This window comes from Oncorhynchus masou, chromosome 24 (assembly GCF_036934945.1).
Source record: "Oncorhynchus masou masou isolate Uvic2021 chromosome 24, UVic_Omas_1.1, whole genome shotgun sequence".
Classification (NCBI taxonomy): Eukaryota; Metazoa; Chordata; class Actinopteri; order Salmoniformes; family Salmonidae; genus Oncorhynchus; species Oncorhynchus masou.
Window position 1 is genome coordinate 106,753,414 of NC_088235.1, and position 144,179 is coordinate 106,897,592.

Genomic DNA, 144,179 nt, shown 5'->3' on the forward strand with positions numbered 1-144,179 from the left:
CCATTGAAATGGCCAAAGGTGCGAAGTCCCGACCGCAAACCTGAACCTATTAGGGGAGGGTCCTGGTGGGTATCTACCCTTGGCGGCGGCTCCGGTTCGGGGCGTAGACCCCGCTCCATCTCTGGTGGGGGGAGGCTCCGTGCCATGGATCATTACTGGAGGCTCCGTGCCATGGATCATTACTGGAGGCCTCCGTGCCATGGATCATTACTGGAGGCTCCGTGCCATGGATCATTACTGGAGGCTCCGTGCCATGGATCATTACTGGAGGCTCCGTGCCATGGATCATTACTGGAGGCTCCGTGCCATGGATCATTACTGGAGGCTCCGTGCCATGGATCATTACTGGAGGCTCCGTGCCATGGATCATTACTGGAGGCCTCCGTGCCATGGATCATTACTGGAGGCTCCGTGCCATGGATCATTACTGGAGGCTCCGTGCCATGGATCATTACTGGAGGCTCCGTGCCATGGATCATTACTGGAGGCTCCGTGCCATGGATCATTACTGCAGGCTCCGTGCCATGGATCATTACTGGAGGCTCCGTGCCATGGATCATTACTGGAGGCTCCGTGCCATGGATCATTACTGGAGGCTCCGTGCCATGGATCATTACTGGAGGCTCCGTGCCATGGATCATTACTGGAGGCTCCGTGCCATGGATCATTACTGGAGGCTCCGTGCCATGGATCATTACTGGAGGCTTCGTGCCATGGATCATTACTGGAGGCTTCGTGCCATGGATCATTACTGGAGGCTCCGTGCCATGGATCATTACTGGAGGCTTTCTACGTGGAGCCGGAACAGGTCTCACCGGACTGGGGAGATGCACTGGAAGCCTGGTGCGTGGAAATGGAACAGGTCTCACCGGACTGGGGAGATGCACTGGAAGCCTGGTGCGTGGAGCACCGGTGTTACGGATACAGGTATCCTGTGTGTGTGTGTGTGTGTGTGTGTGTATGTATCCTGTGTTTGCTCTCCTTCTCCCCTCACAGGTGAAAATCATCACTCCCCAATCAATCATCAATCAGAAGACACACCTCCTCCTGTTTTCCTACCCTATCACAGTTCCTTTCCCATGGTTTAAAAACCCTGTCAGTTGTTTGCTCTAGAGCTCAATCTCTCTGTAAATGCCATGTCTGTAGGTCTCTGTGTTTCACTCTCTCGGTGTGTATTAACCTCTCTTTTGTTTGAGCACCTCCATAGCACTTTGTCATCACCTAAACGGCTCTACGGTCAGTACCCCCCCCCCCCAAAGGTGCGGACTCCCGGCCGCAAACCTGAACCTATAGGGGAGGGTCCGGGTGGGCATCAATACTTGCCACGACCCACTGTGCTGTCAGACTCAGCATGCTCTTGGTGCTGACTTCGCTCGTCCAAATGTCAGTTGTGACACCCATAGGAAGCAATATTATGACTTCCATTATCTTCGCGTTAATGGATTTCGCCTTTGAGTTATCTACCTGCGTTATATAGGTATGCACGTCATCTACCTACGTTATAGGTATGCACGTCATCTACCTACGTTATAGGTATGCACGTCATCTACCTACGTTATATGTATGCACGTCATCTACCTACGTTATATAGGTATGCACGTCATCTACCTACGTTATATAGGTATGCACGTCATCTACCTACGTTATATAGGTATGCACGTCATCTACCTACGTTATATAGGTATGCACGTCATCTACCTACGTTATATAGGTATGCACGTCATCTACCTACGTTATATAGGTATGCACGTCATCTACCTACGTTATATAGGTATGCACGTCATCTACCTACGTTATATAGGTATGCACGTCATCTACCTACGTTATATAGGTATGCACGTCATCTACCTACGTTATATAGGTATGCACGTCATCTACCTACGTTATATAGGTATGCACGTCATCTACCTACGTTATATAGGTATGCACGTCATCTACCTACGTTATATAGGTATGCACGTCATCTACCTACGTTATATAGGTATGCACGTCATCTACCTACGTTATATAGGTATGCACGTCATCTACCTACGTTATATAGGTATGCACGTCATCTACCTACGTTATATAGGTATGCACGTCATCTACCTACGTTATATAGGTATGCACGTCATCTACCTACGTTATATAGGTATGCACGTCATCTATCTACGTTATATAGGTATGCACGTCAGCTTTGACATCGGTTTTGCACAGTGTTAAACTAGACATCGGGCCGATGCCAATGTTGTCATTTTTAACTAATATCGGCCGATTCCGATATGCTCACCGATATATCGTGCATCCCTAGTAAAGGTGATACATGTGACATCTTGGTAACTTTGAGAACTTTATATCATTGTTGTCCCTGATGAAATTCAAGGCAGTCTAAGCATATTCATGACGCTAGCACAGCATCTCACTCTCGATTGACTACAGGAGGTTACCGTCAACACTGCTCATCGTAAAATAAGTATTCAAATAACGAGATGTATCCACCAATCCAAAGAGAGGAATAGGTGAGAGATCGACAGCCCACCCTTCCGCTCGATGGACAACGAATCCCATTGTTAGAGCGGAGACACAAGCATCTCATCATTATATCCATTATCTCTGGCTACACCCATCAACACAGCAGACCCGGAGGCAGCATAAAGTGACTAAGTGGGCAGTTGAAATCGGCCAGGGGACAAAATATTTAGGGTTTCTTGCGTTGGAATTATACTGAACTCTGCTTATATCACACTATACCACAAACAAAGGTTCAAATCCAGAGACTCCGAGATCATTGAGTGCTTTTGAAGATGCAGGTTGGCAAGAAATTGGTAGCCCATCACCACTGTGCTGAATTAGCATAACATAGGGGCCTTTTAGCAGTAGTAAGGACAAAGATTTAGCAGGAGGCAGGCAGGTAAAGGTGCAAATAAGTGTTGAATTTATTATACAAAAGTATGTGGACACGCCTTCAAATGAGTAGATTCAGCCATTTCAGCCACACCCATTTCTGACAGGTGTATAAAAATGAAGCACACAGCCATGCAATCTCCATAGACAAACATTGGCAGTAGAATGGCCTTACTGAAGAGCTCAGTGACTTTCAATGTGCACCAATCCCTAACCTCAATCCCATTGAACACCTTTGGGATGAATTGGAACGCCGACTGCGAGCCAGACTTAATCGCCCAACATCAGTGCCCGACCTCACTAATGCTTGTGGCTGAATGGAAGCAAGTCCCCGCAGCAATGTTCCAACATCTAGTGAAAAGCCTTCGCAGAAGAGTGGAGGCTGTTATAGCAGCAAAGGGGGGACATCTCCATATTAATGCCCAGGATTTTGGAATAAGATGTTGGACGAGCAGGTGTCCACATCCTTTTGGTCATGTAGTGTATATAAAATGTTGGACTTGTCAGCATTCAAAAGACCAATTTGGCCACACCTATTCTTGGCGTGCAGGCCAGGTATATCTATGCACGCTGCAGTGTGCGCATTCACACAACATTAAACATGACAGAGAAACCGGACACATGCTCTCCAAACAAAGAAATTGACAGTAAACTGGTAAATGCAATTAAATAAACCTAAAGTGTTGCGCAGTTTGTGAGCTCTCCAAAAAAAAACGTTTCCACCTGGAGAATAAGAATGGTATGAATGTATATTATATTTAATGAATGATACAAATGTCTTTAACCAAACATTGTAAATGAATGGGGGAATATGTTGAGATTAACAGTGACTTGACTGATGAATATACATTTCACGGGGAATTGATCAGACCTGACCAACAATTGACACAATGAAACAAATATTGCGCAAGAATTTGCGGCAGACAGTCGTTGCAGAGAGAGATGCGCCCACAGGGGAGAGAGACGCGTACACAGGGGGGAGAGAGGCGCCCACAGGGGGAAGAGTGGCGCCCACAGGGGGAAGAGAGGCGCCCACAGGGGGAAGAGAGGCGCCCACAGGGGGAGAGAGGCGCCCACAGGGGGAAGAGAGGCGCCCACAGGGGGGAGAGAGGCCCCCACAGGGGCACAGGGGGAGAGACGCACCCACAGGGGAGAGACATGCCTATAGTGCGCCTTCGCCACTCAATCCTCCCCTAATTCTGATCGACATTTTAAATTATGCTTGAGAGACGTTCCTCACACATAAGCAGTAGCCTTATAAAAATCATCAGGGCGCAGCAGCGGTCATTTTCCCTTCAACCAAAATCATTACAATTCAGTTTTTCTAGCCAGGCCCTTAAGATGCACACACACAACCCAAACTAATGGAAATGTGACAGGCAGAATAGCACTTTCCAAACGAGCACATGATACATACTGACCAGCATGGTATGTACAATTTCATGAACGTAGATTGGTGGAGCAAATAAAAGGAACATCATTAATAGTTGCCCAGAGCAGATGAACACTGCTGTTCATACTGTTTCTGTACCATACCGGGGTATACAATATTACCAGAATTGCACACAAGGGGTGCTATTTTAAATTAATACAATTTAGGCAACAAGGATCTCGATCCAGGAGAGGATTAAAATGTCTCTAGTCTGGGTTACCAGTCTTCAACTAACATTTCACTCCTTGCCATCCATGTCATTGCCAAATAGACTGGCCTTTCGGTAATCTCAACGTTCAATATGCAGCTGGATTTATGGCGGAGTTGCTCATTGGTTGTTGGAAATAACATTAATATATTCTATATATTCCATGTGGAGCCTCGAAAATAAAATTACAATTATAACAGTCAAAAGCAAGCATTTAGATGTTGGCAAAGCAAGTTGTTATTTGAGGCTTAAAATTAAATCGAAGAGGTTTTGTGGTTGGAATTGCAGTATGTATTTAGTTTGAGGATTTAGAAATGAGCTAGCAACTTTTGACAGACTGGTTTAATCAGGAGAAAAAAGTAACGGTTGCTTAGAAACTGGATACCAAGGTGTTCTGTGGAGAGAGAAAAAGGATAGCAGTGAGGGCTATCAAATCAGGATCAATTCCGCTGTTCTCCTCAAGCTCATTAATGATAGAATGTTTATATTTGAAAAAGGCAATGACAAGGAGTGGAATGTTAGCTAGAGAGACTGGCACTCAGGCTAGAATGTCTCTGCTGTAACCAAGAAGCTTGATCTTGAAATCTAGCCACTTAGGTAGCAATTTAGCAAACTAAATACAAGGCTGGACCCCTGAACTGGACATAATTTATTTTACACATCTTAAATGTCGTATAGTTATACTTAACGTATAGTTATAAGCAGTGGCATAGTATTGAAAATCATACAGTCGATATTTTTAAATGCCCCGGTATATCGTCCCAGACTAGAGCACTCTCTCCCGAACTTGAGCCAGCACTTATAAATCAAAAGCAAATATTACAGGCGGAGGTGTATGACGTTATTAACTTAGCCTACCACAGACATGAGCAGCGTTTTCCCCGCTTTTTATGGAAACCCAAAGGAATCACACCTATCCGCTCAGTGGCTTTCCATAACCCCCTACCCACACCATGGCTTGCTCTGCCCATTGTGCTGACAAGATCAATATGAGAAGATCCTAGTCACACAGAATTCATCTGATGGCATTGAAGAGTAGACCACATCAGTCACCGGTTTCATTCATAGAAACCATAGATTACAGGCAACATCCGCACTGAGCTAAAGGCTAGAGCTGCCGCTTTCAAGAAGGATACTAATCTGGATGCTTAGAAGAAATCCCGCTACGCCATCTGACAAACAGGCAAGGCATCAATACAAGCGGACTGGGCTAGAGTGACCTAGAGGTAGTTGTGGGCCTATGTTTTGCAAAATTATTTCCCAAAATTCACCTGATTTCCAGAAATTCCAGGTTGGAGGATTCTCAGATTTCCTTCTGATTCCCTTCTTGATTGATGAAAGTTACCCGAGTTTTAGTTCAACCCTAGTTGTGGAGCCCCCACGTGTTATGATACCTGAATTAATTATATTTACACAATTATGACAATATGTGAACATTGTTGTTAGTTGAGCTGGACCGGGTAGAGATGCATCGGAGGGTGTTAAGGGCCACGTATTGGATTGAAAGGTTCCATTCATTGCACTGTGAAGATTCATCCATCTGTTCCTTTTTTGGCTTCAAATTTTTGCAATGACCTGTTTAATTTAAACTACCAGCTGAATGAATACCGGAGAGACATTTTTTCCCCCTCTTGTTTTGACCGGCTCGGACGATCGTCGGTTGTGTCAGGGTTTGCAAACTATCACGGATTACAAAGGGAATCCCAGCTGAGAGCTGTCCAGTGACGCAAGCCTACCAGACGAGCTAAACGCCTTCTATGCTTGCTTTGAGGCAAGCAACACTGAACCGTGGCATGAGAGCACCAGCTGTTCCGGATGAATGTTTGATAATGCCCTCCACAGCAGATGTAGGTAAGACCTTAAAACAGGTCAACATTCACAAAGTCGCAGGGCCATACAGATTACCAGGACGGGTACTCAGAGCATGCGCTAACAAGTGTCTTCACTGACATTTTCAACCTGTCTAAGGACCCAGTCTGTAATACCTACATGTTTCAAGCAAACCACCATAGTCCCTGTGCCTAAGAACACCAAGGTAACCAGTCTAAATGACTATAGCCCCATAGCACTCACATCTGTTGCCATAAAAGGCTTTGAAAGTCTGGTCATGGCTCACATCAACATCCCAGAAACACTGGACCTACTCCAATGTGCATACCACTCCAAAAGATCCACAACAACCTCTCCCTCGGGCATCCCGAGTGGCGCAGCGGACTAAGGCAATGCATCACAGTGCTTGAGGTGTCACTACATACCCGGGCAGTGACACAGCCGTCCGTGTCCGGGAGACACATGAGCCGGCGCACAATTGGCCCAGAGTCGTCTGGCTTAGGGGAGGGTTTGGCCGGCCGGGATTTCCTTGTCCCATCTTGCTCCAGTGACTCCTTAGTCGGGCCGGGTGCCTGCACGCTGACTTTAGTCGCCAGTAGTACGGTGATTCCTCCAACACATTGGTGCGGCTGGCTTCCGGGTTAAGCGTGAATTGTGTCAAGAACAGTGCGGCTTGGCAGGGTCGTGTTTCGGAGGACTCATGGCTCTCGACCTTAACCTCTCCCGAGTCCGTACGGAAGTTGCAGCGATGGTACTGTAACTACCTATTGGATATCACGAAATTGAGGAGAAAAAAAGTGCAAAAAATATATTTAAAAAAACTCTTCCTCAACATCAGCAGACAAAGGAGCTGATCGTGAACTACAGGAAACAGAGATCCAAACACAACCCCCATTCACATCAACGGGGCTGTAATAGCGCGGGTCGAGAGTTTCAAGTTCCTCGGTGTCCACATCACTAAGGACCTATCGTGGTTCAAACACACCAACACAGTCGAGAAGAGGTCACAACAATGCTTATTCCCCCTCAGGTGGCTGAAAAGTGCATGGGCACTCAGGTCCTCACAAAGTTCTACAGCCGCACCATTGAGAGCATTATTGTTACTATTTCCTATTTATTTAGCAAATATGCGTCTTACTTTTTAACTCTGCACTGTTGAGACTGTTGAGAATGGGCTCCTAAGTAAAGCATTTCATTATAAAGTCTACTCCTGTTGTATTCTGCATGATTTGACAGCACAGAGGCATTTGTTTTGCCCCAACCTATCACTCAATCATTTTAACTTTTTTTTTTAATGTAACGTTAGGGACGTTTGAACTGAGGGACCTTTTGCCCCATTGTGGAACCGGGCCCTCAACACTCACACAGGAAGTTCTGCAAGAGATTCGTCCGGCTGCTACTGACTTATAAGGCATTGAACTCCACTTCCCATTCAATGTTTATCACAATCCTCAGATGACGTAAAACTTACTCTGAAGGGTATATGAGGGAATCTAAAGGAACCAACGGCTAGTTATATCCCTTTTCTGAGGAGTTGTAAAACAATCCCTGGAATGTGACTACCAGACAGGGTTAGGGTTCTTCATTGGGGTACTTAGGTTATCTTGAGCGGAAATTGAATTGATATTGACCACAGTAATCCTTCTTATCAATGCTTGTAGATAAGTAGCCTCAATCATACGAAACAGCGAGTTTACTTGTGCACATTCACTCTTCCCGGCAAATTGAATCGAGGCGAGTATTTAACGTTTGACATCAATTGGTGCATTTGAAATAGCACGCACTTGTCATTCGTATCGTTTCCAAAACAGGCAGAACCATTCTCAACAATGTCATCCCAGTTTTCAGCATCTAGCAATCAAGCAGTCCTAATATACTCAGACAGTTCTTATTATATCTCAGTGAGTCCGACAGCTAACACGCTATCCAGCTGCCAACCCTAATTACCACACCTCGCCAGTTGAGACATGATGGCACTTGGCTTGGCACCATAATTACAGCAGCAGAAATGCATGCAAACGAACCGGCAGATACACTGACCAAATGAGCAAAAAAAAAAGCATTGCTTTGCTAGCTAGATAAAAGGATATTGTCTGATTAGCGAGTCCACTTCTGCCTCGTCAGGACCCAGCTGATTTTCACCTCCATCCTCCTCGTCAACAAATTTGTTCTCGTCGTATTCGTCAACGTCTACTGTCCTGAATCGATTAGACACTGTATTCTTCGACATTGTGCTAAGTTTTCGTCCCTTCTTCAGATGCAAAATAATGAGATTTAGTGATAAAATCTGCCGTTTACAGCTCTAGTTTGAGGCTTCTTTAATTCTCCCTGCCTCTCACCAGCGTCTCGACAGCAACAACAAAAACGACAATATTCTAAATAAAAGTATCAATATCCTGTATTTATTCATGATATATGAAAAATAATTGTCCAAACATTAACAATGATTCATATTTGTTCATATTTAAGTGACATTTGGGTTTTAAAACATGTTCTATCGTCAAATAAATACACATACACATATTCACGTTTTAACGTGGACTTTTATTTTAAAGGCAAAATCAGAAAACCGGAAGTCTTAATGTGGATGGGATCAGAGAGAAAAAGGAGGAAGAGAGAGGACCAACTCGGCAGAAAATCTGTCTCGCTCCAGCAGGTGGCGTTTTGTGTTGTTTCGCCCACCAAGCAAGCAGTTTTTGTATTGTAGGTCAATGAGAGCGTGTAATTTGGTCAACAACAAAAATTATGTCTTATTTGCTACGTGAAGTTTATTTGATCGAATAGAAGTTTTCATAATCCTTAACCCTCTTGCTGTGTTCCGGTTGAATTGGACCAATTTACAAGTTTTCTCTCTGAAAAATGTAGTTAATTTAATCTGACTGTCATAAGGTTCCATGACTTTGTCCACACAGGGCATCTGAACACACAAAATACATTTAGATGATTTTCATTACATTTTGGGTGTTTTTCTAATCTTTTGTTCACCTGTGGTGTTCCCGGTCCGATCTTTAGAAATGAATGGGTGAGACTACAATTAGTGTATAAAATTGAGTTCAGTCACATGCCCATTCATCAGATGGACAAACTTCTTCTCCCAGACCCCCACATGTGTGTGTTTGAGCACACACACACACACACACACACACACACACACACACACACACACACACACACACACACACACACACACACACACACACACACACACACACACACACACCACTCCCCTTCTTGGCTTCCATGGCAATCCCTTTCCCCAATTGAATCTTTCCCCCATGGGAACCACACCTGTTGGCATTCACACAAACAATTGCAACATTGTTTCAATAATATCTAGAACTTTTCTAGCATCTCTGGTATATAAAGCTTTTTTGAGGCCTTGCTCACAATTCATTCTGTGGCAGCACAATGACCAAACGCTATACTGTATGTGAGGCTCTTGATCATATCTTTGATCATTACACTGGTGAGGAGGAGAGAGTCCTTGTTTAACTTTGACACAAAGTAGTCTGTGATAAATAGCACAATATGTTTCATCTGAGTATTTGTTATAGTCAAAATAATCCATACATTATGTTTGTTTTTTTACTCAAAAACGAGTTGTATGAGTTCAGGTCATAAAAAGCAAATAGAAGTTCAAAACTTGTCATGTTCACAAGAACTTAAGTTGATCAAAAGAGCTAACACAACACTAGGTGATAATATATGTATTATTATGGATTTATAATCAGAAATAATGGGGCGGTCATTTTGGACCGGGAACACAGAATCTATTAATATGAAACGAACACAACAGGAGGGTTAAATTGTTATGAGTGTACTGATATAAGTAGGGCAGGTGACATCCCGGCAACTTTGCGAAAAATACTTTATATCGGAGTTGTCTTGAGATGGCTATGCATACACAGGATGGCGCTGACAGACATGGCAGCTCTCTACCACCGGCGGAGAAGAGGTATTTGGAGTGGACTTCTAGTCCGATGCTCCATCCACCGCTTCTGAGTATATCTCTGGACAATAAAGTAGACGAACTCAGGGAGAGGATCTCCTTCCAGAGAGACATCAGGGACTGTAGCATACTCTGCTTCACGGAATCATGGCTCTCTCCGGATATGCTGTCCCCGTCCACACAGCCAGCTGGGTTCTCAGCACACCGCAGAGATAGGACTAAAGAACTCTCTGGGAAGAAGAAAGGCATGGTGTATGTTTCATGATTAACTACTCATGATTAACTACTCATGGTGTGATTGTGATAACGTACAGGAAGTCATTTTGTTCACCCGACCTAGAATACCTCACAATCAAATACCGACCATATTACCTCCCAAGAGAATTCTCTTTGGTTATAGTCTGTGAGAGAAATATAACATATTTACCTGATTTATTTGATATTAATGGTTAACAATTCATATTTAACTAATAGTAAGACATTTTGTCCTACTAGTGTCTGTGTTTTTATGGTCTCCATTTTAGATCCCTGCAGCTAATCTGGGCGTATGTTCACCAGAGATGGCTTGAGCTGACCAACAATGACGACACAGCCTACAGGGAGGAGGTAAGGGCCCTGGCAGAGTGGCGCAAGGAAAATATCCTCTCCCTAAACATCAACAAAATGAAGGAGCTAATCGTGGACTTCAGGAAACATCTCCAGAGGGAGCACGCCTCTATCCACATCGACGGGACCGCAGTGGAGAAGGTGGAAAACTTCAAGTACCTTGGCATAGACATCGCTGACAATCTGAAATGGTCCACCCACACAGACAGTGTGGTGAAGACGGCGCAACAGCGACTCTTCAACCTCAAAAGGCTACCCTCTTTTCTCTCCCCAATTTTCATGGTATCCAATCGGTAGTAGTTACAGTCTTGTCTCATCGCTGCAACTCACGTACGGACTTGGGAGAGGCGAAGGTTGAGAGCCACGCATCCTCCGAAACACAACCCAACCTAGCCGCACTGCTTCTTGACACAACGCACATCCAACCTGGAAGCCAGCTGCACCAATGTGTCGGAGGAAACACCGTACACCTGGCAACCTGGTCAGCGTGCACTGCGCCCGGCCCACCCCAGGAGTCGCTAGTGCGCGATGAGACAAGGATATCTCTGCCGGCCAAACCCTCCCTTACCCGGATGACTCTGGGCCAGTTGTGTGTCGCCCCATGGACCTCACAGGCATGGCCGGCTGTGACAGAGCCTGGGCTCGAACCCAGAATCTCTGGTGGCACAACAACCCGAGCTAACTGCCTATTCACCCCACTACCATCCAGAAGGCGAGGTCAGTACAGGTGTATCAAAGCTGGGACAGAGAGACTGAAAAGCAGCTTCTATTTCAAGGCCATCAGAGTGTTAAACAGCCATCAGAGTGTTAAACAGCCATCAGAGTGTTAAACGGCCATCAGAAGGTTAAACTGCCATCAGAGTGTTAAACTGCCATCAGAGTGTTAAACGGCCATCAGAGTGTTAAACGGCCATCAGTGTTAAACGGCCATCAGAGTGTTAAACGGCCATCAGAGTGTTAAACGGCCATCAGAGTGTTAAACGGCCATCAGAGTGTTAAACGGCCATCAGAGTGTTAAACGGCCATCTGTGTTAAACGGCCATCAGAGTGTTAAACAGCCATCAGAGTGTTAAATAGCCATCAGAGTGTTAAACGGCCATCAGAGTGTTAAACAGCCTTCAGAGTGTTAAACAGCCATAAGAGTGTTAAACAGCTCTCAGAGTGTTAAACGGCCATCAGAGTGTTAAACGGCCATCAGAGTGTTAAACGGCCATCAGAGTGTTAAACAGCCATCAGAGTGTTAAACGGCCATCAGAGTGTTAAACGGCCATCAGAGTGTTAAACAGCCATCACTTACGCCACTCTGCACCTTCAAGGCTGCTGCCCTATATACATAGACATGGAATCACTGGCCACTTTGATAATGGAACACTAGTCACTTTAATAATGTTTAAATAATGCTTTACTCATCTCATATATATATATTGTATTATATTCTACTGTATTTTAGTCTATGCCACTCCAACATTGCTCGTCCTAATATTTATATATTTCTCAATTCCATTATTTTACTTTTAGATTTGTGTGTATTGTTGTAAATTGGTAGATACTACTGCACTGTTGGAGCTGGGAAAACGAGCATTTCGCTACACCTGCAATAACATCTGCTAAATATGTGTGTGTCAAATAAAATTTGATTTGATTCACGACATGAGGCTAGTAGCATAGCATCTCTCTCCATTGGATACAGGCAGTTAACGTCAACAACCGTCATCGAATATTATATATCCACCAAACCAAAGAAAGGATAGGCAGGAGCTAGACAGCCCTCCATGCCGCTTTGTGGACAGTGATTCACGGAGAGACATGTATCTTGTCAGCTTATTCATAATCTTTGATTGGATCCAGCTAGTGTTGCTGCCATGGTATGGAGCCAGATACCTGCCAAAAGGTTGAACGTATGTATCGTTAGAAACTCCATAGGTGAATTGTTAGAATCATAAGAAAAGCCCAAAGTGAAGCATGAACGTTAATGTGAAATTACACCTATGAACATACAAAGACCATGTTAGGATTCCGGACTAACATTCTCGGCTTGAACAAATCTTGTGTCGCAATTCTGACATACAATAATACCTTTCAGAGTTTTGACAGTATCATCTCTCCAAAATAAATATGTACACCAAAAGGCCTGTGAGGAGCGCTACCCGAATAAGCATAACACAGTATTAAAGAAAACTGAAGTCAGGGATACCGTGAAGAGATATCCTGCAGGTTTTCAAAAAGTCTCTATTAAGTCAGCACTTTGAGATATCAGCTGATGTACGAAGGGCTATATAAATACATTTGATTTGATTTTGATTTGATTTGTCTCGATAGCACTAGCTGTATTAAGTCTACAGCAGTGAAGTTTCAGTCCGCTAGGTGTATCTCCACAGCATGGACACATCTCTGGGTGACGTGGACATCCCCATGCATGCACCTTAACAAAATATGACTCATTCAATATTGCACCATCCCATTCTCTATGTATGACCACTGGAGTCTTTGCCACTCAAAATATAGTTTTATATAGAATATATGTATATTTATTTCATCACTCAAAATCTTGCCAATGGATATTTTGTAGGGGCCTCTCATTCCTCCTTCTATTCTGGTTAGAGCTAGTTTGCACTGTTCTGTGAAGGGAGTAGTACACGAGATCTTCAGTTTCTTGGCAATTTCTTGCATGGAATAGCCTTCATTTCTCAGAACAAGATTAGACTGACAGCTGATGATCGTTACCTCTAATTGGGGATCATACTTAGTGTCCTTTTTCCACCTGCGATGTGGGATATTGTTTTGTATGAGTGCCTATGTGTGCTACGTGTTTCACGCTGCACCTTGGTCTAATTATTCATACAACGGTCGTGACAAAAGTAGAAGAAGATTTTTCAATCAAGAGCTTCTCCTGCAGAGCTAATTCTTTGATTAGGTGAAAGTCCAGCTGAAAGTCTTTGGGTTGCCCTGTACCAATACTGTTCCAGACTTATATAGTTTTATATTAGCTGACTCAGATTCCTCGTTGTCTAGTATCCTGAGTTTCCACCCCCCGGTAACCCCCCCCCCCTCTTAACAGGGGGGTCTGTGCTAATATAGCGCTGTGCCATGCCAGCGGATGGTCTGTGTGGAAGATGAGGTTGCTGATGTTCCCATTTTTGTAATAGTCAGCAAAAAGTGTCTCTTGGTTTTTCGTAAGGAGCTTAACTTTGTGATCTTTTCGTGTCTTATCATTCTTTACATACACAGGGTACTGTATTTGAATTACCTCTGAACAGCGGGAGGCAGCTTTTAAGGCCTCTCCTTCTGGTTGGAGTACACTGTGCGACTCTCCTGCTATTGCTGGGCTAAAAGGCTTTGACACCTCTCACTTGACACATCAGTGCTAATTGAAGCTGTATCAAGCTTGGCAGCCTTAACTTATTTAGCATTCAGGCCTTAAAAGTAACGTAATATATTTTTCTTCTTGGCTTTTGGAAATAAAATATAGCTTCAGAGTAAACATAACTCACTCAGTTCTTTTCAGGTTTGTGTTTTTCAGAGAATTTGCTGTATAGTTTTGGAATAATAATCTTTGGTAGATGCAAGCCTTCCAGGTGATTCCGTAATTCCATCCAAAATCAGGTTGTTGGTTTTGAGTTTTGATTTGGAGTGAAGGTTATGTTGTAGAGGGTAGCATCCTGTATATGTCCCTGAACAAAAAAAAATCCAAGTTTATCTAACTCTAAATCTATATATTTTTTAAGAACATGCTGAAAAATGCAGGAGCTCATCTGCTCATGATCTCTCTCTCTCTCTCTCTCTCTCTCTCTCTCTCTCTCTCTCTCTCTCTCTCTCTCTCTCTCTACCTCTCTCTCTCTAACTCTATGTTTATCTACCTGCCTATTTAACTCAGCAGGTGGCACCAGAGCATAGGAATAGATTAGTTAGGTAGTATCAAAAGCAGTATAGCAAAGGTTTATATGAGTTAAACAGACCCAGTGTGTAAAGTACTTAAGTAAAAATACTTTAAAGTACTAATTAAGTCATTTTTGGGGGTATCTGTACTTTAATTTATTTTTTACATTTTTGACAACTTTTACTTCACTACATTCCTAAAGAAAATGATGTACTTTTTACGCCATACATTTTCCCTGATACTGTTTGTAAATTAATGTCAGTGTTATAGTGTACTGCTGGCTATCCGTAAAATAGAAACAAGAAAATTGTGCTGTCTGGTTTGCATAATATAAGGCATTTGAAGTTATTAATACTTTTACTTTTGATACTTAAGTACATTTTAGCAATTACATTTACCTGTGATACTTATTAGTATATTAGTATATTAGTATATTTAAAACCAAATCATTTTACACTTTTGCTCAAATTATATTTTACTGGTTAACTTTCACAAGTAATTTTCTATTAAGGTATATTTACTTTTACTACAGTATGACTTTTACGTTATTTTCTCCCACTGAATAGGCCTTCATTGTAAATAATAATTGATTGACCTGCCTGGTAAAATAAAAAAATGAATGTATGTGCAGTGCATCTACTGAAACATATGTCTGGTAATGAGACCATGTATTTCTAAACCACTGTATTGTTTTCTTTTAGATCAAATGAACTACTATCATATGTTCACTTTAATGGATTAGAGTTGAATACAAGATACATGTACTTCCTCCATTGATAGAGAGCATGGTTTACTTCAGGAAGCTGAGGATCTAAACAGATTACATAGTACAGCTGTTTGCTGTGTGACTCACCACACTCACTACTCGTAAAAGGCTATGGCGGAAGTATTTACTTTACCGAACATGTTTTGCTGGTCACGGGGTGGTAACTGCCTGCAAGTCGACTATGGTGGTCCCCCATATAGGATAACAGAGCAACTCTGTGCAGCATACACTCCATGATGTCAGGACAGCGTCAGATGATGAAAGTGCTATTTTTTGTTTTGCAGGAAATAGAGACAAAGTTTCCCATTTCCAGCTGATTTAAAAACAAATCTTTGTCATCATGAACCCCACAGATGGTCTTTGTTAAAAGAACAGAGGGCACATATTCCCAAAAATTGCACATGAAAAAGCTTCCTGACTCATAATTGACTTCACTTACTAGTAGAGCCTGGATATCAAAATACTACACCCCTTGGTGTGGCACTCATCTAGAATGGACACACCCTAATATTAGTGGGAATTAAGAGTAACATTTCTAATGGGCCGTGTCTAGACTGCTGGCCTTTTATCTCTTGTTGAAGAGAAAAGATAACACAAACATTATTTCCCACTGGGTCAGACATGATGGACCTCACTACTGGGTCAGACTTGATGGACCTCACCACTGGGTCAGACATGATGGACCTCACTACTGGGTCAGACATGATGGACCTCACCACTGGGTCAGACATGATGGACCTCACTACTGGGTCAGACATGATGGACCTCACCAATGGGTCAGACATGATGGATCTTACCACTGGGTCAGACATGATGGACCTCACTACTGGGTCAGACATGATGGACCTCACCACTGGGTCAGACATGGTGGACCTCACTACTGGGTCAGACATGATGGACCTCACCACTGGGTCAGACATGATGGACCTCACTACTGGGTCAGACATGATGGACCTCACCACTGGGTCAGACATGATGGACCTCACACTGGGTCAGACATGATGGACCTCACTACTGGGTCAGACATGATGGACCTCACCACTGGGTCAGACATGATGGACCTCACACTGGGTCAGACATGATGGACCTCACCACTGGGTCAGACATGATGGATCTCACCACTGGGTCAGACATGATGGACCTCATTACTGGGTCAGACATGATGGACCTCACCACTGGGTCAGACATGATGGACCTCACACTGGGTCAGACATGATGGACCTCACCACTGGGTCAGACATGATGGACCTCACTACTGGGTCAGACATGATGGACCTCACTACTGGGTCAGACATGATGGACCTCACCACTGGGTCAGACATGATGGACCTCACCACTGGGTCAGACATGATGGACCTCACTACTGGGTCAGACATGATGGACCTCACCACTGGGTCAGACATGATGGACCTCACTACTGGGTCAGACATGATGGACCTCACCACTGGGTCAGACATGATGGATCTTACTACTGGGTCAGACATGATGGACCTCACCATTGGGTCAGACATGATGGACCTCACACTGGGTCAGACATGATGGACCTCACCACTGGGTCAGACATGATGGATCTCACCACTGGGTCAGACATGATGGACCTCATTACTGGGTCAGACATGATGGACCTCACCACTGGGTCAGACATGATGGACCTCACACTGGGTCAGACATGATGGACCTCACCACTGGGTCAGACATGATGGACCTCACTACTGGGTCAGACATGATGGACCTCACTACTGGGTCAGACATGATGGACCTCACCACTGGGTCAGACATGATGGACCTCACCACTGGGTCAGACATAATGGACCTCACCACTGGGTCAGACATGATGGACCTCACACTGGGTCAGACATGATGGACCTCACCACTGGGTCAGACATGATGGACCTCACCACTGGGTCAGACATGATGGACCTCACCACTGGGTCAGACATGATGGACCTCACTACTGGGTCAGACATGATGGACCTCACCACTGGGTAAGACATGATGGACCTCACTACTGGGTCAGACATGATGGACCTCACCACTGGGTCAGACATGATGGATCTTACCACTGGGTCAGACATGATGGACCTCACTACTGGGTCAGACATGATGGACCTCACCACTGGGTCAGACATGATGGACCTCACTACTGGGTCAGACATGATGGACCTCACCACTGGGTCAGACATGATGGACCTCACTACTGGGTCAGACATGATGGACCTCACCACTGGGTCAGACATGATGGACCTCACACTGGGTCAGACATGATGGACCTCACTACTGGGTCAGACATGATGGACCTCACCACTGGGTCAGACATGATGGACCTCACACTGGGTCAGACATGATGGACCTCACCACTGGGTCAGACATGATGGATCTCACCACTGGGTCAGACATGATGGACCTCATTACTGGGTCAGACATGATGGACCTCACCACTGGGTCAGACATGATGGACCTCACTACTGGGTCAGACATGATGGACCTCACCACTGGGTCAGACATGATGGACCTCACACTGGGTCAGACATGATGGACCTCACCACTGGGTCAGACATGATGGATCTCACCACTGGGTCAGACATGATGGACCTCACACTGGGTCAGACATGATGGACCTCACCACTGGGTCAGACATGATGGATCTCACCACTGGGTCAGACATGATGGACCTCATTACTGGGTCAGACATGATGGACCTCACCACTGGGTCAGACATGATGGACCTCACCACTGGGTCAGACATGATGGACCTCACCACTGGGTCAGACATGATGGACCTCACTACTGGGTCAGACATGATGGACCTCACCACTGGGTCAGACATGATGAACCTCACCACTGGGTCAGACATAATGGACCTCACCACTGGGTCAGACATGATGGACCTCACCACTGGGTCAGACATGATGGACCTCACTACTGGGTCAGACATGATGGACCTCTCCACTGGGTCAGACATGATGGACCTCACTACTGGGTCAGACATGATGGACCTCACCACTGGGTCAGACATGATGGACCTCACTACTGGGTCAGACATGATGGACCTCACCACTGGGTCAGACATGATGGACCTCACACTGGGTCAGACATGATGGACCTCACCACTGTATCTGATGGGCCGCCAAGTCCTGGTCTGTGTCAGCTGTGTGAGAAAGGATTACTCACTGTGTTGGGTGTGTGTGTCTGACTGTGTTGGGTGTGTGTGTGTGTGTGACTGTGTTGGGTGTATGTGACTGTGTTGGGTGTGTGTGTGTGTGACTGTGTTGGGTGTGTGACTCTGTTGGGTGTGTGTGTGTGTGACTGTGTTGTGTGTGTGTGTGACTGTGTTGGGTGTGTGACTGTGTTGTGGGCGTGTGTGACTCTGTTGGGTGTGTGTGTGTGACTGTGCTGTGTGTGTGACTCTGTTGGGTGTGTGTGTGTGACTGTGCTGTGTGTGTGTGTGTGTGTGTGTGTGTGTGTGTGTGTGTGTGGTGGAAGAAAATGGAATCTGACAAACTGGACTAGAATAGTACTGTGTGGTGTAGGAGAAAGTGTGAGCATAATAAAGAGAAAGGACGGACCTGACTGACCTGTTATGTACCACACAGTCAGACTGACATGTTATGTACCACACAGTCAGACTGACATGTTATGTACCACACAGTCAGACTGACATGTTATGTACCACACATGCTGACTGACATGTTATGTACCACACAGCCTGACTGACCTGTTATGTACCACACAGCCTGACTGGCCTGCTATGTACCACACAGCCTGACTGGCCTGCTATGTACCACACCATCTGACTGACATGTTATGTACCACCCATTCTGAATGATATGACATGTACCACGCACAGTCTGAATGATCTGACATGTACCACGCACAGTCTGAATGATATGACATGTACCATGCACAGTCTGAATGATCTGACATGTACCACGCACAGTCTGAATGATATTACATGTACCACACACCGTCTGGATGATCTGACATGTACCACACAGTCTGACTGAGCTGTTATGTACCACACCGTCTGACTGACCTGACATGTACCACACATTCTGAATTATCTGACATGTACCACACACAGTCTGAATGATCTGACATGTACCACACCATCTGATTGACCTGTTATGTATCACGCCGTCTGACTGACCTGTTATGTACCACACCATCTGACTGACCTGTTATGTATCACGCCGTCTGACTGGTCTGACATGTACCACACACAGTCTGATTGGGCTGATATGTACCACGCACAGTCTAATTGGGCTGATATGTACCACACACACTCTAATTGACCTGATATGTACCACACACAGTCTGATTGACCTGATGTGTACCACACATTCTTATTGACCTGATATGTACCACACAGTCTAATTGACCTGATATGTACCACACATTCTGATTTACCTGTTATGTATCCACACAGTCTAATTGACCTGATATGTACCACACATTCTGATTTACCTGTTATGTATCCACACAGTCTAATTGACCTGATATGTACCACACATTCTTATTGACCTGATATGTACCACACATTCTTATTGACCTGATATGTACCACATATTCTTATTGACCTGATATGTACCACACACAGTCTGGTTGACCTGATATTGTACCACACACAGTCTGATTGACCTGATATGTACCACACATTCTGATTTACCTGTTATGTATCCACACACAGTCTAATTGACCTGATATTGTACCACACACAGTCTAATTGACCTGATATGTACCACACATTCTTATTGCCCTGATATGTACCACACACAGTCTGGTTGACCTGATATGTACCACATAGTCTGATTGACCTGATATGTACCACACAGTTTGATGCCAGCAAGTGTGCATAGGTTATAGTGTATATTTATTTCATAGTAAATCTAACATAGGTTATAGTGTATATTTATTTCATAGTAAATCTAACATAGGTTATAGTAAATTGTTCTCCATAATGATATTTGTTCTATAGTTGATACACAGCATACTGTATGATGGTAGAGGCCCGTGTGTCTGATTGCGTGCGTTCCTCCAGAGCAGCCCCGTCTTGGTTACTGTGGTGCACCATAGCCTGTCTGTCTGTGTGCGGTGAGAGTGACTCAGCACATCAAGAAGAAAACATGCAGGCACATACATGACCCTTACGTGTGGTGTGTGAGAATAACATAATAACACGCCAACATGGAAATCATTCTCACCTCACATACATTAAGAAAGACAGGCAGACAGCACTCTAGGGCGACAAGGCTTTTGAGTGTATCCTTCAAAGGCCTTGAAGGTTTCTGAATGTCTGTCTGTGTGTCTGCCAGGCATGGCTGTGCTGAGCAGCTAGACTACAGTAAACGGAGCACGTTAAAGTTGATCCAGAGGGCGTTAGGCGAGTGGTTTTCATGCCAGAGAGGAGGCACCCTCAGACGTGCACCGCAGCAAACTATCCTAAGCACATAATTAGTACTCTCACATGATGGGAATATTACTTTTGCATGATGATTTAATTGGAAAATGTAATGATTTACTGTGCGATGTGCTTCAACAGGTATCTAACCAGCCTGTGGGTGGCTACGGTTATGTTCTGTAGCTGGAGGAAGATTCTGCTAAGAAACTGCCTGGGCTTCATGTTATGAATGTTTCAGGGGATGATTTTACTGTGGCCACATTGTCCTTGTTGTGATGGGGTTCTAGGTCATCTAGGCCTGGCCAAGGCATTTCCTTTCATAAGCCTAAAATATGTTTTCCAGGCCAGTGAAAGTTACAGTGTGTGTGTGTGTGTTAAACCTCTGATTTCCGGGGTCTACATGGTCTTGAATTCAAGCATCAAATTGCCATTTCTATAGTGGTAACGTTGCATGAGATGAATAGTGTTGGCAAGTACTTCTACAAACTGAAGTTGTTCCCCTTTCCAAGCCACAATGTTGGATTACTGAGAAAGAAGACAACTTGGACTTTTATTCCATTACATGTAGGTTGTACATAAACATGGTGTATGTTATTGGTTAAAATAATAAAAAGGACAAGGTAAGAAAAGCAGAAGTGTATGACTACACTACTTGGGTCCTCTCAGTTTGAAGTAATTTTAACACTTTATTTCCCAGAATTGTAAAAATTGCACAAAAAAAACAAAAAACAAAAAAATAAGACTATTTACTGTAGTCCAAGACAGCTTTACATGGTGTCCTGAATAGATCAAGCGGTATGACTGTCATTGCTTGTGCGACGTTACACAAGGTTCAGTATGAAATGCAATTCAGTCTGAAAATAGCCAACAACAATATGACAATCTCTGGGAGACCGAAAGCAGTGGTGGCTGCTGAGGGGAGGACGGCTCTTAATAATGGATAGAGCCGAGCAAATGGATTGGCATCAAACACATGGAAACCATGTGTTTGATGTATTTGATACCATTCCACTCCAGCCATTATCACGAGCCTGTCCTCCCCAATTAAGGTGCCACCAACCTCCTGTGACCTAAAAGTAATAAACAATAAGGTTAAAGCGTCAAAGAATGCAGAAATATTAATTTGCACAAAAGAAAATACACAGTAAAAACACACAAAGCAACAAGTTGCCAGCTAGAAATAATTGAAGAAAATCACCTGTTTTACATAACATTGTTTTAAAAACTAGGCTGAAATGTGAGCTCAGGCAGACCATGGTCAGCAGACAGGGTTTTCTGTTCTGTGTAAAATTCCACAGCACACTGGATACCCTTTGACCCCTGCAAGTGTAGGTGTAGTATGTCAGAACTTCTCTCAGACGCTGCTGCAGGTGTAGGTGTAGTGTTTGAAATTCCATTGTGTGCCGACAAGAGCCGTGAAGCCATCACACCACACCCTCTCCAGGGTTACACCCCACCCCTCTCACCCCACCTCAGCACAGACACACCAGACCATATCTGCGGGGTAGAGTATGGGAAGATGGTGGGGGTGAGGAGGGGTCACAGTGGGAGGAAACTACTCTGCCCCAAACTAAAAAATTGGTCCGAGTATGTAAGAGGAAGCCTGAAATAACACAGTCAGGAAAATAAACACACTCTAACGTGAGAGAGGACTATAAAGGAGGCGGGCAGAACGGCCGTTTCTATGGTGTTGAGTGTTGTTTGTTGTTGGAGCCACTCCCTGCGTTGAATAAACATAATTGAGATGTTTGAGGAATCCAGACGGTTGCACTTGGCGGTGTTTTAGTAGTTGGCATTGAACACAACCTGATGGTTTAAGGACGCCTCTTCTTCTATGGTTTCCATGGTTTCCTATGAGATCACTTGTTTAGATCAGTAACAACTGTTTACAACTACACTGTAGGAAAACCCTGCTACATTAAAAACACATAATACATACATGAGTAGCACTTATAAAAATGGAAAGTCAATTAAGGAGCCTTGAGTTTAGTTTACTGCTATTTTAACATCTCTTCAGACTTTATATCACTCAACTTTAGGGTCCATAACAAGTCTTTGTCATGTTGTTCAGTGATATCCACCACAGGTTTCCATGGTTTACACCAAATCCTCTTCATTCACATTAGATGGACAAAACAAACCAACAAAGTTTCCCTAATCAAAAATGTAAAAATATGGGAAAATCTCCAGTCTCCAATGCCAGTTTCGTCTGATAGCTTGACCTTTGCTCTTCCCGGCATTCCGGCTCTCACTTCCGGGGTTTCTCCCGCGTCTCCCGCTTCAGGAACATTTTGTTCTGGATCTCGTTAAGTGAGAGGGACACGGAGCAGCGAGATGGATTCTCCTTCCTGTACACGATGCTCTCCTTAATGGCCTCTTTTATCACCTGGTCAAGAGAGAGGTGGATGGAGGAGGTGAAATGGATAAAACACTGTATTAACTTACACAAGTGGTTAGTCAATTGACCGTTAACAAGAAATCATAATTAATTGAAATGTGGTTAGAGGTTAGATCAAAATCAATCAGCATAGGCCTACACAGATGTTGGAAGTTCCATGTCCGGGCGACCCCTAGTTACTAACGGATAATTGAGCAAAACATTGATGTTGCTGGAATGTTATACATACATTACATCTGCCTGGCTGAACTGACATTTACGTTGTTGGAATGTTGTTTTACATACATTACATCTGCCTGGCTGAAATGACATTTACGTTGTTGGAATGTTGTTTTACACACATTACATCTGCCTGGCTGAACTGACATTGATGTTGCTGGAATGTTTTACATACATTACATCTGCCTGGCTGAACTGACATTTACGTTGTTGGAATGTTGTTTTACATACATTACATCTGCCTGGCTGAACTGACATTTACGTTGTTGGAATGTTGTTTTACATACATTACATCTGCCAGGCTGAACTGTCATTTACGTTGTTGGAATGTTGTTTTCCATACATTACATCTGCCTGGCTGAACTGACATTGATGTTGCTGGAATGTTTTACATACATTACATCTGCCTGGCTGAACTGACATTTACGTTGTTGGAATGTTGTTTTACATACATTACATCTGCCTCGCTGAACTGACATTGAAGTTGTTGGAATGTTGTTTTCCATACATTACATCTGCCTGGCTGAACTGACATTTACGTTGTTGGAATGTTGTTTTCCATACATTACATCTGCCTGGCTGAACTGACATTGATGTTGTTGGAATGTTGTTTTCCATACATTACATCTGCCTGGCTGAACTGACATTGATGTTGTTGGAATGGTGTTTTCCATACATTAGTTCTGGCTAACCGAACTGACCTCTTTGTTGAGGGTGGTTTGAGCAGGAATCAGGAGTAGGAATCAGTATCTACCTACATACAGTACTTCTGTCATATCGAGAAACCCCTTTAGTCATTGGCATATTAGTTCTGACCGACTGAACTGACCTTTTGATTCGTGGGATCTTTTTTAGACAGTGCATAAGAGCCAGAACAACTGAATGTCAAATTGACCTTGATGTTGTAAAACACACCAACCCCAGAGAAAACTAGTATGGCTCCAGCATTCAAATTGACCTTGATGTTTGAGCATTGCATATCGACACACCCCTTTTTAGAGCTCCTAATCGATCTAACTCTTCCAAAGACTGTCCGACCTTCTAACACATTTAGAAATGGATGTACAGTAGCCAGTGGTGATGCAGTTGAAGGTTGAACGTACCTCGATGTTGTTGAGCGTGTTGAACTCCATGAGGTCGTGGAGCTGTGTGAAGGCCTGGTTGGAGTACTGGAAGTTAAATGTGGAGTACGGACTCTCAGGGTCGTCGAAGATGTCAAAGTCAGCCATCTCCTTCTCCTTTTCCGTCTCCCGAGGAACTCCTTCAAACACACAGCAACAGGATGATATGTACTTCAGAAAGTATCAACACCCCTTGACCTTTTCCACATTTTATTGTGTTACAGCCTGCATTTAAAATGGATTAAATTGAGATGTTGTGTCACTGTCCTCCACATAACACCCAATTAGGCATTTTTTACAAATTAATAAAAAATGTAAAGCTGAAATGTCTTTAGTCAATAAGTATTCAACCCCTTTGTTATGGCAAACCTAAATAAATTAAGGAGTAAAAATGTGCTTAAAAAGTCATGGACTCACAGATAAGTGTTTTTAACATTCTTTTTTTATGACTACCTCATTTTTGTACTCCACACATAAAATGATCTGTAAGGTTCCTCAGTCGAGCAGTGAATTTCAAACACATGTTCAACCACAAAGACCAGGATGGTTTTTCCAAGGCCTCACAAAGAAGGGTACGTATTGGTAGATGGGTAAACAAAAGGAGACTTTCAAAATCCCTTTGAGCCTGGTGAAGTTATTAATTACACTTTGGATGGTGTATCAATACAGCCAGTCACTACAAAGATACAGGAGTCCTTCCTAACTCAGTTGCCGGAGAGGAAGGAAACCACTCAGGATTTCACCATGAGGCCAATGGTGACTTTAAAACAGTTACAGAGTTTAATGGCTCTGATAAGAGAGAACTGAGGATGGATCAACAACATTGTAGTTACTCTCCAATAATAACTTAAATGATAGAGTGAAATGAAGAAAGCATGTACAGAATAACAATATTCCAAAACATGCATCCCGATTGCAATAAGGCACTAAAGTAAAACAACAAAACATGTGGAAAATAAATTAACTTCATGTCCTGAATACAAATCGTTAAGTTTGGGGGAAATCTAACACAACACATCACTGAGTACTACTCTTCATATTTTCAAGCATGGTGGTGGCTGCATGGGTCATCGGCAAAGACTTCAGTTTTTTAGGATAAAAAGAAACAGAATAGAGCTAAGCACTGGCAAAATAATTGAGGAAAACCTGGTTCTGTGTACTTTCCAACAGACACTGGGGGACGAATTCACCTTTCAGCACGACAATAACCTAAAACACTGGAGTTGCTTACCAAGACGACATTGAATGTTCCTGAGTGGCTTAGTTCCAGTTTTGACTTAAATCGGCTCGAAAATCTATGGCAAGACTTGCTGTCTAGCACAATCAACAACCAACTTGACAGAGCTCGGAGATTTTAAATTTAAAAGAATAATGTGCAAATATTGTATAATCGAGGTGTACAAAGCTTTTAGAGACTTCCCCAAAAGACCCTGTAATCACTGTCAAAGGTGACGCTGTCATGTATTGACTCAAGGGGTTAAATACTTATGTAATCAAGATATAGTAGTGTTTTATTTTTTACATATTATTTTACAAATGTTAGAATTTTTCTTCCATTTTGATATTACAGAGTATTTTGTGTAGATCGTTGACAGAAAACAACAACCTATTAAATAAATTTTAATCCCACCTTGTAACACTTTTTCTTTTGTTGAAACAGTCAATAGGTGTGAATACTTCCTGAAGGCACTATATGTCCTTCAGGATGATAGTGACTATGACTAACTAGTAATTGGTCATATACCATTCTTTCCTTGTGTGACAGTGATAGCTAATACTAGCCTATATCATATGACTCATTCAGAACTATGGATGTTTCAGCCCAAGCTCCAGGGTGATGGTGAGCTGTCAACCCGTTTTAACAAACGATGGCTAGTCATTTTATTTACATGGCAATTTCTCCTCCACTCGGGGGAATACGAGTGTCTGTTAACATCTTATAACTATAAGAGTATCTCTTAAACCGTGAGTTATGGCTCTGAATGTTGCGGGTTCAATCCCAGTGCTGGGCACTTGTTAGTTAAAAAAAATGTATATAATTTGTATTTTTAAACCCTAATCCAAACCTTAAAGGAATCATTCACTTAGTTTTAATGTTATATCGTTTTTGAGACATGTTCTATCAATTCAAGCCGACAGAAATACAGCTAGTATGGAGAGGTTTGCATCATGTATCTATTTCTGCCTGCTTGAACGGCAATAGCTCAGATACACATGAAAATATGACTCCGGGAATCAATAGAACATTCCTAAGAGATGCACAAAAAACAATATAAGATACAAAATGGTTGACTCTTTCCTTCTAACAACTCGGAATGAATGCCTTAACTTAACCCTTGAGGTTAGCTTCGGTTTCACTGTTGAGTTAGAGCTGGAACGATAAACTGCAAATGATCGACCCCGACCATACCAATCACTTATCGCAGGCATTTTGCTGATATTGTTCATTGTGATAAGTAGCCTGTACATGAGAAATGTGAAGTTTGAAATGAAATAAGTTTGCTAATACGGGTGATTGTTAATTGGACAATTGATGGCTATAACCATAGCACTTTACAACCATAGTGCATAGTACTTAGTACTTTAAAGGTTATAAAAATAAACAAAACTGTGGTGCACATTAATGTTATAAATGTATCGTTATCACATAAATTCAGGCAATTTATAAAGATATGGGTTTTTGTCGCCCAGCTCTATGTTGAGCACTGAGCAGTTTGACTGACGGTAGAGCTTTGATACCCGACCTGAGTCCGACGGGCCCCGACATTATACATCGAGTCAGGGCCGGGTATGGCCTGTTTTTCCATCAATAACTAGGGTACGGGCAAGGCTCGAGTATCCCTAAATCGATCACTAACATTTTTAAGCTGAGCCATTTGCTTGAGCTCTGCTGCGCAATACAGCCATATCTGACTTAGATCAAAGATCATAACATGGTGTCAGAAGTGCTTCAATCTCAGATATATTTCACAGAAAACAATAATGTTCCTCGAGTTCTGTCAGAGTTTAGTGGTAAAAAGTAGCTAACCACTAACTGCTTTCTCATGTCTCATCATTGAGCAGAGCAGCCCAAGTGGAGCCGTTGCTTTGGATACGCACAGACCCAGAGCCACCATGAGCAGCGTGCAGGGAGTGAGTGACAGACACAGAGAGGAGCAGCTGATGGATTTATTAACAGAGGAAGTTATATCTGATTTTGGGTTTCGGGCAGGGTCGGGCCTTTAAATTTGCCAGAAGCAATCGGGCATGGGTAGGGCTTAAAATTCATGCCCATGCAGGGCTCTAACTGAGGACGTGGACTAGACAAAACGGCCACACACTACGTAATCTGTTGCCTGCAGGTACGGCAACTATTTCCGTCTGCCTTACAAGGTTGGGTTGGGTTGTTAAAACATGTCTTCTCATGTATTTCCTAATTCCATGAATGAATGATCACTAAATGATGGCACACTTGTCACCGACTCTACAGGGGAATACCAGACCAGTGATGTGACCTACTCTCTCTCCTACACAACACAAATACAGCAGAGGATGTGTACATGTGTGTGTTCCCCATTCGCGAGGCCCTAAAACACTATAATTCAGTGTGTGAGCAGAGGAGAGAGGCCTGGCCAGTGTCTGTGTGTCCCTGTCTTTCTATGGCCAATGATGTATACCCTGTTTACACACACTTCACTGCCAGCATAGCAAGAGATTTCCAACATAGCACCTGGTCATAGATCTTCTCCTTATGATTCACCCCTCCAGGCATCTTGAAAGATACCAATCCCACACACAACCATCTTTTCTAGCATAAACCTTCAACTTCCTTAGGAGCATATTCCCTATGAGCGTACTCTTATGTATGGAATACACTACCAATCAAAAGTTAGAAATGTCCTTGTTTTTGAAAGAAAAGCACATTTTTTTGTCCATTCAAATAACATCAAATTGATCAGAAATACAGTGTAGACATTGTTAATGTTGTAAATAACTATTGTCGCTGGAAATGATTTTGAATGGAATATCTACATAGGCGTACAGAGGCCCATTATCAGCAACTGTCACTCCTGTGTTCCAATAGCACGTTGTGTTAGCTAATCCAAGTTTATAATTTTAAAGGCTAATTGATCATTAGAAAACCCTTTTGCAATTATGCTTGCACAGCTGAAAACTGTTGTGCTCATTAAAGAAGCAATAAAACGGGTCTTCTTTAGACTAGTTGAGTATCTGGAGCATCAGCATTTGTGGGTTTGATTACAAGGCTATTCCATGTGAGAAATTGCCAAGAAACTGAAGATCTTGTATAACGCTGTGTAATACTCCCATCACAGAACAGAGGATGCTGGCTTCTGGGCAGACTTCCTCTGTCCAGTGTCTGAGTTCTTTTGCCCATCTTAATCTTTTCTTTTTAATGGCCAGTCTGAGATATGGCTTTTTCTTAGCAACTCTGCCTAGAAAGGCAGCATCCCGGAGTCGCCTCTTCACTTTGCACACATTTCTAAAATTCTGTTTTTGCTTTGTCATTATGGGGTATTGTGTGTAGATTGATGAGTAAAAAAACTATTTAATCCATTTCAGAATAAGGCTGTAATGTAAATTTTTTTTGCAAAGGTCAAGGGGTCTGAATACTTTCCGAATGCACTGTATTATATTATGTTCTTGCTTGTTAGGACACCTACATGAGTGTCAAAACCCACATTTATTCAAATGTGTTTTTTCCCTGCCAAGAAGTTTATTTTTGTTTGATAGTTTGTTTCTTAAGTCCTTTGTTGTTGTTGTCATTTTTTTTCTTCATAATGTATTTAACATATTATGTTAAATATCTAGCAGAAAATAGACTTCATGACACTGTCATGAAGCATTATGACCATCCTGTCATAATGGACTAAGTAAATATACTTTATGACACTGTCATGAAGCATTATGACCATCCTGTCATAATGGACTAAGTAAATATACTTTATGACGCTGTCATGAAGCATTATGACCATCCTGTCATAATGGACTAAGTAAATATACTTTATGACACTGTCATGAAGCATTATGACCATCCTGTCATAATGGACTAAGTAAATATACTTTATGACACTGTCATGAAGCATTATGACCATCCTGTCATAATGGACTAAGTAAATATACTTTATGGCACTGTCATGAAGCATTATGACCATCCTGTCATAATGGACTAAGTAAATATACTTTATGACACTGTCATGAAGCATTATGACCATCCTGTCATAATGGACTAAGTAAATATACTTTATGACACTGTCATGAAGCATTATGACCATCCTGTCATAATGGACTAAGTAAATATACTTTATGACACTGTCATGAAGCATTATGACCATCCTGTCATAATGGACTAAGTAAATATACTTTATGACACTGTCATGAAGCATTATGACCATCCTGTCATAATGGACTAAGTAAATATACTTTATGACATTGTCAAGAAGCATTATGACATCATAATAATATAAGTCAGATAGGCCTAGTCATAAAGAGGGTGTCTTGTCCTGAAATCTTTTTCTGCATTCATCCCAGTCATCAGCAACAGAACATTAAATAAAGGTTAAAAAAATGTACAGTATGCTAGGGCTGTCCCCGACTACATTTTTCCATATATAGACACATCCTATGTGTTTTTATCAAATCAACTATATGCACTGAGCTTGTCTGATGCTTTAAGCAAATTGTTTGATTAAATAATTAAGACACACAAATGACTAGAGGACCGCAATTGACTTGATTGTGCTGGGCCTGGCTCAGACTTGCTGCACTGTGTTAAAAAAAAAGCCTCTCCTTCCTGCTGCAGCGACCACCACAGAACATCAACATGTTTATCACGCTGTACCTGTTGCTGAAGCTGCAACATATTCACAGCCATTTCTGACTGAAAAGTTTTGTTACCGAAATCCATCATTTGTTAAGAAAAACATTCTCTATTCCCTCAACCCTTGCTCTCTTCATGTGACACATATATGCTTTACATGCACGTGACCAATAGGGCCTGACATATAGCATATCATTATCACATCAATAAACTGGTTATGAACTTGATAAACTGGTTATAAACTCGGAGGCTCCCGAGTGGCGTAGTGGTCTAAGGCACTATGTCACTACAGACACCCTGGTTTGAATGCAGGCTGTATCACAACCGGCTGCGATTGGGAGTCCCATGGGGCGACACACAATTGGCCCAGCATCGTCCGGGTTTGGCCGGGTTAGGCGTCATTGTAAATAAGATTTTGTTCTTAACTGACTTGCCTAGTTAAATAAAGGTTAATAAAAAAATCTACTCACAACGTAACACATGACATAAAAATGGATGCACACGACGTGACAAATAAACTTGAAACAGGGGAACGTTTACTGGTTGCACAGGAGGTAAAGGGGAAGTCAGATGTGTGGAATTAATTTGACTAGTTGTGGAAAATACTGGAGATCAAAAAAAATAAGGTAAGGAGCTAGCACTACATACATATTATGTGCCAAACAGCTGTTGTTAGATTACAACTATTTTTCTGACCATTTGGATCAACGTAAACAACACCCAATAAATTGTAAGCGTACTGGAGAGTATGTTGTAACGCTTATTTGTATTTTTTTTGTTATGCCTCTATGACATCAAAGTCTAAAAACAGTCGCATTAATTGGTTAATGAAATTTCCCGAAAGGGAACAGTTTAGGCCTATTTATTGTTTATGCTAATTATTAAATGGTTGCATTTGTTATTTTATTTTAAAACTAAAATGCTTGATTGCATTTTCACGTCATGAATAACTCGTATGCTGTGTGATGACATGAACAAATAAATGATTGATTGATTGATACAATAGCCTATATAAGTATTGAAATATAGGCCTAACTAAGTTACGGTTTTAAGACTAAACCGGATGCTCTCTTTGGCCTACAGCTCAATGGTGGTTCTACAAGGCTGCTACACTCACCCTACTAATGATAATGACATTACTTATTATTATAATGATGATCATAATAATAGTAATAATAACAATAAGAAGGAGATCAAGGAAAAAGGAGGGTTATTATTATTATTATACATTATTATTTGGACGAGCATTAAATACATTATAAATATTATCAGAGAGGCTGGTCTAACAAAATAAGTGTACAGCCTTTGTTACAGCATAGCAAAGATTAAAAACAGCAAGAGGCTTGGTGCTTACAGAATCATTAGACTACCAACCAAACAGTAAAACAGGCAACAGAAGCAGGATCTGTCTTATTTCTGTAGATATGGATGATTAATAAAGCCAGGCACATTTAACAGTTAGGCTGTTGATTATAGACCTATTTAAGTTGGGGTTTCCTCTCTCCTCACTTTTCTTAGACAATTAAGGCAAGGGCTGTTTTCTCATCTCCTAACTCAACTGCTGCATCCACCACATTGTTCTCAACACCATGCTGATTAACTTTACTATTATGCACATAGCAACAAGCGCCAAATCAACAGAGCACTGATGTGTTTCAGAACCGCGGACAGCGACCATTTGTTATCCATACATCTTGAGGCTGCATTCATTGTAGCTGGGGATTTTAACAAGGCTAATCTGAAAACAAGACTCCTTAAATTGTATCAGCATATCGATTGCGCAACCAGGGCTGGCAAAACCTTGGATCATTGCTATTCTAACTTCCGCGACGCATATAAGGCCCTGCCCCGCCCTCCTTTGGAAAAGCTGATCATGACTCCATTTTGTTGATCCCTGCCTACAGACAGAAACTAAAACAAGAAGCTCCCACGCTGAGGTCTGTCCAACGCTGGTCCGACCAATCTGATTCCACACTCCAAGACTGCTTCCATCACGTGGACTGGGATATGTTTCGTATTGCGTCAGACAACAACATTGACGAATACGCTGATTCGGTGTGTGAGTTCATTAGAACATGCGTTGAAGATGTCATTCCCATAGCAACGATTAAAACATTCCCAAACCAGAAACCGTGGATTGATGGCAGTATTCGCGTGAAACTGAAAGCGCGAACCACTGCTTTTAATCAGGGCAAGGTGACCGGAAACATGACCGAATACAAACAGTGTAGCTATTCCCTCCGCAAGGCAATCAAACAAGCTAAGCGTCAGTATAGAGACAAAGTACTCCCTGTTCACCCACGACTGCGTGGCCACGCACGCCTCCAACTCAATCATCAAGTTTGCGGACAACACAACAGTGGTAGGCTTGATTACCAACAACGACGAGACGGCCTACAGGGAGGAGATGAGGGCCCTCGGAGTGTGGTGTCAGGAAAATAACCTCACACTCAACGTCAACAAAACTAAGGAGATGATTATGGACTTCAGGAAACAGCAGAGGGAACACCCCCCTATCCTAATCGATGGAACAGTAGTGGGGAGGGTAGTAAGTTTTAAGTTCCTCGGCATACACATCACAGACAAAACTGAATTGGTCCACCCACACAAACAGCATTGTGAAGAAGTGCAGCCTCTTCAACCTAAAGATCATCAAGGACAACACCCAACCGAGCCACTGCCTGTTCACCCCACTATCATCCAGAAGGCGAGGTCAGTACAGGTGCATCAAAGCTGGGACCGAGAGACTGAAAAACAGCTTCTATCTCAAGGCCATCAGACTGTTAAACAGCAACCACTAACATTGAGTGGCTGCTGCCAACACACTGACTCAACTCCAGCCACTTCAATAATGGGAATTGATGGGAAATGATGTAAAATATATCACTAGCCACTTTAAACAATGCTACCTAATATAATGTTTACATACCCTACATTATTAGGGTGGCAGGGTAGCCTAGTGGTTAGAGCATTGGACTAGTAACCGAAAGGTTGTACCCCCGAGCTGACAAGGTACAAATCTGTCGTTCTGCCCTTGAACAGGCAGTTAACCCACTGTTCCCAGGCTGTCATTGGAAATAAGAATTTGTTCTTAACTGACTTGCCTGGTTAAATAAAGGTAAAAAAAAATTAAATTAAATTATTCATCTCATATGTATACGTATATACTGTACTCTATATCATCTACTGCATCTTTATGTATCACTAGCCACTTTAACTATGCCACTTTGTTTACATACTCATCTCATATGTATATACTGTACTCGATACCATCTACTGTATCTTGCCTATGCTGCTCTGCACCATCACTCATTCATATCTTTATGTACATATTCTTTATCCCCTTACACTTGTGTGTATAAGACAGTAGTTTTGGAATTGTTAGTTAGATTACTTGTTGGTTATTACTGCATTGTTGGAACTGGAAGCACAAGCATTTCGCTACACTCGTATTAACATCTGCTAACCATGTGTATGTGACAAATAAAATTTCATTTGATTTGGATTTGTTATGAAAAACTGTATTTATATTGCACCATTGTACATAATATAAGTCTTAGACTGATGGACTGTACCATCCCCACGGCCTCCACAATGGATCAGTCCACTTAACCAGGCACCAATCAGTGTCTTATACACCATGATTTTCTTTTTTTCTCTTGTAATCCAGACTACTGCTCGACTAAAGAAATCTAATATATTTCACATACACAACCTATACAGACATGCATATGGAATACACAAGAGTAGTGGACTCGAATAATAGTGACTTGGTCCTACCTCAGGTATACAGTACACATACAGTACTTACCAGGGGCTTTGAATGTCCTGAAGTTGATGTTGACCAGGACAAAATGGATGACAGTGGGGCAGTTCCGTTCCCCCTTTTTTGGCTTGAAGACGTAACACTCTTTCAGGCCCTCGCGGTCAAACACTTTAGGGTCGATCTTAGGGAACGGCAGTTTGTTCATCCGGGCCCACTTCTCAGCCAGCAGAAGCTCCTACATACCAAACACAAGTCCAAAAGCTAGCCTCTTGATTACTATTTGCATAGTTCAATTATTAAAACTTTTATCCTAACACCTTAATAATCACACAGAAATTGCTCACAAAAAAATGACAATGATAAAATGAAATAAACACATAAACATTTTAAAACCAGGAAGTACTGGCAGGTGGCACTTGTCATCACAATGACCTTGAAGGGCGGGCTGGAGTCGCTGGGGCGAGCTGAGAAGTCGAAGGAGATGATGAGGTCGACGCCACGCTGCGGCCGCAGGATGAGGGGGTACGGGAGGTTATAGGTCAAACCACTGTCTACTATATGGATCTTCTTACTCTTCACGTCCAGGGGCTCGTAGATATCAGCAAACTCATCGGGGTCTGAGAACGTTATGGAATACGATGCAGAATAAATACAGAACGTGTTAAGGTAGAAATGCGTAAGGGAATTTGTGTGGATGGGTATGTGTGTGTGTGTGTGTGTGTGTGTGTGTGTATGGTCATACTATATCGGTTTCCATTTGTACACAGTCTGGCATTTAGTAACGCTATTATATTGTAATGTACTGTAATTGAGGCGGTTTTATTATGCACCCAGACTTAAATAAAATCACCACCATAACCTTCCAATAACTCCACTGAAAATCTATTGAATAGTACACAGCTTCAACAAGAGCTCTATTGCCAAGTTCTACTGGATCTAGAATCTGCTTTATTTAGACTCTAACAACAGTCAAACAGGTACAGCGGGGCAAAAAAGTATTTAGTCAGCCACCAATTGTGCAAGTTTTTCCACTTAAAAAGATGAGAGAGGCCTGTAATGTTCATCACTTTTCATACACTTCAACTATGACAGACAATATGAGAAAAAAAAATCCAGAAAATCACGTTGTATGATTTTTAATGAATTAATTTGCAAATTATGGTGTAAAATAAGTATTTGGTCACCTACAAACAAGCAAGATTGCTGGCTCTCACAGACCTGTAACTTCTTCTTTAAGAGGCTCCTCTGTCCTCCACTCATTACTTGTATTAATGGCACCTGTTTGAACTTGTTATCAGTATAAAAGACACCTGTTCACAACCTCAAAGAGTCACACTCCAAACTCCACTATGGCCAAGACCAAAGAGCTGTCAAAGGACATCAGAAACAGAATTGTAGATCTGCACCAGGCTGGGAAGACTGAATCGGCAATAGGTAAGCAGCTTGGTTTGAAGACATCAACTGTGGGAGCAATTATTAGGAAATGGAAGACATACAAGACCACTGATAATCTCCCTCGATCTGGGGCTCCACGCAAGATCTCACCCAGTGGGGTCAAAATGATCACAAGAACAGTGAGCAAAAATCCCAGAACCACACGGGGGGACCTAGTGAATGACCTGCAGAGAGCTGGGACCAAAGTAACAAAGCCTACCATCAGTAACATACTACGCCGCCAGGGACTCAAATCCTGTAGTGCCAGACGTGTCCCCCTGCTTAAGCCAGTGCATGTCCAGGCCCATCTGAAGTTTGCTAGAGAGCATTTGGATGATCCAGAAGAAGATAGGGAGAATGTCATATGGTCAGATGAAACCAAAATATAACCTTTTGGTAAAAACTCAACTCGTCGTGTTTGGAGGACAAAGAATGCTGAGTTGCATCCAAATAACACCATACCTACTGTGAAGCATGCGGGTGGAAACATCATGCTTTGGGGCTGTTTTTCTGCAAAGGGACCAGGACGACTGATCCGTGTAAAGGAAAGAATGAATGGGACCATGTATCGTGAGATTTTGAGTGAAAACCTCCTTCCATCAGCAAGGGCATTGAAGATGAAATGTGGCTGGGTCTTTCAGCATGACAATGATCCCAAACACACCGCCCGGACAACGAAGGAGTGGCTTCGTAAGAAGCATTTCAAGGTCCTGGAGTGGCCTAGCCAGTCTCCAGATCTCAACCCCATGGAAAATCTTTGGAGGGAGTTGAAAGTCCGTGTTGCCCAGCAACAGCCCCAAAACATCACTGCTCTAGAGGAGATCTGCATGGAGGAATGGGCCAAAATACCAGCAACAGTGTGTGAAAACCTTGTGAAGACTTACAGAAAACATTTGACCTCTGTCATTGCCAACAAAGGGTATATAACAAAGTATTGAGATAAACTTTTGTTATTGACCAGTTCATTAAAAATCCTACAATGTGATTTTCTGGATTTTTTCTATCTCATTTTGTCTGTAATAGTTGAAGTGTACCTATGATGAAAATTACAGGCCTCTCTCATCTTTTTAAGTGGGAGAACTTGCACAATTGGTGGCTGACTAAATACTTTTTTGCCCCACTGTATATCTGGAATATAGAATCTAGAATGTGTTACATCCAGAACTCCTGGATCGCCAGATTTGACATCTGACCTGTGACAGCGTCCACCTCATCCTCGACGGAGGCGCAGGAGTTCTGGTACATGAAGTCTCCGAAGGTGGAGAAGGGCATGTTGGTGTTGAGGTTGAGGCCCAGCATGAAGTTATGGACCTTCCCCGCCCGCCCCTCCCGTGTGTTGAATAGGGAGGAGTCGCTGAAGAGGGAGGTGATCATTCGCTGGACCCAGCTGTTCTGGGCGGTGCGGTGGTACTCATCATCCGGGTTCTCACTGCCTCCTGGAAAGGAGAGAGATATTGAAATCAGAAAAGATGCAAGGGAGAGAGAAGGGGACAATGTTGATAAAGAGAGGCACATGGGATGTCCTTGTAGGCTTACAGGATATTTGGTAGCTACAGGTGCTTGATAGTCCTTGATCTGAAGTGCACACCTGTAGATCTTGACTTTTCTCCCTGGCACTTACAGTTGAAGTCGGAGGTTTACATACACTTAGGTTGGAGTCATTAAAATTAGTTTTTCAACCACTCCACACATTTCTTGTTAACAAACTATAGTTTTGGCAAGTCGGTTAGGACATCTACTTTGTGCATGACACAAGTCATTTTTTCAACAATTGTTTACAGACAGATTTTTTCACTTATAATTCACTGTATCACAATTCCAGTGGGTCAGAAGTTTACATACACTAAGTTGACTGTGCCTTTAAACAGCTTAGAAAATTCCCCAAAATTATGTCATGGCTTTAGAAGCTTCTGATAGGCTAATTGACATCATTTGAGTCAATTGGAGGTGTACCTGTGGATGTATTTCAAGGCCTACCTTCAAACTCAGTGCCTCTTTTCTTGACATCATGGAAAAATCAAAAGAAATCAGCCAAGACCGTAGAAAAAAAACTTGGAGGCCTCCACAAGTCTGGTTCATCCGTGTGATTTTCAAACGCCCGAAGGTACCACGTTCATCTGTACAAACAATAGTACGCAAGTATAAACGCCATGGGACCACGCAGCCGTCATATTACTCAGGAAGGAGGCGCGTTCCGTCTCCTAGAGATGAATGTACTTTTGTGCGAAAAGTGCAGAACAACAGCAAAGGACCTTGTGAAGATACTGGAGGAAACAGGTACAAAAGTACCTATATCCACATTAAAACATGTCGAAAATCAACATAACCTGAAAGGCCGCTCAGCAAGGAAGAAGCCACTGCTCCAAAACTGCCATAAAAAAGCCAGTCTATGGTTTGCAACTGCACATGGAGACATATATCGTACTTTTTGGAGAAATGTCCTCTGATCTGATGAAACAAAAATAGAACTGTTTGGCCATAATGCCCATCGTTATGTTTGGAGGAAAAAGGGGGAGGCTTGCAAGCCAAAGAACACCACCCCGACCGTGAAGCACAGGGTGGCAGCATCATGTTGTGGGGGTGCTTTGCTGCAGGAGGTACTGGTGCACTTCACAAAATAGATGGCTTCATCAGGAAGGAAAAGTACATGGATATATTGAAGCATCAACTCAAGACATCAGTCAGGAAGTTAAAGCTTGGTCGCAAATGGGTCTTCCAAATGGACAATGACCCTAAGCATACTTCCAAAGTTGTGGCAAAATGGCTTAAGGACAACAAAGTCAAGGTATTGGAGTGGCCATCACAAAGCCCTGACCTCAATCCCATAGAAAATTTGTGGGCAGAACTGAAAAAGCTTGTGCGTGCAAGGAGGCCTTACCAACCTGACTCAGTTACACCAGCTCTGTCAGGAGGAATGGGCCAAAATTCACCCAACTTATTGTGGGAAGCTTGTGGAAGGCTACGCGAAACGTTTGACCCAAATTAAACAATTTAAAGGCAATGCTACCAAATACTAATTGAGTGTATGTAAACTTCTGACCCACTGGGAATGTGATGAAAGAAATAAAAGCTGAAAAAAATAATTCTCTCTGCTATTATTCTGACATTTCACATTCTTAAAATAAAGTGGTGATCCTAACTGACCTAAAACAGGGAATTTTTTACCAGGATTAAATGTCAGAAATGGTTTAAAACTGAGTTTAAATGTACTTGGCTAAGGTGTATGTAAACCTCCGACTCTAACTGATCAATCAATCAGTCCACACACCTGAATACCCAGGTATAATACTATCACATACAGTATATACTGTAAAGTAGGTATATTCAGTCTGATAGTACAAGGACTGGAGTTGTGACTGGAGTTGTAACTGGAGTTGTGACTGGAGTTGCAACTGGAGTTGTGCACCTGTGCCCTTTTTACTTACACATGACCACGTACCTTCCCTCTCATCGCTCTCTCTCTCCCTATAATCTCTCTCTATCATCGCTCTCTCTCCCTATAATCTTTCTCTATCATCTCTCTCTCTATATATATAATCTCTCTCTATCACATCTCTCTAACATCTCTCTCTCTCTCTCTCTCTACAACACAAACACCTACCACCTATAAACAGAGATTGATCACTTCAGAGGCTAGCCACCCACACATTCTTGACCCACAACAGGTTTAACAGAGACAAAAAAATCATCAGAGCCATTATCTACCAACCACACCCACATTAAAAAAAATACTAAAGTTAACTATAGAATACTACAGTACTTACTATAGAATTATTTAGTAAACTGTAGTATAATGTAAAATACTATACAACACTGGAGTGTCCCTCAAACATGTAGTACTTAAAATGTTGTATAAAATATGTAGTATACTGTAGAATACTATAGTACATTCTAGAGTATTATCCACAAAAAAAGCACTCCGGTAAATACCACAGTAAGGTCCGCAAAAACACGAGACTTTTTGAACAATATTAAATACTACAGTATTTCATTTGAATATAACAGCCCATTCCCATATCACAATTTGTGCCAGACCATATATTGTGTTCCCTACAGGTTGTAGAAAAGAGCAGAATCTCTGAACTATCTGTTCAGAACCCAGTCCTAACTCCCTACATGTTGTAGAAAAGAGCAGAATCTCTGAACTATCTGTTCAGATCCCAGTCCTAACTCCCTACATGTTGTAGAAAAGAGCAGAATCTCTGAACTATCTGTTCAGATCCCAGTCCTAACTCCCTACAGGTTGTAGAAAAGAGCAGAATCTCTGAACTATCTGTTCAGATCCCAGTCCTAACTCCCTACAGGTTGTAGAAAAGAGCAGAATCTCTGAACTATCTGTTCAGAACCCAGTCCTAACTCCCTACAGGTTGTAGAAAAGAGCAGAATCTCTGAACTATCTGTTCAGAACCCAGTCCTAACTCCCTACAGGTTGTAGAAAAGAGCAGAATCTCTGAACTATCTGTTCAGATCCCAGTCCTAACTCCCTACAGGTTGTAGAAAAGAGCAGAATCTCTGAACTATCTGTTCAGAACCCAGTCCTAACTCCCTACAGGTTGTAGAAAAGAGCAGAATCTCTGAACTATCTGTTCAGAACCCAGTCCTAACTCCCTACAGGTTGTAGAAAAGAGCAGAATCTCTGAACTATCTGTTCAGAACCCAGTCCTAACTCCCTACAGGTTGTAGAAAAGAGCAGAATCTGAAGTATCTGTTCAGAACCCAGTCCTAACTCCCTACAGGTTGTAGAAAATGTGCTCTTCTAGTAGTTCTCCAGTAGGTTTCCTGAAGGAGAAATAATCCACTTCTATATCAAAGATAATAAAACAAAAACACTACAGTAAATACTATATTATAATCTGCAAAAACACTACATGAATTACTATATTATATACTACAGCTTTATTTTACTACAGTATTTATACTATAGTTAACTGTAAACACTTAACAGTATTCACTATAGTATTTATACCATAGTAAGTATACTATAGTATTTTTTTCATGTGGGCACAGAGACAGCCATGCTAGCTACATCTGCTAAGAACAACCACTGACAGCTAGTTGAACCTGATGCAACACGGTTGGTTTAATTGCCAGGGGGTGAAATTAAGTCTGATGCACTCACCTCAACTTATGTTCCAGCATGATGCATACATACATAAGAATGTGTTATAATTAAATAAAGGAAAGAGACGTAACGTATGAAAAATGCAGCGTCGGGGCGGTGACTTCCCAGAAGCAGTTTAAATATGTCAAAACAGAAGCTGATGCATTGCAGAGATTTGTTTCAACCATTAGACCATACACTTCTTCAGGATTCTGTTAATTTCCTATGAATCGTTATGCTTCATGGGTATTGTAGTCCTCACCTTTCCGAGGCTCCTCGTCATTGTCCATACTCTCCTCCCCCACGATGTGTTGAGGTTTTATCTGTTCTGTGGGAAGAGACAAGGACATCTTCCTCAATCACACTTTCACTCACATCCAAGTCTTCAGTCACCATCTCCAAAAAGCAGAGCTTATCATGGCCTAACCGCAGTCCAATTAACTTTCCATTGTTTAGGCCCTACCTTTCTATAAACTAATGGCTTACATAACAAACACAATAAAACAATCTGCGTATAACATAAATCAGTCAGTTCTTGGAATGTGTGTAGGAGTATATGTGTAGTCACTGCACTTGCAAGCTGGTATGTACTGTATTGTTGTGTAGGTGTGTGTGTTGGTGAATGACCGGTGTGTGTGTGTGTGTGTGTGTTGGTGTGTTAAAAGGTAAAATCAAACCTCAATAGCCCATTAACCAAACATCTTCATAAACCTTTATAAATAGTGACAGGAAGCTGAACATCATTTTTGTTTCCATTGAAGGGAATCACACCCTCATCTGAGAAAACCCAGGAGAAAGTTATTTTTGGAACCGATTGACGGGTGTGATGTGAGTTGGCATCAGGTACAGCTGTCACTCGCGTGTCACATAAAGCTGCGTAATAGGAAACAGACTACAATGGGAGGTGCAGTTGGCTTGCGTTGTGCAGAGCAGACACGACACATTGGAATGGGGACTGTGGGCTAACACATCAAATTGGAACTAAGCCTTTGAGATTAGCACAATAAGTGCCTCAAGGTATCAGTCACTGGGACAATGCTGTATGAGCTGCACTGTAAGTAGATACTAGAAAGGTGCACGCAGGGCTCTTAATTAAACATGTTCAATGGTAGCAGTAGTGCTCCCAACTTTAAAAAGTTAGGAGTCCCAGAAAATATAACCTATATGAATTCTAGGTACTTCTGAAGCATACACTACATTACCAAAAGTATGTGGACACCTGCTCGTCAAACAGCTCATTCCAAAATCATGGGAATTAATATTTGGTTGGTCCCCCCTTGCTGCTATAACAGAATCAACTCATCTGGGAAGGATTTCCAACTAGGCAAATCAGTTAAAGACAAATTCTTATTTACAATGATGGCCTACCCCGGGCCAAGCCCTAACGGACCGTGTCTGTGCTTCGTTCCAGGTTGGTAAAAACATACCAATCTCACTGGAATAAATACCTCCTCCATTCCTCTTATTATTGAAAGAGATTGTGATATCTCACATCTCAAAATAGGACTACTTAGTGTTTGATCCCTAACTTAGTGTTAGATCCCTAACTTAGTGTTAGATCCCTAAGGCAGTTATAGTCAATGAACAAATCACTGATCATAATCTTGATGTGATTGGCCTAACCGACACATGGCTTAAGCCTCTCCTCCTGGTTACACAAGTGACCATATGCCATGCGCATCCCGCAAAGGCGGAGGTGTTGCTAACATTTACAATTACAAATTTCAATTGACCAAAATCAAAATGACTGCGTTTTCATCTTTTGAGCTTCTAGTCATGAAATCTATGCAGCCTACTCAATCACTTTTTATAGCTACTGTTTACAGGCCTCCTGGGCTCTACATAGCGTTCCTCACTGAGTTTCCTGAATTACTATCGGACCTTGTAGTCATGGCAGATAATATTAATATTTTTTTGGTGACTTTAATATTCACATGGAAAAGACAACAGACCCACTCCAAAAGGCTTTCGGAGCCATCCTCAGTGGGTTTTGTCCAACATGTCTCTGGACCTGCCACAGTCATACTCTGGACCTAGTTTTGTCTCGTGGAATAAATATTGTGGATCTTAATATTTTTTCCTTATAATCCTGGACTATCAGACCACCATTAGTATTTTACAATTTCAATTGTAACAAACAATCTGCTTAGACCCCAACCAAGGATCTGTTACGGACCCCCCCGGTAGTGCTGCTCATTCGGTTTACCAGGAGGACTGTCTCTCCAGACTCGGTATCGCCATGGACAGTGTGTTGGCAACCATCCTGCACTTGGAGCGGAACGTGCAGTCACCAGCACCGATTCTGGTACCAACTTCCACACCCCGACCTACCTCCGTTCCATCGGAGCAGGTCCGCGGTATACCCCTGTCCCTCTCGCAGCGCTTCTACGGCGAGCCAGCAAGATGCAAGAGTTTCCTTCTACAATGCGACCTGTACCTCGCTCGCTACGCCGAGGCTGTTTCCGCAAGAGACAGGGTTGTCACCATCATCTCAGCACTGACTGGACGGGCTCTGGACTGAGGTGCCGCGGTCTGGGAGAGAGACGGAACCGAGGTCGTCCTACAAGCGCATCAACCTCCTCTTCCGGTGTTTGATCATCCTGTGGAGGGCCGAGAGGGGGGTGAAAGTGTACCTCGAGTATGCCAGGGACCGTCCCATCGTGGCTTCCACCGGATGGAACGAGTTGACTCTGGTCACAGTTTTCCGCAGCGGACTGCGGAAGGAGGTATAGCTGGAGTTAGCCTGCCATGATGACAACCTGTCACTCGACCAGCTCATCAGCATTGGACAACCTCCTAGGTGGGCTTGGCATGGTTTAGGTCTCCCCTGGTTGAGTTTGCATAACCCGGTTATTTCCTGGTCCGAGAGGAGAGTGTTGGGTTGGTCGCAGGAGTGTCAGGGGAGCTGTCTCACGGTGTCTGTCAACACCACTACGGTGAAAAGTCCAGACTGTGCTCCTCAAGTGGATTTACCGGAGGAGTACCAGGATCTGCACAGGGTTTTTTCTAAGACCCTTGGCCACACGCCTGCCTCCCCATCGCCCCTGGGACTGTGCCATTGACCTGTTGTCTGATGCAGCCCTCCCGAGAGGACATGTCTATCCCCTCTCCTATACGGAGACTGAGGCCATGGAGACCTATGTCCAGGAGATTCTCCAGAAGAGTTTTATCCATCCCTCTAAGTCACCAGCCTCCTCAAGCTTCTTTTTTTGTTAAGAAGATGGGAGACTGCGCCCCTGCATTGATTATTGAGCAAGGCCACCGTCAAGTTCAGCTATCCTTTACCCCTCATCCCAACCATCATCGAACAGATGCACGGGGTGCAATACATCACGAAGCTGGACTTGAGGAGCACCTACAATCTGGTGCGCATTCGTGCAGGCGATGAATGGGAGACCACTATCACTTTTTATGAGTATTTCATAATGCCCTTTGGACTATCTAATGCTCCTTCAGTCTTCCAGAACTTCATCAACGAAGTGTTTCGGGACATGCTGGGACGGGGCGTAGCAAGTCTTTATTGAAGACTCATCTCTTCAGTGGGTCTTATGATTGAGTGTAGTCTGGCCCGGGAGTGTGAAGGTGAACGGAATGGCACTGGAGCGACGAATCGCTCTTGCTGTCTCTGCCTGGATGGTTACCCTCTTTCCACTGGGATTCTCTGCCTCTAACCCTATTACGGGGGCTGACCCAGGCTTACTGGTGCTCTTCCATGCCGTCCCTAGGAGGGGGGTGTCATTTGAGTGGGTTGAGTCACTGACGTGATCTTCCTGTTTGACGCCGCCCTTGGGTTCGTGATGTGGGGGAGATCTTCGTGGGCTATACTCAGCCTAGTCTCAGGGTAGTAAGTTGGTGGTTTGAAGAAATCCCTCCAGTGGTGTGAGGTCTGTGCTATGGCAAAGTGGATGGGGTTATATCCTGCCTGGTTGGCCCTGCCCGGGGGTATATTTGGACGGGGCCACAGTGTCTCCCGACCCCTGCCGTCTCAGCCTCCAGTATTTATACTGCAATAGTTTATGTGTCGGGGGGCTAGGGTCAGTCTGTTATATCTGGAGTATTTCTCCTGTCTTATCTGGTGTCCTGTGTGAATTTAAGTATGCTCCCTCTACTCTAATTCTCTCTCTCTCCCTCTCCTACCGGAGGACCTAGGCCCTGGGACCTTGCCTCGGGAATACCTGGCCTGATGACTCCTTGCTGTCCCCAGTCCCCCAGGTCGTGCTGCTGCTCCAGTTTCAATTGTTCTGCCTGCGGCTATGGAACCCTGACCTGTTCAGCGGACGTGCTACCTTGTCCCGGACCTGCTGTTTTCGACTCTCTCTCTCTACCGCACCTGCTGTCTCTAACTCTGAATGCTCGGCTATGAAAAGCCAACTGACATTTACTCCTGAGGTGCTGACCTGTTGCACACTCTACAACCACTGTGGTTATTATTATTATTTGACGCTGCTGGTCATCTATGAACGTTTGAACATCTTAGCCATGTACTGTTATAATCTCAACCCGGCACAGCCAGAAGAGGACTGGCCACCCCTCAGAGCCTGGTTTCTTCCTAGGTTTCTGGCTTTCTAGGGAGTTTTTCCTGAAGCCACCGTGCTTCTACATATGCATTGCTTGCTGTTTGGGGTTTTAGGTTGGGTTTCTGTACAGCACTTTGTGACATCGGCTGATGTAAAAAGGGCTTTATAAATACATTTGATTGATTGATTGATTTTATGCTGTTGTGTTAAGATCTCCCTTCAATGGAACTAAGGGGTCTAGCCCGAACCGTGAACAACAGCCCCAGACGATTATTCCTTCTCCACCAAACTTTACAGTTGGCAGTATGCATTGGGGCAGGTAGCTTTCTCCTGGCATCCACAAAACCCAGATTAGTCGTCCGTCGGACTGACAGATGGTGAAGCGTGATTCATCACTCTGGAGAATGTTTTTCCACTGCTCCAGAGTCCAATAGCGGCGAGCTTTACACCACTACAGCCAACAAATTTGGTGGTATAGGCTTGTGCGCAGCTGCTCGGCCATGGAAACCCATTTCATGAAGCTCCCAATGAACAGTTCATGTGTTGACGTTGCTTCCAGAGGAAGTTTGACTTGGTAGTGAGTGTTGCAACCGAGGACAGATGATTTTTAAGGGCAACGCACTTCAGAACTTGGTGGTCCCGTTCTGTGAGCTTGTGTGACCTACCACGTCACGGCTGAGCTGTTGTTGCTCCGAGACGTTTCTACTTCACAATAACAGCACTTACAGTTGACCGGTGCAGCTGTAGCAGGGCAGAATTTGACAAACTGACTTGCTGGAAAGGCCATTCTACTGCCAATGTTGGTCTATGGAGATTGCATGGCTGTGTGCTCGATTTTATACACCTGTCAGCGAAGGGTGTGGCTGAAATAGCCGAATCCACTAATTTGAAGGGGTGTCCACATACTGTACTGTTGTATAGTGTATATTGTGCCCAAGAAACTAATACAGTATGTAACCATGTAAATACATATTATAAAAAGTGTTGATACAAATACCTGTAATTGAAATTAAAATGTTATTTGTGGAATGTTATGTTTCTACATCATGTAAAATCACTATTTTCCTATTGAGATGCATTACATTGAATCTTTTTAAGATTATCTGTCATTCATTAATTGCTATGCTCCTGTCCCTTCCTTTCTGTGCCCCCAAATGTTAGGATATGCAGGTAAAGTTACCAGGTTGTTAGCTAGCTAGCCAATGAGGTAACATGACCGAACAAAGTGTAAACGACGTCGATGCGCAAGTAGTTTTATAGAAAGGCCCACGACATGATTTATGAATGTAAAATGCGCCCAACCCCAAAAACTGTGAGAGGAAGAGAAAAAAGTTGTGCCGATAATATGGGTTAGATCTTTTGAATTGTTTGGGCTAGAAACAAGCCGTGTTCGCTGTACTAATGGTGCAAGCAGGACGCTAACGAATCTGTCCCTCTGAAAACAACGGCACAGCAAAGCCTTATCATTACAACAATTATTAAATAACTCAACTGAGGCTAATAAAAACATTAAAAGGTAGGCCTATTGATAAAACAGATCCACTTGCCGTTCGTAAGAAGATCGCATAGCAGCATGTTGTCAAATATATTTATTTTACTTTTATTATACATGCCTAAATTATAATCATATTAAACGGCATGTCTCTCCTTTTCTGATGTGACTGGTTTACACAACAAATATTAGGCTGTAGGTAGGATTCACTTTTAGATTGTTCGATAGACAATCAATCTTGCAGAACGCACGACCAGTGTTTGGCACACACTGTAGGCTATAGTCACTAAAAAAGATTGAAACATTCTGCCCACATTTCTACAGAAATGTGATCAAATTTGCTGCCCTTGTGCTTTCTTAGAAACTGTCATGGCCCAGTTCCAACATCTCCACATCATACAGAAAATGAGGATGTTCTTGTTATTATAAAAGGTGAATGGAGGGTGTTTTTCAGGCGAGATTGTATCGCTTGTTTACGAGAGCAGAAATATAGTATGGCTCTGATTTATCGATGAAAACATGTTTACATATATCTGTTGTATTCGACAGTTTGATAATTCCCAATCATTTGTTACACACGCAAATCCTAGAATCTCCAAGTACTCCAGAATGAGGCCCCATGTGGGATTAATTCATTGCATTGGTCCCACTTACAGCCCTGGGTGTACGTGTTGTATTAACTGTGGAGGAGACCAGGATTTGGTACTATATCTACACGGGATGCATGACTTCATTGGGGTCAGGGTTCAGACAAGAGGTTGGGGTTAGGATTGGAGTTAAAAGGGAAGTGTGTGTGGTTTCTTACCAAGCTCTTCCTCCATGGTGCTCCCCCCGACTGTGTCTTTCACCCCCAGAACTCTGTTGAAGAGAATGGAGAAGGCACTGCCCCACACCCCTAGAGAGAGAAGCCACAACATCAATATAATGTAATGAATCATGAATGTCATGTTTGACCATTTATCATTTAATTAATCTCTTGAGTAAGTGCCATGAGGAAGTGCCAGGGATATTCTGTGTTTTCCTACCCATAAGGAAATGTAGTGGGTTCTCCTCATACCGCTTCACAGCGGTTCCCATGAAGAATTTGCTTCCAAAAAGGTCAGGGGTCATGAACGTTCCGTACTTTGCCATTCCAATCTCATATGGGCTGAACTCCACCCAGTCTGTGAAAAAAACAACAGCATCCATTCATCAAAATCCAAGTACAATGTCATTGTGAAAATGTGTACGCCTTTTCACAAGTCTGCAGTAAATATGCATTTATATGTGTATGTTATGGAAAGAGGGTAACCCAGGTTTACAGTAACAGTACAAGCCAGGCATATCCTACATGACTACTTTAGTGACACAACAACACCCACACATACTTTAATAATGTTTACATACTGCTTTACTCATCTCATATATATACTGTGTTCTATTCTACTGGATTTTAGTCTGTGCCACTCCAACATTGCCGTCCTAATATTTATATATTTCTTAATTCCATTATTTTACGTTTAGATGTGTGTATTGTTGTGAATTGTTAGATACTACTGCACTGTTGGAGCTGGGAAAACAAGCATTTCATTACACACGCAATAACATCTGCTAAATATGTGCATGTGACCAATACAATTTGATTTGACATACAATACTATTAGGCACAACACACTGTTTCACACATTATATGTTTGAGTTCTTCAGAACAACAATCACCTTTCAGCCTATACTTGGAATTGGAGTAGGGAGGATAAGGTTACCACTGTGTGTTAGGTGGCATTATTTTTAGCCTTTCTCTAGAATGGGTGTGAAGGTATTTCCTTGTCACACCAGTGTTAAGAGGTGGGGGATTTACAGATAAAAGGAGTACCTGACTAACTGAAGCCAAATTCTAGTTCGTCTTGTCCCGTCAAGTCCTATCAGCGTGTTCCCGTGTTTCCTCTAGTTTTTGTTTTTCTTAGTCTTCCCAGTTCTGACCTCTCTGCCTGCCTTGACCCTGCCTGCCTTGACCCTGCCTGCCTTGACCCTGCCTGCCTTGACCCTGCCTGCCTTGACCCTGCCTGCCATCCTGCACCTGCCTTGACCCTGCCTGCCATCCTGCACCTGCCTGACTCTGATTTGGATTTTGACCCTTTGGCTGCCTTGACCTACCGATTGCCTGCCCCATGTTCTGTGATAAACTCTGAGACCCGTACGATCCGCCTGCTGTGTCTGCATCTGGGTCTTTGTCTGAGTCCTGAAAATAATACACTATCGGCCAAGTGATGGGTCACAGTTCCCATAAGTCAGCAAACAGTCATGCGCTTAGTCAACCTAACAGGGGACATGTTGGCCCGAAGAACTGTTTTGAGGTCCGTTTTGGGAACGAGAACTGATCCTTGATCAGGGCTTGGGGGGCATACCATAACCACATTGACCCCTACATAACATTGCCCTCCCATGTTGTACTACTAAACCTACACATTGTCGTGTACACGTTCCTTCTCATACATCAGTATTAAAACTACAACTACAGGAATGGATATCAGCCCACCATGACACATCAGTTGGTGGTAAACCAGAGACATGCATTGAGAGAGCAGGGCCAGTTTTTAGAACGGACGCCATGTTAGCGCCTTTCTTCTCCAACTACTGGTGATGTAACAATAGGACAGAACCTCCGACAGTTCCCTCTGAAATTAACCCGCTGTCAACAAGCAGAACAACGTATTAAATTGATTATAATGTGTATCCAAGTCTGTACGGTGTTGTGGTGTCAACAAATTGCATATCTGCTTACACTGGACATCTTCATTGGTTTTAGAAAACTATCCGAAATAAATAGCGCAGTGTGGAAGCGTCAATTATCACTTAGCAATGGATACGGAGGAGAAAGTGGAGCTATCGGAACGTTCAGACAGAAACCGCATTGGCCCAACTCTCTATATATATACGACTGTGGTAAAGTAGTGATGCTACAAGGAAATGCAGTGTACGGAAATTTGAATGTGGGAGATAGGATCTCTGGTGACATATTATGCAAAACTGAATACACATACTCATTCTACTAGAGCCACACACACACACACACACACACACACACACACACACACACACACACACACACACACACACACACACACACACACACACACACACACACACACACACACACACACACACACACACACACACACACACACACACACACACACACACACACACACAGCCCAAATAGGCTCATTCAGAACTTGGACCATCCATTCAAACTACGTGACCAGCACTGCGAACACACAACCACACTACGTGCATGAACTCTTCACAGAAATGCTACGCTTTGTTGAACAACTGTGGGGAGCCTTGGAGCCACACTGGTCTTGTGGTCTACTGTAATACACACACACAGTGCATACACACTCACTGACCTGCAAACATGAGCTCGGATACGTCCGGTTTGACGTGCAGACAGGTGAACAGAGGGAGGGGACACTGGGCCTCGTTTACCTTCTCATGCAACTCACTCAGCTTTGTGTCCATTCTCTGATGAAAACAGAGAAACACTTTTGGAGTCAGGGCCTCTTGAAGACGGAGAGAGAGAAACAATGAAAACAGATGTATGCGGTCCTCTCACCGCAGGAATGAGTGTCTCTCCGATGAGCATGCCGAAGATGTCTGTGAAGGTGACGGGCTGTCCGTTGGCCTTCTTGCTCCACAGAGCCTGGATGTAGTTGGTGATATGCTGGGGCAGCAGCAGTCTCAGAGGGTTACTGCTCACACTCTTCATCAGCTCTGCATTGATCTCCTTGGGCCCCTTAGAGGGGAACTCTGGGTGGGAGAACAGGGTTGACATGTACCTGGGGGAGATAGGGAGGGAGAAAGTGAGTGAGGGAGGAGGGAGATAGGGAGGGAGAGCTAGAGGAGGGAGGGGTAGAGGGAGGGAAAGAGGGAGGGAAAGATAGAGGGAGGGAGCGATATAGGGAAGAAGAGAGAGGGAGCAAGAGAGAAGGAGGGAGAGAGATAGAGGGAGAGAGAGAGGGAGAGAGAGAGGGAGGGAGAGGGAGTGGAAGGGAGATGTAGAGGAGGAAGAGGGAGGGAGGGAGAGAGAGATGGAGGGAGCTAGAGAGGGAGAGATAGAGGGAGGGAGAGATAGAGGGAGGAAGAGGTAGAGGTAGGGAGAGGTAGAGGGAGGGAGAGGTAGAAGAGGAAGAGGGAGGTAGAGGGAAGGAGAGGTAGAGGGAGAGAGAGGGAGGGAGAGAGAGGGAGAGGAAGAGGGAGGGAGAGATAGAGGGAGGAAGAGGTAGAGGTAGAGGGAGGGAGAGGTAGAGGGAGAGGTAGAGGAGGAAGAGGGAGGGAGGGAGAGAGATGGAGGGAGCTAGAGAGGGAGAGATAGAGGGAGGGAGAGATAGAGGGAGGAAGATGTAGAGGGAGGAAGAGGGAGGTAGAGGGAAGGAGAAGTAGAGGGAGAGAGAGGTAGAGGGAGGGAGAGAGAGGGAGAGAGAGGTACAGGGAGGGAGAGATAGAGGGAGGGAGAGGTAGAGGAGGAAGAGGGAGGGAGAGAGTGAGTGAACGTGGGAGGGAGTGAGGGAGATAGGGTTAGGGAGACAGAGGGAGGGAGATAGAGAGATAGAGAGACAGAGATAAAGGGACGAGATAGGGAGGGAGACAGAGGGAGGGAGACAGGGAGATAGAGGGACAGAGATAAAGGGACGAGATAGGGAGGGAGACAGAGGGAGGGAGATAGAGAGATAGAGGGGCAGAGATAGAGGGACAGAGATAGGGAGGGAGACAGAGGGAGGGAGATAGAGAGATAGAGGGACAGAGATAAAGGGATGAGATAGGGAGGGAGACAAGAGTGAGTGAGACAGGGAGATAGAGGGACAGAGATAGAGGGACAGAGATAGAGGGACAGAGATAGGGAGGGAGGGAGAAAAATAGTGATGCAGCAAAACAAACATGGAGATCACTACATAAAAAGACTGGGCAAACATTGATACAGAGGTAGATACTGTAGGAGGAGAGGAGTGGGAGGTAGGATAGCGGTGGAAGGGAGATGTTTTATTTATTTTATTGTATCTGAGCAAGTCAGTTAAGAACATATTCTTATTTTCAATGATGGCCTAGGAACTGTGGATTAACTGCCTTGTTCAGGGGCAGTAACCTTTCGGTTACTAGTCCAATGCTCTAACCACTAGGTTAGCTGCCGCCCCATGGAGGAGAGGAGTGGGAGGGAGGGAGAGAGGGAGGAGAGGGAGTGGGAGGGAGGGAGGAGAGGAATGGGAGGGAGGGAGGGAGGGAGGGAGGGAGGGAGGGAGGGAGGGAGGGAGGGAGGGAGGGAGGGAGGGAGGGAGGAGAGGAATGGGAGGGAGGGAGGGAGGGGAGGAATGGGAGGGAGGGAGGGAGGGAGGGAGGGGGGTTTGTGAAAGAGAGCATATGGTATAAACAGATGAAAAGATGACTGACCATGTGGATCCAGAGAGGCCAGCGATGTAGGTGGCACAGTCCAGGACCCCAGACTCATACAGGGCCTTCATCACCCCAGAGAACCCCACCATGGCCCTGAAGCCTCCCCCTGAACCCACTATGGCTATCACCGGCACCTGCCACAGACAGACACATGCAGAAAGAGATAGGAATGGATTTTACAATAAAATGTATACTCTGTCATAACATGACTCCTTGAGATTCATAGCAGAACTGTCAGAAACCCCTACTTCCTTATGTTACTTCCCTCATTCTGTCTTATGATTGCTATTGTATGACTCTACCTCCATATACCGGAGTTCCTGGGCATCTTTCCAACTCTGCACTGGCTTCTCTGATCTAGAGTCACAGTCATATCCGTAGACAATTCCAACAAATATTCAGACCATGCTGACACAACAACTGCACAGGATTCCTCATGGTGTGTGCGAGACAGTGTATTGACTGATTGAGTCTGTAATGTACCACAGCATGTGTTTTAAAGGCAGTGTATGGTGTGTGAGCGAAAGTGTGAGTTGTTGGCCTATGCCCTCTTGTTGGCCTATGCCCAGGCTGTGCCCCTACCCAGTCATGTGAAATCTATCGATTAGGGCCAAATTAATACATTTCAATTAACTGATTTCCTCATATGAACTGTAACACAAAAACATTTTTGAAATTGCTGCATGTTGCATTTATATTTTTGCTCAGTATATATAGTTTTAGACAAACTGGAGCCTGGAGTGTTTTTTTAAACTTTGTTTTTCACTCAAACCTCCCGCAGGCCAGATTGAATGGTCTCCTTTGTCCTAGACAGTAGTATTTACTAGCCCCAGTGGGAATGCAGTGTGGCAGCTCAACAGCTCTGCAACACTACTGTTATGTGGTGGGTTATTATCTCATCATGGCTGGTAGCTTCCGGACCATGTGAGGACACAGGCAGGCAGGAAGGGCCTACAGTAGCTGGCCAGAGGTGAGGAACACAAAGCCAAAACCAGTCACAGAAACACAGCCCAGTCCAACCAGGGGAGGAATGCTGAACAGGCCCTGAGAGCTCTCGGTCTAAGAGGAAGTTAGCGGCGACAAAGTGATCACAATACTAACAGATCTAAATGTGTGAATGTGGTGCATGTGTATATAAAGCATAGAAAAAAGGGTGTTGTTTGCTAAGATCAGATCTTTGCTATGACCTTGACCACTCTGCTAAGCAATACTGCAGGGTAAGCCCACTTTCTATGGCAATATATGTTTATTTAGCCCATGTCTATTATATTGCCATGCCATTTTGGAGTGGTTACCATTCTATGACGCATTAAACCTACAATGCACCCTAATAGATGAGGTGTTACATGTCAAACACTGCATTTGAATCTAAGACCAAAATTATAAAAAATATTTAAAAAATGACACTGTGGCTGGACGTAGGCCGCTCTTGGAGCCTGGGCCCACAGTACTCTGGCATGCCCACCTCCTGAGGGGTGCTGGGGAGGAAGCGAGGCTTCTCCATGTCTAGCAGCTTCTTGATGCCCAACGTCACCTTCTCTCTGCGGGCCTGTCTGAACAGTTTCTCCTTGTCACACAGGGCCAGGCTGAACCGCAGGTCCAAGTTAGTACTGTAGACAAAGACACACAACAGATAAAACAACGACAGAGTTATTTCACTGGATGTAGAAGTATTCAAATTGCGTTGTTCAGGAGTGCAAAGGTGAATTGAGTTATTGCACATGCGCATTTTACAGAGTAGGCGTTCCCGAACAGAAATATGGAGATGTTGGGGCGGCAGGTGGCCTAGTGGTTAGAGTGTTGGGCTAGTAACCAAAAGGTTGCTAGATTGAATCCCTGAGCTGACAAGGTAAAAATCTGTTGTTCTCCCCCTGTAGAAAGGCAGTTAACCCACTGTTCCTAGGCCATCATTGTAAATAAGAATTTGTTCTTAACTGACTTGCCTAGTTATTATGTAAAGATGTATGATAGAACGGGCCAATAGGAACTAAGTAGCTCTGCTTGGCTCTGCCCACCTCCTTGCTTGTTCTCTGCCCACTATCATTTAACATTTACATTCAAGTCATTTAGCAGACGCTCTTATCCAGAGCGACTTACACTATGACACATCTGTTCCCATTGGAAATGACAGGCTGTGGTCTATCTTGCTTTGATTATTAAAAAAAATATATTTGCCTTAACCCTGCATATTGGTATCTTAAGACATGTTTATCAAATAAATATTTTTGAAGAATCATATCTGACAAATGGAATAATGTATTATCAATTTCGATTGTTGTTCAATTTTGAGTGCTCAGTTGAACATGTGTCACTAGGACATTATTTACAGGACACCTGGAGATTATTATCCCAAGTACAAACGATTATTCATTTTTTTCTCAAAGCAAGAAAAGCTATTCAAGATTTGACTAAATTTATATTTCAAAAAAATGCATTCAACACTTTTCAACAATTTACTGGATTAAAACATGTTTAGTGATATCTATCCCAGAAACACTATACCCACTCCAATTTGCATACCACCCAAACAGATCCACAGATGATGCAATCTCTATTGCACTCCACACTGCCCTTTCCCACCTGGACAAAAGGAACACCTATGTGAGAATGCTGTTCATTGACTACAGCTCAGCGTTCAACACCATAGTGCCTTCAAAGCTCATCAATAAGCTAAGGATCCTGGGACTAAACACCTCCCTCTGCAACTGGATCCTGGACTTCCTGACAGGCCACCCCCAGGTGGTGAGGGTAGGTAGCAACACATCTGCCACGCTGATCCACAACACTGGAGCCCCTCATGGGTGCGTGCTCAGTCCCCTCCTGTACTTCCTGATCACCCACGACTGCATGGCCAGGCACGACTCCAACACCATCATTAAGTTTGCTGACGACACAACAGTGGTAGGCCTGATCACTGACAACGACGAGACAGCCTATAGGGAGGAGGTCAGAGACCTGGCCGGGTGGTGCCAGAATAACAACCCATCCCTCAACGTAACCAAGATTAAGGAGATGATTGTGGACTACAGGAAAAGGAGCACCGAGCACGTCCCCATTCCCATCGACGGGGCTGTAGTGGAGCAGGTTGAGAGCTTCAAATTCATTGGTGTCCACATCAACAACAAACTAGATTGGTCCAAACACACCAAGACAGTCGTGAAGAGGGCACGACAAAGCCTATTCCCCCTCAGGAAACTAAAAAGATTTGGCATGGGTCCTGAGATCCTCAAAAGGTTCTACAGCTGCAACATCGAGAGCATCCTGACCGGTTGCATCACTGCCTGGTACGGCAATTGCTCAGCCTCCGACCGCAAGGCACTACAGAGGGTAGTGCGTACGGCCCAGTACATCACTGGGGCAAAGCTGCCTGCCATCCAGGACCTCTACACCAGGCGGTGTCAGAGGAAGGCCCTAAAAATTGTCAAAGACCCCAGCCACAGACTGTTCTCTCTACTACCACATGGCAAGCGGTACCAGAGTGCCAAGTCTAGGACAAAAAGGATCTCAACAGTTTTTACCCCCAAGCCATAAAACCCCTGAACAGGTAACCAAATGGTTACCCTTTACTATTTGCATTGTGTGCCTCCCCCAACCCGTCTTTTACTCTGCTGCTACTCTTTATGTTATATGCATAGTCACTTTAACTATACATTCATGTAAATACTACCTAAATTGGCCCGACTAACCAGTGCTCCCGCACATTGGCTAACCGGGCTATCTGCATTGTGTCCCACTATCCGCCAACCCCTCTTTTCACGCTTCTGCTACTCTCTGTTCATCATATATGCATAGTCACTTTAATGATACCTACATGTACATACTACCTCAATAAGCCTGACTAACAGGTGTCTGTATATAGCCTTGCTACTTTTTTTTCAAATTTCTTTTTACTATTGTTTTATTTCTTTACTTACCTACTCACACACACATACCGTTCTTTTTCTCGCACCATTGGTTCGAGCCTGTAAGTAAGCATTTCATGATAAGGTCTTCGGCGCACGTGACAAATAAACTTTGATTTGATTCTCTCATCCTCTGATATTATGTATAATTACACCAATAGATAATTAACTTAGCAACAGAGTTTGGAGGAAGAACAGAGCTCATATTCTGGACCTGAAATGTTATAATAAGTAATAAAAAAAATAAAAACCTTTACCATTACAAATGTTGACATAGAGGACAGAGAAAAGCTGACCTCTGATATCATTTGGGATGCCTTTAAGGCGTACATTAGGGTAATGCTAATCTCATACTCTGCAAAAGTTAAATATGATTTAGAAATTGAAATGAAAGAAAAAAAATCACTGTCTTAAAAAAAGGTAAAGAAGAAAATAAAATGTCTGAACTTAAGCAGGAATACGATCTTTAACCTTTGAAGAGAGCCAACAAATACAGGTTAAACTCAAATAAAGCACATGACTTAATGGCTAATAAACCTGGTAAATATCTCACAGCTCTCACAAAATTAATACATCCTAAATTAGTTATAATTTTCTAAATCTCCCGAGAGAGATACAAAAGCGGTAATTTATATGGGCAAATAAAATTCATAGAATAAAAAAGGAAAGTTTTACATCTTCCTAAATCTGAGGGTGGTTTTAACCATCCAGACTTGGAATTGTATCAACTTGCTACCCAGGGCTTTAACTTGCAACATATAGTTAAATGCACTAAAGAGGAAGCATGGGAACATATTGAAGATGTTCATGCTCATCCCCAGAATATTTTGATGTATCTATTTTCAAAGGATAGAGTAAAGAACATTATACAAATATGGAAGAAAATGAAACATATTCTACAAGAACCAATATTACTTCCTAAAAACACAACCTTATGGAAAAATACTTGGATAGCTTTCAAAATTCACTAATTAATTGGTTCACATGGAAAACTAAAGGCATAGAAAATGTAAATGACTTGGTAACAGGAAATACATTTATTTACATGACAGGTTTAAAAAGTATTTTTTGACTGACCAACATAGAAACTGCTGTTTCAAATACTTGCAACTTAAAGTTACATATCACAAAATGTCAGAACAACCTTGAGGGAATCTTAATTTGAGTCAGAAAATTACATTCATATGATTGGGAAGAGAACATATCCAACTGACAATCTCTTAGAATAAACATAAACTATTCGAACCAAGACTTAAAAATAACTGATGTTGGCACAAGATGTAAGGAAAGTTGGAGCATAACTAATGAAATGACAGTTAATGAAAATGTACACTAAATACAGCATAAACTAATGTATAGAATGTATTGTACAAGAGATATAATTCATAAATTCTACAGCACAACGGCAGCGTATTGTCATAAGTGTAACTCTAACAATGACTCAATAATCAATGCTTTCTCGGAATGCTATAAAGTCCGGAAGTTGTGGGAGGAGCGAGAAAGTTGACTGTCAAATCAAATCAAACTTTATTTGTCAGCATGAAATTCTTACTTACAAGCCCTTAACCAACAATGCAGTTCAAGAAAGAGTTAAGAAAGTATTTACCAAATAAACTAAAGTAAATTTTTTTTTAAAGTAACACAATAAAATAACGAGGTAATTTTGTACATGGAGGCAGGGGTAAAGTGACTGCGTAGATAATAAACAGCGAGTAGCAGCAGTGTAAAAACAAATGGAGGGGGGGTATCAATGTAAATAGTCTGGGTGGCCATTTGATTAATTGTTCAGCAGTCTTATGGCTTGGGGGTAAAAGCTGTTAAGGAGCCTTATGGTCCTAGACTTGGTGCTCCGCTTTGCCCCAGCGATGTACTGGGCTACATGCACTACCCTCTGTAGCGCCTCACGGTCAGATGCTGAGCAGTTGCCGTACCAGGCGGTGATGCAACCGGTCAGGATGCCCTCGATGGTGCAGCTGTAGGGCTGGGCGATATGGCCAAAATATCATATCATGGCATTTTTCTAATTTTTGACGGTATGGCGGTGTTATATATTTTTGATGAATAAAAGTTCTAAATTTGCATTGTGAGTAGTGCGTGACCCTAGGGTGGCAACACATATATTATACATCATTTCAATGAGTCTTTCTCTATTCGGATTGTTTTACACATTTCAATTCAAAATAATTTTCTGCATTTCCATCAATTTCTGCATTTCCTGCACTCATTTGAGATAATTTCCACACTGCCACGATATGGGCAAAAATACTAGGCCTAATTTTTAACCAAATGTTGCAATTACGATTTAGATCAAAACACTTGGGTGAACTTTTGGATACCGGTATATGGTAAAATACAGTATACCACCCAGCACAATGTTGGGGCGGCCCTGCCACATCCGACGAGAGTTATAGCCGGTGTAGTAGGATTCAATCTTAATCCTGTATTGACGCTTTGCCTGTTTAATGGTTTGTCTGAGGGCGTAGCGGGATTTCTTATAAGTGTCCGGACTCGTGTCCTGCTCATTGAAAGAGGTATAGCCTTTAGCTCGATGCGGATGTTTCCTACTGGTAGAACTGAGGTCAAACGGATTTAAGTTTGCCTGCATGAAAGTCCTTGGCCACTTGGAGCGCCACTTCTGGATGAGCATTTTCTTGTTTGCTTATGGCCTTATACAGCTCGTTGAGTGCGGTCTTAGTGGCAGTATCAGATTGTGGTGGTAAATAGATGACTAGGAATAATATAGATGAGAACTCTCTTGGTAGATAGTGTGGTCTACAGCTTATCATTTGTTTTTTTTAATTTCACCTTTATTTAACCAGGTAGGCAAGTTGAGAACAAGTTCTCATTTACAATTGCGACCTGGCCAAGATAAAGCAAAGCAGTTCGACACATACAACGACACAGTGTTACACATGGAGTAAAACAAACATACAGTCAATAATACAGTATAAACAAGTCTATATACGATGTGAGCAAATGAGGTGAGATAAGGGAGGTAAAGGCAAAAAAAGGCCATGGTGGCAAAGTAAATACAATATAGCAAGTAAAACACTGGAATGGTAGATTTGCAATGGAAGAATGTGCAAAGTAGAAATAAAAAATAATGGGGTGCAAAGGAGCAAAATAAATACATTAATTAAATACAGTAGGGAAAGAGGTATTTGTTTGGGCTAAATTATAGGTGGGCTATGTACAGGTGCAGTAATCTGTGAGCTGCTCTGACAGTTGGTGCTTAAAGCTCGTGAGGGAGATAAGTGTTTCCAGTTTCAGAGATAGTTCGTTCCAGTCATTGGCAGCAGAGAACTGGAAAGAGAGGCGGCCAAAGAAAGAATTGGTTTTGGGGGTGACTAGAGAGATACAGTGCCTTGCGAAAGTATTCGGCCCCCTTGAACTTTGCGACCTTTTGCCACATTTCAGGTTTCAGCCCCTTTACTTTCAGTGCAGCAAACTCTCTCCAGAAGTTCAGTGATGATCTCTGAATGATCCAATGTTGACCTAAATGACTAATGATGATAAATACAATCCACCTGTGTGTCAAGTCTCCCTATAAATGCACCTGTTACGGCGTTCTTCGTTTGTCGAAAGAGAGTCGGACCGAAATGCAGCGTGTTGGTTACTCATGTTTTTAATAGACAAATGACGATACATGAAATAACAAAAACGACAAACGGAACGTGAAAAACCTAAACAGCCTGTCTGGTGAACACTAACGCAGAGACAGGAACAATCACCCACGAAATACAAAGTGAAACCCAGGCTACCTAAATACGGTTCCCAATCAGAGACAACGAGAATCACCTGACTCTGATTGAGAACCGCCTCAGGCAGCCAAACCTATGCAACACACACCCCTAATCAGCTACAATCCCAATAACTAAAAAACCCCACTAAGAATTACAACAAACAATAAACCCATGTCACACCCTGGCCTGACCAACTAATTAACTAAAACACAAAAATACTAAGACCAAGGCGTGACAGCACCTGCACTGCGATAGTCTCAGAGGTCCGTTAAAAGCGCAGAGAGCATCATGAAGAACAAGGAACACACCAGGCAGGTCCGAGATACTGTTGTGAAGAAGTTTAAAGCCGGATTTGGATACAAAAAGATTTCCCAAGCTTTAAACATCCCAAGGAGCACTGTGCAAGCGATAATATTGAAATGGAAGGAGTATCAGACCACTGCAAATCTACCAAGACCTGGCCGTCCCTCTAAACTTTCAACTCATACAAGGAGAAGACTGATCAGAGATGCAGCCAAGTGGCCCATGATCACTCTGGATGAACTGCAGAGATCTACAGCTGTGGTGGGAGACTCTGTCCATAGGACAACAATCAGTCGTATATTGCACAAATCTGGCCTTTATGGAAGAGTGGCAAGAAGAAAGCCATAAAAAGTGTCGTTTAAAGTTTGCCACAAGCCACCTGGGAGACACACCAAACATGTGGAAGAAGGTGCTCTGGTCAGATGAAACCAAAATTGAACTTTTTGGCAACAATGCAAAACGTTATGTTTGGCGTAAAAGCAACACAGCTCATCACCCTGAACACACCATACCCACTGTCAAACATGGTGGTGGCAGCATCATGGTTTGGGCCTGCTTTTCTTCAGCAGGGACAGGGAAGATGGTTAAAATTGATGGGAAGATGGATGGAAGAAAACCTGATGGAGTCTGCAAAAGACCTGAGACTGGGACGGAGATTTGTCTTCCAACAAGACAATGATCCAAAACATAAAGCAAAATCTACAATGGAATGGTTCAAAAATAAACATATCCAGGCGTTAGAATGGCCAAGTCAAAGTCCAGACCTGAATCCAATCGAGCATCTGTGGAAAGAACTGAAAACTTCTGTTCACAAATGCTCTCCATCCAACCTCACTGAGTTCGAGCTGTTTTGCAAGGAGGAATGGGAAAAACAATTCAGTCTCTCGATGTGCAAAACTGATAGAGACATACCCCAAGCGACTTACAGCTGTAATCGCAGCAAAAGGTGGCGCTACAAAGTATTAACTTAAGGGGGCTGAATAATTTTGCATGCCCAATTTTTCAGTTTTTGATTTGTTAAAAAAGTTTGAAATATCCAATAAATGTCGTTCCACTTCATGATTGTGTCCCACTTGTTGTTGATTCTTCACAAAAAAATACAGTTTTATATCTTTATGTTTGAAGCCTGAAATGTGGCAAAAGATCGCAAAGTTCAAGGGGGCCGAATACTTTCGCAAGGCACTGTATACCTGCTGGAGCGTGTGCTACAGGTGGGAGATGCTATGGTGACCAGCGAGCTGAGATAAGGGGGGACTTTACCTAGCAGGGTCTTGTAGATGACATGGAGCCAGTGGGTTTGGCCACAAGTATGAAGCGAGGGCCAGCCAACAAGAGCGTACAGGTCGCAATGGTGGGTAGTATATGGGCTTTGGTGACAAAACGGATTGCACTGTGATAGACTGCATCCAATTTGTTGAGTAGGGTATTGAAGGCTATTTTGTAAATTACATCGCCGAAGTCGAGGATCGGTAGGATCGGTTTTACAAGGGTATGCTTGGCAGCATGAGTGGAGGATGCTTTGTTGCGAAATAGGAAGCCAATTCTAGATTTAACTTTGGATTGGAGATGTTTGATATGGGTCTGGAAGGAGAGTTTACAGTCTAACCAGACACCTAAGTATTTGTAGTTGTCCACGTATTCTAAGTCAGAGCCGTCCAGAGTAGTGATGTTGCACCATAAGGTACTCTACTTCAGTCAAGCAATACCATGAAATTTCTTTAATATTAGACATTGAGCACCAGCTGTTATTGACAAATAGACACACATCCCCGCCCCTCGTCTTACCAGACATAGCTTCTTTGTGTATTATCCGCATTGTCATTCAGCCACGACTCGGTGAAACATAAGATATTACAGATTTAATTTCCCGTTGGTAGGATAGTCTTGATCATAGATCATCCATTTTGTTTTCCAATGATTGCACGTTCGCCAATAGTATGGATGGTAGTGGAGGTTTACTCACTCGCCCACAAATTCTCTGAAGGCAGCCCGACCTCTGCCCCTTTTTTCTCTGTCTTTTCTTCACGCAAATGACAGGGATTTGGGCCTGTCCCCGAGAAAGCAGTTGGACTCATTGAAGAAAAATCCAGGCGGGTGTTAAGAAGAGTGGTTTGGCGGGTCATGTTTCAGAGGACGCATGACTCAATCTTCGCCTCCTGAGCCCGATAGGGAGTTGCAGCGATGAGACAAGATTGACATTTGGGAGAAAAAGGGGGTAAAATACAAAAAATACAAAAATTATCTAATAAAAAAAGGAAAAAGGCCTGTTTATGGGGTCAGAGATTTTCAGATGTGTGCTGTTGAGTGAAATGCAGTAAGATTAGTTTAGGAGACCTACAGTAATAACCTTAAACAAAAGCGCACAAACATATTCACAGTTGAAACAATGACTGGTAAATGATCCAAGACCAGCTCAATTAATCCCTACCATTGTGACAATGAGTTGTCATAATGCTGCATCAAATGTACATGATCTTAGGAGCATTGGCAAACACAATGTAAGTAATTTAATTTATGTACCACTAATTGCACCAAATACATATGTTTGTCATACGGCTATTTCTAAGCAGTAATCATGAGCCTATAAACCAGAGTTACACTGTTGGCACTGAGGTGGTGTGCAATAGTAGGAAGACCACTTTATGCAGCTCACACTGCAGCTCCAATGTAAATAACATGAGCAAGTCTGAATCTGATAAGCTTCCCAGTAAAGCACATATGTCAGAGTCAAGGCCCGCGGGCCACATCCGGCCCGCGAGAAGGTTTTTTACGGCCCCTGGGATGATCTTGATTTATTATTAGAACCGGCCCGCAGACCGCAGCAAGCCGGCAGCCCGCAGATCTTTTACACGCACCAATACTACATTTCCCACAATGCAACGGTGACGCACCGAGCAGTAGGCTGCTTCATTTCAATATTTATTGGCACAGCAGTCGTCAGCATCACAGTAAAATTAACTTTCAGATACCCATCAAAAATGGCAAAACGGAAGGTGGACACTGAGAACCGGGGTTTCAAACAAGGTGGGAGTCGGAGTATATGTTCACGGAGGTAGCTGGAAAACCTGTGTGTCTTCTGTGTGGAGAAAGTGTGGCGGTACTGAAAGAGTATAATCTGAGACGACATTATGAAACGAAACACGCGGACAAAAACAAGAATATGGACATGGAACAAAGGCTACAAAAGGCAGAGGAATTAAAACGAGGCCTCAAATCTCGACAGGCTCTGTTCAAAAAAGCCAAATCACAAGGCCAGGCTGCTGTCAAGGCCAGTTTTATTTTGGCAGAAGAGATCGCTAAATCAGCCCGGCCATTTACGGAGGGGGATTTCATCAAAAACTGCATGATTAAAGTTTGTGACGAAGTTTGCCCAGAAAAAAGGCAACTCTTTTTAAATGTGAGTCTGAGCAGAAACACCATTGCCGAGAGAGTAGACCAGTTGTCCATCAATCTAAAAGAGCAGCTTGTGAAAAAGGGAAAAGATTTCATTGCATATTCCTTGGCTGTGGATGAGAGCACCGACATTTCTGACATTGCCCAGTTGTCAATTTTCATCCGCGGAGTGGACTCCAGCCTAAGCGTGACAGAGGAGTTTTTGGCTTTACGTCCTATGCATGGCACAACTACGGGGCATGATTTGTATGAAGAGGTGTCAAGATGTGTAAATGAGATGGAGCTGCCTTGGGAAAAACTCGTGGGTTTGACAACCGACGGAGCACCTGCGATGTGTGGACACAGGAGCGGACTGGTGGCGAAGATACGGGAAAAGATGCAAGAGGAAAACGCGACAGGTGAGCTGACAGCTTATCATTGTATCATACACCAGGAAGCGTTGTGCGGTAAAGCCTTGAAAATGGAGCATGTAATGAGCATCATCACGCGCACAGTTAACTTTATCAGAGCCAAAGGTTTGAATCACCGCCAGTTCAAGGCATTTCTGACGGAGTTAGAAACGGAGCATGGTGATTTGCCTTATCACACAGAGGTGCGATGGCTAAGCCAGGGAAAGGTGCTTCAAAGATGTTTCGAGCTTCGTGAGGAGATTTGTCTGTTCTTGGACAGCAAAGGGAAAGACACAACACAACTCCGAGACGAAATGTTTCTGTGTGAAATGGCTTTTCTGTGTGACATTACGAGTCATCTGGTTCACTAGACTATATGCGTCATTTAAAAATTTTTCAATGAACATTCGAACAGTCCGGCCCTCGGCTTGTAGCTAAATTTTTTATTTGGCCCTCCGTCCATTTGACTTTGACACCCCTGCAGTAAAGCATTAAAAACAATCAAACAACACAGAAAAGTGCTACAAATATCCCATATTAACATATGTAGCCTAAGAAACAAGGTCCATGAAGTCAATAACTTGCTTGTAACAGATGACATTCATTTTCTGACTATCTCTGAAACTCACTGAGATAATACCTTTGAGGATACAGTGGTAGCAATACATGGTTATAACATCTACCGAAAATATAGAAATGCAAACAGAGGCGGTGTTGAGGTCTATATTCAGAACCACATTCCTGTAAAGCTTAGAGACGATCTAATGTTGTAATGTAATGACTACAGGTTCATCTGCCTCACCTAAATTCCCATTCTTGTGGGAAACTGCCATAGACCACCAAGTGTTAACAGTCAGTATCTGGATAGCGTGTGTGAAATGCTTGATAATGTATGTGATATCAATAGAGAAGTATATTTTCTGGGTGATTTAAATATTGACTGGCTATCATCAAGCTGCCCACTCAGGAAAAAACTTCAAACTGTAACCAGTGCCTGCAACCTGGATCAGGTTGAAATTAAGAAATCATGTAACTAAATAAAAATAAACTACACTATGAAACAAAGAGAAATTATATAAAGAATGATAGTAAAAAGCCTTTGGGGCACCTTATATGAAATTTTGGGGAAAAAAGACAACTCGGCTCCTTCATTCATTGAGTCAGATGGCTCATTCATCACAAAGCTCACTGATAATGAAACCTACTTTAATTACTTTTTAATTGACGAGATAAGCAAACTTAGGGATGTCAGCACTTACACAAATGACTGATGATTGGCTGAGAGAAATTGATGATACAATGATTGTGGGGGCTGTCTTGTTAGGCTTCAGTGCAGCTTTTTACATTATCGATCATAGTCTGCTGCTGGAAAAATGTATGTGTTATGGCTTTACACCCCCTGCTATAATGTGGATAAAGAGGTACTTGTCTAACAGAACACAGAGGATGATATTTAATGGAAGCCTCTCAAATATAATCCAGATAAAATGAGGAATTCGCCAGGGTAGCTGTTAAGGCCCCTTGCTTTTTTCTATTTTTACTAACGACATGCCACTGACTTTGAATAAAGCCAGAGTGTCTATGTTTGCGGATGACTCAACACTATACACATCAGCTACTACAGCGACTGAAATAACTGCAACACTCAACAAAGAGCTGCAAGTTAGCTTCAGAGTGGGTGGCAAGGAATAAGTCAGCCCTAAATATTTCTAAAACTAAAAGCATTGTATTTGGATCAAAACACTCACTAAACATTAAACCTCAACTAAAACTTGTAATAAATAATGTGGAAATTGAGCATGTGGAAATGACTAAACTGCTTGGAGTAACCCTAGATTATAAACTGTCATGGTCAAAACTATTGATGCAGTAGTAGCTAAGATGGGGAGAAGTTTGTCTATAATAAAGCGATGCTCCGCCTTCTTAACAACACTATCAACAAGGCAGGTCCTACAGGCCCTAGTTTTGTCACACCTTGACTACTGTTCAGTCGTGTGGTTAGGTGCCACAAAAAAGGACTAAGGAAAATTGCAATTGTTTCAGAACAGGGCAGCACGGCTGGCCCTTGGATACACAGAGAGCTAATATTAATAATATGCATGTCAATCTCTCCTGGCTGAAAGTGGAAGAGAGATTGACTTCATCACTACTTTTCTTTATGAGAAGTATTGACATGTTGAATGCACCGAGCTGTCTGTCTAAACTACTGGCACACAGCTCGGACACCCATGCATACTCCACAAGACATGCCACAAGAGGTCTCTTCACAGTCCCCAAGTCCAGAACAGACTATGGGAGGCACACAGTACTACATAGAACCATGACGACATGGAACTCTATTCCACATCAAGTAACTGACGCAAAGCAGTGAAATCAGATTTAAAAAACAGATAACAAAACACCAGTGGGGAATGTGAAGCAACACACACACACACACACACACACACACACACACACACACACACACACACACACACACACACACACACACACACACACACACACACACAGACACAGACACACACACACACAGACACACAGAGACATACACACACACACACACACACAGACACAGAGACACACACACAGACACAGACAGACACAGACAGACACAGACAGACACAGACACAGACACAGACACACACACTATACATACACATGGATTTAGTACTGTAGATATGTGGTAGTGGTGGAGTAGGGGCCTGAGGGCACACAGTGTGTTGTGAAATCTGTGAATGTGCTGTAATGTTTTTACAATTGTATAAACTGCCTTAATTTTGCTGGACCCCAGGAAGAGTAGCTGCTGCTTTGGAAGCATCCATAATAAATACAAATACAGTTGTGTAATGTAATTACATATGAACAACAGCTTTAAAACATCAAATATTTTCCCATATGGAAACAGACACGTAGTAGACCTCTTGGTCAGCAATGGTGATTGATTTTATGTACTGTGGGTTACTATGTACGCATGACTGTTAGTCACTTTGAATAAAAGCCTCGCTCCAAGATGGTCTGGTCTGAGACAGACCTACTGAGACAAACACACCCACTACCTCTGACGTCCTACCTCCAAAACATGCCAAACATATCCTCCCCGTCATCTGAAGCAAAAGCCCTTTGTGATGCAACAGTACAGTAAATCTAAGCCATGTGTTTACTGAAAACAGTTACAGTCTTTAAAAGTAGAAAGAAATGTACTTATCACTCTGGTGTGGGTTAAATAGCTTGACGTGAATTCCTGAGTCTAAAGTACTGTTCCACCCAGTGCTACAGTTTTAAGGGTTATTATCTGGCTGTGTGCTTATTTTTGTACATGGAGAGAGAGATAGATGCCAAAAAAGCTATTTGAATTTGAGAGAGAGAGAGGCCTTCAGGTGAACCAGAGAAGCCACAGTGTTTAAGATAGCATCTGTAAACCAGACAGGCTTCCTGACAGACAGACACGAGGAGAGGAATGGAGAAATAATGAAAATGTACCTACCAGACCTCCAGAGCCATCTCTAAGTACACATTGGTTGCCTGTAAAAACAACACAAAGATGCTGTGGTTATTGTAGAAGAGAAAAAATGGATTAATATGTCAACTGCAAAACACCCTGGGATAGAATACAACATCCACAAGCAGAAAGAGGAGGGATGACAGGAGGAGAGTGATGAGAGGAGAGAAGGGGGAGAGATGCAGGTGGGTGGGCTACAGTAATGAAGAGGGGGGAGTGGATAGATAGAGGGAAACAAAGAAAAGAGGGATATTCAGGAAGAAAAAAAAAGATGAGAAGAAAGGAAAAACTCTCAAAGATAAGTCATCACTCAACTACAGTCTGGTGAGAGCGAATGTATTTCAGACACACTTTCCGCCGTAGGTTAATATATATATATATATATATATATATATATATATATATATATATATATAGAGAGAGAGAGAGAGAGAGAGAGAGAGAGAGAGCTTACTTTGCCGATAAGAAAAGGCACCATCTCCGTCTGACCAGTTTTCAACATTTTGGAGATGTTGTACGACGCAGTCCCAAGTTTCTCATCCATCACGTAATTGGCATCCATTAACGTTATCTGATTGAGTGGTAAAGCACCAACAGACAAGCTTCAGGTAACCATTGTACTGTAGTGCACTGGGCCTGACATAGAATGAGTTGCATTTGACTGTTTTGATTTTATTAGACTTTTGTTCACCTCAAGAAAGTTCTCCTGGTTTGGGTCTAGTATGAAGCCAAATGTTTCGTTCCATTCAGGGTTGATGTCGTTGTCTATGTGGCGCGTTCGTTTCCTGCTCTCGGGGGAAGTTGGGATGAACAGCTCCACATAGGGGTCAGGAGTGTCCACTGCAGACACAAACACACAAACACAGCTAAGCTGTACCAATGTACCAAGTCTGGAGCCAACAGGACCCTGACCAACTTCTAAGACTGCTAAACAATTAGTTAAATAGTTTACTTAAAGCTACGCGGACTATCTGCATTGACCCATCACATACACTGCTGCTACTGTCCTGTTGCCTAGTCACTTTATCTCTACCTATATTTACATATCTACCTCAATTACCTCGTACTGCTGCACATCAACTCAGTACTGGTTCCCCATATATATTTATTTTTTATTTAACCTTTATTTGTGCACCGCCCTATGGGACTCCCAATCACGGCTAGATGTGATACAGCCTGGATTTGAACCAGGGACTGTAGTGACACCTCTTGGACTGAGATGCAGTGCCTCAGACCGCTGTGCCACTCGTGAGCAACGGTCTATCGGCAAGTTATCATTACTCGTTACATATTTATTCCTTGTATAGTTATTTTTCTCTGCATTGTTGGGAAGAGCCCATAAGTGGCTGGTTCCTCTCCAGGTTTCTTCCTAGGTTTTGGCCTTTCTAGGGAGTTTTTCCTAGCCACCGTGCTTCTACACCTGCATTGCTTGCTGTTTGGGGTTTCAGGCTGTGTTTCTGTACAGTACTTTGAGATATCAGCTGATGTACGAAGGGCTATATAAAATAAATTTGATTTGATAAGTGCGCATTTCAGTGATAGTTTACACCTGTTGTTTACCAAGCATGTGATAAATAACATTACATTTGATTGATTTGATTTACATACAAACAAACATATTAATGTGATAGAAACATACATAGCAACAAATAGATGACACTATAGAGTTATGACTTTAATAATATTGCTATTACTTGGTGGCATTACATTTCATCACAAAACATTAAATCTTAGTTTTTACAGAAATAACAACTCTCTGTGGTGTGTTTTAATGTTGGTGAATTTGTGATCGTTAACGTGTGAACTAGGAGCATGTAGAATAACAGGTGTTGTCAGACTCACACAGGTCACCCAGTGCCCCCTTGGTGACATTCTCAGCTCGCACCACCGTCACTCTGAACTTGTGAGAAAACTGCTGCTCCACCTGCACAGAAACACAACACAACACATAACAGAGAGTCTGTGAGCCAGGACACACTCCTCACACAAACACAGATCTATCACACTTGAACTCCAACATAGAACTACTTACGTACATTGTTTTTTTGTTGTTTTTTTACCTTTATTTAACCAGGTAGCCAAGTTGAGAACAAGTTCTCATTTACAATTGCGACCTGGCCAAGATAAAGCACAGCAGTTCGACACAAACAACAACACAGAGACACATGGCAGAGAAATAGTTTTACGTCTGAGCGCTGTCTCAGATTATTGCATGGTAGGCTTTTTCCGTAACGTTTAAAAAACATCTGACACAGCGGTTGCATTAAGAACCAGTGTATCTTTCTAACTATATGTAGAACATGTATCTTTAGTCAAAGTTTATGATGAGTATTTCTGTTATCTGGCGTAGCTTTCTATAATTCCTCCGGATATTTTGGAGGCATTTCTGAACATGGCGTCAATGTAATCCGAGATTTGTGGATATAAATATGCATATTATCGAACAAAACATAAATGTATTGTGCAACATGCCATATGAGTGTCATCTGATGAAGATTTTCAAAAGGTTAGTGATTAATTTTATCTCTAAACCTGCTTTTGTGACTATCTTTGGCTGGAAAAAATGGCTGCGTTTTTCCTTTGATTTGGTGGTGGTCTAACATAAATATATGTTGTTTTCGCTGTAAAACATTTTAAAAATCGGACATGGTGGGTAGATGAACAAGATGTTTATCTTTCATTTGAGGTATTGGACTTGTTCATGTGTGAAAGTTAAATATTTCTAAAGAATATTTTTGAATTCCCTGCGTCACCTTTTCAGCTGAATGGGGGGTAGAGTTCCCCTCGGGGATTGCCTTGCCATAACAGCTAGTAAGGGAGATAAGTGTATCTAGTTTCAGAGATTTTTGTAGATCGTTCCAGTCATTGGCAGCAGAGAACTGGAAGGAGAGGCGGACAAAGGAAGAATTGGTTTTGGGGGTGACCAGAGATATATACCTGCTGGAGCGCGTGCTACAGGTGGGTGCTGCTACGGTGACCGGCGATCTGAGATAAGGGGGGACTTTACCTAGCAGGGTCTTGTAGATGACCTGGAGCCAGTGGGTTTGGCGACTAGTATGAAGCGAGGGCCAGCCAACAAGAGTGTACAGGTCGCAGTTGTGGGTAGCATATGGGGCTTTGGTGACAAAACGGATGGCACTGTGATAGACTGCATCCAATTTATTGAGTAGGGTATTGGAGGCTATTTTGTAAATGACACCGCCGAAGTTGAGGATCGGTAGGATGGTCAGTTTTACAAGGGTATGTTTGGCAGCATGAGTGAAGGATGCTTTGTTGCGAAACAGGAAGCCAATTCTAGATTTAACTTTGGATTTGAGATGTTTGATGTGAGTCTGGAAGGAGAGTTTACAGTCTAACCAGACACCTAGTTATTTTAGTTGTCCACATATTCTAAGTCAGAACCGTCCAGAGTAGTGATGTTGGACGGGCGAGCAGGTGCAGGCAGCGATCGGTTGAAGAACATGCATTTAGTTTTACTTGTATTTAAGAGCAATTGGAGGCCACGGAAGGAGAGTTGTATGGCATTGAATCTTGTCTGGAGGGTTGTTAATACAGTGTCCAAAGAAGGGCCAGAAGTATACAGAATGGTGTCGTCTGCGTAGAGGTGGATCAGAGACTCACCAGCAGCAAGAGCGACATCATTGATGTATACAGAGGAGAGAATTGGTCCAAGAATTTAACCCTGTGGCACCCCCATAGAGACTACCAGAGGCCAGGACAACAGGCCCTCCGATTTGACACACTGAACTCTATCAGAGAAGTAGTTGGTGAACCAGGCGAGGCAATCATTTGAGAAACCAAGGCTATCGAATCTGCCGATGAGGATGAGGTGATTGACAGAGTCGAATGCCTTGGCCAGGTCAATGAATACGGCTGCACAGAATTGTTTCTTATCGATGGCGGTTAAGATATCGTTTAGGACCTTGAGCGTGGCTAAGTTGCACCCGTGACCAGCTCTGAAAACAGATTTCATAGCGGAGAAGGTGCGGTGGGATTCGAAATGGTCGGTAATCTGTTTGTTGACTTGGCTTTCGAAGACCTTAGAAAGGCAGGGTAGGATAGATATAGGTCTGTAACAGTTTGGGTCAAGAGTGTCCCCCCCTTTGAAGAGGGGGATGACCGCAGCTGCTTTCCAATCTTTGGGAATCTCAGACGACGCGAAAGAGAGGTTGAACAGGCTAGTAATAGGGGTTGCAACAATTTCGGCAGTTAATTTTAGAAAGAAAGGGTCCAGATGGTCTAGCCCGGCTGATTTGTAGGGGTCCACATTTTGCAGCTCTTGCAGAGCATCAGCTGACTGGATTTGGGAGAAGGAGAAATGGGGAAGGCTTGGGCGAGTTGCTGTGGGGGTGCAGTGCTGTTGACCGGGGTAGCCAGGTGAAAAGCATGGCCAGCTGTAGAAAAATGCTTATTGAAATTCTTAATTACAGTGGATTTATCGGTGGTGACAGTGTTTCCTATCCTCAGTGCAGTGGGCAGCTGGGAGGAGGTGTTCTTATTCTCCATGGACTTTACAGTGTCCCAGAACTTTTTTGAGTTTGTATTGCAGGAAGCAAATTTCTGCTTGAAAAAGCTAACTGCCTGTGTATATTGGTTTCTAGCTTCCCTGAAAAGTTGCATATCACGGGGGCTGTTCGATGCTAGTGCAGAACGCCATAGGATGTTTTTGTGTTGGTTAAGGGCAGTCAGGTCTGCAGAGAACCAAGGGCTATATCTGTTCCTGGTTCTACATTTATTGAATGGGGCATGCTTATTTAAGATGGTGAGGAAGGCATTTAAAAAAAATAACCAGGCATCCTCTACTGACAGGATGAGGTCAATATCCTTCCAGGATACCCCGGCCAGGTCGATTAGAAAGGCCTGCTCGCTCCATTCTTTCAGGGAGCGTTTGACAGTGATGAGTGGAGGTCGTTTGACCGCTGACCCATTACGGATGCAGGCAATGAGGCAGTGATCGCTGAGATCTTGGTTGAAAACAGCAGAGGTGTATTTAGAGGGCAAGTTGGTTAGGATGATATCTATGAGGGTGCCCGTGTTTACGGCTTTGGGGTGGTACCTGGTAGGTTCATTGATAATTTGTGTGAGATTGAGGACATCAAGCTTAGATTGTAGGATGACTGGGGTGTTAAGCATGTTCAAGTTTAGGTCGCCTAGCAGCACGAGCTCTGAAGATAGATGGGGGGCAATCAGTTCACATATGGTGTCCAGAGCACTGCTGGGGGCAGAGGGTGGTCTATTGCAGGTGGCAACGGAGAGAGACTTGTTTTTAGAGAGGTGGATTTTTAAAAGTTCAAATTGTTTGGGTACAGACCACCTGGATACAATTTCTGTGTACAATTTCAAACTGTGATTTGTGTCCAAACCTGGGCTGATGATGATAACCTGTGTCTTGTGAGTCATATCCTTCTCTTACTGTTTTTATTTAACCAGGTAGGCCAGTTAAGAACAAGTTGTCATTTACAACTGCGACCTGGCCAAGATAAAGCATAGCAGTGCGACAAAAAACAACAACATAGAGTTACACATAAACAAACGTACAGTCAAATAACACAAAAGAAAAGAAAAATAGAAAGATCTATATACAGTGTGTGCAAATGTAGAAGACTAGAGAGGAAAGGCAATAAATAGGCCATAGAGGTGAAAATAATTGTTAGAGTGATATATGTGCAGATGATGATGTGCAAGTAGAGATACTGGTGTGCAAAAGAGCAGGAGGGTAAATAACAATATGGGGATGAGGTAGTCGGGTGTGCTATTTACAGATGGGCTGTGTGCAGGTACTGTGAAAGACAATCAGATCCCGTACTCCTACTATGGGGCAGACAACTGTAGTTTTGTGGTTTCTTTTTGTTTTAGGTCATTTGTAAACAGATGGTATGATGATGTCATTTGTCTTATCACCATTCCCCTGGAAGTGAACGTGCAGATCTGCTAGTCTCCACTACAGCATAGCAGTGATGAGTGAGGCCTCGCAGCAGGCATAGACTTTCAATAGGAACTGAGCAGCCAACGGGGCTACAGTGGAATATCTCCATGTCAAGACAACAGGGCACATTTGTAGTGGGGTAATATTTGATATGTGTATATTATATTTACCTCACATGCGACCCGTGATAAGAATAAGACTATGCAATTAGCCTATTCAAATGTTTACTTGACTCCTTAAAGATAATTAAAATATGCAAGAGACTATTCCCCCTCAAGAGACAGAAAAGATTTGGCATGGGTTCCCAGATCCTCCAAAAGTTCTACAGCTGCACCACCGAGAGCATCCTGCCTGACTGGTTGCATCACTGCTTGGTATGACAACTGCTCGGCATCTGACCATAAGGTGCTACAGAGGGTAGTGCGTGTAGCCCAGTACATCACTGCCAACCAGGACCTCTATACTAGGCGGTGTCAGAGAGAATGGAATTCCAAATAGTCTATTTAATTACTTTTTCAAATGAAAGATGCATTATACAAGGAATAAACTTATGTTACAAATTATTAACAAGCATTACAAGACATTACTCTAAGCATGATCAGAGAGTGAGAGAGAAGTCATGACCTGAAAGGCCATGCCCCAAGAGACCCTGGGGTGGAGAGAGAAGTCATGACCTGGAAAACCATGCCCCAAGAGTCACTGGGGTGGAGAGAGAAGTCATGACCTGAAAGGCCATGCCCCAAGAGACCCTGGGGTGGAGAGAGAAGTCATGACCTGAAAGGCCATGCCCCAAGAGACCCTGGGGTGGAGAAAGAAGTCATGACCTGGAAAGCCATGCTCCAAGAGTCCCTGGGGTGGAGAGAGAAGTCATGACCTGAAAGGCCATGCCCCAAGAGACCTTGGGGTGGAGAGAGAAGTCATGACCTGAAAGGCCATGCCCCAAGAGACACTGGGGTGGAGAGAGAAGTCATGACCTGAAAGGCCATGCCCCAAGAGACCCTGGGGTGGAGAGAGAAGTCATGACCTGAAAGGCCATGCCCCAAGAGACCCTGGGGTGGAGAGAGAAGTCATGACCTGGAAAGCCATGCCCCAAGAGTCCCTGGGGTGGAGAGAGAAGCCATGACCTGAAAGGCCATGCCCCAAGAGTCCCTGGGGTGGAGAGAGAAGTCATGACCTGACAGACCATGCCCCAAGAGTCCCTGGGGTGGAGAGAGAAGTCATGACCTGAAAGGCCATGCCCCAAGAGACCCTGGGGTGCAGAGAGAAGTCATGACCTTGAAAGGCCATGCCCCAAGAGTCCCTGGGGTGGAGAGAGAAGTCATGACCTGACAGACCATGCCCCAAGAGACCCTGGGGTGGAGAAAGAAGTCATGACCTGAAAGGCCATGCCCCAAGAGTCCCTGGGGTGGAGAGAGAAGTCATGACCTGAAAGGCCATGCCCCAAGAGACCCTGGGGTGGAGAGAGAAGTCATTACCTGAAAGGCCATGCCCCAAGAGACCCTGGGGTGGAGAGAGAAGTCATGACCTGAAAGGCCATGCCCCAAGAGTCCCTGGGGTGGAGAGAGAAGTCATGACCTGACAGGCCATGCCCCAAGAGTCCCTGGGGTGGAGAGAGAAGTCATGACCTGAAAGGCCATGCCCCAAGAGACCTTGGGGTGGAGAGAGAAGTCAAGACCTGAAAGGCCATGCCCCAAGAGACCCTGGGGTGGAGAGAGAAGTCATGACCTGAAAGGCCATGCCCCAAGAGACCCTGGGGTGCAGAGAGAAGTCATGACCTTGAAAGGCATGCCCCAAGAGACCCTGGGGTGGAGAGAGAAGTCATGACCTGAAAGGCCATGCCCCAAGAGTCCCTGGGGTGGAGAGAGAAGTCATGACCTGAAAGGCCATGCCCCAAGAGTCCCTGGGGTGGAGAGAGAAGTCATGACCTGAAAGGCCATGCCCCAAGAGTCACTGGGGTGGAGAGAGAAGTCATGACCTGAAAGGCCATGCCCCAAGAGTCACTGGGGTGGAGAGAGAAGTCATGACCTGACAGGCCATGCCCCAAGAGTCCCTGGGGTGGAGAGAGAAGTCATGACCTGAAAGGCCATGCCCCAAGAGACCCTGGGGTGGAGAGAGAAGTCATGACCTGGAAAGCCATGCCCCAAGAGTCCCTGGGGTGGAGAGAGAAGTCATGACCTGAAAGGCCATGCCCCAAGAGTCCCTGGGGTAGAGAGAGAAGTCATGACCTGACAGGCCATGCCCCAAGAGTCCCTGGGGTGGAGAGAGAAGTCATGACCTGACAGGCCATGCCCCAAGAGACCCTGGGGTGGAGAGAGAAGTCATGACCTGAAAGGCCATGCCCCAAGAGTCCCTGGGGTGGAGAGAGAAGTCATGACCTGAAAGGCCATGCCCCAAGAGTTACTGGGGTGGAGAGAGAAGTCATGACCTGAAAGGCCATGCCCCAAGAGACACTGGGGTGGAGAGAGAAAGAAATGGTGTAGGAATCTAACCAGTGCAGGTCAGCAACAAAAAAGAGAAAGAGGCAATTAATCTAAGACCCTTTATAACATCTGATTATGTGTAGGTAAAGAATCTGAGTTGTTGACCAATACCATGTTGAGTTAACTGTTGAATTAACTTCCAATCAGATGTCAAACCTACAAGATGTAAAGACAACTGAACCTCTGATACCCAGAGGTGTGACAAGATGGGGTTGGTGAGATAACACATAGAATGTCGAATTCCTAAGACAACAGAAAGGAAATCCTTGCATACAGTTGATCTGAGTCACTTCGGGGGCTGGGCCACCCTACACCTTCTTTATCCTATCATGATGAACACTAGGCCTACCCCTAGCCCGGAGAGCTGTACTGAGAAGACATCTGTAATGAGAAGAGAGCTGTAGTGAGAAGACAGCTGTAGTGAGAGCAGAGCTGTAGTGAGAAGACAGCTGTAGTGAGAGCAGAGCTGTAGTGAGAGCAGAGCTGTAGTGAAAAGAGAGCTGTAGTGAGAAGAGAGCTGTAGTGAGAAGACAGCTGTAGTGAGAAGAGAGCTGTAGTGAGAGCAGAGCTGTAGTGAGAAGAGAGCCGTAGTGAGAGCAGAGCTGTAGTGAGAGCAGAGCTGTAGTGAGAAGACAGCTGTTGTGAAAAGGGAGCCGTAGTGAGAAGAGAGCTGTAGTGAGAGCAGAGCTGTAGTGAGAAGACAGCTGTAATGAGAAGGGAGCCGTAGTGAGAGGAGAGCTGTAGTGAGAAGAGAGCCGTAGTGAGAAGACAGCTGTAATGAGAAGGGAGCCGTAGTGAGAGGAGAGCTGTAGTGAGAAGAGAGCCGTAGTGAGAAGAGTGCTGTAGTGAGAGCAGAGCTGTAGTGAGAAGAGAGCTGTAGTGTTTAAAAAATATATATATATTTAACTTGGCAAGTCAATTGAGAACAAACACTAATTTACAATGACGGCCTACACCGGCCAAACCCAGACAACGCTGGGCCAATTGTGCGTCGCCCTACGGGACTCCCAATCACGGCCGGTTGTGATAGAGTCTGGATTGGAACCAGGGTGTCTGTAGTGACGCCTCAAGCACTGAGATGTAGAGCCTTAGACCGCTGCACCACTCAGGAACTCCTTGGACACTCCTTGGACACATCTCACCTCCAAACGAGCCTCAATGCCATACAACTCTCCTTCCGTGGCCTCCAGCTGCTCTTAAACGCTAGTAAAACCAAATGCATGCTTTTCAACCGTTCGCTGCCTGCACCCGCACGCCCGACTAGCATCACCACCCTGGATGGTTCCGACCTAGAATATGTGGACATCTATAAGTACCTAGGTGTCTGGCTAGACAGTAAACAGTCCTTCCAGACTCATATCAAACATCTCCAATCTAAAATCAAATCTAGAGTCGGCTTTCTATTTCGCAACAAAGCCTCCTTCACTCACGCCGCCAAACTTACCCTAGTAAAACTGACTATCCTACCGATCCTCGACTTCGGCGATGTCATCTACAAAGTAGCTTCCAATACTCCACACAGCAAACTGGATGCAGTTTATCACAGTGCCATCCATTTTGTTACTAAAGCACCTTATACCACCCACCACTGCGACCTGTATGCTCTAGACGGCTGGCCCTCGCTACATATTCATCGCCAGACCCACTGGTTCCAGGTCATCTACAAGTCCATGCTAGGTAAAGCTCCGCCTTATCTCAGTTCACTGGTCACGATGGCAACACCCACCCGTAGCACGCGCTCCAGCAGATGTATCTCACTGATCATCCCTAAAGCCAACACCTCATTTGGCCGCCTTTCCTTCCAGTTCTCTGCTGCCTGTGACTGGAACGAATTGCAAAAATCGTTGAAGTTGGAGACTTTTATCTCCCTTACCAACTTTAAACATCTGCTATCTGAGCAGCTAACTGATCGCTGCAGCTGTACATAGTCCATCGGCAAATAGCCCACCCAATTTACCTACCTCATCCCCATACTGTTTTTATTTATTCAATTTTCTGCTCTTTTGCACACCAGTATCTCTACCTGGACATGACCATCTGATCATTTATCACTCCAGTGTTCTGTGCTATTGACTTGTGTATTGTTTACTCCATGTGTAACTCTGTGTTGTTGTCTGTTCACACTGCTATGCTTTATCTTGGCCAGGTCGCAGTTGTGAATGAGAACTTGTTCTCAACTAGCCTACCTGGTTAAATAAAGGTAAAATAAAATAAAAACGAGTGAGATGAGAACTGTAGTGAGAACAGAGCTGCCCACTAATCTAATGTTGATAGATCGAGATGGAACAAATATAAGGTTTTCTACTGAAGTAATACTGCTTTATCAGAAATACTATGTGGCCAAAGATAGTCTTATCTAGAGTAGTAGGTTCCTTCTTATTACTGGAGCACATGACTCACTGGACTTAAGGCAAAGTTGTAAGAAGCTGTTTGTTACACTACCAAAATACCAAGTAAATGTATGCAAAACATGCAGTATAGTAAATACCTAAGAATTTGAATGTAACCGGACATGTGTGGACTTACAATAATGTACTGGTAGGGGTCTATGGAAGACATGGTTGGCTGGTGGGAGAGTTGGTGTCAGCTACTGTAGGAGGAGAGTCTCTGTCCAGTCTCCAAATGTGTCCTTGAACTTAAACAGATCCTCCAGGAACACTGGGTAGAATCTACAGACTGGGGACACACAGAGCATCATTATGTAAAGGGATGGTGTGGTAAGACAGATATGACACATGGTAACTTGTGGCAGTTAGTGAAACAATAGATTTGCTTGACAGTAATAATGACACGTTGCTGGTAAGTGAAACAGTTTGAAACAGTGATGATGTAAAATACTAATAACTTGAAATAACTGCTTATAACTGGTTATCAGCTAATGAAATAACTGGTTATCAGCTACTGTAGTGAGTGTAGGACCAGGGAGAGGGGATGTACTGGAGCCACAAGACTGAGATAGGCCTGTGTGTGTGTGTGTGTGTGTGTGTGTGTGTGTGTGTGTGTGTGTGTGTGTGTGTGTGTGTGTGTGTGTGTGTGTGCGTGTGCGCGCGTGTGTGTGTGTGCGTGTGTGTGAGAGAGATAGAGGCCTATGTGACTCAGCGAAGTGAGAGATGCTACCGCAGCCTAATAATTTGTGTGTGTGTGTATGTGTTGTGTGTGTATTACAGTAGACCACAAGCCCAGTGTGGCTCCAAGGCTCCCCACAGTTGTTCAACAAAGCGTAGCATTTCTGTGAAGAGTTCATGCACGTAGTGTGGTTGTGTGTTCGCAGTGCTGGTCACGTAGTTTGAATGGATGGTCCAAGTTCTGAATGAGCCTATTTGGGCTGTGACGTGGTGACCTGCATGTATTCCACATTTCTGAACGATCCATCCACAAAGCAATAAGAGCTGAGTGGATTGGACAGGAACACAGACAGCTTGGCCTGACCACTGAGTGGGCTTATGGTTATTTTGGTACAAGAAAGCTGTGCCAATATGCTTAACTATCTATCTGGTCTCCTCATTAAATTAGAATTAAATTACAATAATGGTTATTCATTCAAAAGTCAATTCAATGACTGAATTGTGATGTTCCTAAACGCAAGACCATGGACTTAGCCATACCTGTAATCAACCGGCTTAATTGCCATGTTGTAACACTAGTGTTGTTACTATACAAAAAGGTATCCTCTGCTCATAGACCATGGCTGGACACGCTGACTGCATCAAATGAATGTAATAACAAAAGCGAAGGGAAAGTAATAACATTTTACATGGCAAAACACAGCAATGAAAACAAATTATGCTCCAATCCATATTAATAACCTACATTTGCCAAATATCTTCAGTGGAATTGATAAGTTGATGATGAGTTGCATAATATCTTTCAAATGAGAGTTTAACATGTGAAAGTGTTTAAAAACGTTTTAAAACTAAAATGTCTTACTTGTAGATTTAGGCTAGTATATTCTTGTTGAAGTTAACACAATCATTTTAAAATTAGAATAATATATTTCCAGTTCTGATCGAATAATAATCGAATTCTATAGTGGTCTAATAAGGCAATGTACTGCCGTTGACTTGCCGCTTACGGAAACAGCAAGTTAATACACTGACTCGACACACCACCGCGCACAGCAATCTCGAAAAGCGCAGTGTCCAAAGTTAAATCGGCAACAGCAAGATACAGAACAGGCTTTACGTGTTTGTATTGTAACAAACATGCAACACTGAGGAATGACAGTTATGTGTCCACCTACCTTGAGAACAATATCAACGCATAAATCCTAGGAAATATGTCATCAACGCCTGAAGTATGGCTCCACTGTATACGGTATAAGATGAACCGGAGGAGGTGCTTAAACACCGCCTCTCGAAAAACGTACACACCTCGTAGCGGAACTCAATCTTAAACTTTGGTAATTTAGGAAGTCAGAATTTATGGGGAGAAAACTGAAATTTGGCGCATGGGTTGTATCAGAGACATTGTTCGCTACTTATCTGACCTCAAAGGCTGCCCATGAGAGTTGGAAGACTTGAGAAAATCCCTGAGAGAAGTATGATGCAACCTGCGGATGTTTCAATTTCTTTTCTACTGAGCCATTTACTTTATCTTCGTATTATTATATTTCATTCTTGTTGCATTGTGCAGAGGGAACCTGCAAGTAAGCATTTTGTTGGACGGTGTATACCATGTCTATCCCGTACATACGACTAAAAACATTTGAAATGTGAACTTTTGGTATGCGACGTATGTACGCAATCATTCCTACAAGTACAACCCTACTTCCAGTTTGGTTCTGCCAGCAGCACAAACGATATCGTGACTTTGTATGTTAATAGTAAAACCTTCAGATTAAAAGTCCGCATTTCAAAACATTGCAATGTCGATGACTCATTCCAAATATATTAAATTTTAGTCAATGTCTTTTATATTGTGCTTAGAAGTAAATGCAAGAAGGAATTAATGAAAACAATGTCAAAAATGTATGAAAAATATGGTTACATTTTGTTTAAGACCGATATTAATCAAATAGATTGTCGACTGGTATGTTCACAATATTGAGTTGTAAAATATCTATTCTTTAGGCTGAGGCAAAAGTGGGCTTGACACTAGTCTACTCAGTAGTGTCTCTTCTAACCACTGCCAATCAATTTCTTCTGTTCTGCATGCAGCTCTGGAACCTTGACATGTTTAACATGACGTGCTACCTTGTCCAGGACCTGCTGTTTCCACTCAATTCAGTTACAATTCAATTTACGGGCTTTATTGGCATGGGAAACATATGTTAACATTGCCAAAGCAAGTGAACTAAATAATAAAGAAAAGTGAAATAAACAATAAAAATTAACAGATAAGATTAAACTCACAAAAGTTCCAAAATAATAAAGACATTACCAATGTCATATTATGTGCAAATAGTTAAAGTACAAAGGGGAAAATAAATAAAAAATAAATATGGGTTGTATTTACAACGGTGTTTGTTCTTCACTGGTTGCCTTTTTCTTGTGTCAACAGGTCAAATCTTGCTGCTGTGATGACACACTGTGGTATTTCACCCGATAGATATGGGAGTTTATCAAAATTTGATTTTTTTCCAAAATCTTTGTGTATCTGTGTAATCTGAGGGAAATATGTGTCTCTAATATGGTCATACATCTGGCAGGAGGTTGGGAAGTGCAGTTCAGTTTCCACCTCATTTTGTGGGCAGTGTGCACATGGCCTGTCTTCTCTTGAGAGCCAGGTCTGCCTACGGTGGCATTTATCAATATCAATAGCAAATGTTCGCTGAGTCTGTACATAGTCAAAGCTTTCCTTAAGTTTGGGTCAGTTACAGTGGTCAGGTATTCTGCCACTGTGTACTCTCTGTTCAGGGCCAAATAGCATTCTAGGTTGCTCTTTTTTATTCATTCTTTCCAATGTGTCAAGGAATTCTCTTTTTGTTTTGTCATGAATTGGTTGGGTCTAATTGTGTTACTGTCCTGGGGCTCTGTGGAGTCTGTGTACAGAACCTCTTCTCCAGGTTCATATCTTTGTAGGTGATGGTTTTGTTATGGAAGGTTTGGGAATCGCTTCCTTTTTGGTAGTTGTAGAATTTAACAGCTCTTTTCTGGATTTTGATAATTAGCCATAATTGCCCTGTCAGAGTCGTGTGTATAGGTGGCGGTGAAGTCAGGAGCAGGAGAATCAAACTTAATGAAATTGAGTTGTTTAATGACTGTAAACAACATATAACTCCAAAACTATGAATAATAAAACAAAGTGGGTAGGAGGACCCATCATGCACCAATACAACAACACGAAATCTCAACAATAAACCATCTCTGACAAGGACATGAGGGGAAATAGAAGATTAAATACACAACAGATAATGAATGGGATTGAAACCAGGTGTGTAGTAAAACAAGACAAAACCAATGGAAAATGAAAAATGTATCAATGAAGGCTAGAAGACCAGTGACATCAAGCGCCGAGCACCGCCCGAACAAGGAGAGGCTTCGACTTCGGCAGAAGTCGTGACATGGCCTGCATACATTATTTGGTGTTTTACGTTGTACACTGATTATATTTTTTGCAGAATTCTTCATGCAGAATAGCCAACAACAAAAAAACTCACCGAATTCCAAAACGAACAAAAACGGCCCAAAATGTCATTATAATATATGCACGAACTCTATCTATCACACTGTTTTGGCTGGGAAGCCCGCCTTTAAGGAGTCACCAGCACTCCGTGTTAAAACAATTACCCAGCACAAGAGACCAGATTTAAATTCTACAGACTATTTTGAGTAATTCCAACAACATATATTAACGTGTAATTAAAAGTGTATTTCTTCAAATAAACACAATAGTTTTCAACATACCCGTATTTGTGTATTCTTTCAAGAGAACTGCTGGTATAAATAAATAAATATTAACAATAAAAGTACCTCAATTTATGCATAATGTTTTCCAAAGTGGTTGCAATGCTGTGGTTGCAACACAGCGTTGATTCTGCCATCATCATTTCCTGCTGCTAAGAGAACGGTAATACAGTTTCCGTAGACTTGTCTCTGATACCAACCCACTCTTCTATGATCACTGCAAGTAAAATATCTCCACGCGAGGTCGCGCAAAGACTGGCTGTTTACTGGTTATTTGCTAGTTGATGTTGTGATGTTGATGTTGTGATGTAGATGTTGGCTGGTGGTCTGCAAAATAATATTTAGATTCGGTGGCCGACATTAGGCCTACAAAGTGTGAATTACATTTCCCCCCAGGCACCCATACCAAGATTGACTTGAAAAGCCTGACAATATGAGGAGCCTATAAATTAAACGTGGACATTATTCGTTGACAAATAAAATTATTAGAATTGAGATTCAGACATTGAAAGTAAGATTAACATGAGCAACACAATACATAAAACAATTAAATAACATTAATTGGGCGGGATTCAGCAGTCACATTACTGTGATATATATATATTTATTCTATAATCTCAATAGCAAAAAATGTGTTAATCAATAGGAAATAAATTAAATCAAATACTCCTTTACTATCATTCCATGTAGGGGAGAGTGAGGTAAGTTGAGTTTTTTTTAATTTATTCAGCATTACCTTGCCAAGAGAAATATAGTATTATTTCTAACAAATATATCTATATATATTTCAGGATGTTGTGTATCCTTGGAAATCATCAGAATTAATGTAAACATTACAGTGGTCTGTTGGCACATCTAACGGGTATAGAGTATTACTTAGTTGTTTTTATATAACCCTCTTCACATAGGCCAGACCTTGTTGTTCCCTCATATCCCAGCTATAATGCCTTGCATTATGCATGTGATGAAAACATTTCAATTGGCTCAACCTTTGGCTCAATTTACCCCAAGGCCATTGGCTCAACTTTCCCTAAGGCTAACATTTTGACTATATTAGTCCACACAGCTACAAGGATGTACTTTCATGCTAGGTTTAGGACCTCATATAAAGAGACCCCAAATGATGTATAGAACCATCTTAAAATTATCTATTTTGGTTTAGAAACAAGCATAAGGAAACCTCTACCACAATAAATTAATTTGACTTGTTTTTTGGACCTAACTAGTTTACAACTTTTTCTATGTGGTTTCTTCCTTCACATAATCTATGACATGATAACCCTTTCCTACATATTTGGTCAAAATATTAATTTTGGGTATGGTTTCCTAGAATCAAGGTTATCTTAATTTACCCTCTTAGCTCAGTTTACCTCTTTGTCTCAATTTACCCCACTCTCCCCCATCATTAGGTCTATGAATAATTGTGAGTAATTGCTGATTATTTCATATAGCTTAATTAATATTCGTTTGACTGAGATGGTTTATTATTACCAAAATTGGTGTTAAATCCCCATTACAAATATTTCCACTGGTCAATTCTAAATCGTCATCTATCGATAAAGACCAGAAGTTGAGCCCATAGCTCGGCATGTCAAACTCACGCCCACATCAAGTATTATAAAACGTGTCCTCGCAGCGCACAGGTTCATTCACAACCTCAGAGTTGGATACCTCAAACGGAAGACAACAACCAGAGTTGCGCTGTCGATAAAAGACATTGGAATGAACAGAATCATATCTACGCTTCTATTTCTGCCTCTGGGCATAATATTTGTCTGCGAAGGAGGTAAGAACATGATGCGATATAAGTTATTCAACTTTGATGCAGTTTAAATGTGTTCGTTTGAACATATCATATGCGCAACGTGTTAATAACAAAATGTGTATAAACAGTTTATTGACCTTTCTAACCATTTTTCAATCAGCTATCGAAGCATTATGAGTTTCTTTTTATGCTACATAAAAAAAACATATTTTGGATTTGATAGCCTAGGCTATATTTGGATATATAGGCCTATCTATGTGAATGATTTGATACAGTATGTAGGTCTATATGTACATAGAAATGATCAGATAATGACATGTTTTTGTGATCATAATTTATTACACTCAGTCTAACCTAACCAAAAATTGTGTCTATGCAGGCAACCCTTGCTGTTCACAGCCATGCCTGAACCGCGGAGTGTGTACTGCCATGGGCTCAGAAGACTATGAGTGCGACTGCACACGCACTGGATTCTATGGCCACAACTGCACACAACGTAACGTACATCCAATATATACCGATAGCTGTATAAAAATCTACATAAAAACAACTCAATCTTTTCTCTCTAGACACTTAATTAATATGCTTTCATTTGGTTTTGACAGCTGAATTTTTCACGTGGATTAAAGTGTCTCTGAAGCCTACCCCAAACACAGTGCATTACCTCCTCACCAACTACAAGGGGGTCTGGAACATCATCAATAGCATTTCATTCCTCAGGGATGCTATCATGAGATATGTTCTGACATGTGAGTTGAGTTCAATAATGTCATAGTCTTCATTAGCGTTTCTCTCTTGCCATTTGACAATGTCAAAACTATTGATGTGAAGTTTTGCATTGTCAAAACTATTTGATAATTAGGGTTACAATAACATATAAAGTTCATATTTTGAGTTCATATTAATCAATTTTGTCCTCGCTCTCTCAAGCCCGCTCTCATCTGATCGACAGTCCACCGACCTTCAATGCGGACTATAATTATAAAAGCTGGGAAGCCTACTCCAACCTGTCCTACTACACACGAACCCTCCCTCCTCTGCCCAAGGATTGCCCAACCCCTATGGGAGTCGTAGGTAATTTCTCTCTCTCTCTCTCTTCAAACCTGTTCTCTCAGATAAAAAAAAAAAACTTGGCTAACCTCCATTACATCATGCACATGCCTGACAGTCCTTGTAGCGTAGAGTTGGCTGCTTCACTGAGGTTTTCTATGAGGCAAAATCACAGCACAAATTCATACTCACTGAGCGACACTGGCATTCTTGTGGCATTTCCATACAGTGATTGTAACATACTAATTGTAATGAGAAAGGATGTTTCACTGATTTCAACACAGAGATTTTGCAATGGCGGATATCGGGCAACACCTATTTGATACTGTTACCTCACAGAGGCTTGCTTTTGGTTTGGTGGACATAGGATCAGGTTAGGTTGTTTCCATGCAAAATGTTCATTTGAAAGATATATAAAGAAAAACAATCAAACTATAACTTAGCCATTGATTAGTAATTCATTTCAAGTATAAGCTCAAATTGAAAGTGAGCATCTCTAAATTGACAGAAATATTGTATTTCCCCCATGCAGGTAAGATAGAGCTACCTGATGCTAAGATGCTGGCTGAGAAGCTCCTGATCAGGAGGAAATTTATCCCCGACCCCCAGGGTTCCAGCCTGATGTTTGCTTTTTTCGCCCAACACTTCACCCACCAGTTCTTCAAATCTGACCAGAAAATGGGGCCGGCATTTACTAAAGCCAAGGGCCACGGGGTGGGTAGAGTATATACATGTATATATAACTACACAGCACAGCACACAGCAGACATGCACTGAACAATACAACATGGTTTCACCCAGAGAGGTGGAGTTAACTGAAAGAAGACATATGTATATAGGCCTATGTGACTGATTTCGATGCTTGTTTTCCAGGTGGACCTTGGTCACATCTACGGGGAAAACCTTGAGAGGCAATATAAGCTGCGGCTCTTCAAGGATGGCAAGCTGAAGTTTCAGGTACTGAACAGATATTGTCAACCATAAACCACCTTGAACATCACTGAACTTATACTGTTTGTCACAGCTCCAGCTGACAGTCTCTTCTCTCACCCTTTCTCTCTCTAGGTGCTGGATGGAGAGGTGTACCCACCTACAGTGAAAGAGGTTGGGGCTGATATGCACTACCCTCCCCATGTCCCTGAGTCTCACCGCTTCGCTGTGGGCCATGAGGCGTTCGGCCTGGTGCCTGGTCTCATGATGTACGCTACTATCTGGCTGAGGGAACACAACCGCGTCTGTGATGTCCTGAAGGAGGTCCATCCGGACTGGGATGATGATAGGCTCTTCCAGACATCACGCCTCATTCTCATTGGTGAGTTGTCTAAGCGAGCAGCATGTGGAAAAAAGAGGTGTAGGACTTGCTGCTCATTATTATATGATGTGGTTATACTCATATGGTCAGATCTTACATAGTATCTGGATTAACATTGTGTATTGCATCTTGTGCCCATCAAATACTGTAGTTTAGCTGAATTTGCAAACAGCTGTTCTTTGTTTCTAAAATAGAGACATCTAGATCCAATATTTGACTAAATTGCGAGCTAATGAACCGAAGTATGACCCCACTTCCTCTGGATGGGTCTGATCACAGGGAGTGGTATTCTCCTTCACATGAACTTCTCTATAGTTAAGTGTTAATGGCTGCTACCTAAAGTTGTCGGTCGGTCACATTGTTAATATGCCAGATGAGTTGGCAGTTCAGTGGTACCATACAAATAGGGGGTAGGTGAGAATTGATAACACAGACATTATTTTAAAATGGACTTTATGGAGGTTTTTATCTATCTTGTAAAAGACTAGGCGAAGAAATAAATAATATAACGAAACAAAAGACTAACTAATTGTCCCACCCCTTGCTCCTTCTTATAGGTGAGACCATCAAGATTGTGATTGAGGACTACGTGCAGCACCTGAGCGGCTACAACTTCAAGCTGAAGTTCGACCCGGAGCTTCTCTTCAAAGAGCGTTTCCAGTATCAGAACCGCATCTCGTCAGAGTTCAACACCCTGTACCACTGGCACCCACTGATGCCTGATGCCTTCCACATACAGGAGCAGGTCTACTCCTACCCCCAGTTTGTCTTCAACACCTCTGTGGTCACCACACACGGCATCTCCAACCTGGTGGCGTCCTTTACCAAGCAGATCGCTGGACGGGTGAGAGACTCTCTGTGTGGGATTTAAGTTGTGGGCTCTGAGTGGCCACTTAAGGTGGCTGAAGTATGGGTGGATGAATTTGCATGTTATTGTGTTTTAAGAAAACTTAATCCAACTATTGTACCTCAGTGTTTACCCTGAGGGAATGCCAGTAATTCAAAATAAAGAGAAACTCATTGTTGTTTGAGGCTGGTCGACTTACTTCCTCTCCCTCGTCCGTCCTCAGGTTGCTGGAGGTCGTAACGTCCCCCCTGCAGTGATGATGGTGGCTCTGAAGTCCATAGAGAACAGCAGACAGATGCGCTACCAGTCCCTCAACGCCTACAGGAAACGCTTCTCCATGAAGCCATACGCCTCCTTCGAAGACCTCACAGGTGAGAGAACCACCATTAGCATCACAGCGATAACATAAACACTGATCACCCTGTAAGCATTGAGATTGAGTTAAATTATTATGTAGTGATGAATTAGTGTAATTCCCATTTAAAAGTAGAAGGTGTAACATCCTACTACCCTGTTTGGACAGGAAATCATTAAAACCAGTTAAGACTGGTACTAAATAACTCTAATAACTAAAGGTGCCTCTAGTTGCTACTGATACTATATCATAGTTCACATTTGCATTTTAAATGTGACATTTTTAAAAACTTTTTGAAATAGTAATAAAACTGGCCTGGGCAGATATAGTAGATCCTATGGATGTAAGGTCTATATAGGAGTAAACTTACAGAGGGGCAAACAGATGTGCACTTTCGTTCCAGAAAGCAGTTAGTGATGGCAGAGTGTCAGGTCTAAACAGAGGAGTGTTTGTGGAGATGACAGGCTCTGCACTGCCTCACAGAAAGAGGAAGATTTTCTTTAATAAAAGTTTGAGAATTAACCAGAAGGGTTTCTGTGTGTGTGTGAGAGATACAGTGTAAAAAAGCGAGATGTTTGGAGGACTTTTAGATTTAATCTGTTTCCATGTATATTGTATTGAATCCAGACTGTCAAACGTACTCTCTAAATCCTTGTGAAGCAGCTCTCAAACTGAGTAGAGTAACGTAACATTTCCTTTAGAAGCCAGGTTGAGTAGAGTAACGTAACATTTCCTTTAGAAGCCAGGTTGAGTAGAGTGACGTAACATTTCCTTTAGAAGCCAGGTTGAGTAGAGTAACGTAACATTTCCTTTAGAAGCCAGGTTGAGTAGAGTAACGTAACATTTCCTTTAGAAGCCAGGTTGAGTAGAGTAACGTAACATTTCCCTCAGAAGCCAGGTTGAGTAGAGTGACATAACATTTCCCTCAGAAGCCAGGTTGAGTAGAGTGACGTAACATTTCCTTTAGAAGCCAGGTTGAGTAGAGTAACGTAACATTTCCTTTAGAAGCCAGGTTGAGTAGAGTAACGTAACATTTCCTTTAGAAGCCAGGTTGAGTAGAGTAACGTAACATTTCCTTTAGAAGCCAGGTTGAGTAGAGTAACGTAACATTTCCTTTAGAAGCCAGGTTGAGTAGAGTAACGTAACATTTCCTTTAGAAGCCAGGTTGAGTAGAGTAACGTAACATTTCCTTTAGAAGCCAGGTTGAGTAGAGTGACGTAACATTTCCCTCAGAAGCCAGGTTGAGTAGAGTGACGTAACATTTCCCTCAGAAGCCAGGTTGAGTAGAGTAACGTAACATTTCCCTCAGAAGCCAGGTTGAGTAGAGTGACATAACATTTCCTTTAGAAGCCAGGTTGAGTAGAGTAACGTAACATTTCCCTCAGAAGCCAGGTTGAGTAGAGTGACGTAACATTTCCTTTAGAAGCCAGGTTGAGTAGAGTAACGTAACATTTCCTTTAGAAGCCAGGTTGAGTAGAGTAACGTAACATTTCCTTTAGAAGCCAGGTTGAGTAGAGTAACGTAACATTTCCCTCAGAAGCCAGGTTGAGTAGAGTAACGTAACATTTCCTTTAGAAGCCAGGTTGAGTAGAGTAACGTAACATTTCCCTCAGAAGCCAGGTTGAGTAGAGTGACGTAACATTTCCTTTAGAAGCCAGGTTGAGTAGAGTAACGTAACATTTCCTTTAGAAGCCAGTTTGAGTAGAGTAACGTAACATTTCCCTCAGAAGCCAGGTTGAGTAGAGTAACGTAACATTTCCTTTAGAAGCCAGGTTGAGTAGAGTAACGTAACATTTCCTTTAGAAGCCAGGTTGAGTAGAGTAACGTAACATTTCCCTCAGAAGCCAGGTTGAGTAGAGTAACGTAACATTTCCTTTAGAAGCCAGGTTGAGTAGAGTAACGTAACATTTCCCTCAGAAGCCAGGTTGAGTAGAGTGACGTAACATTTCCTTTAGAAGCCAGGTTGAGTAGAGTAACGTAACATTTCCTTTAGAAGCCAGTTTGAGTAGAGTAACGTAACATTTCCCTCAGAAGCCAGGTTGAGTAGAGTAACGTAACATTTCCTTTAGAAGCCAGGTTGAGTAGAGTAACGTAACATTTCCTTTAGAAGCCAGGTTGAGTAGAGTGACGTAACATTTCCTTTAGAAGCCAGGTTGAGTAGAGTGACGTAACATTTCCTTTAGAAGCCAGGTTGAGTAGAGTAACGTAACATTTCCTTTAGAAGCCAGGTTGAGTAGAGTAACGTAACATTTCCTTTAGAAGCCAGGTTGAGTAGAGTAACGTAACATTTCCTTTAGAAGCCAGGTTGAGTAGAGTGACGTAACATTTCCCTCAGAAGCCAGGTTGAGTAGAGTAACGTAACATTTCCCTCAGAAGCCAGGTTGAGTAGAGTAACGTAACATTTCCCTCAGAAGCCAGGTTGAGTAGAGTGACGTAACATTTCCTTTAGAAGCCAGGTTGAGTAGAGTGACGTAACATTTCCCTCAGAAGCCAGGTTGAGTAGAGTAACGTAACATTTCCTTTAGAAGCCAGGTTGAGTAGAGTAACGTAACATTTCCTTTAGAAGCCAGGTTGAGTAGAGTGACGTAACATTTCCTTTAGAAGCCAGGTTGAGTAGAGTGACGTAACATTTCCCTCAGAAGCCAGGTTGAGTAGAGTAACGTAACATTTCCCTCAGAAGCCAGGTTGAGTAGAGTAACGTAGCATTTCCCTCAGAAGCCAGGTTGAGTAGAGTAACATAACATTTCCTTTAGAAGCCTGGTTGAGTAACTAAAATAACACTTCCCTCTCTGTGTGTTTCCCAGGAGAAAAGGAGATGGCTGCAGAGCTGGAGGAGATGTATGGGCATGTGGATGCTGTGGAGCTCTACCCAGGTCTGCTGGTGGAGAAGCCCAGAACCAATGCCATCTTTGGGGAGACCATGGTGGAGATGGGTGCCCCCTACTCCTTGAAAGGCCTGATGGGAAACCCCATTTGCTCACCAGAGTACTGGAAACCCAGCACCTTTGGCGGGAGCGTCGGCTTTGACATCATCAACACCGCGTCCTTACAGAGGCTAGTGTGCAGCAACGTCAAGGGCCCGTGCCCTGTGGCGTCCTTTCATGTGCCCGACGTAGAAGACAATAGATCCAATACCATCAATTCCAGTACAGCACAGTCGGGGAGCAACGATGTCAACCCCACAGTACTTCTGAAAGAAAGGACCACTGAGCTCTGATAAGACATCAGCTGAAATAGTTTCTGGAATTAAACTTTTAAATGTATTTTAAATGTAACTTTTTATTTATTTATTTGAATATTTATTTAATTTATTGCATCCTGGAATCTTTATTGAGAAATGTTGTTGAGAAATGTTTTCTTCTGCCTCTGATTGTTTTGACATGACTTTTGTAAGTTCAAAGAAAACCAATCCTTTTAGTTGTATTTATTCTAAGAGCTAATTTAAAGATGGAATCCGCAGCGGGGGGAAACAGCGCCATTGGCTGCCACATTGTCAGGATTTTTGGTCTAGATCAGCATGGTACATATTGGGCTGCAGCAGCATGGTACATATTGGGCTGCAGCAGCATGGTACATATTGGGCTGTAGCAGCATGGTACATATTGGGCTGCAGCAGCATGGTACATATTGGGCTGCAGCAGCATGGTACATATTGGGCTGCAGCAGCATGGTACATATTGGGCTGCAGCAGCATGGTACATATTGGGCTGCACCAGCATTGTACATAAGGGGCTGTTCTATCACGTGTGCAGGGATGTCCGTGGGGGGAAAAAAGGGTTTGTTGTTTGCATTAATGTCTTTGTCGTTGTAATATCGTGAATGGACGTGGCTGTTTCACCATTAAGGATTCCAGCTTTAATAAATTATGTTCTGTTGTTGACCTCAGAAAATAGCACTGGCAATATTGTTTATGTATGTAAGTTGACTTTGTTTTAAAACTGATACTTGAATTGAACACATTTAGTTTACGGCCTGATACGTTACGTTCCGCCCTAAGTGCATGTTACAATGTTACAGTCCACCTCACTGTTTTCTCCTCGGTGCAAGCGAAAATATAGCAGGTAAAATACTGTACCTAAAGCTAATAGGTACAAGTCATTGTACTATGATACTGTAACCCTTAAAGTATTTTCTTAGTGTTTTGTTAAAATACTTGAGCTGACTCCTTATTGTTTTAATAAAACACCATCTAATGAAATACAAAACATGACTCCCTCATCTTTCCACATTTACGTAATGACCCTGCAGCCCTATTCAGATTCAGTCCTCTTGCTGCATTACTGTGATGTTCTCTGCTGACTCAAGTATTGTTCTTTAAGAGGGCACTGTGCACTGCAGTGGAGGCTGGTGAGAGGAGGACAGCACATAATAATGGCTGGAGTGGAGCAAATGGAATGGCATCAAAACATGTGTTTAATGTATTTGACACTATTCCACTCCAGCCATTACAACGAGCCCGTCCTCCCCAATTAAGGTACCACCAAACTCCTGTGGTATACACTCTACTGTGTACTCTCTGTTTAGTGACAAATAGCATTCCAGTATGCTTGTTTTTGGGTAAATTATTTTCAATGTGTCAAGTAATTATCTCTCCATTTTTGTCCTCCATATCTGCCGCAGAAGTTTATCTTACATTGGGACACACACACACACACACACACACACACACACACACACACACACACACACACACACACACACACACACACACACACACACACACACACACACAGTCTTGTACAACTAACATTGTGGGGACACACATTCAAAATCAAATTTCCCCTTAACCTAACCCGTATCCTAACCCTAAACCTAAGACTAGCTCCTTACCCTAAAACAAACCCTATCCCTTGTTATGTGTATGTCAGGAGTCAGGAAGTGGGTGCAGAAGGAGATTTTAATAATGAATATATGCAGATTAACAAAACAAGAGAACGTAAAACAAAACTGTCTGATGACTGAGGCTACTGAGGGCTAAATCAAGGGAAGGTAATCAAGGTGCTGATTTGGTCCAGGTGTGCATAATGATGGGGTGCAGGTGTGTATAATAATGGTTGCCAGGGCCGGTGGTTAGTGCGAGCGGGCGTAGGCGTGACAACCCTAAACCCAATTCTAACTCTTTTGTTTCTAACCCATGTGTTTCCACATGTCCTACCCACGGAGCTGGGAAAACGGCACAGTGCGCTCCAGACAACTACAGAGAGCGTGGGAGAGAGATTCAGTTCAAGCATCTTCATTACAATGGATCAAAGCCCGCAGACAAAGTAAAAACGTTAAATCCCACTGGAAAGTGTTTCAGTTTCTCAGGACGCAAGGGCCACTAACTACATCTTACTGTGTAGAGACAATCGTCCATGCTCATGCTAGATACGGTGAGTGCTCTGTTGGGGATTATACTTAGTCAATAAAGCACGGAAGGGTGTGGTATATGGCTAAGTATAAACGTGGTATAACAGCTAAGGGCTGTTCTTAGGCACGACACAAATCCCCTATTATAAACTGGTTACCAACGTAATCAGAGCAGTAAAAGTACATGTTTTGTCAAACCCATGGTATACGCTCTGATATACCACAGCTGTTAACCAATCAGCATTCAGGGCTCGAACCACCCAGTTTATAATATGCCATAAAACCATGACACCCACATGGGCTCAACGACCTTCTCTAACCATTCTGTAATATTCTGTATAAAGTAGCGATATAGTGTTAAGCTAATGATGATCCCTGTCTTAATCCCTGTCTTAATCACTGCATTAATCACTGCGTTCATCACGGCATTCTTCACTGCAGTAATCACTGTATTAATCACTGCATTAATCACTGCATTAATCACTGTAATAATCACTGAATTAATAACTGTATTAATCACTTTATTAATCACTGCATTAATCACTGCATTAATCACTGTAACAATCACTGCATTAATAACTGTATTAATAACTGTATTAATCACTGCATTAATCACTGTATTTATCTTCAGCACACGCGCACGCGTACACACACACACACACACACACACACACAAAGACAAAGACAAATCAGATTGAATGAGTCATGTACATCAGTTGTCATCCCATCCTAAAGCTGTCCCACTCATAATCTATAGTCCTCCCAAACTTCAAAGAGCTGGGCGTAGGATGTTCTATCATATGTCATTTCACTTGGCCCATCACGGCAGGAAAATGACCAGATTGCGCGTGCAACATTATTAGTGTTCCCCTTTCTGAGTGGCCTGGGGGTGAGGCTGCTGCAAAGGACCTATGTGGCCCAGTCTATGAGCTCTGTGAGGTGCGAGCGGGGGAACACATCTTCCATTGTGTGTGTGTAATGAGCATGAGTGAGTGGGTCGTGAGCGGTGGTGCGGGAGAGTATCAGGGAGATAGACCTGTGTGTTTTCCCTCCAACCACTCTTCACATCCGCCTCCGCAGATACCGTGCACTGGGGAAAGTGTAATGTGCTGGTCTACTAGTGGTGGGTAGCTATCTGAAGCAGCCCCGGGAACTGGACACCTCCACCATAGACTTCTACAATGATGGCCTGCACACGCACACACAACGCCCTTGCAGGGAGATGGCACTGCTGATTGGCATAAATGTTAATGATGCAAAACATAAACGCACCAGCAAAACACACATGATATGGTGACAGTTTCTGGCTGACAAATCAGTTTTGTTCATTGTTAAAATGACAGCTTTTTGTGCCGTATGTTGTGGTTAGATGTGTGAATGTATGTATGTCGGGGGATATGTGTCAGGACCCGGTTACGAACCTGGGTCTCCGGAGTGAGAAACAGTCACTTAACCAACTGAGCCACGAATAGTCAGCAGAACCCAGAAGATGAGGCAGACACAGCAGTACTTAAGACGGTGTATTTAATAAAGCAAAAAGGAGAAGTCCTTCAATACAAAAAAATAGTAAATCCAAAAGATGGTAGGAATAGCACAAAAAACCTTAAGAGATCCTCAAAAACAAAACTCCACAAGAGCATCCACCGGAATCGACAAGAATACACAGAACACTAGGGCTGGGTGCTAACATACAAACACAGAGCACAGAACTGAGGGAAACAAAGGGTTTAAATACAAACAGGAGAAACGAGGCACAGGTGCAATTAATAAAGGGGAACAAGGGAAAAAACATAAGGTCAAAAAGCACAATGGGGGCATCTACTGACCAAAACCCGGAACAACCCTGGCCAAATCCTGACAGAATCCCCCCCCTAGGAACGGCTCCTGACGTTCCTACCAGCTCTCTCAGGGTGGAGGGCCCTGAACTGACAAATGAGGTCAGGGTCCAGGATGTCTTTGGCAGGAACCCAGGAGCGCTCCTCAGGACCGTAGCCTTCCAAGTCCACCAGATACTGCCAGGACCGCTGCACCCGGCGGGAATCCAGTATCCGATGGACGGTATAAGCCGGCTGGCCTCCAATGACACGAGGCGGAGGGGGAGGTCTGTCTGCCGGGACAAGGGGAGAAAAAACAACAGGTTTTAACAATGAAATGTGAAATGTGGGATTAATCTTAAGGGATCTGGGTAAGTGTAGGCGATAAGATACTGGGTTAACTCTCCTGGCAACCTTGAAGGGACCGATGTATTTTTGGGACAGCTTGCGAGACTCCAACCGTAGAGGTAAGTCTCTTGTGGAGAGCCAGACTCTCTGGCCGGGGCGCAGGGTAGGCCCGGGACGGCGACGTCTGTTGGCTTGTTGTTGGTACCTCTGTGAGGAACGCATAAGATTAAGACGGGTCTTCTTCCACATAAGCCGACAGCGTCTGACGAACTTCAAGGCTGAAGGCACTCTGACTTCTGCCTCCTGGTCCGGGAACAATGGAGGAGCATAGCCAAACTGACACTCGTGCGGGGACATACCAGTGGAGGAGGAGCGCAAGGTGTTGTGCGCGTATTCGGCCCAAACAATAAAGGATGACCATGTGGACGGGTTGTCACGAGTCATACATCGGAGGGTGGTTTCCAGCTCTTGATTCATCCTCTCTGTTTGGCCATTGGACTCCGGATGGTACCCTGAAGATGGACTGGCAGAAGCCCCCATAAGTTGGCAGAAGGCCTTCCAAAACCCTGAGGCGAACTGGGGACCTCTGTCAGAAACCACATCTTGAGGAATGCCGAAGACTCGGAACACATGATTAATTACCAACTCAGCCGTTTCCTTGGCAGAAGGTAACTTAGTCAGAGGGACGAACCTGGCCGCCTTTGAAAACCTGTCAATTATGACTAGGATAGTAGTATTGCCATGGGATGGAGGAAGTCCAGTAATAAAGTCCAATGAGATATGGGACCAGGGTCTGTGGGGAACAGGTAAAGGGTGAAGGAGTCCTTGAGGGCGGAGGTGAGAAGATTTGCCCTGGCAGCACACGGGACAGGCATTGACGAAAGTGGCAACGTCTTCTCTTATGGTAGGCCACCAGAACTTACGCTGGATGAACTCCAAGGTGCGACCTACGCCCGGATGACAGGTGAGGCGAGAGGAGTGCCCCCACAGAAGGACCTGAGTCCTCACTGCCTTGGGGACAAACAACCGATTGGCAGGACCTCCTTTCGGGTCCGGTTCGCTAGCTTGAGCACGTCTCACGGTATCCTCAACTTGCCACGAGATCGGAGCCACAATCTTAGCAGCAGGAAGGACAGGCATGTCCGTGTCATCTCGAATGGCAGGAGCGTAGACTCGGGACAGGGCATCCGGTTTGAGATTCTTCGACCCGGGCCGATAAGTGAGGATAAACTGGAATCGATTGAAGAAAAGAGACCATCTAGCTTGTCTAGAGTTCAACCGCTTCGCCTGCTGGATATACTCCAGATTTTTGTGGTCCGTAAGCACTTGAAACGGGTGAGAAGCCCCTTGAGCCAGTGTCTCCATTCCTTCAATGCCATCTTAACCGCTAGGAGTTCACGATCCCCCACATCGTAGTTCCTCTCAGTCGGGGTAAGCCGGTGTGAGAAGAAAGCGCACGGATGAAGCTTCTTGTCTTCACCCCTCTGAGACAGGACAGCTCCAACACCAACCTCTGATGCGTCTACCTCCACCACAAATGGTTCATCCGTAGTCGGTAGTATCAGGATGGGAGCAGAGAGAACGCGCTGCTTGAGTCCTTGGAAGGCCGTCTCAGCTTCTTTTCCCCACAAAAACCTTGCATTGCCACCCTTGGTTAAAGCTGAGAGAGGGGCTGCCACCAAGCTGAAGTTCTTGATGAACTTGCGGTAAAAGTTTGTGAAGCCCAGGAAACGCTGAACTTCCTTAACGGATTTGGGGGTGGGCCAATCCGCTACCGCCCCTACCTTCCTGGGGTCCATTTGGACTCGACCGGGTTCCACTACAAATCCCAGGAATTGTACTCGGGATGAATGGAATTCACATTTTTCCGGCTTAACGTACAGATGGCTGTCCAGGAGGCGTTTGAGTACTTGTCTGACATGCTTAGTGTGTTCTTGAAGGGAGCTCGAAAAGATGAGGATGTCATCCAAGTAAACGAACACAAATATGTTAAGCATATCCCTAAGCACATCGTTTATGAGCGCTTGGAACACCGCTGGGGCGTTGGTCAGGCCGAAGGGCATCACCAAGTATTCATAGTGACCAGTAGGCGTGTTGAAAGCGGTCTTCCACTCGTCACCAGGTCTGATCCGCACAAGATGGTATGCGTTCCGCAGGTCAAGCTTAGTGAAAACAACTGCTTCCTGGAGCAGCTCGAAGGCTGTGGCCATAAGGGGTAGCGGGTAACGGTTACGGACGGTTATGGCATTGAGTCCCCAGTAGTCGATGCAAGGACGTAATCCACCGTCTTTCTTGGCCAAAAAGAAAAACCCTGCTCCTGCCGGGGAGGTGGATGAACGCATGAGGCCTGCTTCCAGAGCGTCCTTGATGTAGGTATCCATAGCAGCTCGTTCGGGTGGAGATAGGGAAAAGATCCGACCCCTGGGGGGGCAAGTGCCCGGAAACAGGTCGATGGGGCAATCGTAAGGTCTATGGGGTGGTAGCATGGTGGCCCTCTGTTTGCTAAACACCAGTTTGAGGTCATGGTAACACTCGGGAACTCGGGTCAGGTCGATGGATTCTAAAGACTCGGGAGTAGAACTCGGGGAATTCTGGAAAATACAAGTAGCTTGGCACGTAGGACCCCACTGCTTGATAGTGCCCACTGACCAGTCGATGTGAGGGTTATGGCTGTGAAGCCAGGGGTATCCAAGGACGAGAGGGAACTCGGAACAGGAGATCAAATGAAAGTTCATCAATTCCTGGTGTTGTGAAACTGAAAGTCGCAAGGAGGTAGTGACATGAGTGACAAGTCCAGATCCCAAAGGGCTTCCATCCAATGTAGTGACCCTCATGGGTTCACTTAGAGGTTCAGAGGGAACGCCATTCTCCTTCGCCCAGACACCATCCATGAAGTTACCTGCGGCACCAGAGTCTACCAAGGCTTGAAGGTGAAGCTTGTGGTTGTCCCAGGAGAGGGTAACTGGAATGAGCAGACGGGAGTTGGACGGATGGGAGGAGGTTATGTTTCCCGTTACAGTTCCCCCCGGTCTGTACGGGACAGAGCGTTTCCCTGGAGCCCGGGACACGTGGAACGGAAATGGCCCGGTTTGCCGCAATATAGACAGCGTCGCTCCCTCATCCGGCGGTCTCTCTCAGCCTGGGAGATGCGTCCAATCTGTATGGGTTCCGATGGAGCCAGCGAGGATAAAGGTGGGGACTCGGAGCTGGGACTGATAGGGGCTAGAGGTCTACGGTTGAGTTCTCTCTCTCTCAGACGCTGGTCAATGCATGAGGCCAACTTGATCAGGGACTCGAGATTGTCCGGTGGTTCCCGAGTGGCTAGTTCATCTTGGATAGTGTCGGAAAGGCCTTTCAGAAAGCACACCGTGAGCGCCTCGTTGTTCCAGCCACTTGCTGCTGCCACCGTGCGGAACTGGATGGCATAGTCCGTCACGCTGCGCCAACCTTGGTGGAGAGTCAGGAGCTGTTTGGCTGAGTCAGAACCACTGCTTGGGCCTTGAAACACTCGTTTGAATTCCTCAGCAAAGGCAGAGTAGCTGGCACAGCAGGAACTATGGGCATCCCACACAGCAGTAGCCCAGGCCAGGGCTTTTTCCGACAGCAGGGTGATGATATAAGCGATCTTAGACCGGTCGGTGGGAAACGACGAGGGTTGTAGCTCAAAGGAGAGAGAACATTGGGTGAGAAACCCTTTACAAGCACTTGGATCACCTGAGAACCGTTGGGGAGGTGGAAGACGAGGTTCAGCCAGGGGGTTAACTGCCATGGGTACGTGAATCTGAGGTACTGGGACGGGAACTGTTGCCGGGGTAAGACGATCAGATATTTGCTTAATGGAAGTCAGCATCTCCGACAGAAGATAAGAATGTCTAGCCATTAAGGCCTCTTGCAGAACCAGGGCGGCTTCGTGGCGTTGGACAGTCTCCTGGTGGTGGGACAGCATGGCAAAAAGGTCCTGGGAACTGGCTGCCTCTGGGTTCATTTTTGGCTCTGTGTTTCTGTCAGGACCCGGTTACGAACCTGGGTCTCCGGAGTGAGAAACAGTCACTTAACCAACTGAGCCACGAATAGTCAGCAGAACCCAGAAGATGAGGCAGACACAGCAGTACTTAAGACGGTGTATTTAATAAAGCAAAAAGGAGAAGTCCTTCAATACAAAAAAATAGTAAATCCAAAAGATGGTAGGAATAGCACAAAAAACCTTAAGAGATCCTCAAAAACAAAACTCCACAAGAGCATCCACCGGAATCGACAAGAATACACAGAACACTAGGGCTGGGTGCTAACATACAAACACGGAGCACAGAACTGAGGGAAACAAAGGGTTTAAATACAATCAGGGGAAACGAGGCACAGGTGCAATTAATAATGGGGAACAAGGGAAAAAACATAAGGTCAAAAAGCACAATGGGGGCATCTACTGACCAAAACCCGGAACAACCCTGGCCAAATCCTGACAATATGAGAGTATCTTCACATACTGTATGTATGTCGGGCATGAATGCATGCTGTAGCTGGGCACAAACTGGTTGAATAAAAGTTGTTTCAAGGTCATTTATCAATGTATTGTGACATGGAATCTACGTGGAAAATACATTGGATTTGAAAAAAGTCATCAACGGGATAACATTTAGACCACAGGATTTTGTTGTCATGGTAACCAAATTTCAACATAGATAAACCTTGTTTAATTTGTACCTTTAAAACTACATCAGATCTTCAATGTTAAATCCACTATCAGAAAAAAAACTATTGGCTGGGCAGCACTTCCTATTAGAGAATTGATTTATCTACATCTACTCTGTTCCCCGGATGCCGAAGAGGTGGATGTCGATTAAGGCAGCCCCCTGCATCTCTCTGATTCAGAGGGGTTGGGTTAAATGTGGAAGACACATTTCAGTTGAATGCATTCAGTTGTACAGCTGACTAGGTATCCCCCTTTCCCTTTGGTCTCCCACCCAGTATTTTAACCTGGTCGTTGATCGTTTAGCAATCCCACATAACATGAAATAGACTTGCTGCTGCTATCTTCATTCCAAAGGGAAGGTTTAACAGGGCAAATTAAATGTGACCATACTCTATCATTAATATATTATGAATGATGCTATTTAAGATTACATACAGTGCCGTCAGAAAGTATTCATACCCCTTGACATATTCCACAATTTGATGTTACAGCCTGAATTCAAAACTGATTAAATAAATAGTTTTTTCTCACACATCTACACACAATATCCCATAATGACATGTTTTTAGTAAATGTTTGGTAATGTATGGAAAATGAAATACAGAAATACCTCATTTAGATAAGTATTCACACCTTTGAATCAGTACTTTGTAGGAGCACCTTTGTCAGCGATATATGTCTGTATCAGCTTTGCACATCTGGATGTGGGGATTTTCTCCCATTCTTCCTTGCAGATTTTCTAAAGCTCTGTTAAGTTGGATTGGTAGTGGTGGTGAACAGCAATCTTCAAGTCTTTCCACAAATGTTCAATGGGATGCAAGTTTGGGCTTTGGCTGGGGCACTCAAGGACTTTCACATTATTGTGCTGAAGCCATTCCAGTGTTGCTTTGGCTGTATGCTTAGGGTCATAGTCCTGTTGGAACGTAAATCTTCGTCCCAGTATAAGGTAATTTGCACTTTGAAGCAGGTTCTCATCAAGGATTTTCCTGTATTTGGCTTCATTCATTGTTCCCTCTATCCTTACCAGTCTCCTATTCCTTGCAGCTGAAAAGCATCCCCATAGCATGATTCTGCCACCACCATGCTTCACGTTAGGGATGGTGTTAGATGGGTGACGAGCTGGGGCTGGTTTTCTTAAGACATAGCGTTTTGTATTCAGGCCAAAGAATGATCAAAGGAAATTGGATGCACCTGAGCTCAATTTGGAGTGTCATGTATGGCGTGTAATACTTATTTAAATTAGATATTTATGTACACTGCTCAAAAAAATAAAGGGAACACTTAAACAACACAATGTAACTTCAAGTCAATCACACTTCTGTGAAATCAAACTGTCCACTTAGGAAGCAACACTGATTGACAATACATTTCACATGCTGTTGTGTAAATGGAATAGACAACAGGTGGAAATTATAGGCAATTAGCAAGACACCCCCAATAAAGGAGTGGTTCTGCAGGTGGTGACCACAGACCACTTCTCAGTTCCTATGCTTTCTGGCTGATGTTTTGGTCACTTTGAATGCTGGCGGTGCTTTCACTCTAGTGGTAGCATGAGACGGAGTCTACAACCCACACAAGTGGCTCAGGTAGTGCAGCTCATCCAGCCTGGCACATCAATTCGAGCTGTGGCAAGAAGGTTTGCTGTGTCTGTCAGCGTAGTGTCCAGAGCATGGGAGGCGCTACCAGGAGACAGGCCAGTACATCAGGAGACGTGGAGGAGGCCGTAGGAGGAGGCCGTAGGAGGGCAACAATCCAGCAGCAGGACCGCTACCTCCGCCTTTGTGCAAGGAGGAGCAGGAGGAGCACTGCCAGAGCCCTGCAAAATGACCTCCAACAGGCCACACATGTGCATGTGTCTGCTCAAACTATCAGAAACAGACTCCATGAGGGTGATATGAGGGCCCGACGTCCACAGGTGGGGGTTGTGCTTACAGCCCAAAACCGTGCAGGACGTTTGGCATTTGCCAGAGATCACCAAGATTGGCAAATTCGCCACTGGCGCCCTGTGCTCTTCACAGATGAAAGCAGGTTCACACTGAGCACATGTGACAGACGTGACAGAGTCTGGAGATGCCGTGGAGAACGTTCTGCTGCCTGCAACATCCTCCAGCATGACCGGTTTGGCGGTGGGTCAGTCATGGTGTGGGGTGGCATTTCTTTGGGGGGCCGCACAGCCCTCCATGTGCTCGCCAGAGGTAGCCTGACTGCCATTAGGTACCGAGATGAGATCCTCAGACCCCTTGTGAGACCATATGCTGGTGCGGTTGGCCCTGGGTTCCTCCTAATGCAAGACAATGCTAGACCTCATGTGGCTGGAGTGTGTCAGCAGTTCCTGCAAGAGGAAGGCATTGATGCTATGGACTGGCCCGCCCGTTCCCCAGACCTGAATCCAATTGAGCACATCTGGGACATCATGTCTCACTCCATCCACCAACGCCACGTTGCACCACAAACTGTCCAGGAGTTGGCGGATGCTTTAGTCCAGGTCTGGGAGGAGATCCCTCAGGAGACCATCCGCCACCTCATCAGGAGCATGCCCAGGCATTGTAGGGAGGTCATACAGGCACGTGGAGGCCACACACACTACTGAGACTCATTTTGACTTGTTTTAAGGACATTACATCAAAGTTGGATCAGCCTGTAGTGTGATTTTCACTTTAATTTTGAGTGTGACTCCAAATCCAGACCTCCATGGGTTGATAAATTTGATTTCCATTGATAATTTTTGTGTGATTTTGTTGTCAGCACATTCAACTATGTAAAGAAAAAAGTATTTAATAAGAATATTTAATTCATTCAGATCTAGGATGTGTTATTTTAGTATTCCCTTTAGTTTTTTGAGCAGTGTATTTAATTTCAATACAAAGATTTCTCCATTGCTGTTCACCGTGATCCCCGTCTTACAGTTTCAGAAAATCCAAATCCAGATGTGCGAAGCTCATTCAGACATATATCGCTGTGTTAACAGGTGTGTTTTTTATTATTTTTAATACATTTTCAATTCAGGCTGTAACACAACAAAACATGGAATAAGTCAAAGGGTGTGAATACTTTCTGAAGGCACTGTAGCATTTGCAAAGTCATCAACAGCTAAAAGAAGATAACCAGGTGAGGGGAGTTCTTTACTAATTAGTGATCTTAATTTTTTTTCCGGCCGGCAGATAGCTTAGTGGTTAGAGCGTTGGGACAGTAACTGAAAGGTTGCTGGATTGAATCCCCTAGCAGACAAGGTAAAAATCTGTCGTTCTGCTCCTGAACAAGGCAGTTAACCCACTGTTTCTATGCCATCATTGTAAATAAGAATTTATTCCTACCTGACTTGCCTAGTTAAATAACCACATCAACAACCATATCTCAAACATCAGAAAGAGACAACCATCAGAAACAAAAACCATCTCTCAACTATCAGAGACAACCATCTCTCAACTATCAGAGACAACCATCTCTCAACTATCAGAGAGACACAACCATCTCTCAACCATCAGAGAGAGACAACCACCTCTCAACCATCAGAGAGACAACCATCTCTCAACCATCAGAGAGACACAACCATCTCTCAACTATCAGAGAGACACAACCATCTCTCAACTATCAGAGAGAGACAACCATCTCTCAACTATCAGAGACAACCATCTCTCAACTATCAGAGACACAACCATCTCTCAACCATCAGAGAGACACAACCATCTCTCAACCATCAGAGAGACACAACCATCTCTCAACTATCAGAGAGAGACAACCATCTCTCAACTATCAGAGACAACCATCTCTCAACTATCAGAGACACAACCACCTCTCAACCATCAGAGACAACCATCTCTCAACTATCAGAGAGACACAACCATCTCTCAACTATCAGAGAGAGACAACCATCTCTCAACTATCAGAGAGAGACAACCATCTCTCAACTATCAGAGACAACCATCTCTCAACTATCAGAGACACAACCATCTCTCAACCATCAGAGAGACACAACCACCTCTCAACCATCAGAGAGACACAACCACCTCTCAACCATCAGAGAGACACAACCACCTCTCAACCATCAGAGAGACACAACCACCTCTCAACCATCAGAGAGACACAACCATCTCTCAACTATCAGAGAGAGACAACCACCTCTCAACTATCAGAGAGACACAACCATCTCTCAACCATCAGAGAGACACAACCACCTCTCAACCATCAGAGAGAGACAACCATCTCTCAACTATCAGAGACACAACCACCTCTCAACTATCAGAGAGACACAACCATCTCTCAACCATCAGAGAGACACAACCACCTCTCAACCATCAGAGAGACACAACCACCTCTCAACCATCAGAGACAACCATCTCTCAACCATCATAGAGAAGCAAGCACTATGGCAAATGGAGAGAGTTGTCGTAGGCAACAGAGTGTGTTGCCGTCTGTTAGCTCTCAGTCAAACTGGAAATGTAAAACCGTAACTCACCTCTACGGTTAACAGTATGAATTAATTCAGATATTTTTGGTTAAGTTTAGGCATTAGGGTTAAATTTAGATTTTCATTGTGACTGGTTAATATTTGGGTTAAGGTTGAAGTTTAGGGTAAAACAGAAAACTAGTGCCTAGCACTGAGATTGAACCTGCGATATTCGGAGCCATAGATTGCAGATTTACTAGATGGTACAAGGTACCCGCGTTGCCCCTTGTGGATGGTTGGAAATTGCCATAGAAATAAAATGACAATCCTTCCCATAACTGCACCATTCCAATAATACCTGGACACCACGTAGTCCACTAGAGTTGGTCACAGAATGTAGTAAGAGGATGCAGAAAAATCACCAGAAAGAGGGTTGAAAGAGGGTTGAACATATGACAAGGAAGAGGAACAAACTTATAATCAACTGGTGACAATGGAGAAAATTCCCCCAGAAATACACATACAGGAAGTTTCCGGTTTCATGTTAACTTGACCAAATAATAATAAATACATTGGAAATCTTACTCCTGTAACTACATGTAAGTAGTTCTGTAAGCCTGCCCTTTCAGATGACCCGGCATTCCTACTTTGTAAATAGGTCAGATTGTGTAATGAAAAGCCAACAAATTTCTCAATCAATCAATAATTCATCTGCTTGATTGTCATAAAGCAAACAGGTTGCTTCAAAGTCAGGTGCTCAAACAGTCTTCTATCATACACACATCATGAGCACATTCAAGGCCTATACTTAGACTGCTCCTGGAAGACTAATGTCTTTGTGACAGAGAAGTCCAAACAAGGAAACAGAAAGGAATGATTGGGTTGTCTGTCCTAAGTGCAGTAACAGTTGAAGAGCCTCTTATAGAGGTTAGAGTAGGCCTGGGATATCAGTCAGTCAGCTAGACTTTGAAAGGGGCTATAAATAGCCTGACACTGTACGCCTAACATATTTCATTGTTAACTTTGTGTATTATTAATTAAGATAACAAAACATGTCAATGCAATATCCCCATAGCTACATTTTCTAAGATTTGTACACGCGTTCAGTCATTACTGCCAACAAATTTATTCTCACCATGAATAAAGTCTAATATTTTCCTGACCATAGAAGCATAAAAACAACCACATTGCACTACTTATCAAGAAACCCCAAAAGATTAAGTGCATTCTAATGCAACTGTGGAATGTATACTTAAGGTAGGTCCACCGTGTCGAGTGTGATCACTAGTACATCTACTAGTACTAGTACTCCCTGTATATAGCCATGTTATTGTCTACTTCCTGTATATAGTCATGTTATTGTCTACTTCCTGTATATAGTCATGTTATTGTCTACTCCCTGTATATAGCCATGCTATTGTCTACTTCCTGTATATAGTCATGTTATTGTCTACTTCCTGTATATAGTCATGTTATTGTCTACTCCCTGTATATAGCCATGTTATTGTTTACTCCCTGTATATAGTCATGTTATTGTCTACTCCCTGTATATAGCCATGTTATTGTCTACTCCCTGTATATAGTCATGTTATTGTCTACTCCCTGCATATAGTCATGTTATTTTCTACCATGTTATTGTCTACTCCCTGTATATAACCATGTTATTGTCTACTCCCTGTATATAGTCATGTTATTGTCTACTCCCTGTATATAGCCATGTTATTGTCTACTCCCTGTATATAGTCATGTTTTTGTCTACTCCCTGTATATAGCCATGTTATTGTCTACTCCCTGTATATAGTCATGTTATTGTCTACTCCCTGCATATAGCCATGTTATTTTCTACCATGTTATTGTCTACTTCCTGTATATAGTCATGTTATTGTCTACTCCCTGTATATAACCATGTTATTGTCTACTCCCTGTATATAGTCATGTTATTGTTTACTCCCTGTATATAGCCATGTTATTGTCTACTCCCTGTATATAGCCATGTTATTGTCTACTCCCTGTATATAGTCATGTTATTGTCTACTCCCTGTATATAGCCATGTTATTGTCTACTCCCTGTATATAGCCATGTTATTGTCTACTCCCTGTATATAGCCATGTTATTGTCTACTCCCTGTATATAGCCATGTTATTGTCTACTTGTTATTGTTATTCCTTATTCACTGTGATTTATGTCACTATTTCTATTTAGATGTGTTGTATCTTTAACTCTGCATTGTTGGAAAAGAACCAACAAAAAGAACCCATAAAGTAAAGCATTTCACTGTTAGTCGACTCTACACCTGTTGTTTAAGCATTTCACTGTTAGTCGACTCTACACCTGTTGTTTAAGCATTTCACTGTTAGTCGACTCTACACCTGTTGTTTAAGCATTTCACTGTTAGTCGACTCTACACCTGTTGTTTAAGCATTTCACTGTTAGTCGACTCTACACCTGTTGTTTAAGCATTTCACTGTTAGTCGACTCTACACCTGTTGTTTAAGCATTTCACTGTTAGTCTACTCTACACCTGTTGTTTAAGCATTTCACTGTTAGTCGACTCTACACCTGTTGTTTAAGCATTTCACTGTTAGTCGACTCTACACCTGTTGTTTAAGCATTTCACTGTTAGTCTACTCTTTTTATTTTATTTATTTTACATTTATTTAACCAGGCAAGTCAGTTAAGAACACATTCTTATTTTCAATGACGGCCTGGGAACAGTGGGTTAACTGCCTGTTCAGGGGCAGAACGACAGATTTGTACCTTGTCAGCTCAGGGGTTTGAACTTGCAACCTTCCGGTTAGTAGTCCAACGCTCTAACCACTAGGCTACCCTGCCGCCTCTACACCTGTTGTATAAGCATTTCACCGTTAGTCTACTCTACACCTGTTGTATAAGCATTTCACCATTAGTCTACTCTACACCTGTTGTTTACGCATTTCACCGTTAGTCTACTCTACACCTGTTGTTTACGCATTTCACCGTTAGTCTACTCTACACCTGTTGTTTAAGCATTTCACCATTAGTCTACTCTACACCTGTTGTTTAAGCATTTCACCGTTAGTCTACTCTACACCTGTTGTTTAAGCATTTCACTGTTTGTCTACTCTACACCTGTTGTTTACAAAACATGTGGCAAATAAAAGTGTATTTAAGTGTACTTGTTTGTCTAAGGGACCAGGCTTCAGAGGCCAGAGGGATACACAATCCCTACCTTACAGGTGCTGGTGTACTTGCCTTGTGGCATCAGGCCTGGTTCAAGACCCAATTTAAGCTGTTCCCCTTCAATCGCTATGCAATCATTGCTCAGTTCTGATCAAATTTAAGCCACAAAAACAGCAGGAAATGACAAAGAAAAACAATATGTTATATTTTGGCTAGACTTCCCTCAGTAGTTTTCCTTCTCTGTGACTGGAAGTGTGGTTTTGATATAGAGTTCTTGGTCTATAATGTATCTATATTCGAGTGCTCTGGGGAGCACATTTCATGGGGAACAATATTTGGCTGTGCTGTTGGACTGGCTCAGGCTAATTGAGGATAAATATTTGGCAGTGCTGCTGGGCTGTCCTATACTGTGATTGGCTCAGGTTCTACACAATGCAGCTACCCGTAGTCTAACTGGTGTCTGAATTCAGCACGTAACTGGGACCACAGCTCAATAACAGAGCCAACTGATTCATGTTTGGGTAGAGCAAGCAGATAGGAAACAGCTCTGACTCAGCAATTACATGGTAGTGTAAGCTACTGTAGGTCACTTTTGAATAAAGCTGAATAAAACCGGTTACTCTACTCACTCATAGTGTGGTTCCATATTCATCAACGTTGTTTATTCTTTGATTGCACACAGAGCATCATGGGGATAGTTGGAGGAAAGTCCAGCAGGGGATCATTGCCATTTACACGGAGCCAGTCATTGGAATTCTCTCATACATGACGTCATAATGAGCTATCTTGCGACGGTCATAATGATGTCAGAAAATGTAACAGATCTGTGCACACAGTGGAGACACCAGAATGATCTCGACATATGTTATTTGTTATCCGTGTTCACAACACTAGATTGGAGTTGATAGGTGCCAATTTAAATAAATTGCTAAAAGTATATAGGCCTAATTACGTCTGTCTATACAGAAATAAAAACAATCATTCAGCAGAGAGCATGACCTATCCACAGAGGATCATACGCATCTTTTAAAGCTGTGGATTGTTTCAAATCACAAGTGTGAAGGCTTACATGCCTATTTGGGAAGCCCGCAATTTGGACAGTGCACTTGGCAATAGGCCAAGCTGATTATTGAGATGCAGTTGTCAGTGAAAAGCATCTAAAATATGTTTGAAGATAATGTGTCTTGAGTATAATTTGAAATGTTGAGACAATAAGAAAGAGATGGGGTGCTTTGTGAAGATATTGGCCTATCTCTCTCCAGAATGCACTCAGGTCTCCAGAATGCACTCAGCTCTCCGGAATGTGGTGAGCTGTCTCCCACCAATTCTTGAACAATCATTGTTTTAATACTTAGATGTTGACTTATATCAATTACAAGCAATATAGACAGCATACATGGTTAATATTTGGGGCCAAGCTTCCTGCCATTCAGGACTTCTATACCAGGCGGTGTCAGAGGAAGGTGCCTAAAATGGTCAAAGACTCCAGCCACCCTGTCCTCTCTGCTACCACATGGCAAGCGGTTCCGGAGCACCAAGTCTATGTCCAAAAGGCTTGGGATAGGTGGGGCGCTAGCATCCCACCTCCACAACATCCGGTGAAATTGCAGAGCGCGAAATTCAAAGTACAAAAATAATAATAGTAAACATTCATGAACATACAAGTGTTTTACACCGTTTAAAAGCTTAACGTCTTGTTAATCCAACCACATTGTCAGATTTCAAAAAGGCTTTACGGCGAAAGCATACTATGCGATTACCTGAGGACTGTGCCCCACACACAAAATTATTAAAAACATTTTCCAACCCAGCAGAGGCGTGACAAAAGTCAGAAAGAGCGATAAAATAAATGAAGATCTTCCTCTGTTTGCAATCCCAAGGGTCCCAGCTACACAACAAATGGTTGTTTTGTTCGATAAAGTCCTTCTTTATGTCCCAAAAAAGTCAGTTTATTTGGCGCGTTTGATTCAGTAATCCACCCGTTCCACTCGTTCAACATGCTTACAAAGGAATCCCAAAAGTTACCAATAAATTTCATCCAAACAAGTCAATGTTTCTAATCAATCCTCAGGTACCCTAATATGTAAATAAACAATACAATTTAAGATGAAATGTAGTATGTTCCATACCGTAGATAAATAACGAAGTGCGCACCCTCATCCATGCGCGCCACAAGACTACAGTCCAAAATGAGAGCCACCTTGAAAAACTACAATTACTATGTCATTTTTTTTTAAAACAAGCCTGAAACCTTTTCTAAAGACAGTTGACATCTAGTGGAAGCCATAGGAACTGCAATCTGGGAGGTATTCTCCTCGGGTTTTCTCCTCGGGATTGTCCTCGGGTTTCCGCCTGCCACATCAGTTCTGTTATACTCACAGACATTATTCTAACAGTTTTAGAAACTTCAGATTGTTTTCTATCCAATACTACCAACTATATGCATATCCTAGCTTCTGGTCCTGAGTAACAGGCAGTTTACTTTGGGCACATCATTCATCCGAATTTCCGAATACTGCCCCCTAGCCCTAAAAAGTTAACAGCTTCTATCCGCCAGCCATAAGACTCCTGAACAGCTAATCAAATGGCTACCCAGACTATTTTCATTGCCTCCCCTCATTTACGCTATTGCTACTCTACAGACCATAAGTGGCCTTGTTGCACGACATGTAATGAGGACACGAAGAAAGGGTCCTTATGGTAGAGCTGACCCTGCTCATTCTTGATTCATTTAGGATTTTAGACAAAAAGTTCACCAAATCTCCGGACACATCTTTTAGGAATCACAGTTTTGAAAGAAGCAAGATACTACATAATATAATTTTTCAGTTAATATCCATTACTGGCAGTTTTAATTAAAAAAAAATACTTATTGGGAGAGTTTGGAATTGGGATCATTTGCTCCAGACACAGGCATAGAGACGACAGGGAAATTTATACTGAAAGTATTTGGAAAATTCTCAAAATAAATATTTTCCCTTATAAAATTCACTAAATGTAAGATTCAAGCTCAAACAACTATACAAAAACAGTTTGTGTGCATTATCTGGTGATGGTTGTTAAACAGTCGGATGGCTTAGTAATATAAAGCAGTTTTTAGGATATCATTATTTTTCTCACACAAGCCGAGAAGCATTCCACTTTCTCCTCTTCCTTATCTTAAGAAGTGACATTACATAAACATTAGGAGTTCCTCATGTTATGAGAGAATTTGATGAAAGTCCATGAGCTTTCTAATGGCGTCTTGTAAACGACTATCTGGAATCTGTCCGCCTCCAGGCCTACTCATGCTCAGACAACATGGAAGTCCGCATGGAAGCCACACAAGCAATAACTAGTATCCTACTCTCTCCTTTTCCACTTTCACACTTCTTCCATTGCCATGGAAAGTGCCTCTTTGTAGCATTTAATCTGGAACTTTCTGACGCCATCCTGCCCAGATGTGTTTACTAAGACAAATGAGTGATGATGTTATTTGGTACTTCTGCATAAACATTTTCAAGTTGTTGACTCTCACCAATGCTGGCTTCTGAGCAGGGGCGTCATGTAGCCCCAAAATCTGAGGGGCTCCAAAGTACATGTGGAGTGTCTGGTGGGGGGTGATCCGGAGGGATTCTATGCCCCCCATCCGTAAGTTGGATAATTTTTTAAACACCTGAAACAGGCATTTCCAGGAAACTAGAGCCATAATTATTATGCTTAATTATATGTAAAAAAATATATATACATTTGTCTGCATATCTAGGCATACCTCTTGAGCTGTCAGTATCCTACTGACTGGAGGTTATTTTTTTAAATAAACAAAATATGCTTCTCTACATCTCTGCTAAAATATGAGTAAAATATTGAAAGGAACTTGAGTCTTATTCAGTACATTTAGCTATTGCTTGCCTTTCTACCAACCTTGCCAGCAGACATGCTCGCTAAGAAATTTAGCTAACTATTCTAACTTGATTGATAGCCTGAAATTGATACCTTGGTAGCTAGTTATAAGGTTGGGAGATTGGGAACCTATCTGGGCTAGCTTAAGCCAATTTCATACAATTGCTAAGGAGCTAGTAGTATTACAAAGAAAAAGAAAACATTCAAATTGTTTCCCCCAGGAAAAGTCTGAGGGTGCCCCTGTGAACGCTATGCGATAACGCCTCTGCTTCTGAGCCTCTGTACTGTGGACACGTTAGGCTAAAGTAGGCCTAATTCATGCTGACCCTTTGACTATGGTGTGTGGGTTGGTTTGTGCGAAAGTCTGCTCTAAACTTAAGGTAGAGCAGGAATGGAGATATTCCCTTGTTTACCAAACTATGAAAAGTATTGATGTAGTGGGTGCGTGGGCTTTGAAGACCAGGGGGTAGTTGTACATGTTTATGTTTACAGGCCAGGAAGCTGGGAAGCTGGGAATGTCCATGGCAGAGATCAGATGTGTCTTCTTACAGTATATTTCCTACAGTAGATGGGAATGTTTTAGAGACTACTTTAAAAAATGTAACCTTTATTTAAATAGGCAAGCCAGTTAATTAAGAACAAATGGTTATTTTACAATGATAGCCTCCTTTGGGGACAGGGGCTGGGATTAAAAATAAAAATCAATTCAATAAAAATATAGGACAAAACACACATCACAACAAGAGAGACAACACAACACTACATAAAGAGAGACCTAAGACAACAACATAGCATGGCAGCATCACATGACAACACAGCATGGTAGCAACACAACATGACAACAACATGGTAGCATACTTAAAATGCCCACTAATTAATGCCTACTACACTGAACTAAAATGTAAACGCAACATGCAACAATTTCCAAGATTGTACTGAGTTACAGTTCATATATGGAAATCCATCAATTTAAATAAATTCATTAGACCCTAATCTATGGATTTCACATGACTGGGAATACAGATATGTATCAGTCTGTCATAGTCACAGATACCTTTAAAAAAGGTAGGGGCGTGGACCAGAAAACCAACCAGTATTTGATGTGGACACCAATTGCCTCATGCAGAACAACACATCTGTTTCGCATAGAGTTGATCAGGCTGTTGATGGTGGCCTGTGGAATGGTGTCCCACTTCTCTTCAATGGCTGTGCAAAGTTGCTGGATATTGGCAGTAAATGGGACACATTTACGTACATATCCCAACCAGAAGCCATGGATTACAGGCAACATTCGCACTGAGCTAAAGGGTAGAGCTGCAGCTTTCAAGGTGAAGGAATCTAACCCGGACGCTTACAAGAAATCCTGCTATGCCCTGCGACGAACCATCAAACAGGCAAAGCGTCAATACAGGGCTAAGATTGAATCATACTACACTGACTCCGACACTCGTCTTATGTGGCAGGGCTCGCAAACGATTACGGACTACAAAGGGAAGCACTGCTGCAAGCTGCTCAGTGACACGAGCCTACCAGACGAGCAACATCACTTCTATGCTCGCAACGAGGCAAGCAACACTGAGGCATGCATGTGAGCATCAGCTGTTCCGGACGACTGTGTGATCACGCTCTCCGTAGCCGACGTGAGTAAGACCTTTAAACAGGTCAACATACACAAGGCTGCGGGGCCAGACTGATTACCAGGACTTGTGCTCAGGGCATGTGCTGACCAACTGGCAGGTGTCTTCACTGACATTTTCAACATGTCGCTGATTGAGTCTGTAATACCAACATGTTTCAAGCAGACCACCATAGTCCCTGTGCCCAAGAACACAAAGGCAACCTGCCTAAATGACTACAGACCCGTAGCACTCACGTCCGTAGCCATGAAGTGCTTTGAAAGGTTGGTCATGGCTCACATCAACACCATTATCCCAGAAACCCTAGACCCACTCCAATTTGCATACCACCCAAACAAATCCACAGATGATGCAATCTCTATTGCACTCCACACTGCCCTTTCCCACCTGGACAAAAGGAGCACTTACGTGAGAATGGAACTAAACACCTCCCTCTGCAACTGGATCCTGGACTTCCTGACAGGCCGCCCCCAGGAGGTGAGGGTAGGTAGCAACACATCTGCCACGCTGATCCTCAACACTGGAGCTCCCGAGGGGTGGGTGCTCAGTCCCCTCATGTACTAAAACCTTGAAATCAGCCCTTGCCTTGACAGGAAGCCAGTGTAGGGAGGCTAGCACTGGAGTAATATGATCACATTTTTTGGTTCTAATCAGGATTCTAGCAGCCGTATTTAGCACTGACTGAAGTTTATTTAGTGCTTTATCCGGGTATCTGGAAAGTAGAGCATTGCAGTAGTCTAACCTAGAAGTATCAAAAGCATGGATACATTTTTCTGCATCATTTTTGGACAGAAAGTTTCTGAATTTTGCAATGTTACGTAGATGGAAAAAAGCTGTCCTTGAAACAGTCTTGATATGTTCGTCAAAAGAGAGATCAGGGTCCAGAGTAACGCCGAGGTCCTTCACAGTTTTATTTGAGACGACTGTACAACCATTAAGATTAATTGTCAGATTCAACAGAAGATCTATTTGTTTCTTGGGACCTAGAACAAGCATCTCTGTTTTGCGAGTTTAAAAGTAGAACGTTTGCAGCCATCCACTTCCTTATGTCTGAAACACAGGCTTCTAGCAAGGGCAATTTTGGGGCTTCACCATGTTTCATTGAAATATACAGCTGTGTGTCATCCGCATAGCAGTGAAAGTTAACATTATGTTTTCGAATGACATCCCCAAGAGGTAAAATATATAGTAAAAACAATAGTGGTCCTAAAACGGAACCTTGAGGAACACCGAAATTTACAGTTGATTTGTCAGAGGACAAACCATTCACAGAGACAAGCTGATATCTTTCCGACAGATAAGATCTAAACCAGGCCATAACTTGTCCGTGTAGACCAATTTGGGTTTCCAATCTCTCCAAAAGAATGTGTGCCCACATCAACAACAAACTAGAATGGTCCAAACACACCAAGACAGTCATGAAGAGGGCACAACAAAGCCTATCCCCCCTCAGGAAACTAAAAAGATTTGGCATGGGTCCTGAGATCCTCAAAAGGTTCTACAGCTGCAACATCGAGAGTATCCTGACTGGTTGCATCACTGCCTGGTACGGCAATTCCTCGGCCTCTGACTGCAAAGCACTACAGAGGGTAGTGCGTACGGCCCAGTACATCACTGGGGCTAAGCTGCCTGCCATCCAGGACCTCTACACCAGGCGATGTCAGAGGAAGGCCATAAAAATTGTCAAAGACCCCAGCCACCCCAGTGATAGACTGTTCTCTCTACTACCACATGGCAAGTGCTACAGGAGTGCCAAGTCTCGGACAAAAAGGCTTCTCAACAGTTTTTAACCCCAAGCCATAAGACTCCGGAACAGGTAATCAAATGGTTACCCGGACTATTTGCATTGTGTTTCCCCCCCAACCACCCCAAACCCTCTTTTTACGTTGCTGCTACTTCAACTATACATTCATGTACATAGGACATCAATTTGTCCGGTCAACCAGTGCTCCCGCGTGCCGGGCTATCTGCATTGTGTCCCGGGCACCCACCACCCACCTACCCCTCTTTTACGCTACTGCTCCTCTCTGTTCATCATATATGCATAGTCACTTTAACCATATCTACATGTACATACTACCTCAATCAGCCTAACTAACCGGTGTCTGTATGTAGCCTTGCTACTTTTATAGCCACACTACTGTATATAGCCTGTCTTTTTACTGTAGTTTTATTTCTTTACTTACCTATTGTTCACCTAACACCTTTTTTGCACTATTGGTTAGAGCCTGTAAGTAAGCATTTCACTGTAAGGTCTACACCCATTGTATTCGGTGCACGTGACAAATAAACTTGCATTTGACTTGATTTGTTAACTAAATCTATAAAAATAAGCATTTGGATGTTTCGATTTTTATTTTCCCTACAAACTTGATTTCAGATATCATGATAAATTATTACCTGGCACCCAACTAACAACAAACGTTCCCACAACTTTGCCATGTTCACAGCACATCATATATGAATATTCTAGACACGTTTCATGGGAATGTGGGAAAAACATTAATGTGTCCATTTTTCTGAGGTTTAGAACGTCCCACCAAACATACACATAAGATATTAATGTTTTAGACACGTTTAATGAGAACGTTGCAAGACCATTTATATATCACAAAAAAATACAATTACACATCACATCTTGTCACTGTGCCAAGCAAAGCCCTGATTGGTGAACCACTGATCCATTCATAGCGCTTTGTCTGTTGGCAAGCTTAGAGATACTCACACCACAGTGATTTTAACAAACAGCACAGTGTTGTCAACTGACATATTTGACATGTATGATTACATTGTGCATGTTCATGTAGATGTTTACAGTCCATGTCAGGTAATGGTTAATCTGACTCTTCTCATCATTGATTTCATTGACTTATTTCAGCAATTTAAGAGCTTTCTGTCTAGTTGTCTAATGTTAGCTGGACATGTTAACCTGTTTTAATGATACTCCCGAATAAAGTTATTTTCTTGATTGTACTTTTAACATAGCTGAGATTTACTTCAAAGTGCATTCACCCTATGACACATCATTGTCCGGGTTTGACATATCAAGAGTTTACCACATCAAAACTGACACATCAAAGCCAGGGTTTGTTACTACCGTCACTATACATCACATCATCTACTATAAATAAACCTGGAAGTCACTAGAACAGTCATCCTGCCCTGCCCTGATGTCCCAGTGAGCAGTAGCTGGTTGGCAAGTTGGTCAAAAGTTAATTGTTTGTTGAGTTCATGTTGGTTGTAAAATGTCAGAGTTCATTGTCAACAGAACAGTGAGTCAGAGAGGTCGGCTATGCATCAACTGCTGCTATGGAGGCTGGTGTTTATGTTAAACTTTCCCATACAGGTATTCTTTCAGTCTTTAAGGTGAAAAGGAAGATGTCAGAACACTCCCACTGATACTATAGAATGGCCCCAGACATACAAAAATTCCAATCCAGGTGTACACACCACCGAAGGCAAGAGGAAGTAAGGTGTTTGACTCTTCACTTCAAAGTCAAACTTTCAAACTTTCAGAAAAAAAGTAATGAGATAAATCTATTTCTCATATTATTTATTTACTGTATGTCTGGATATTATACACAATATTGGATTAAGTCATTCCCTGCTTGACCATTACTAACGCATACAGACAGACAGACAAACGGATTGATGGACATTCAGTGTAGTGTAGCGCGGGGGATGGCTGCCGTTTCACTGGCTCCTAACCAATTGTCCTATTTTGTGTGATTTTTTTCACATTGTTTGTCATTTATTTTGTACATAATGTTTCTGCTATCGTCTCTTATGACTGAAAAGAGCTTCTGGATATCAGAACAGCGACCACTCACCTCGAACTGGACAAAGATTTTTCCTTAATGAGTCTCCCCCAAAATATATTGTTGCTCTTGGACCAGGCCCAAATCCCCGTCATTCACATGAAGAAAAGACGGAGATACTGTCACGACTTCTCCCGAAGTCGTTGCCTCTCCTTGTTCGGGCGGTGCTCGGCGTTCGACGTCACCGGTCTTCTAGCCATCATTGATCCATTTTTAATTTTCCATTGGTTTTGTCTTGTCCTCCCACACACCTGTTTTCAATCCCATTCATTACCTGTTTTGTATGTAACCCTCTGTTTCCCCTCATGTCTTTGTCAGAGATTGTTTATTGTCAGTGTTGTTATTTTGTTGTGCGATGGGTCCTCGTACCCATGTTTTTTCATGTCTGTACGTTTTAGTGTTATGGAGCATGTTCTGTTGACATTTATTAAAAGACTCCATTTACACTTAATTTTGACTCTCCTGCGCCTGACTTCCCTGCCACCTATACACACGACGCTGACAGATACAGGGTGCGCAGATCTGGGGGCCTTGTGAGAATTCGAGTGGGTAACCCGCATCTACCACACGTTCGATTTGCTAACGTGCAATCACTGAAGAATAAACTGGATGAGCTCCGTTCAAGACTATCCTACCAACAGGACATTATAAACTTAATTATCTTGTGTTTCACCGAGTCGTGGCTGAATGACGACACAGATAATATACAGTTGGCTGGGTTTTCTGTACATCGGCAAGACAGAACAAGCTTTCTGACGAGTGGCGGTGGTGTATGTCTATTTGTCAATAACAGATGGTGCGCAATGTCTAATATTTAGGAAGTCGCAAGGTATTGCTCGCCTGAGGTAGAGTACCTCATGATAAGCTGCAGACCCCACTATCTACCAAGAGTGTTCTCACTTTTTTTCGTAGCCGTCTATTTACCACCACATACTGATTCTAGCACTAAGACCGCTCTCAATGAGCTGTGTAAGGCCAGAAACTAACAAGAAAATGCTCACCCAGAAACATCGCTCCGAGTGGTGGAGATTTTAATGCAGGCACATTTAAATCTATTTGACCTAATTTCTATCAGCATGTCACATGTGCAACCAGAGGAAACAAAACTTTAGACCACCTTTACTCCACACACAGAGATGCGTACAAAGTTCTCCCTCGCCCTCCATTTGGAAAATCTAACCATAACTCTACAAGGACCCCTCAGAGGTGCGTGCTTAGTGTCCTCCTATACTCCCTGTTCACCCACGACTGTGTGGCCAAGCACGACTCCAACACAATCATTAAGTTTGTTGACGACACAATGGTGGTAGGCCTGTACACTGACAACGATGAGATAGCCTATATAGAGGAGGTCAAAGACCTGGCAGTGTGGTGACAGGACAACAACCTCTCCCTCTGACTATGGACTACAGGAAAAGGAGGGCTGAGCACGCCCCCATTCACATGTACAGGGCTGTAGTGGAGCAGGTCGAGAGCTTCAAATTTGTTGGTGTCCACATCACCAACAAACTATCATGGTCCAAACACACCAAGGCAGTCGTGAAGAGGGCCATCGAGAGCATCCTGACCGGTTGTATCACTGCCTGGTATGGCAACTGCTTGGCATCGGACCGTAAGGCGCTGCTGAGGGTAGTGCACCCTGCCCAATGCATCACTGGGGCTAAGCTTCCTGCCATCCAGGACATCTATACTAGGCAGTGTCAGAGGAGGGCCCAAAAAATTGTCAATGACCCCGCATGGCAAGTAGTACCGGAGCGCCAAGTCTAGGTCCAAAAGGTTCATTAACAGCTTCTACTCCCAAGCCATAAGACTGCTGAGCAATTCATCAAATGGCCACCCGGACTAGTTGCATTAACCCCCCCCCCCCACTTTACCCACTTTACCTACATTTAAAATGACCTCAATTACCTCGACTAACCTGTACCCCAGCACATTGACTGTACCCCCTGTATATCTTAGTTGTTGTTATTTTATTGTGTAACTTTTTTTAACTTTAGTTTATTTGGTAAATATTTTCTTAACTCTATTTTCTTTTTTTTCTTTTTCCTTTACCTTTATATATACAGGTTTTTCTCATTGAGAGTAAGTAAGCATTTTACGATAAGGTCTATCTACCTGTTGTATTTGTCGCGTGTGACAAATACAATTTGATTTGACCAGGGTGGCTTGCCTGTAAAGGAGTGAAGCCAAATCCTACAATCTCTTCTCCAGCGCTGGAAGGAAGCCTCTGCTTTGTGTTCCTGCAGCTCCTCCTAGTGGTGAGTCAGTGACAGAAGCTGACAGAGAGTTTGTCATTGTTTCTCCAGAAGATAATACTTCTGAATCAAAAGGAATCTGGCCACGGAAACAACAGGGGCTTGTCACTCTCTCCTCACTCTACCACGCAGGTCCACTGAAACTGACTGTGGTGATTGTTGTGTAACCAGAGTGTGATAACACACACACACACACACACACACACACACACACACACACACACACACACACACACACACACACACACACACACACACACTAGTGAATCAGTGATGAACCATCTTTGGAGAGATTAAAGCTAACCCCAAAACCCCAAATGGGTGTTTCTCCTACTGTGAAATATCCTGTCTCCTCAGACTTTCTCTTCTTTCACAACCACATGGAGTGAAAAGGAAAAAGGGGAAATATAATGTAGCTCAGAGACTCTTCTATAATGTCATGACCATATGTGTGTTGGACTGACAGGATGGTATCTACGGAGGTAACATCAGACCCCATGAGAGTTTAGACTGGCTTGTCTGTCTCATCGTCCACGAGAGTGGAAAAGTTTGGAGGCCTCTTCTTTGTCATAGATAAATAAATTGGATGATGATGAAGCTAACTCAGCTAGCTGAGCTCTTTCAACACTACCACAGAGTTTTGTCAACTTGTAACTGAGATTTGCCACGTGCGTACAGTTAGTAATCTCATTCTATGATGCAGATGGGTTCTCATAGAGTACACCCGTGAGTTTGACTTTGGCATGATAAACTCTTTCAGTTGATTGATTGAAAATCATCTTAATTTCATAATGAAAATGTGCAGGCTGTGACAAGATTGAGGTTTTCTCTTTGTGTGTGTGTGTGTGTGTCTCTGTGTGTGTGTGTGTGTGTGTGTGTGTGTGTGTGTGTGTATATAGACAGCATAGGTCAAAAAGAGGTCACACAAAGTAGGATAATGTTTTTCATCATATGACCATGGTGTCCAACATGTCCTCATCTCCCAGCCCTTCTAATGCGACTATCCCTGATGCTCCTCCCTCTTTTTCCCCTGCCCCGTTACAAGGTTTCTCCCTGCTGGTAGTCACTGAGTCCGAGGTGCTAAAGGAGCTCCTTAAACCTGACCCCAAAAAAACATCTGGGTCAGATGGTTTAGACCCTTTCTTCTTTAAGGTTGCTGCCCCTATCATCGCCAAGACTATCTCCGACCTTTTTATCCTGTCTCTCCTTTCTGGGGAGGTTCCCATTGCTTGGAAGGCATCCACGGTTCATCCTTTATTTAAACGGGGAGATCAAGTTGATCCTAACTGTTATAGGCCTATTTCTATTTTACCCTGTTTATCAAAAGTGTTGGAAAGACTTGTCAATAATCAACTGACTGGCATTCTTGATGTCTATAGTATTCTCTTGGGTATGCAATCTAGTTTCTGCTCAGGTTATGGATGTGTCACTGCGACCTTTAAGGTCATGAATGATGTCACCATTGCCTTTGATTCTAAGCAATATTGTGCTGCTATTTTTATTGACTTGGCCAAAGCTTTTGATACGGTAGACCATTCCATTTTTGTGGGCCGGCTAAGGAGTGTTGGTGTCTCTGAGGGGTGTTTGGCCTGGTTTGCTAACTACCTCTCCCAAAGAGCGCAGTGTATAAAGTCAGAAAATCTGCTGTCTCAGCCACTGCCTGTCGCCAAGGGAGTACCCCAAGGCTCAATCCTCGGCTCTATGCTCTTCTCAATTTACATCAACATAGCTTAGGCAGTAGGAAGCTCTTTCATCCATTTATATACAGATGCTTATTGCTTATTGATGCTTATTTATAAAACCCTCTTAGGCCTCACTCTCCCCTATCTGAGATTTCTACTGTAGGCATCATCCTCTGCATACAACACTCGTTCTGCCAGTCACATTAGGTTAAAGGTCCCCAAAGCACACATATCCCTGGGCCACTCCTCTTTTCAGTTCGCTGCAGTTAGCTACTGGAACGAGCTGCAACAACTAAACTCTTACTGACAGTTGTGACTGCTTTGTGTGATGTGTTGTTGTCTCTACCTTCTTGCTCTTTGTGCTGTTGTCTGTGCCCAATAATGTTTGTACCATGTTTTGTGCTGCTACCATGTTGTGTTGCTACCATGCTGTGTGGTCATGTGTTGCTGCCTTGCTATGTTGTTGTTTTAGGTCTCTCTTCATGTAGTGTTGTGTTGTCTCTCTTGTTGTGATGTGTGTTTTGTCCTGTATTTATATTTGATTTATTTTGTATTTTTAATCCCAGCCCCCGCCCCCGCCCCCGCAGGAGGCCTTTCGGCTTTTGGTAAGCTGTCTTTGTAAATAAGAATTTGTTCTTAACTCACTTCTCTAGTTAAATAAAGGTTAAATAAATAAAACAAAATAAATATGAAAAGAATCTGCACTGTTTTCCCCAAAGTAGATCTAAAAAGATCGCAGTCACATTTCTCCTTTGTTCTTTGCTCTGAGTGTGCATACAGTAACCTTGTGCAATGTGACAAATTAAAGACATTCATTTATCATACAGAGGAATGAACCACAATGAATCATTCAGACAAATGTCAAGATCATCAGGAAACTAGCAATCCTCTCCGTAATGACCAGAAACACACACAAACACGCACACTCCCAAAGACACGCAGTCACACAGACTCACACACACACTCGCACAGACATGCAGACACATACATGATCAGTCACACAGAGGAAAATTGAAATCCAGACGTTCATAAAGCACATACCCACAAACATAATACACATATACTGTAGATAGATGCAGAGACTCGTATACTGTAGATAGATGCAGAGACTCGTATACTGTAGATAGATGCAGAGACTCGTATACTGTAGATAGATGCAGAGACTCGTATACTGTAGATAGATGCAGAGACTCGTATACTGTAGATAGATGCAGAGACTCGTATACTGTAGATAGATGCAGAGACTCGTATACTGTAGATAGATGCAGAGACTCGTATACTGTAGATAGATGCAGAGACTCGTATACTGTAGATAGATGCAGAGACTCGTATACTGTAGATAGATGCAGAGACTCGTATACTGTAGATAGATGCAGAGACTCGTATACTGTAGATAGATTCAGACACTCGTAAACTGTAGATATATTCAGAGACTCGTACACTGTAGATAGATGCAGAGACTCGTATACTGTAGATAGATGCAGACACTCGTAAACTGTAGATATATTCAGAGACTCGTAAACTGTAGATATATTCAGAGACTCGTACACTGTAGATAGATGCAGAGACTCGTATACTGTAGATAGATGCAGAGACTCGTATACTGTAGATAGATGCAGAGACTCGTATACTGTAGATAGATGCATAGACTCGTATACTGTAGATAGATGCAGAGACTCGTATACTGTAGATAGATGCAGAGACTCGTATACTGTAGATAGATGCAGAGACTCGTATACTGTAGATAGATGCAGAGACTCGTATACTGTAGATAGATGCAGAGACTCGTATTCTGTAGATAGATTCAGACACTCGTAAACTGTAGATAGATGCAGAGACTCGTACACTGTAGATAGATGCAGAGACTCGTATACTGTAGATAGATGCAGAGACTCGTATACTGTAGATAGATGCAGAGACTCGTATACTGTAGATAGATTCAGACACTCGTAAACTGTAGATATATTCAGAGACTCGTACACTGTAGATAGATGCAGAGACTCGTATACTGTAGATAGATTCAGACACTCGTAAACTGTAGATATATTCAGAGACTCGTACACTGTAGATAGATGCAGAGACTCGTATACTGTAGATAGATGCAGAGACTCGTATACTGTAGATAGATGCAGAGACTCGTATACTGTAGATAGATGCAGAAACTCATATACTGTAGATAGATGCAGACTCGTATACTGTAGATAGATGCAGAAACTCATATACTGTAGATAGATGCTGCCAGGGCGGCAGGGTAGCCTAGTGGTTAGAGTGTTGGACTAGTAGCCGGAAGGTTGCAAGTTCAAATCCCCGAGCCTAGTGGTTAGAGTGTTGGACTAGTAGCCGGAAGGTTGCAAGTTCAAATCCCCGAGCTGCCAAGGTACAAATCTGTCGTTCTGCCCCTGAACAGGCAGTTAACCCACTGTTCCTAGGCCGTCATTGAAAATAAGAATTTGTTCTTAACTGACTTGCCTGGTTAAATAAAGGTAAAATAAATAAACAATTTAAAAAAAGACTTGTATGCTGTAGATAGATGCAGAGACTCATATACTGCAGATAGATGCGGAGACTCGTATACTGTAGATAGATGCAGAGACTCGTATACTGTAGATAGATGCAGAGACTCGTATACTGTAGATAGATGCGGAGACTCGTATACTGTAGATAGATGCGGAGACTCGTATACTGTAGATAGATGCAGAGACTCGTATACTGTAGATAGATGCAGACTCGTATACTGTAGATAGATGCAGAGACTCGTATACTGTAGATAGATGCAGACTCGTATACTGTAGATAGATGCGGAGACTCATATACTGCAGATAAATGCGGAGACTCGTATACTGTAGATAGATGCAGAGACTCGTATACTGTAGATAGATGCGGAGACTCGTATACTGTAGATAGATGCGGAGACTCGTATACTGTAGATAGATGCGGAGACTCGTATACTGTAGATAGATGCAGAGACTCGTATACTGTAGATAGATGCGGAGACTCGTATACTGTAGATAGATGCGGAGACTCGTATACTGTAGATAGATGCGGAGACTCGTATACTGCAGATAGATGCAGAGACTCATTTGCATGTAAATACAAATCCTGCGCAGAAACGCAAAGACACTCAAACCTGCTCACACAGTGAATGATGAACACATATGTCGCGACCCCAATCCACCAGTGATTGATTGCCAAAAAGAAGATTTCAGTAAAAACTATCCCTGCAACACCATCAGTCATTCATTCATGTTACACCTTATCAAGCCCTCTTTATTCGTCCCTTTGTTTGTTTAGTGTGTTAGCAATAACTCAATACCACACGGCTGCTTGGTTTAGCTACGAAGCCACATTTCAAAAGTTCAGCAGTGTTGCATGATTTATTTATGTCATAATTGCATCCTCTCTACATGAAGTTCTCCCTTACCTCTATCTACAACTGCTTCACCTTCTGCTAAGACCTTTCCTTTCTCATGTGATTGAGGACTCTGGATTCATGAGTCTTTTGCTGATTGAATGAACGTCATTCGGAAGTGTCACATTGCTATGTTTGCCAGTGGAAAACATCAGTGGCAAGACACACGTTTGTTATGTTTTCTAGTTAGAGGGGAAGTGATAGGGCTTTGAGTCATTTGAGTCATAGAATAGGTTTTCCCAGTCACCATACAGCATCTTGGACTTTCAGACAGCTGGTAATAATGTGATAGTAATAACAACATCGCCGGGTCTTTCTTCCAAACAGGCCAGATATTCTAAACAGGCCAGATATTCTAAACAGGCCAGATATTCTAAACAGGCCAGATATTCTAAACAGGACAAAAATGCAGCATCACAAAATGTGTCTTTACAGAACGCTACAGAGAAATGACCATGTGTCTTTACAGAACGCTACAGAGCTATGACCATGTGTCTTTACAGAACGTCACAGAGAAATGACCATGTGTCTTTACAGAACGCTACAGAGAAATGACCATGTGTCTTTACAGAACGCTACAGAGAAATGACCATGTGTCTTTACAGAACGCTACAGAGAATTGACCATGTGTCTTTACAGAACGCTACAGAGAAATGACCATGTGTCTTTACAGAACGCTACAGAGAATTGACCATGTGTCTTTACAGAACGCTACAGAGAAATGACCATGTGTCTTTACAGAACGCTACAGAGAAATGACCATGTGTCTTTACAGAACGCTACAGAGCTATGACCATGTGTCTTTACAGAACGTCACAGAGAAATGACCATGTGTCTTTACAGAACGTCACAGAGAATTGACCATGTGTCTTTACAGAACGCTACAGAGAAATGACCATGTGTCTTTACAGAACGCTACAGAGCTATGACCATGTGTCTTTACAGAACGTCACAGAGAATTGACCATGTGTCTTTACAGAACGCTACAGAGAATTGACCATGTGTCTTTACAGAACGCTACAGAGAAATGACCATGTGTCTTTACAGAACGCTACAGAGCTATGACCATGTGTCTTTACAGAACGCTACAGAGAAATGACCATGTGTCTTTACAGAACGCTACAGAGAAATGACCATGTGTCTTTACAGAACGCTACAGAGAAATGACCATGTGTCTTTACAGAACGCTACAGAGAAATGACCATGTGTCTTTACAGAACGTCACAGAGAAATGACCATGTGTCTTTACAGAACGCTACAGAGAATTGACCATGTGTCTTTACAGAACGCTACAGAGAAATGACCATGTGTCTTTACAGAACGCTACAGAGAAATGACCATGTGTCTTTACAGAACGCTACAGAGAAATGACCATGTGTCTTTACAGAACGCTACAGAGAAATGACCATGTGTCTTTACAGAACGTCACAGAGAAATGACCATGTGTCTTTACAGAACGTCACAGAGAAATGACCATGTGTCTTTACAGAACGCTACAGAGAAATGACCATGTGTCTTTACAGAACGTCAAAGAGAAATGACCATGTGTCTTTACAGAACGCTACAGAGAAATAACCATGTGTCTTTACAGAACGTCACAGAGAAATGACCATGTGTCTTTACAGAACGCTGCAGAGAAATGACCATGTGTCTTTACAGAACGCTACAGAGCTATGACCATGTGTCTTTACAGAACGTCACAGAGAAATGACCATGTGTCTTTACAGAACGCTACAGAGAAATGACCATGTGTCTTTACAGAACGCTACAGAGAAATGACCATGTGTCTTTACAGAACGCTACAGAGAAATGACCATGTGTCTTTACAGAACGCTACAGAGAAATGACCATGTGTCTTTACAGAACGTCACAGAGAAATGACCATGTGTCTTTACAGAACGTCACAGAGAAATGACCATGTGTCTTTACAGAACGCTACAGAGAAATAACCATGTGTCTTTACAGAACGTCACAGAGAAATGACCATGTGTCTTTACAGAACGCTGCAGAGAAATGACCATGTGTCTTTACAGAACGCTACAGAGCCATGACCATGTGTCTTTACAGAACGTCACAGAGAAATGACCATGTGTCTTTACAGAACGCTACAGAGAATTGACCATGTGTCTTTACAGAACGCTACAGAGAAATGACCATGTGTCTTTACAGAACGCTACAGAGAAATAACCATGTGTCTTTACAGAACGCTACAGAGAAATGACCATGTGTCTTTACAGAACGTCACAGAGAAATGACCATGTGTCTTTACAGAACGTCACAGAGAAATGACCATGTGTCTTTACAGAACGCTACAGAGAAATGACCATGTGTCTTTACAGAACGTCACAGAGAAATGACCATGTGTCTTTACAGAACGCTACAGAGAAATAACCATGTGTCTTTACAGAACGTCACAGAGAAATGACCATGTGTCTTTACAGAACGCTGCAGAGAAATGACCATGTGTCTTTACAGAACGCTACAGAGCTATGACCATGTGTCTTTACAGAACGTCACAGAGAAATGACCATGTGTCTTTACAGAACGCTACAGAGAAATGACCATGTGTCTTTACAGAACGCTACAGAGAAATGACCATGTGTCTTTACAGAACGCTACAGAGAATTGACCATGTGTCTTAACAGAACGCTACAGAGAATTGACCATGTGTCTTTACAGAACGTCACAGAGAAATGACCATGTGTCTTTACAGAACGCTACAGAGAAATGACCATATGTCTTTACAGAACGCTACAGAGCTATGACCATGTGTCTTTACAGAACGTCACAGAGAAATGACCATGTGTCTTTACAGAACGATACAGAGAATTGACCATGTGTCTTTACAGAACGCTATAGAGAATTGACCATGTGTCTTTACAGAACGCTACAGAGAAATGACCATGTGTCTTTACAGAACGCTACAGAGCTATGACCATGTGTCTTTACAGAACGCTACAGAGAAATGACCATGTGTCTTTACAGAACGCTACAGAGAAATGACCATGTGTCTTTACAGAACGTCACAGAGAAATGACCATGTGTCTTTACAGAACGCTACAGAGAATTAACCATGTGTCTTTACAGAAAGCTACAGAGAAATGACCATGTGTCTTTACAGAACGCTACAGAGAAATAACCATGTGTCTTTACAGAACGCTACAGAGAAATGACCATGTGTCTTTACAGAACGCTACAGAGAAATGACCATGTGTCTTTACAGAATGTCACAGAGAAATGACCATGTGTCTTTACAGAACGTCACAGAGAAATGACCATGTGTCTTTACAGAACGCTACAGAGAAATGACCATGTGTCTTTACAGAACGTCACAGAGAAATGACCATGTGTCTTTACAGAACGCTGAAGAGAAATGACCATGTGTCTTTACAGAACGCTACAGAGCTACGACCATGTGTCTTTACAGAACGTCACAGAGAAATGACCATGTGTCTTTACAGAACGTCACAGAGAAATGACCATGTGTCTTTACAGAACGCTACAGAGAAATGACCATGTGTCTTTACAGAACGCTACAGAGCTATGACCATGTGTCTTTACAGAACGTCACAGAGAAATGACCATGTGTCTTTACAGAACGCTACAGAGAAATGACCATGTGTCTTTACAGAACGCTACAGAGAAATGACCATGTGTCTTTACAGAACGTCACAGAGAATTGACCATGTGTCTTTACAGAACGCTACAGAGAACTGACCATGTGTCTTTACAGAACGCTACAGAGAAATGACCATGTGTCTTTACATAACGCTACAGAGAAATGACCATGTGTCTTTACAGAACGCTACAGAGAAATGACCATGTGTCTTTACAGAACGCTACAGAGAAATGACCATGTGTCTTTACAGAACGCTACAGAGAAATGACCATGTGTCTTTACAGAACGTCACAGAGAAATGACCATGTGTCTTTACAGAACGCTACAGAGAATTGACCATGTGTCTTTACAGAACGTCACAGAGAAATGACCATGTGTCTTTACAGAACGCTACAGAGAAATGACCATGTGTCTTTACAGAACGCTACAGAGAAATGACCATGTGTCTTTACAGAACGCTACAGAGAAATGACCATGTGTTTTTACAGAACGCTACAGAGAATTGACCATGTGTCTTTACAGAACGCTACAGAGAAATGACCATGTGTCTTTACAGAACGCTACAGAGAAATGACCATGTGTCTTTACAGAACGTCACAGAGAAATGACCATGTGTCTTTACAGAACGCTACAGAGAATTGACCATGTGTCTTTACAGAACGCTACAGAGAAATGACCATGTGTCTTTACAGAACGCTACAGAGAAATAACCATGTGTCTTTACAGAACGCTACAGAGAAATGACCATGTGTCTTTACAGAACGCTACAGAGAAATGACCATGTGTCTTTACAGAACGTCACAGAGAAATGACCATGTGTCTTTACAGAACGTCACAGAGAAATGACCATGTGTCTTTACAGAACGCTACAGAGAAATGACCATGTGTCTTTACAGAACGTCACAGAGAAATGACCATGTGTCTTTACAGAACGCTACAGAGAAATAACCATGTGTCTTTACAGAACGTCACAGAGAAATGACCATGTGTCTTTACAGAACGTCACAGAGAAATGACCATGTGTCTTTACAGAACGCTACAGAGAAATGACCATGTGTCTTTATAGAACACTACAGAGAAATGACCATGTGTCTTTACAGAACGCTACAGAGAATTGACCATGTGTCTTTACAGAACGTCACAGAGAAATGACCATGTGTCTTTACAGAACGCTACAGAGAAATGACCATGTGTCTTTACAGAACGCTACAGAGCTATGACCATGTGTCTTTACAGAACGTCACAGAGAAATGACCATGTGTCTTTACAGAACGATACAGAGAATTGACCATGTGTCTTTACAGAACGCTATAGAGAATTGACCATGTGTCTTTACAGAACGCTACAGAGAAATGACCATGTGTCTTTACAGAACGCTACAGAGCTATGACCATGTGTCTTTACAGAACGCTACAGAGAAATGACCATGTGTCTTTACAGAACTCTACAGAGAAATGACCATGGGTCTTTACAGAACGTCACAGAGAAATGACCATGTGTCTTTACAGAACGCTACAGAGAATTAACCATGTGTCTTTACAGAACGCTACAGAGAAATGACCATGTGTCTTTACAGAACGCTACAGAGAAATAACCATGTGTCTTTACAGAACGCTACAGAGAAATGACCATGTGTCTTTACAGAACGCTACAGAGAAATGACCATGTGTCTTTACAGAATGTCACAGAGAGATGACCATGTGTCTTTACAGAACGTCACAGAGAAATGACCATGTGTCTTTACAGAACGCTACAGAGAAATGACCATGTGTCTTTACAGAACGTCACAGAGAAATGACCATGTGTCTTTACAGAACGCTGCAGAGAAATGACCATGTGTCTTTACAGAACGCTACAGAGCTACGACCATGTGTCTTTACAGAACGTCACAGAGAAATGACCATGTGTCTTTACAGAACGTCACAGAGAAATGACCATGTGTCTTTACAGAACGCTACAGAGAAATGACCATGTGTCTTTACAGAACGCTACAGAGCTATGACCATGTGTCTTTACAGAACGTCACAGAGAAATGACCATGTGTCTTTACAGAACGCTACAGAGAAATGACCATGTGTCTTTACAGAACGCTACAGAGAAATGACCATGTGTCTTTACAGAACGTCACAGAGAATTGACCATGTGTCTTTACAGAACGCTACAGAGAAATGACCATGTGTCTTTACAGAACGCTACAGAGAAATGACCATGTGTCTTTACAGAACGCTACAGAGAAATGACCATGTGTCTTTACAGAACGCTACAGAGAAATGACCATGTGTCTTTACAGAACGCTACAGAGAAATGACCATGTGTCTTTACAGAACGCTACAGAGAAATGACCATGTGTCTTTACAGAACGTCACAGAGAAATGACCATGTGTCTTTACAGAACGCTACAGAGAATTGACCATGTGTCTTTACAGAACGCTACAGAGAAATGACCATGTGTCTTTACAGAACGCTACAGAGAAATGACCATGTGTCTTTACAGAACGCTACAGAGAATTGACCATTTGTCTTTACAGAACGCTACAGAGAAATGACCATGTGTCTTTACAGAACGTCACAGAGAAATGACCATGTGTCTTTACAGAACGCTACAGAGAAATGACCATGTGTCTTTACAGAACGTCACAGAGAAATGACCATGTGTCTTTACAGAACGTCACAGAGAAATGACCATGTGTCTTTACAGAACGTCACAGAGAAATGACCATGTGTCTTTACAGAACTCTACAGAGAAATGACCATGTGTCTTTACAGAATGCTACAGAGAAAGTAGGTGAAAGTTTATGGGAGTGTCTGGGTTTTGGTATTCAAGGTGGTGCTTATCAAACAATGTGTGAGTAATAATTCCAAGTGAATTTCTGTACACCAGTGTGTAATCGTCACTAATTAGTTTGAACTGAAGAAAAACGGTTCATTATTTATTTGCGAAAGAGGTGATGAGAACAAAACAGCCACCACAAATAACTACAACATGATATAGATAGTTTCACTTCCATTCAAGCCAGAAGTTTCGATTGGTAATGCCATGGCAACCACAAGAAAAGGAATGTCTGTACCTGCAGCCTCTGCCCCACCCTTTTATGACAAATCAGTGAGCAGTGTGGGACTAAAAGCTGCCTGCTGCCCATTGAACCCCTGTGGAATGCAAGGTTGAGAATAGTAGTGACTAACATGAGAAACAAACCCTTGATGAAAGAGCAACACATTTTACACAGAGTGGGAGAAATAATATATCATGTTGCATTCATGTACTTACACCCACCACTTACATTACACAGCACTCAAAATATGTCTGCAACCTTTTTTTCATGATACCTGACTGCCTATATGGCATGCCGTTTTCTTCACCACTAAGAGAGCACAATTGACACTCACTCAACGCTGTGACTCCCACTGCCCCTCACCCTGTTTTCACTCTCACTGTCCCTGTGTTTTTAAATTTCTCACACATACCTAATATCTCCCTAAAAGTATGAAGTTGATTTAATTAAAAAAATAACATTTATGTGATTGGGTAGAGTTTCTCATGATACGCTGTAGACCACACTATCTACCTAGAGAGCTTTCATCTGAATTGTTCGTAGCTGTCTTCATAACATCACAGACTGAGGCTTGCACTAAAAACGTACTCAATGAGCTGTATTCCGACATAAGCAAACAGGAAAATGCTAATCCAGAGGCAGCGCTCCTAGTGTCCGTGGACTTTAATGCAGGGAAACTAAAATCAGTTTTACCTCATTTCTATCAGCATGTTAAATGTGCAACCAGAGGAAAACAAATTCTCGACCACCTTTACTCCACACACAGAGACGCGTACAAAGCTCTCCCTCGCCCTTCATTTGGCAAATCTGACCATAACTCTATCCTCCTGATTCCTCCTTACAAACAAAAATTAAAGCAGGAAGCACCAGTGACTCGGTCTATAAAAAATGTGGTCAGATGAAGCAGATGCTAACCTTCAGGACTGTTTAGCTAGCACAGACTGGAATATGTTCTGGGATTTTTCCGATGACATTGAGGAATACATCACATCAGTCACTGGCTTTATCAATAAGTGCATTGAGGATGTCGTCCCCACAGTGACTGTACGTACATACCCCAACCAGAAGCCATGGATTACAGGCAACATTCTCACTGAGCTAAAGGGTAGAGCTGCCGCTTTCAAGGAGAGGGACTCTAACCCGGACGCTTATAAGAAATCCCGCTAAGCCCTCCAACGAACCATCAAACAGGCAAAGCGTCAATACAGGACGAAGATTGAATTGTTCTACACCAGCCCCGACCTCCGTTGGATGTGGCAGGGCTTGCAAACTATTACAGACTACAAATGGAAGCACTGCTGCGAGCTGCCCAGTGACACGAGCCTACCAGGCGAGCTAAATAACTTTTGTGCTCGCTTCGAGGCAAGTAACACTGAAACATGTATGAGAGCATCAACTCTTCCGGACGACTGTGTGATCATGCTTTCCGCAGCCGATTTGAGTAAGACCTTCAAACAGGTCAACATTCACAAGGCTGCTGGGCCAGACAGATTACCAGGAGGATAACCAATTGGCAAGTGTCTTCACTGACATTTTCAACCTCGCCCTGTCTGAGTCTGTAATGCCAGCATGTTTCAAGCAGACCACCATAGTCCCTGTGCACAGGAACACTAAGGTAACCTGCCTTAATGACTACCAACCCATAGCACTCACGTCTGTTGCCATGAAAGGCTGGTCATGGCTCACATCAACACCATTATCCCAGAAACCCTAGACCCACTCCAACAACCTCTCCCTCAACATGATCAAGACAAAGGAGATGATTGTGGACTACAGGAAAAGGAGGACTGAGCACGCCCCTACTCTCATTGATGGGGCTGTAGTGGAGCAGGTTGAGAGCTTCAAGTTCCTTGGTGTCCACATCACCAACAAACTATCATGGTTCAAGCACACCAAGACAATCATGAAGAGGGCACGACAAAACCTATTCCCCCTCAGGAAACTGAAAAGATTTGGCATGGGTCCTGAGATCCTCAAAAGGTTTTACAGCTGCACCATCGAGAGCATCCTGATGGGTTGCATCATTCCCTGGTATGGCAAATGCTCAGCCTCCGACCACAAGGCACTACAGAGGGTAGTGCATATGGCCCAGTACATCACAGGGGCCAAGCTTCCTGCCATCCAGGACCTCTATACCATGCAGTGTCAGAGAAAGGCCCTAAAAATTGTTGAAGACTAAAGCCAACTTAGTCATAGACCGTTCTCTCTGCTACTGCACGGCAAGCGGTACCGGAGCGTCAAGTCTAGGTCCAAGAGGCTTCTAAACAGCTTCGAATCCCAAGCCATAAGACTCCTGAACAGCTAATCAAATGGCTTCCCAGACTTAGAACTCTACCTACATGTAAATATTACCTCAAATTACCTCGACAGCGGTGCCCCCGCACATTGACTCTGAACCGGTGCCTCCTGTATCCTCCCCGCTATTGTTATTTACTGCTTTTCTTTAATTATTTGTTATTCTTATATCTTACTTTGGGGGGATATTTTCAAAAGAACTGCATTGTTGGTTAAGGGCTTGTAAGTAAGCATTTCACAGAAAAGTCTGCACCTGTTGTATTCGGCGCACGTGACTAATACAATTTGATTTGATTACAAAACCAATGTATCAGCTATTTTTCCTATTAACACTACCAGCACATAGAACTGGCACCTTTAGACTGGCACCAACACTATCAGGACATAGGACTGGCACCTTTATACTGGCACCAACACCATCAGGACATAGAACTGGCACCTTTATACTGGCACCAACACTATCAGGACATAGAACTGATAGAACTGGCACCTTTAGACTGGCACCAACACCATCAGGACATAGAACTGGTAGAACTGGAACCTTTAGACTGGCACCAACACCATCAGGACATAGAACTGGTAGAACTGGCACCTTTAGACTGGCACCAACACCATCAGGACATAGAACTGGAACCTTTATACTGGCACCAACACCATCAGGACATAGAACTGGTAGAACTGGCACCTTTAGACTGGCACCAACACCATCAGGACATAGAACTGGCACCTTTAGAGTGGCACCAACACCATCAGGACATAGAACTGGTAGAACTGGAACCTTTAGACTGGCACCAGCACCATCAGGAAATAGAACTGGTAGAACTGGCACATTTAGACTGGCACTAATTAGCAGATGGGAGAAATGTCAATAACATTTAATAACACAATAATAAGTCTAGTGACTATCTACCTTGCACAAACAGAATCATGTTCATTACAGAAAGTTGTAAATGTGTTTGTAAATGCTACAGCGGAATGCCAAACTTTCACACTGTTTTGTGGTATCCTGCTCATGCTTTTTCAAATTCCAAATTCCGATTTTCAGTTCTTGGAAAAACAACAGAACTCTCATACCCAAGAGGGTCAATCTCAATTCAATTAAAGGTCTTTCTTTCTGTCTGTCTTGTGTACACTTTTTTGTCATTATCTCCTGTTTACCTGGCTTGTTGTTTAATACCTTGTTTCCTCTCATTCCCCGTCTCTCTTTCTTTCTTCCCCTCTCCCTCTCCTTACGCCCAATGGGCTAGATACAGACAAAGGCCTCGGGTGATGAGTGTCAACAAGTGAATAAAGTTGGGACTAGAGAATAGAGTGAGGCTGAAGAAAGAAGAGGATTCATGGAAAGGCATCTGCTGTAAATCACCATGAGACATGTTATCATGGCATGGAGGCATTTCAGTACCAGATGTGGATGCAAAACCTGTGGTTTGACTGTAATGTGGTCGTGATCAGATTTGACAAGCCCTTTCTAATGCCTGGCTGGTGTAGACATTTTATGGGACGGGCCATAATATTTTATGACTGACGGCTGAACAAGGCTGCCCTCTAGTGGGTACAGAGGGGAATGCACGTTCCCTGATCTCAAATTTCCATAAATCACTCCTCATCTCTCCGTTGTGATTAGGCTACTGATGTGTCATGAGCTTTCTACAATATATATTGTATCGAGAACAGCAAAAACAAGCAAAAATGACCCCAAACACATAGCCTATTAACTATACAATTGTATGTTATACCCCTGAAACGAGGGAAATATGAGAAATTACACGTAGCATCAACGGCGAAACATTTTTAGAACTGTATTGTTTGCATTTCGATTGTATTTTAATGTCAGCCTATAGGGAAGCTAGGCCATGTTGAGATTGTTCATATTGAAACACATCTTCTTTCTTTTAAGTTCCTGACTTGTTTGATTAAATGTGTACAGATTTTCTCAGGGGACCCCACATAGGACCCGACCCCAAGTTTGGGAACCACTGTACTAACCTCTGCCTCTGCTTGCATCCTCTCTCTGTCTGTCTCCTCTCCTCCTTACTTCATGTATTGCAGCCTGCCTCAGCCACACCACTGTGGCCATATCACTGTCTGTCTCAGTAGCCTACTCTCTGTAAAGCAACTTTATTATGAGAACTCAGTAGCATAGTTTTGGTCCTGCTGAGGTAGGCTCAGTTTAAGGTTAGCTTTAGCTTCTTACTTCATCCTTCTAACTGGCTAAGTAATACTAGCCAGAGCCCTTCAACGCTATTGCAATAGGAGCAGTATAGGAGTTTCTAAACCCAGAGGAGCAACATCGCATGATTTCCGGTAACGCTTTAGTAGCAGACCAATCAGACAAGGTCAGTGTTTGAGTTTTAAGAAGTCAATGAGAGAAGTGATACATTCTTCCTTAGTTGGTCATTTTCTCGAAATTTGAAGGCACAACCTAGATTCAAACCAATGTCTTAAGTAGTTGAACATGTTATTACTCCAACCTTCTGAAAGTAACAAAGTAACATGTTTACATTTTCCTCAAAAACAACTTTATATCGAAGGAGTGCCTTTAATTTGATGGCCTACACATGCACATTTCGGAGCGAGACCACCGTTAGAGAGACCCAATTAGGTGTTTCTAAGCATGAGTTTAGCTAGCCAATGTCGCCATGACATCGTCTACAAGTGTGATCTGGGATTTCTATTGGAGAAGCAGTTTGAGCCTATCTTCATACCGTACTGTCATTGATGTAAGTCTCTGACGGAAGCCAGCCACCTGACTGACATATCTATAAGTGACTATTTACCAGGTGGTTTTTGTTTGTTTGGGGGATGTCTGTAAACACAGGCAAGAGTCACAGGACAGTTTTAAAACAATGAGTCAACTGGGGTAGTTTGTTTTACGTCTCAGGCCCTTGGCTTGTGCAGCAAGAGGGTCGAGTTGACAAGGGTGCAAATGCTGCCTGCATTTTGGGATGTTCCTGAGCATGTGGTCATTCCTGCATCTGCAGGAACCACTATTAATAAATATATTGGTCCATTTTTAAGCTGGGACAGGCATGGGTGCTCCAGTATAGTAATGGCGTTAATGCAGAATAATGTTGGATTCCAGTCGCCGAATAAACCCGACAGAAGAAGGGCGGGGGCGAGAATGGTAACTAGCTAGCCGTACACTGTTAGCCAGTGTCCTTCATCCCCGCCTGCAGGGCACTGTTTTCCCCACAGGTCTGTTAGCTATAGCGAGGGCAAGTGTTCGGCAGGTGGGAGCGAAGGACACTGTGCTAGCTACAGTATCTAAATAGCATGCTAGCTAGCTAGCACACAGTGTCCCTAACTAGCAAACTAGTTAGTTAGTTAGTTGTGCTAGCGGGAGGTGGGGGTGAACGGTAGACAGTGTCATTCGCCCCCGCCTTTCAGGCATGGTTTTTGCCGCAACACAACAGGGAGACAGGAGTGACACCTTGTGCTAGCTTACTAGCAAGCTTGCGCCAGTGTCCCCCAATACTCCCAGAGGCTGTTCTAGCAGTAGGTCAGCGATGTGGCTAACAAACTAGCTAGTTAGCTAGCACATGGTGGCTCTCCCGCCTGCTGTGATAGCAGTAGGTCAGCGATGTGGCTAACAAACTAGCTAGTTAGCTAGCACATGGTGTCTCTCCCGCCTGCTGTGATAGCAGTAGGTCAGCGATGTGGCTAACAAACTAGCTAGTTAGCTAGCACATGGTGTCTCTCCCGCCTGCTGTGATAGCAGTAGGTCAGCGATGTGGCTAACAAACTAGCTAGTTAGCTAGCACATGGTGTCTCTCCCGCCTGCTGTGATAGCAGTAGGTCAGCGATGTGGCTAACAAACTAGCTAGTTAGCTAGCACATGGTGTCTCTCCCGCCTGCTGTGATAGCAGTAGGTCAGCGATGTGGCTAACAAACTAGCTAGTTAGCTAGCACATGGTGTCTCTCCCGCCTGCTGTGATAGCAGTAGGTCAGCGATGTGGCTAACAAACTAGCTAGTTAGCTAGCACATGGTCCTGTGTGGCTCAGTCGGTAGAGCATGGCGCTTGCAACGCCAAGCGTCGTGGGTTCGATTCCCGCTGGGGCCACCCATATGTAAAAGTAGTGGCCCCAGCCGACTTGTAAGTCGCTTTGGACAAAAGCGTCTGCTAAATGGGATATATATATACATGGTGTCTCTCCCGCCTGCTGTGATAGCAGGAGGCGGGGCAGGTAGACAGTGTGCTTCTCTCCCGCCTGCTGTGATAGCAGGAGGCGGGGCAGGTAGACAGTGTGCTTCTCTCCCGCCTGCTGTGATAGCAGGAGGCGGGGCAGGTAGACAGTGTGCTTCTTTCCCGCCTATCGGGCACTATTTGCCTGCAGTTTTGTTTACAATGGTGAGGGCAGGTTTTAGGCAGACTGTCTACCTGTCCAGACTGTCTACCTGTCCCGAAGGATGCTGTCTACCTTTGTCGCTCCCGCTAGCAAGGAGGACTCCGGGAGTTGCAGGAATGCCTACATGAAGGAACGCCCCCCGAATTGCGAGCTGCAGTTGCACAATATTGGCGGAGTTCGTGGTGAATGTGCTGTGTAGGCCTATGTTGGTTGGAGAAAAAAGTAGTCTACATTAGCTCAATTTACCACTATGTTTAGTAAAACTGTGCAAAGTTTCTACCGGTAGCTTGCAAACAAAAACCTTATCATCTAACAGTAGTACAATTGTGCCCTTCTGCTGCTCGTCAGGCAGAGCCCATAAGGATGGGAAATGAACCTAAACCTCTCATGACTGTCAATTAAAGTTCATTTTTATTTTATATCATTCAAATATCAAAGTTATGGTGGCCAATATTGAGAGACATCTTGAGGCTACCATCACTCATCTGACATGACATGATCAGTTGATGTTTATTGATCATGAAAAGCAGGCAGTTACTTGTTGTATAAATGATGATATAGCAAAATGTGTGCAATTATTTTGTATGGAATAATCGGAAATGTGTAGTTTTAACTATGCTGTTCTAGAGGTGATGATATTACAACCAAATAGTTTATTGTGACGTTACATTGATAAGGACCTACATGCACTGTGCTTTACACTGAGGTAATCTATTCTCATTGTATAATTTACAAAACCCAAACCCTTTCTGTCAATCTGACGTGTTCCTAGTGCACCCACATGAAAATAGACTCCAATAAGCTTTTAAGCCAATAAATACACAGTAACAGCCATGAATACTGCCGCTATATAGGCCAGCAGGCTAGATGAGGTGTTCCTCAGGTGGCCAAGGTGTGCACAGGTAGGCTTACATGTTGTTCTGAAGTGACTCAGCAGTGCTTGAATTAAAATGACTAATTCATGGCATGACATAACGGTGTGGTGTAAAGCTTTCATCATGTGTTTTGATGTTTCCGTAGTATATAATAGTGGGCAGACCAAACACACACACACACACACACGCGCACGCACGCACGCGCACGCACACACACACACACACACACACACACACACACACACACACACACACACACACACACACACACACACACACACACACACACACACACACAACCTGTAGTTTGTAGGTGCCACTTTCATCTCCACACACTATTTTACTTACATGTTATCATTAGCAACTCTTGAGCAGGAAGAATCAGTGTGGCGTCATTAACAGGTGGCTCAGCATCCACAGCATCGTGTGCCCTTCCATAGGGCGCTACTATCTCTCACTATCCCCTACACGAATGTCTCATCTCCAGTGGTTAGTGTTATTTGGATGCTTTCGAGAGACAGTAGCGTTCAGATCAAGGGCAATTTTCATGTCCAACGCAATCAAGAGGAATGAAAAGGCGTTAAGCCCTACCGCACATTCCGTGGTTGTGGCTGGCGGTGCTTGGTGCTTTGAACATTTCCGTGGTTTTAGCTGGCGGTGCTTGGCACTTTGAATGTTTCCCGCTTCTATGCAGTTCGTGTGAAGTCGATTGCCTGCAATAATTGGGAATTCCAGAGCAGAATGCTTTTCACCTAAATTAAGTTCATGTCGGGATACTGGTGTTTTTCCTCGCATGACTTTTAACTAATTCTGTTCAAGTAACCAAATATAATAGTTTTATTTCAACATTTATTCCATTTTTATTAAGCTATAATATTTCATACACAAAATAAAAAACCTTTTTCTAAAAATAAAAAATAATTATATTATAGAATATACAAAATAAAAATGGAATAGAATACAAATATATATGCTATATGCCTATTTTACAATAGGTTTTATTCAACATCATTTTCATTTCCAGTTGTAGACTAAATAGCTGTCTATTTTATAGCCTGGACAGCCAATAGTGGACAATATTCTCAACCATCTTCTGGATATGTGCCCAGGTGGTGTCTCCCAGAGATCGGTTTGCACATAAAAAGGCATCGGTTTCCTCTTTAACATGATTTAATGGCCCGTCTGTGGAAAAAACAAACATGGAAAATATGCGTACTATCTTACCAAAACCCATTTTCCACCACCATTTTCAGATTTTCTGACAACTTCCGGATGTTGCACACCGTGTGACTCTGTTATTTAACCCTGGCTGAACGTGGTCAGAGGTACTGTATAATGACGAGAAGGTCTCCGCCCTAACAATGGGAGTTGTCCCGAAGGCAGGCGGTCTGCTTATCGTGGACAGATTTTTACGGGTGTAAACACTCTTGCTTCACGTCTTCCTCTCTGATGTGGTCCTCAACATCAGGAAGTAGCATCAGCCACCCTAGGATGATGGTGAACATTGTGTTTTATTAAGAAAGACCTACTTGTGGATTGCCCCCGAGACATTTCATTTTATATTAAGAATAGGCCTACAGAAACATTTTCAAGCTGTTTGTGGCAGTCTGACAAGTGTGGGACAATTAACAATTTGCACCCGGTGACAAAACAATAGTGGGTGTTTTAATCGATAAGTTGTTCAACAAGCTGTAAGAACTCATGTTCCGAAGGAATATTTTAAAAACACGTCCGTGAGTTAAATTTGGATAAATACATGTCTGTTCATATTGTGTAAACTGGCTAGAATGATAGATTTAGGCCTAAAAAAAAGTTGACTTCATTTGTAATTAGCTAAATAAATGCTAGGCTATGGTTGAACTCATTGATTTGTAGGCCTACATTGTGTTTTACCTCAGGTCACAGTTAACTCCTGCTTGCAACTTATGTCAAGGAGTCTGTCAATAAGAAAGACGATGTCCATATCTTGATGCCTATATGGCTGCGTTTAATTAAGCAGGCAGTCAAATTATGTTTTCTTCTTCACACTAATTGGTCCTTTAACCAATCAGATCAGCTCTGAAAAAGATCTGATAAGAAAATATCTGATGTGATTGGTCAAAAGACCAATTAGTGTAAAAACAATCAGAATTGTTCTGGCTGTTTAAACAGCCTATATGCCCCAGTCATTGACCAAACAGGCTGCACTTGCACAGGCAGCACAATTCAGTACCTCTATCTGATCTTTTCCCTAATGTGTAAACAGCAAATAAAAACATGGAATCTGATCTTTTGGATATATACCACCTCCATATGTGAATCTACATCCTGGTACAAACCCGATCCTCCATATGAGACTTCTGTCTGGAATCTTGGGTGGGGGGGGCACATGACCAACTGTTACCATGACAACCACCCTAACATTTAAAGCAGCATGTGGCAGAAAATGAGCATTGCATCTGTGTGCTACTTCAGAGGCCACATTAGTGTACACATGCACAAATCTGATATGGGTCACATGTAAAATTATGAAAATCAGAGTTGGGTTCTTAGGGTGGCTGTGTAAACAGCCATTTAGACTCTAGATCATGTGTCCGCCCCGTTGGTTTTTCACAGCTGTTTTCCAAACCGTTTCTCATGATTAGCCATAGGCCAAAACAACATATACATTTCTCTGTTTGTCATATCCTCCATTTCTACTCTCTTTCTTTCAATCTCCCTTGATCATTTATCTTCATCCATATCATCTCTCTTCATCTGTCTCTTCACTCTTTCTTTCTTTCTCTCTATCTCAAACTCTCTCTATATACATATATATTTTCTCCATCACTCTCTTTCTCTCCTTTTATCTGGTTAGTTAGATCTCACTCGGTACAGGTCTCTAATTCCTGTAGATCCTCTTATCCTCAGAACCTCAGATCCCCGGAGCTATTTCTGTTTGGTCCCATCGTAATGCCCAGAGCACCTTCTCTCAAATCTCCCTCAGGCCTAGTGATTGGCTGACACACACACACACACACACACACACACACACACACACACACACACACACACACACACACACACACACACACACACACACACACACACACACACACACACACACACACACACACACACACACACACACACACACACACACACACACACACACACACACACACACACACACACACACACACACACACACACACACACACACACACACACACACACACACACACACACACACACACACACACACACAGCGTTGGACCTCACTCTATTCACAGCATTAGACATCCCGGTTGTGTGACTGACCACAGTCCAGTGTGAAGGAAGCTGACGACAGCAGAGGAAGTGCTTCATTGTGACCGTAGGCTCACAGGTAAGGACAGAGCAGGAGATAAATACCTGATTCCAGGGACTTCTGAGGCCAGTCTTTGACTCTGCAGCTTGGTATAGATAGATGGATGGACAAACGTGTTGTTGATGTTGGACTAACGTCATTCTACTGATTTATTTTCTGGGTAAAGAGAACCTGGTGAGATAGAAATCAATTGATTGATTGATTTAATTTATTAAATATAAAATGTAGCAGGCTGCTCCAGCTGGACACAACATTACATATAGTTAGCTGGTAGAGTAAAACAGAGAAAAACACTATATTACTTGGGGTGTTGGATCCCATATAAAGGGAACTCATTTTTATGTGGTTGGTCATTAGATTATTTTTACTTTCTACTATTTTGTATTGTGTTGGAGTTTTTTCCCTCGGGAGATGAGGTGGAGGAAAACAGACAGACAGTGTTGGAGCTCAAATGAAGGAAACTCATGTGCTTATATATGATTTTTATTTGGGCGGCACTTGGATTTTTTGAGTTTGTTTTTATTTTGTATATTTTGGGGGGTTTTCGACCCAGGAGATGAGGTGAGTTAAAGAACGACATGTATGGTTTAATAATTAAGACAATTATTTATATTTTCGTGGCCAATATTCACAAAGAGCCCGATTCAGACGTCTGTCCTATGCAAGCCTTTCCTACGCCCTTCTCAGTAGTTGTTATTCAAACCTACCTTATGCAGGTGTGGTTCCCTTGCACACTGAATAAATGTAATTTAACTGCTAGAAATCCTCCCATTTGCGTTTTCATTCCATAGGGTTTTTAGTTTGTTGATTTTTAATCCATCCCTTTAAATTTAGTGCACCTTTAATTAGAATTTTCTTGACAGACTCACTAGAAAATATGGAGAGAACAGATTCAGAATATTAGCGTGAAAGAAAGCCATCTAAATATATGCATATTCGCCTCCTTTTCAGCACCAATTGGAAGATATAAAAATTCTCTGACCTTGTATATAATTTAGGGTTAGGAAATTGTTTATGAATAATAACTAAAACAACTTGTTCGGAGAGCCTTTGTTCACAAATATATTGGTGAATCAAAAATACAGTGGTTTGATTCATTCTGAAAATTACCATATTCAATTGTTCAATCCATTTAAATATTGTAAGTTTAGAAAGTGTACAATAGGGCTTGAACAGTATTCTTATAAATCTAGCCTAATAATCCTCACTAATCATGGAAGTGTGATGACAACTGTCCAGTAGTTGTGAACCGTGTACCAGGCTCCAGGTTTAAACAGCTACGTATGACCTGCTTCCAAAATGATTCAAATAGGCTACATGTCCCAAATTATTACTTGAAATACGTTAGCCTGTTATGATCCACGACTGCTATTGATCCACAGGAACAACCACATGAACGTGACAGAGGAAAGAAAGGTAAGCTAACGATGGAATGGAATGATGCAAAATGTAAGGAAACTAACAGTAAAGTGAGAGTTCAAATAAATGTAAGGAAACTAACAGTAAAGTGATGTTACGGGTGTGTACGGGAGGCGAAGTCAGGTGCAGGAGAGCAGAGTAGAGTTAACAGCTGTGTACGGGAGGTGAGGTCAGGTGCAGGAGAGCAGAGTAGAGTTAACAGCTGTGTACGGGAGGCGAGGTCAGGTGCAGGAGAGCAGAGTAGAGTTAACAGCTGTGTACGGGAGGCGTGGTCAGGTGCAGGAGAGCAGAGTAGAGGTAACAGCTGTGTACGGGAGGCGAGGTCAGGTGCAGGAGAGCAGAGTAGAGTTAACAGCTGTGTACGGGAGGCGAGGTCAGGTGCAGGAGAGCAGAGTAGAGTTAACAGCTGTGTACGAGAGGCGAGGTCAGGTGCAGGAGAGCAGAGTAGAGTTAACAGCTGTGTACGGGAGGTGAAGCCAGGTGCAGGAGAGCAGAGTAGAGGTAACAGCTGTGTACGGGAGGCGAGGTCAGGTGCAGGAGAGCAGAGTAGAGTTAACAGCTGTGTACGAGAGGCGAGGTCAGGTGCAGGAGAGCAGAGTAGAGTTAACAGCTGTGTACGGGAGGCGAGGTCAGGTGCAGGAGAGCAGAGTAGAGGTAACAGCTGTGTACGGGAGGCGAGGTCAGGTGCAGGAGAGCAGAGTAGAGTTAACAGCTGTGTACGGGAGGCGAGGTCAGGTGCAGGAGAGCAGAGTAGAGTTAACAGC

At 43.1% G+C, this 144,179-nt stretch overlaps 3 protein-coding genes across 4 annotated transcripts in view; 1 reads left to right on the top strand and 2 right to left on the bottom strand.

Annotated features, from left to right (window-relative positions):
* Positions 1-8,707, bottom strand: part of arpc5b (actin related protein 2/3 complex, subunit 5B) — a 14,731-nt gene extending 6,024 nt beyond the window's left edge. The window contains exon 1 of the mRNA XM_064936008.1: positions 8,443-8,707. Coding sequence (XP_064792080.1) covers positions 8,443-8,583 — 141 coding nt within the window. The 5' untranslated portion in view covers positions 8,584-8,707. The remainder of the gene's footprint in view (positions 1-8,442) is intronic.
* Positions 8,708-21,480: 12,773 nt separating this feature from the next.
* Positions 21,481-80,648, bottom strand: pla2g4ab (phospholipase A2, group IVAb (cytosolic, calcium-dependent)). Of its 2 annotated transcripts, none has more exons than XM_064936009.1 (18): positions 80,115-80,648; positions 78,401-78,550; positions 69,311-69,392; positions 68,160-68,308; positions 67,923-68,039; positions 67,454-67,491; positions 53,705-53,849; positions 52,237-52,373; positions 50,408-50,630; positions 50,202-50,316; positions 47,841-47,978; positions 47,621-47,710; positions 41,069-41,134; positions 36,899-37,141; positions 34,704-34,888; positions 34,317-34,506; positions 24,670-24,827; positions 21,481-23,335 (listed from the first exon to the last, which is right to left on the bottom strand). In XM_064936009.1, exons 2-18 carry the CDS (start codon positions 78,431-78,433, stop codon positions 23,198-23,200), a joined length of 2,247 nt encoding a protein of 748 aa, XP_064792081.1. In that variant the 5' UTR covers positions 78,434-78,550; positions 80,115-80,648; the 3' UTR covers positions 21,481-23,197. The 2 variants fall into 2 exon arrangements, with proteins under 2 accessions (XP_064792081.1, XP_064792082.1); XM_064936010.1 differs by lacking the exon at positions 80,115-80,648 and adding an exon at positions 79,802-79,951.
* A 3,732-nt stretch (positions 80,649-84,380) lies between these two features.
* ptgs2b (prostaglandin-endoperoxide synthase 2b) lies at positions 84,381-92,246 on the top strand. The gene is made up of 10 exons (XM_064936011.1): positions 84,381-84,505; positions 84,864-84,980; positions 85,090-85,233; positions 85,415-85,558; positions 86,067-86,248; positions 86,408-86,491; positions 86,600-86,846; positions 87,404-87,690; positions 87,917-88,064; positions 90,853-92,246. The coding sequence occupies exons 1-10, from the start codon at positions 84,442-84,444 to the stop codon at positions 91,263-91,265; spliced, it is 1,830 nt and encodes a 609-aa protein (XP_064792083.1). The 5' UTR covers positions 84,381-84,441; the 3' UTR covers positions 91,266-92,246.
* Positions 92,247-144,179: the final 51,933 nt, after the last annotated feature.

What these genes read in the sequence shown, in the direction of transcription:
- pla2g4ab (XM_064936009.1), bottom strand. Translation starts at nt 78,433, where the DNA reads ATGTCTTCCATAGACCCCTACCAGTACATTATT. An exon ending in GGCCTCTCTGGATCCACATG is followed by an intron (nt 50,631 to 52,236) that starts GTCAGTCATCTT and finishes TATCTCCCCCAG; the next exon opens with GTACATGTCAACCCTGTTCT. An exon ending in CAGGACATTCAAAGCCCCTG is followed by an intron (nt 24,828 to 34,316) that starts GTAAGTACTGTA and finishes GTGTGTTTGAAG; the next exon opens with GAGTTCCTCGGGAGACGGAA.
- ptgs2b (XM_064936011.1), top strand. Translation starts at nt 84,442, where the DNA reads ATGAACAGAATCATATCTACGCTTCTATTTCTGCCTCTGGGCATAATA. An exon ending in ATGGCAAGCTGAAGTTTCAG is followed by an intron (nt 86,492 to 86,599) that starts GTACTGAACAGA and finishes TTCTCTCTCTAG; the next exon opens with GTGCTGGATGGAGAGGTGTA. An exon ending in CCAAGCAGATCGCTGGACGG is followed by an intron (nt 87,691 to 87,916) that starts GTGAGAGACTCT and finishes GTCCGTCCTCAG; the next exon opens with GTTGCTGGAGGTCGTAACGT.